At 40.1% G+C, this 144179-nt stretch overlaps 2 protein-coding genes across 2 annotated transcripts; one reads left to right on the top strand and one right to left on the bottom strand.

Moving 5' to 3' along the window:
- Positions 1–28953: 28953 nt before the first annotated feature.
- On the top strand, positions 28954–88349 carry SYTL5 (synaptotagmin like 5). The gene is made up of 16 exons (XM_029964825.1): positions 28954–29451; positions 39754–39969; positions 50770–50882; positions 52246–52378; positions 58567–58714; positions 60263–60392; positions 62209–62315; positions 66841–66933; positions 70834–70899; positions 71827–72005; positions 72836–72938; positions 75063–75224; positions 78745–78853; positions 80304–80439; positions 81652–81860; positions 82470–88349. Exons 1-16 carry the CDS (start codon positions 29333–29335, stop codon positions 82610–82612), a joined length of 2166 nt encoding a protein of 721 aa, XP_029820685.1. The 5' UTR covers positions 28954–29332; the 3' UTR covers positions 82613–88349.
- A 5705-nt stretch (positions 88350–94054) lies between these two features.
- On the bottom strand, positions 94055–118129 carry SRPX (sushi repeat containing protein X-linked). The gene is made up of 10 exons (XM_018084004.2): positions 118029–118129; positions 112926–112985; positions 106798–106989; positions 106010–106186; positions 101165–101291; positions 99628–99749; positions 98763–98942; positions 98182–98315; positions 96746–96867; positions 94055–94480 (listed from the first exon to the last, which is right to left on the bottom strand). Exons 1-10 carry the CDS (start codon positions 118096–118098, stop codon positions 94300–94302), a joined length of 1365 nt encoding a protein of 454 aa, XP_017939493.1. The 5' UTR covers positions 118099–118129; the 3' UTR covers positions 94055–94299.
- Positions 118130–144179: the final 26050 nt, after the last annotated feature.

The following is a 144179-nucleotide window of genomic DNA, read 5'->3' as shown; positions in this document are numbered from 1 at the left end:
TGAATCGCGCCTTGAACTGACAGCTCCACGCTACTAAAACAACACTGAAAACGAGGAGATAATATTAACGGGATGCGCACCCTTCCCAGCCCCGTCGGAAGGAAGGGGAAGCCTGCACGGGCGACTGGGTCCCCTCCGGCTCCCCGGCATGGGGCGGCAGTGGTACCCGGGGCGGGAGCCCCGCACCCTGGGAGAGAACGGGGAGCAGGAGAAGGAGGAGAGGGGAAAAGGAGAGGAGGGGAAAAGGGGAAGCGGGGCCGCTGCGGAGGCTCTCCCGCCCGGCCCCGCTCCGCCGGCTGCTCCGCCCCGCTCTCCGGAGGTCGGGACGGCGGCATTCCCAGCTCCCGCCCCGTATCCCAGCACGATTCCCGCCGGCGAGAGGCGCTGCGGGGCGGCGGGTGGGGCACTGCCGGAGCTCGGCAGGGCTCACCCAGCAGCAGGAGAGGTCAGGGGGACGGCGGGTCCCTCCCGACGGGGGACGGCCGTGGTGGGAGCCGCACCCGGGGCGGGAGCCACAGCCGGGCGGGCTCCAGCCCTTCCCGGGCGGCAGCGGGAGACGCTGGCTGCGGGAGGAGGCGAGGTTGGCTGTCACAGGGCTGCACCTGCGGGCGTCACTGCGAGCCTGCCCGTGCCCCGGGCGAGTGCCAGTGTGGGGCTGTGCGGGCTCGGTGCGGTGTGTGCCCTCCCTGCCCGAGCCAGGAGCCGAGCCCGCGGCGCCTGGATGGCGGACTTCAACGCTCCCAGCTTCCACTGGGCTGCGGAAAGTTGGCATCGGCAGCCCTTGGCCGGCGGCGGGGATGCTGCTGCTTGTACGTGCTCTTCGTCTCCTGCCGAGGTTCCTGGTGAGTCCATCCTTCTTAACAGCAACTGGTTTGTGGGTTTGTTCTGGTTGTGTTCTTTTTTATTCCTTCTTTTCCTTTCGCCGAGAGAAGGACCCGTCCTGGTGGAGAGCCTCCCGCGGGCGCCCTGCCGAGAGCGGGAAGAGAGGGCTGCGCTGGCCCCAACTTCCCACACGGAGACCGGGTGCTTCTGGCGTTAATAACCTGACGGGGGGGTGCTTGTATATTGGGTTGGGGGTTATTTTTTAATGCTTTCTACCGTGCGTTACTATGAAAATCGAAGGTGGTGGATCTTGCCCGCCAGTGATGCCGTCTGTGGTGGTTGTGCCGTGGGAGGGATGCGAAGCCGCTCAGTCGTCCCTGTCATCACTGAGCAGGTGAGCGGCTCTGTAGCGCTCAGGTGAAGATTAGCTCTTGTCATGTGCTGCCTAAATTTTTCTTCCACCTTTTTGCTTTTAAAAATATAGTCTACTTATTCTTAAATACAATAACGTATAACTTCAATTTAATTGTGTGACTCTACAAAGACATGAGTAAATGATAGAGGATGAGAACCACTTACATAAAGTAGTTTTGGATACTTGGATACTTTGGATACTGAGTGTAGCTAACCAACACTCTTTTCAGCATACCAAATGTGGAGTCATAGCATAAGCTGGTGGTTCTGCACACCCAGAGTTAGTGATTTTTGGAAAGCCTTGTGGGAGGAGGGGAGGGGAGTATCAGCCAGGGAAATAGCCCTTTAAGCGAATGTGAGAAGATAGAGGAGTAAGTGGGACAATTACCTTTGAAGTGCACAAGTATTACTGTTTTGCTCTATACACTTCAGCTGAGAGATTTGTGCTCCAGATGCAGCCCATTAAACATTTAAAAGCTTCTTGCTGTAAAGGCACCTTTTCTTGAGTGGATCTAAAAGAAAGAAGTGCTTGGATCATTGCCTAAAGATGCTGAGGTGAGGAATGGCCTCTTTACTGAAGAATGAAAAGGGTTAACAACAGCCAGTGTTGGAAATTTGAAGTTAAACATCCTGAGACTAGTCAGAGTGTGCAGTTTTTTAAAATAAAAGAACTCATTAGGCTAATAAGTTCTTAAAGGTTTTTCATCATTAAAAAAACTTTAAACCAGGGATGTTTTTTGTAAAGGCAGATTTATTTTTAACAGGACTTAGTATGGGGAAATCTTATGGGCTATATGCAGGGAGGCCAGAACAGGTGATCGTAATGAACCCTTATTGCCTTGATTAGGCATATAATCAGGAAAACTGCATCATCTCTGAGTTCATACTCTCCTGTATTTTCTCTTTCCTTCAGTCCCCTAATTTTCTTGATGTAAAAGGGCTTTATAACATTGAGAGCAGCCCTGAGAAAAAGGACTTGGCGGTATTGGTTGATGAAAAGCTCAACATGACCTGGCAATGTGCCCTGGCAGCCTAGAAAGCCAACTATGTCCTGGGCTGCATCAAAAGCACCGTGGGCAGCAGGTCGAGGGAGATGATTGTGAACCTCTACTCCGCTCTGGTGAGACCACACCTGAAGTGCTGTGTCCAGTTCTGGAGTCCCCAAACATAGGAAGGATATGTACCTGCTGGAATGAATTCAGGGGAACCTCTAGAGTTGATCAGAAGGCTGGACACCTGTTCTATGAAGACAGGCTGAGAGAGCTGAGGTTGTTCAACCTGGAGGATAGAAAGCTCCACGGAGACCTTAGAACCCTTTCCAGTACCTAAACTGGGTTACAAGAAAGCTGGAGAGGGACTTTTGGTAAGGGCATGTACTGGTAGGGTGAGGGGCAATGGCTTTAAGCTGAAAGAGGGTCTATTTAGATTCGATATTAGGAAGAAATCCTTCACTGTAAGGTTGGTGAGGCACTGTAACAGGTTGACAGAGAAATTTTGAATGCCCCATTCCTGGAAGTGTCAGAGGCCAGGCTGGATGTGGCTCTGAGCAACCTGGTCTAGTGGAAAGTGCCAATGGCAAGAGGGTTGGAACAAGATGAAATTTAAGGTCCCTTTCAACCCAAACCTTTCTATGTTTCTGTGATATCAATGGTTAGCTTTTTGCTATCTGTTTTCCTGTGTATCTTTAATAGAAGTCATTACCCAAATGCAATTAGATCCAGGTTGCTCCATGTTTCTGTTTTGCATCTAAACAATTATAGTGAAGTTCTGGAAGGTGAGAGTTGCAATGAGAGTTGATATTCATAGATCTGAATAAGGTCTGAGGAATGTGGTTTGTACGGTTGGAGGTGTGGGTATGATTTCCAGACAATATCAGCATGCTTAAACATTTGAACTGATTTCTAAGCTGACTTCAGGACTCAAGAAATACTTATTAGCATGTTTGACTTTTATAGATTTCATGGTAGGTGAAATTTCCAAATCTTCATTTGCGAAGCCTAGCCATGAGATGAGAGAGGTAGGTGAAATCTTAAGTTCTTTAGGGAGGGAGAAATGCTCATTTAACCAAAATTCTATGTGAATTATGTCTTGTAGCTGTATGAGTTAGAGTGGAAAGACAGTAGGTATAAAGGATCTTATTGAACAGTTTTCGTTGTGATGGTGCAGCTATCTAGTCGTTTGCCAGTCTGCAAAACATGATCTTGTTATGTAATGCTCTCTCTAAATCTCCATATCCAGAGGGATGAATTTCATATCTGATGATTAACTACTGTCTACTAGTAAGATGTCTGGTCTTGTGGGGTGGGAATCTGTTTGATAGAATGATGGCTGAACACATCTGCAGTGCAGGATTGTGCTATGACTGAGCACTTTGTTTCCCAGTTCTTTATTGCTATTGTCTTACCTACATTTACTCTGCCCTCATGAAACTTCCCTCATACCAGGGATGAGCACACTTGAGTGTTTGTTGTCCCAGAGCCTGGAAAGCAGAACAGGTGAGCACAGTTGGAAGAGTAGACCTTGAAGATCAGTGTGGGTTTGGGTCCAAGGGTGGAAGGTAGGAGGTACAGGAAGCTGTTATGTGTGTATTTCTTTGGACTTTTGGAGTCATTTTCTCAACTCTTTATATAGGAGGAATGTATAAACATATACATGCAATATATACCAATGAACATAACATACATACAATACATGCCAATGAAGCCTTCTGCCTTTCTCCTGTTCCAAACAGCCTGGCTTTGCTGTATCTTAGTCTGCCCCTGCTGTGATCGTGTGGCCCCATTCTGTGGGATTTTCCATTACTTTGGAACTGAATTTGTCTGGTTTTTTTTTCTTTTCTTTTTTTTTAATTATTTCTCTGCCTGCACTGAAATTTCTACATAACTCAATTACGTTAATCTGGACTTTTTATTTTCATTTTAACTTTTCCCTGGGTATGCTTTTTGTATTGCTTAGAAACAGAAATGGATATCAGAAATGAAACAAAATTCCACTGTGGTTTGAAATATATTCCACAAGTGAGTATTAACATGAAGCTCCTTAAATGAGCATTTTATTTATTTTGAATAGAGTTGCTAGGCATCTTCACTTCAGTGCGTCTCTGGAATATTTAAGTTATATTTAAAAGTCCTCTTTTCAGTTGCTTTGCCTTGGTTCCAGGTGAATTTATCACAGCTTTTTTTTGTGAGAGACTATCATCTCAGCCATTTCCTGTGAGGAACACGGTGCTTCTTAGCAGTGGTTGCATTATGTGTTGGGATGACTCGTGATGTGAATGCAGCTGAACATGTTCTTGTCTCTCCGCTGGGACTCCAGTAACTTTTGAATTAGACAACTACCTTTCACCTGTACAGCCTGGGAAACTGTGTAAGTAGCAGTGTATCAGCAGATGAGAGGAAAATATGTTCACAGGGTGAAGGACTCCAAGTATTTACATCATATACTACAGGGATGGGGACAATGTAGGACTTGTATACAGCACTGATGTGTTTTCAGGGCTTCAATAGGACAGTGGAGCTTGAAGGAGATGTTTGGGTTGGTTTCTTTTTATATGTATGACAGCAAAATTGCAGATATTATCTGAATACTGTGGAAACAAACATCTTTGACCAAGGGAATGTTGTTTCCGAGGATTCTGCTATTAGATTTCTGGGAAGAAGTAGTGTTTGAAAGCAAGCCATTCATCACTTGGAGATGACATTTTTCATTTGCAGTTACTGCATGACACAGTTAATGGCTTTTTGAGCAATTGTATGTGCTTTGACTCTGAACTTGCCTCCTCGCTTTTGAGGGCATTGCAGAGGTGTAGAGAAGATCAGTCTCAGCAAGAGATGTACTTGATATCACTTCTGAAACCTCATTATTTTCCTGAATGTTTGCACCAATCCCTGGTGCCTGATGAGTCAGAGAAGAGAAAAATGGAGGAAACAAAGAACCAAATTCTCATTCTTGCAATACGAGGCCTTAAGAAAATAAATAGGTTAATGACACCAAGGATGCCAGGGGCTTAAACACACATGTGGCTTCAGAAGGTTAAGAGAAACATGACATACATTTGATTAAATACAGGCATGGTCTAGGAATTAGCATCCATTTGCTGTAGACATTAATGCAGTAATAGCAGTAACTGTGTTATGAAGTGTGTTAACACTGACAGGCAAGAACATGAGATTTGTATTGGGAGTGGGGAATCTTCATCTTGTGTAAAGTAACCCAGAAGACTGGAATATGACAAAAGTGAGTATTCTTGAAACCTGTAGGTTTGAAACAGGTTTGGGTTTTACATTGAAGATTACCAGTAAGAAAACGCAATACAGCTGCCTGCAGGGAAATGTTGCATTGCAGAAGTCACTTTTTCTAACAGCTTTTTCTACACTAGCTGTTGTTTCTGTAACATTTTTTCACAGTTGCCAACTATAAACCAGTTTCCTTGACTTTTGTTGTTCTCTGGAGTAAAAATACAAGTATGTTTTCTCCAGGAGCATTTCTATCCCTTTGTTCTACAGGCATATTTTAAATAGACTTAGATGATACATTAGTAATGTCTATTAACTGTTGGCATCTTTATCCAGATTAGAGCTCTCTTCAATGTTATTACCTATGTTAAGTTTTAGAGGGGAAAAATAGTGAAGCTATAGCTAAGTTTTTAATGGGACTGTAGTTCTTAACCCTGTCTAGCTTTGAAAGAAAAATATGGCTGAGTAGGATGCAATTAGGAGAAGAATAAGAATTAATGCATTGGAGAACAATGATTTATTAGGTAAGGCCGAAACCAAACAAGGGAGAAAGCTATACCTCCTTGGTATTTTGTTCTGCTGGGAAATTATGGCAGCAAAGAAAGGTGGAGAACTATGAGTAACCTGTGCAAACACAAGCCTCATCTGGCTGCTGGGGTAAGTAAGGAGTGCCCTGAAAGATGGGTGTGAGGAATTCTGTGTGCCATGGTGTGTTTGTAAACCCTGTGCTTTCATTAGTGAATGTTTGTCTGGCTTTGGCCTTTCTAGATTCAGAACCTGAATGGAGGCCATTTGGGTAAATTTAATTCTCTCAAGATTTCAACTGCCAGCATTTTGGACTAGAAATAGTATTCCTGTGGAATTTCTTTTTTTTTTTTCTGAATGTTTTCAGGCATGGGTTTGTTTTGGTTCTGATTGTGAGAATCTTTAATGGAATTGTTTAAGTGGTATAATCCATGATAAGGTACAAGTATCTCTTTATCAAACTTTTTCTTAAGATTTTTTTTTTAAGACAATCTCTGATTTGACAGGAATTTGCTGTTGCCCTGAAATCACTTTAAATCATGACCTTGCCGTTTCATTTCACTTGTGGAAGGGAGCAGAAACACGTCAAAATGATTTGTGGGACATGAGTTTTGAAAGTACACATTCTCATTTAAGTATCTAAATAATTAATGTAATATTTTTTATATCTGAATTGAACTTATGAGCTTCCTTCTGATTAACTTAGTGAAAACGTTTTGATGTTAGTTTGCCACATCACGTTTTCAAATAGAAAAAGACTGTGTTTGGAAGTAAGAGCAGCTAAGCATTCAGCTTCAGGCTTGGTGGAAGACTTGAACCACTGATACCTGCAAAAGCATCCTCACTAATGTAGTGAGCATAAAGCTCATGATTGCTACAAGTGTTTCTCACATTGTAACTTTTCCGAGTAAAGTTGGGTTTTGAGGGAAACAAGGGAAAATAAATGTTCTAAAGGATTTGTCTTCAGTGCCCCCATCCTTCAGCTTCCAGTGAATTTGTAGGTGGTTTTAAAACCATTAGATGTCCACTAGTAATGGTCACCTACAGTGACCTGGACAATGTCTGACCATTTCCAAGCTTGTGCCCAGACAAAATTCAGCTTATGATTTCAATGGTTCTGATAGCAGTGTATCCCTTATGTGAGAAGAGGAAACTCTTCTTACAACCTGCTTCCCTACATGAGTCAGGCATGCAAAACATCCAGTAACAAAACTTGTGAATCAGTTTGTGGAAGGTGATTTGTTGAATTCATCACTTTTCAGGACAGAGTTAGGCCTTTTGGGCACGTTTAGAAACACTTTACATATTTTGTGCTTTTGCATGTAAGAGTGGGACCTTTGGCTCGAAGGTAATGGTGTAGAATTGTTTTCTAAAGAGTTTACTGCCTTCTGAAAATTGCTCTTTCTCTCCCAGACTCGAGACTGAAGGACTTGTTCCTGGGTAAAAACAAAACAAAACAAAAAAATCTGTGGGTTTTCATTTATCTTGCTTTAAAAGTCTTTGCATTCATCCTCTCCTGAAATGACGTGGCTGAAAGTCCTCTTTCTAAACAAGTGCAGTCTGTCTTCTTTCCCTTTCCTGTGCCTGCTGCCATCATGAAGGTTCTGGCTTTCAGTCATTGAACCTCTGCACTCATTCACATCTTTGGTTTATGAGATGGATCTGAGTCAGTGCTGTTACTAAAGACAGGGTGATGTCATTACTTTCATTTTAAACATACTGCAGATTGATTCAGAGGCTCACTATATCTGTAGTGGGCTGCCTCAAAGTGCATAGCAATATCACAAACAAAGCTTTTTTTTTTTTTTGTCTAACTTTCCTCCCTTTAATTGGGAAAGTAATATTAAAACAGCAATAACTGTTTCTGAACTTGAAATCTGGGCAATATATTTCATTTGATACCAAAAACATAGCCATTAGGTAACACAACATGGATGATTGCAAGTTTGTTTGGGGTATGTGTTGACATGTATCACATGTATCAGTAGCACACAAACAGCTGATCTCAACTTTAAAAACCCCATGACTTAATGAAAAATGAGAGAACTTTAATAGTACAAGCTGTTTATGGTGGAATGGTTTATTGTATGTGCTTTGTACATGTTTTTTTTTTAATGTCCTGTCCTCAAAAAGCTAGAAATAATCCAAGTCTTGTTTGATACTCTTGTCTTCTGTCTTGATACAATTCTTCCGATTCTACTTGGACGTAGACCACACCTCGTGTATAAACTTGCACTTTTCTGAAACTGCATTTATTTTTGACATTCTCAAAAATGCCCCATTTGACCTTCTGGCCCTTGTTAATGGTGAAGGAATGAGACCAGGTTACAGTTTTTAATTGTGACCTTGGAGGAACAGAGTAATGTCAAGAGGGGCAGAATAATGTATCACCATGTGGCAGCCCGACATATATAGGAATGTGAGGTTTGTGGTTTGTTTTTTCTGTGCAGGGTGTTTTTTCTTCTGTTGTTTTTTGTTTTTTGTTTTGTTTTTAAAAAGGTAATTCTAGTGACAAAATAACTGGTAAAAAGGCAGGAGTCACTAAATGGAGTGGAGCTGCTTGTCTTACTGTAGTCTCTGGTTTTACAGTAGGGATACTTCTTACGTAGGTGCAGGCTGAAGCCAGAGAAAGAATGACAGAGAGGTTTTTTTTTACTCTTCTGACTTCAGAGTGCTCTATCCCTTGTGTCATCTCATTGCATTGGGTTGAGACTGAGTCATGGTCATCAGAGGAGGAGCTGGAATCTATTGCATACCCCAGTTGGCTGAGTCCTTTCACTCGGCTTCAGGAGGAGAGTGTAAGCACAAAATGAGCCATAGAGTGGTTTGGGTTGAAAGAGTCCCTATGGACCACCCAGTTCCAACCCCCTACCATGGGCAGGGAAACCTTTCACTACACCAGGTTACCATCCAACCTGACCTGGAACACTTCCAGGGATGGGGCATCCACAACTTCTCTGGGTAATTTGTTCCAGTGCCTCAAGACAATAAAAGATGCTCAGAAGTTCAACATTGCAGTTCAACTATAGCCTGTATAGTATGAAAGCTGTAGGTTTATTAAAAAAAAATAATATATTTGTTTGAATACACAAAAAATCTCAAGTTGATTCACAAAGAGGATTTATTTTTTGTTAGATTAATATGTAAATGTTTTCAGAGAGTTCTTCTTGAGGACTGAAATGAAATAATGTTCAATTATCAGTGCATAAACTGAGAGAAGGCTGAAAACATTCTTTCCATTACTGCAAATATTCTTGAGCTTTGCTGACAGTGTAAGGCCCCTGCTAGTATCTTTCCATTTTATTTTTTTTCTTTTTTGTCTTGAGGAGCAAAATAAAAAGACCTCTAAATCCTAAAGGAAAAAATGCATAGCAATATATTCTCCTTTCAGTGTTGTAAGCATTTTGGAATGGAACAGACTAAAATTACATATATGAGGTCTTAAAAGTGTTATATTTGTGTTCCTGTGGATAAATAATTCTGGCATCCTTCTACGGGATCATAGTTTTATGGATGTTTTCCTTTACTGCAATACTAACATGCACACCTAGATAGCAGTTTTTAGGTGAAAGAGGAGCAGCAGCAGGATTATGCAATATCAGGTCTCAAGGGGCAGGAGGCAATAAGCAGGAGGCCAGTGACAATTAGCAATCTGGGCTTTGTGGTTTAGAAAGAGTTTCTTTTTTCCTCCCAGCAGGTTTCTGTTTAGTTTTGAAAGACCTAGAATACCTGAGCAGATTGTGGCTCATTTTAAAAGTGTAGGGAGAAACTTACTCTTTTGAAATATTGTCTTTAATTAGCAGTGGGAAATACCTCTAATGTTGAAGTGTACTCCCTGTGGTATGATGTTCTTTGTTTACCAGTGAATATGGATAGTGTGAAAGAAAATGGACCATCTGCGCAGCACCCTAAAAATGAGAATCTTTCAATTGGTCAAGCATTCAAGCAAATGTTTCTGAATTAGCCAGATGTCATTTACTTTCATATTATAAAGTATCTGCATCCTTAAATTAAGGAACTGTGACTGTATTCTTTGAATTGACTATTAATACATTACAACTTCTCTGTTGTTTTTTAAGGAATCCCACAGTGCTGACCCACCCAACTTATTATTGCTGCATCTCCAATTAATACCTGATGGAGTTTGAGTACTTTGATTGAAAAATACACAGCATAATGCAGCATAATTTTGGCCTTCTGCTTGTGTGATTATTTTTTTTTGTTTCCACTTCAGTAGTATAATACTCAGTAGTAGAGGCTGACTCCTCTCGCTATGTTATGAAACCCCTGATGTATAATGAAATGTAAATTGAAGGTCAGAATGAGGCAATATGTAGAAACAAGTGAACAGTAATGATCATGATGGCGTGGTAATGAAATGCTGTGTGGTACTTGAAATGTTTTGGATTCTCTAGAAATAAATGGAAATTCTACAAATTACGCCTTTTGGATGAAAATGTGTTCAGTGATTCTAACAGAGCATGCTTTAATGTGCTCAGTGACTGTGCTGGTTTATTGCAATTCCCTGGCTACCTGAGACCTTTTGGTTTTTCTCTAACAGTTGCAACAAAACATTGTATTGAAGGAAAGTAAGAATGGAACTGAACCCAAATGAAAACTATGACAATTCATTTTTCTTCAGCAGAGTTATAACAGTTTATATTGCCAGAGGAGCTGGATCCCTGTATTTAAAGTAGTTTAAACTAGGGTCTTTGTTCTCATGGAGAATTCTATCTGGCACAATGGATAGGGGGAGTCCCTTTAGTGTTCTTCCAGACACAAACTTAAATGGCTAATTCCCTCACACAGGGGCACTCACATTGGAAAATATGCTAGAGGCTTGTAGCAGAACTGGAGACTGGTAGTTCTCAATCTGTAATGAAAACTCAGATCCTGTGAAATTGAGGTCTATGCATGTTCATGGGGGCAGATTTTAAAGGCAAGCTTGAAAATCAAAGCTGGCTTTCCAAGGTTTGTGTCAGTTCTGGACTGGAACAGCACCTAAATGGAATTGGTTTGAGTAGGTTTTATTCTAGATTGAACTTTGAACAGAATGATTGTTGCAGTCACGATGGCTTAAACATAAAGAAAATAATTGCTTCGAGCTCTAGCAAAACTAGGTAGTTTTACACAGGTCTAATTATTTTACTCTTGGAGTCCCTTTTCCAACCCCCTGTAAAAGCACTAAGGGCAGAGTGACTACTTTTCCAAAATACTGTTACACCTTCCCCATATTAAAAGTCTGCAAGTGTTTATGTATCTGGAGACCTCGCTGGGAGTGGGAGTGTGAGAACTGTGACAAAATAAAAAAAAAAAAACAGGAAAGCAGTTAGCCAAATAGAAAACAGCTAAATAGGATTTAAGGCCTACAACCTTTAGCTGTGATACTTTGCAGTGAGGTTTCATGACCTCGGTACAGTTTTTCATGTTCTCTGAGGCTAAGGCATAAAAGCACTCACGTTATGCTAGAAACAAAGGTCGGGGAAGGCTGGTGTTTCAGACTGTGAAAGAACAAAAGGAATGGGACAAATACAAAAGAATATCCTAATTTTTCTTCCCGTAATTCTCTACAACTCTAAAATTAAATGGAACCAGTGCCCCTGTGCTTCCTAAGTTAAATTTGTGTCTGGACTACTGCAACTAATAGACCTGATAGTTTAAAAATCAAAGCAGACTTTCTCAATTCTGTGAAACCTCCTAAACTGAGTTGTTTCTATGCTAATACCCCAGCTATTAGTCCTAGATTTCAGTGCCTTGCTCTCTCAGTCTACCAATTTAATTAACTTTTACACCATTTATAGTATTGCTGTACACAAGAAAGTCATCAAATGGGCTATTTGGTTTGGTGTGTAGTGTTCCTTCTTTTTACTAAGCAAATAGTTTCAGCTGTTCAGAGAATTCAGAAACCTGAATTTCTTTGCTTAAGGGATGACACAGATGTTTATGGAAGTCCCGAAAGATCCTCCCTTCTGGTAAGAGTGAGACCAGAAGAACAAATAGAATCAGTTGATTTGGATGTACTATAAGTGACACAGCCAGTAATTCTTATAGATCAGGTTGCCCAGTATGTCTTGCACATAGTATGTTTTTAATTTTGTATTTATTTTATTGAGTAGATATGTTTGATCTTTGTTTATTTGTTGGTTGTTTTTGGCTTTTTTGTCTACACATTCCTCCCAAATCAGCCTGATTTGACCATTGGGAAATTTGTGTTTTCATGTATTCAGTAGCTTTTTCAAGTCTTCATCAAACTTGTATGAGCTATGCTTTCCCCCAGAAGCTTAAAATGTGGTTTTAACCAGATAAGCTGTAACAGCATCTGCAAAAAGATATTCCCTGACACAAAACACTTCCTATCCTGTTTTTTAAGTTTGAAGTCCCTGTCCTACAACTTGTATATGAATTTGTGAAAATGGAAACTGTGTATACCTATGACAAAGTAAGAGGAATGTGGTGGGTGTATTTCTTGGTTCTTTTCAGAATCTTCATCTAAAATATGTCCCAAAACATGAGCGTGAGTACCATGAAAACTTCATCTCTGATGGGTAACTTGGCAAAGTTGTTAGAAACTTGACCTTTTATAATGGAAAAAAACATCAGTTTTTAATAGAGTCTTCTCTACCCACCTAATGTTATATGCTGAGCAATAAAGAAGGGACCCTATTTGCCACAAAAAAATAAAAGGGTGATTTTAGTAATTTGACATATTGTGTGTGTTTTAGCGAAATATCTGCCATACCCATAATATCAGTGAGCCTTGTGGTCCTTGATGTATTTTTCATTGAGATAGAAAGAAGAAAGAGAAGGGGTTCTCCCTGTGTCAGCTGAGAGCTGAAGTACAGAGAAATTGAGATTTGATATGGTTTGCATGTGGTGGGTGGCAATTGTTTCTTCTTCATGTCAACCTGCTGCTCCTCTTGGAGAATTATTGTTTTTCATATTTTTACATGGTTTTAGGGATTCTCACGAGTAGTGGTGAACTGATAATTAACATGAGAATATATCACATAACAAAAGCGTTTAAGAAACTTCCCAAGAATCCAGTTATTTAATAATAGTTACATGAAAATCACTTTTATAGATAGAACTTTTATTTTAGAAATTCCTATAATAAATTACTGAGGAGGCACAATCCAACTGAGGAGTTAAAGAAAGCTAAATAATATTAAATATGTTTTTAAAAGCCTTTAAATGAATTGTAGTAAGCTTTGCCTGCTACTACAGGAAAACTGAATATTTGAAAAGCTGATGAAAATTTCAGAGATCAGTCCAAGTAAGATACCAGGGAAGGTAAATTGGTGGATGGAATTTGAGAATAGTTTAATGTGATATATTTATATATCACATATATTTATATATTTAAGCACATGTGAGTATTACACATTCCCCAGCATTCTGCTGAATTTGACAGTCTAAATCCTACTTACCCAATTGTGGGGCAGCTTGGAAAATGAGCAACTGAGTAATCTGTGTCTAACAATTAAATGGTCACTTTATCTTCCTTCTCCAGGCTGGAGGGTATGTTCCAGTATCTAACAGTATTCATATACTTCTGTTCCCTTTGCCTTCACAAGTCATGAGTAATCTTCTTATCAACTGGCAGCAATAAGGCCTGCACTTAATACATCCAGGATCAGTGGATTCATTTAGTAAACCAATTTTAGTCCACACCTATAGACTTGGAAATCTAGCTGTGCCTCTCCTTTTGCCTTTATAGGTAGGACTTCCCTGTTTCCAAACATATGACTGCATAAAATAAGCTTTTTTAAAATGTTATTTTTTTATTATTTTTATTTAAACACAATATTTTTGAGTATCCTGGCTTACTCCCTTCACAAACAACAAGGAGAACATCCCACATGTGAGATCATCTCCCATGCAGCTCCACAGTGATTAGCCAGAGATGGCCTCTCCTTGATCTGCCCATGGTCCCAGGATAACGCTGGTCTAGCCTGGTGAAAAAAATCAGATTTTGCTAATGTGTTTTGGCAAGGCATCCTTGGCCCGTGACATCTCCAAACCTCTTGTTTCTTTCCCTCTGATGTGCAGACTTGTATCCTTTGCTGTGTCACAGGAACACACAACTCTGCCTTGAGCTGTGGGATGGATGATTCCTGCACAGTTCAGATTGTTTGGAAGGGTTGGATCCCTGCTAGGATACTATATCTGGAGATTGGGCTTTCTGGTGGGTTATGAGCAGGAGAGATGCCAAGGTGTGGTGCAGCACAGTAGATTTTATCCTCCCCTGTTATCTCATCTTCCAGGTGCGTGGTGAGCTGACCACATTTGTTCACTCAAGTTCACAACTGGGGAAAAGCACTGGGGTTGCTGTGAAGGAGACTGAACAATAAAGGGAGCCTAAGGTGGGACTTGAGTGAATCTGGTACATGAGATTTGACAGATTTACCATCTCTGATGGTAAAATTCTCCTTGAGAGAGGAGAAATGACATGTTGAGAAACAAAGTAATTGCTATGAAAAAGTAGCTTAATTCCTTTTTTATTTTTTTGTGGGAATTCATATTGTGTCTGCATTCAAGGTGCATGCAGAAAATTAGTTTTTCAGGTGATGCTGCAAGAATTGTGAGTAATCCTTGCAAAGGAGGCTTAACTGTGGTTTAGATTTTCGTGAACATGATGGAACACATCTGGAAGCAACTTTTTGGGCCAATGCATGTGAAACTCAGAAATTAATTCCCTGAGGTTTTTTCTAGTGCTCATAGACCATTGCAGTGGTGGGACATTGGAATCCTATGGTAGCACAAAAAATGTAAAAATATCACCATCGCTCTGTATGCACACTAGTCCTGCAATGTTTTTTATTTATTTTTGAAGCTGGTTGAACTTCAGTTTCTTCATGCACTCAGTCTGTTGACACTGTGCTAGCAACATTGAGCTATAGAGTAGAGAGACCATTCACTGATTTTCCACAGTTTAGTGATCATAATTGTTGAATAATTAAACTGCAAATGTATCTGTTTATCAAATCTTCTGGGTAACAGCCAGAATATATCAAAATTAGTTTATCATGCCTTGGTTGGAACATTCAGTGATCTAAAGGTTGATCCTTTGATAGAAAAGCACATTTCAATCTGCAACCATTTTCTCTTCCTCCTGCTATGCACCAAAAAAAAAAAAAAAAAAAATAAATAAAAGAAGGGCTCAAACTCTAATTTAATTCAATGAAAGCTTAAATTTTATTGTTGTTTTTAATGGAGTGTTGTTCCCTGCTTGAACACCACGTGGTTGGAAGCCTTACTGAGGGTGTTACGTGCACACAGCTCAGCATCCCGTGGTCTCTCTGTGAATATTTGAGTTCATACCGTGTTTGACCTATGGGCTGGCACAACTGCACTGCAGAGCTGTGCCATCGAACAGGCTGCTAAACAATGCTGAATTCAACTAGAAAGTTCTTCCATCTGCCATTCTCTGTTGTTTTGTGATGTACTGTGCTTCCATTTTTAAGAGACTGTTCAGTAATGCTGAAGGTGTAGCATTTGTACTTCATTTGTACATTGAAAAGGTGAAGGATTGGAGGGAGGAAGGCTGTGAATCTAAATTTGCTAAAAAGTAACTTAAGAGTTTCTAGGACTCATCATTTCAGAGAGGAAGGAAGTGCTGTTCTGAGGGTGTTTTAATCCACTATTTCAGTAAAGTCTTGATGTTTTCCTAATAATGGATTAAAGTACTAAAGTCAATGTTGTCTCCAGGTACTATTTTTAGCAAGAATTTAACTACCCCTACAGAGGGGGTACAGGTTGCCAAAAGGGATCAGGTTTGCCTCTGTTGTTGTTGGGGCTGGTCTGTAGGCTTTTGGGTTAAATCTGGAGCAGCTGAGAAGTTAAAGCTTCAATGCTCTGTTTCCAAGTACAGTCCCCTCAGATTGAAGGAGAATATTTTATCCTTTTATATGCTTTTAATAGCCTAAGGTGTGTTCTCTATGAGGCTGTGCTTTTTGTTCAGTAGATCCTATGTGGCAAAGACAGAGCTATGTTATTTATTTGTGTTGTTACCTTCTGATCATATTTTCAGCTTTCAAACAGCAGTTTGAAACTGCAATATAGGTTTTATCTGCTGCTGCTTCTTCTGCATTATACAGCCCTAATAACATTCTCTATAACTTTGACATTTTTGGGGGTTTTTTTTGCTTATTTTTAAAAGCTTATATAAGAAAAACTTATAGAAATATGAATCCCTTAATATCTTCCAAGATGGTGTCTCACAGCTGGAAAGGACATTTAGCTTCTGTGACTGACTTTCTTAGTGTCTCTTGCTATCCTATTGTTGGCAATTATTAGCTTTAGAATAGTGCTGATGATTTTAAACAAATGCTGCAGTTTCCGATTTCCAGTTGATTTTAGCTGCTGTGTTGAATATGAATATAGAAATGTGATAATGTTGTTTGTAATGGTTTTCCAGTTTGCCAATTTTCCTCTGTCACTGTCACTTTTTACTAAACACAGTCATTGCTCTCCTGTTCTGCACTGGTGTGTATGTGTGCCTGTAAAAAAAATGTATGTAGTGGATAAATGTGGGGGTTTTCCCATTAAAAATGGGTCTTGTGGCTTTTTGGAGGGTGTAGAGAAGCCCTTGAAAGGAAAGAAGATGAGTGAAGGGTTCTTGTTCCCTGTAACAAGGTGAAGTATTTTATACTTTAGGGCCTGACACTCAAAGCTGCGAGGTGTCCATAAGTTTCTTGAAAATCATATGGCATTACAGATGCTTAATATACTTGAGAAATCAGCCTGTCTGTAGCTAGAGTGTCCAGCCATTAAGAAACGTTAAATTACCTAAGTGTGTCCCTTCTTGTCCTGTCATGAACCTATAGGATTTTGCTTTTCTAAATAAAAATTAATATATCAAAAATACTATATATAGATCAGTGTTTGTAAGGTACTTGAATACATGTGTACAAGTATGATAAAAAAAGTAAAGTCTTCTATTAATTCTGTATTCAGGAGTGAGAAAATGTGCAACAAATGAGGCATGGACTGTATGGTGAATGGGGAAACTTGGAAGAAATTTGGGGTAGCTGCTTTTCCATGATCTTTCCTGTGTCTTGAATAGAACAGAAGTCCTGTGGAAAATAAAATTTGTGGTTGTGTAATATTTAAAACTTTTTCATATTGCTAAGCAATATGAAAAAAAATTGGCACATTTTTAAGATGTTGAGCAGCTGCAAGTCTGAAGTAGTACGAAAGGCTGTACCCAAGGCACTGTGACTTAGGGGTTTTTGTTTTGTTTCCTGAAAAAATCCGGGAAAATCGTTCACAATACAGCAACAATTGCTTTGGGGTTTCATTGACACACACACAAGCTTAATTCCTGAGGATTGGAATAGTGCTGATTCAAAAGTAGGAGTTATTACAGCATATTAATTTGGGATGATCAGAAAGTGATTTTGTTTGCATTTATTTACTCTGATTTCTGGAAATATTACTATGGGGGCTTTAAGTTAAAGTGAAAAATTGTGTTTGAACTTGCTGATTTGCAGTAATGGTAAAGGAGAGAGTAAAGACATAGATGGAATAAAAAACATGCACATTTTAAAATTGGGGAAGCTTATTCTTCTGTCATAAAATAAGTCTTCCAGTTTTTATAGGTTCTTGTGTGGTCTCGGAAGGGACCCAAATGGTTATCAGTACCTAATAATCTACATGTAGACATGTGGGCAGTGTTTGCTGGTGGGTGGTGTTTCAATACCAGTGGACAGGGAAGGTGACTTGATCTAATACTGGAATAAGTCACAAAAAAATTTCTCTCCTTTTCTCTTTCTCAGCCATATGGGTTTATCCTGTAGGGAGGTGATTTTTTTTCCAGATTATCTTGGAAGATAAAATAGTCTGCTCCAGATAAGGTGCATGTATGAGTCCTTTTGGGCTGGTCTTCTAGGCTGAGAACATGAGCTGTGTGCAACAGCAAGCTGATATGTTAGCATGGGGAAAATAAAACCAACCCTGAATCTCTGTGCTCTGAGTGAGTCAGTGATTGAATAGATAAATCTTATTAACCTTTCAACAGTCCCAAACTTAAATTGTCCTTATCACTCCCATGTACTCCCTGAAGGCATCTATTAAACTATAGTTGCTGCATATGACATGTAAGGAGAAATGCTCAGCAGTGGAACACAGGTATCTAACATTTGATGGCTGGAAAAAGTGTAACTGTATCCACACCTATAAATTATTAACCATGGTCCCATATATGTATCCTTAGCTTCTAAAACCTGAGTTGGTAAATGAGGAACTTGGCTTCACAGGTCAGGCTGTGATGGGTTGACTGCTGCAGGGCAGCAAGAGGCAGCAGCAGTAGCAAGAGACACTACTATTGGCATCTCCTGACTGTGTCTTTGCTGTTTTGGAGGTGCTCTCTCTAGATGAGGACGTGAGGCCACCAACCCTTCCTTGCTTGGCAGACTTTGGTTGCCTACTCTGTGTACACTGGACCATCTCTGAGATAACTTGTCCTGTTCTGCAAGATCTTTCATAGATTTCCTACTGAAAGTGTGCATCCACTGTGCTTTCTATCTCAAACCCTGACCAGTGAGTAGTCTGACCCTCACATAATGATAAATTTTGGTATCATTTCAAGTGGCATAAGCTGTCTGTATTGCAAATGCAATCAAAGGCTGAAACATTTCCTATGCAGATAGCTGGAGTAAATTTTGGACAAAAGGAGGCAGAAAGCTGCTGCAAAAAGGTCAAGTTGTGATTAATATCCCGTGAGTGCAGCTCTGCACAGTCTTTCTCCTGAATAATTTCTCTTTTGTCATTTCACCTAAAAGCTAGTGTTCCAGTAATATGTTGCCTGTGCCCACCATCTGTTCTTCCCAAAACCTGGAAGTCACCCTAGGGTAGGCAGACAATCTGGAAGTTCACTTCCAGGTTCTTGAACTCTTTTGCCTGTAGTGCCACTGGAATTACATATCTAGCTGAAAAGTAGGAGAGAGTTATTGAATATGGAAACAAAGGGAATCAGTAGTAAAGAGACGTGATTAAGGACTTTTCTGTGTTAAAGCAGAAGCTGCTTCTTGAGAGCTTCTGCATCTTCCTGCTGTTTCTACAGCACCCAATAGTATGATATTATGGAATTGCTTTGACAGGTCATGGGCAGAAGGATAGCTGAGAAAGCTCCCGATCCTTTTCTTATAGTTAGCACAAAATACCATAGTATAGTGTATGATTTATGTCTGAAAAATTCAGAACACTGCCAAAGACTGGACAAGGCCTCAGATCTCATATGGTATTTCTGCAGTGGAAATTTATATTTTCTGTTATGTTCTATAAAGTAATCTTCAGCAGTTGCACGTGCTTCCTTCTAGTTTGAAGCACTTCCCACACAGTGATCCATCGTGCAGCTTTGAACTTCACTCCTCCAGCCCTGTCCTGGCTGCTTCTCACTGGCCACTGCTGAAGATCGTGCTGCCAGGCAGCTGTGGTACTTTTTGTGCAAACTAGACAGAAACCAGACAGTCTGTTCAGCACTGGTAACTTCAGCTGCATGCCCTTTGCTCAGGGGAGATCCATCTGAGGCACTGGATGGGCTGCACTGAGAGGGCAAAGGGTATTAAAAAGACAGTGAAAGCCATCCCAGATGTTCCTCTGGTTTGATCAATAGTATTTTTGGAGGAATCTGTCACTTCACTTTGTTGTGCAGTGTATGAAAAACGATGCTGATCCTGTGCATTCTGCTGTCAGACAGTCTGTACAGGCTTTAACTGAAGTTGCTCATTGGATTCATTGGTGTCCCAGAAGATCGGATAGCAGCTTCCAGTTCTTTTCTCACTGATCTCACTTCTGGTCCTCAGTCTTATATGATGTATGGCTGCTCCCCACAGATCATCTCCTATTACTTTAAGCTGTCTTGGATAGGTATTTATATTACAAATCTCACCTGGGGAAGCAGAGGGAAGACTCCAGATATTCCACTACCTCCTCTGCCCCACTGAAAGGGATCCTCAGGACTCTGATAGCTGATGCATAATCCAGACTTCAGTCAGACAGCAGTGTAACCTTTGAGATTACATTTTCTAACTAGATTTTTGTGGGGTTTTTTTTCCTGCTTGCCAAAAGAATTTTGGAAACTGATATGCTTACATTTGCAGACTTTCCAAAACATGCCCATTTTGAGGCAGACACTCTGGGACAACCCAGATGCATTTCATGGCAAGATTTAAGAGACCTGCTAGCTTTATTTGCTGTTTGTAGAGAAAAACATTGTAGCGTGGTATTTAATGGAAAACAAAACAAGGCAACACTCCAAGCTCATCCCAATTTCTGATTAAGCTGTTTGTATCCTCTGGTAGGTTTCTGGATAAGTGTTCTTGTGAACAGCTCATTTTATACTGCAAATGAGAAACAGAATGCGTTTGGTCATGTGTTTTGCACGCCTGCATTTGAGGTAGTCATGTTTCATCCCCTTCAGAGTCACTGGAGAGAAATGGATGCTACCAGACAAAGTTTCCTCTGACCTTTTAAAAATCTCCCTATGAAGATGAGGTGAGTCATGCCCTAGAAACGCTTGTATCTCTCTGTAGCTTATAGAGAGGGACTGGAATGATTATGTCAGAATAAATAAGAGAGATCACAGAAGAGAAACATAGGGTGGTTTGGATTAGTAGGGACCTTTAAAGGTCACCTAGTCCTACATCCACACACCCCACCCTCATGTTGTGCAGATGAAATTCCTAAAGGTTTTTCACACCTCTATAGAGAAAAATCATATAATGTATGATTAGATACCTTTGGTGTGCCTGAAAATCAAACTTAGTTCTTCTCATTTCCAGTTGCTTTGTGAAATCAAATAGAAAGTTACTATCACTCATAGAGGAAAATGAGGGTTATTACACCATCCTGTTGTTGCAGAAAGGCAAAAGAGCACCGAACAGGCTGAAATACTGGAGGACTGGATTTCTCACCTCCTCCACACATGTACACACATGTGCCACATGCACATTTCCTCATTCAAAGCACTCACACTCAGGGTCTGTACTCCCTTCTCCCCAAATCCAGAGCAGGTAGTGGCTTGGTGGGTGCTTTCCCAAACGGCTGCTTTTCTAGGTGCTGGTTCCCTCTTCTCTGACTCTGCAGCCTGGCAGCAGTTCCTCAGCAGTCTTCCTGCAGCCCTCTTGCAGAGCTCAGAGATAATTTTATTTTCATTTGTTCATGGAGAAAGCAAAGTCAATGACAGAATTTTTTCAAGACTCAGATGAGTCACAAGTCTTTCTGTAAAATGAAACGTTTGATGAAGTTAGGGCACGTCCTTTGGAATACTTTTAGCTCAGCAAATCAGTGGAAACATTTGAATTTGAAGTTACAAACAAATTTCTGTTGTAATCTTTGAAAAATCTTCATCCATTCCCATGTAACACACCTGGTGGTGTTCTCTGGTGAGAATATTCTGCTGGGGAAAAAGAAATCAAACAAATCTACAGATATTTCAGCCAATAACTTGCTGCAATTAAAAGAAACTGCTACTTTTATTTTATTTCAATGTAGGGAAAGGTTGCTAAAAATTTTTAAAAGTAAAGAATTGATAACCTTTCTTCAACTTGTCTTAGTTAAATTTCATAATGGTGAGTCGTAATTTATTCAGGTATTAAACAAAACATATGCACTGTGCATATTAGAACTTGTTTTACAACTGTGTTTAAATCTGTTCTACTGTTCCTTGCTTTTCTTTCTGTTTAATCACAGAAAGTATACAGACACAGGGATTAACTTCAATGTATTAAGGTAAAGTTCAGTACTGAATGAATACTGCCTTCATACATGCTGTGACTAAGCAATAAGACTGAGATGACTCAAGCCCTAAGTCATATTTTCATGGCTGATTTAATGTTGCACAGATGTTATTTGCTAAACAATAGCAAAAATATTTTTCCTTCATTCATTCTTTGATGCAGATCTGTTCAGTTCCTTTAATTTTGCATGCCGATTCATTGACTTTCTCTCCATTCTGGTTAAATGCTCAGCCAGGAAAGTGAGCCACGTTTACTCCATGATGGGCAAAACAAACGAAAAAGGTTGCCACCCTGTTGTGTCATTCTTCCCACTCCTTTCCTCCTCTTTGTAAGTATAGCCGCTAAAGCAGTGTAATATAGAGAGTACTAGATATTGGCTTATCCAAAGCATCACCTAAGGGGTTAAATTCTCTCTTTTAATTGTTTTGTAGGATCTCTGGGGTGCATGGGCCTGTGTTCACAAGTGAACTGCCTGGTGTACTCTCTAACTCTGTTCTGCACTTGCTCCCCTGCCTGCATACACACTGCCTTTTTCCCAGTGCACTTGAAAAATAAGCCAGGGTTGTTGGGGTAGCAGCCAGCAGTGTGCTCCATGGGGAGTTTTGCAGGGTAGTGGTGTTCCCTGTTGATGCAGTTTGTAACCCAACTGGGTAGCTGCATGACCCTAAATTTCTACAGCAAGGAAACAGAAAATGTTATTTATTTTTTTAAAAATGCTTTTTTTTTCCTGTCACTTGAAGGTTTTTATAAGGGCTGAAAAACAAGCATTAGGAGACCTGTAGAAGGAGCAAGGTTTAATGTATGCTCAGGCTGTCAGTGCTGAGCTTAGTCTTAACTCTCGTATTTGTATAATCAGGCAGGTTAATTTACTCCTTTCTTACACAGCAAGATCTACTTTGTAGACTTAGTGAGATTTAACATTATTGCTTTAGTCTTTAAACGCTTGTAATTTAGGTTTTGAAATGTTATTACAGTAATTCTAGAAATTGGATACAGCTCACAGGCATTGACTGTGGTTGGAGAGAGATCTGCAGTCCTGGAGGTAGGAGTATGACAGCTTTGCCAAGACATGACCAGACAGCTGGAATCATGCCTGACCTAAAAATGAAGTGCTTCTGAACCCACTGTGTTTGTTTGATTAATGAATTTGAGGTTTTTCTAATTACTATGAAATCAAACAACACACTTCACTACATGACCTAGAGATAGGTAGACTTAAGAAATCAGTTTTTCAGCTTTTCTCTCAACTCGTTTTCACTCCAGTGCACTGATACCAATTTGTAGGTGCTTTTAATGGCTCTTCAAACAACGTTGCTGTCAGTCATAGACGATCCTTTCTTTAATGCAATGTATGACTTGCCAGTTCATAAATCTTCTAGCTCTTACATCAAAAGATCTTTGAAGTTTACTCTTAACCAAAGAATCCGCTTCCTATTTGCATTGTAACACTTAGTAGACCTCTCAGTTTAATCCATGTGGAATTAACTGGGATCACATTCAACAAGTATCGTTTGTTTTTCCGTTCTTGCCACTTGATTTTGGTGTCTTGACTTGGTCTTTGTCACCTTGCACATTTGCTGATTTTGTGCAACAATCATTTCCTGGTGCTTCAGTCCCTGCTGGCACTTCATTTGCTTACCTGGGCGTGTGCACTCTGCAAACACATTGCTGAGAAGTGAAGCTGGTTTTTCTTGCTCCTGTTTATGACATTCTGCAAGCAGTATGCTTACGTGAAAACAGGAGGAGAGACCAAGTTGGCCATTACAGTCTCCAGCATGGTAAGCTTTACAATTTTGCATTTTTGTCTTTGCTATTTTAGTAGACTTAATGTGGGCAGCCCTTTCCTTCCTTCCTCCATCATTGGCTTTCATACAGCAGTGGGCCTCAGAAAAAAGAAAAATAGCTGTGGATATGGACCACATTCTGGTGATTGCCTACTGGTGCCATCTTAGTTTCAAATTTTAGTTCAGACTCCAATATGAACTAACTCAGGATACACAGGATTTGTGTGTTTTAAGCAGCACTCATATGAAACATGCCTCTATTCATTTGAGTGTCGAAGCTGGTTGTGTTGGATTTAGATTCAGCATGCTGTGATATATAGTGCTGGCACTGAGCTGGGAGGTGAGAACTGTGGCTACCTGCAGCATGTGGAAGAAACAGCAATGCCATCAATCCTGCTCCTGTGGAGTTTCCAGCTAGGCTGTTGTGCCTCATGCAGTTTTGGTCTGAGCAGTGGTTGGTGCTTCTTCAAGAGACAATGTATCTTGGCTTCTTATGTGGCAAAAAGTCGATTATAGTCACCCCACCATGCTACTGCTGATAGGAATTTCTTTATCAGTATGGAAATACTGTTTATGCCTGTCCCAAATACACCAAAGCTGGTAAATATGTGTGCTGCAAACAACATTGTTGGCAAAGAATTTCCCACCGGTAGCAATAGGTGAAGTCTCTGTCACTCAAGCATCAGGAAGCTTTGGGAAACCAAACAGGTGTTCAGGCTAGAGGGCCTGAAACAGCAGCTCAGCCAGAGGCCTCAGAGATAACGCTAGAGGAAACAATGCTGTGGTTCCTGTATCACTGCAGTCAGTGCTTGTGGAAAATGTTGCCTCTGTTGCTGAGTCACTAAATTGTTCCATGTGCTGGCTTCTGGCTAAGTAAACACAATGGTTCAGCAGTGGGAGTAATGTCTTGCGTCAGGCAATTTGATAATAACACCATTGAAGAAAAGAGGATAGTTCCTTTCCCTTCATCTTGCTTCCTTTCACCTTTGTCTCTTGAGAGCAGGATGTCTCTCCTCCTTCCCAAGAAGATGCGGGGGGAGAGGGAGAGACGAAGGGAAAGCGTTTTGGAATGCAGATGCCTGTTGACTTGCTGGGCTTAAGAGGATGCAGCATTAACATCAGAGGTCACTGTACCTGCAGTAACTACAAAAGTGGCCAATTGCAGTGGCTTGACAGCGCTTCCTGTAGCTCTTAACTCATGAAGATTCAGTTTCAGGGTGTTGTATTTCTAATTGTCACAAGCAGCTGTGACATGGCATGTTCTTCCCTTACTGTAATGCTTTTTCCCCTTTTTCTTTTTTCTTTTTTTGTTTGGTTGTTTCATTTGTTGTTTATTAAACAAGCCTTAAGTAACACTTTTGTCTTGGGAGGGTGAGGAAATGCTCTCTGGATAGACATGGTACCCACGTGTAGTGGATGCAGGGATATTGCAGGATAAACTGCACCTTATTATTCATTTGCATCCAAATTTACTCTCATATGCTAATAAGTGTCTGTTATTTCTAATGTATTTTCCACAACAGTAGCTTCAGAGGGAAAAAGTCAATTCTAAAAATACCTTTCCACAGGGTTAAGAGAAGTGGGAAAAGCATGGGAAATAGTCCCAGTGAGCAATTCTTCTACCCTTTCCATGAGGCAAGGGAAAACAACCCCATCCTGTAGAACTTCTCTTATATACATCCTTGGGATTGTGTCACAATGGAGGAGAAATGAATGAAGTGACTCCTTCCTCTGAAAGTCTGATATCAGATCATTGCTTTACTCTGACTTAAGAAATCAGTGATCTATCTATATACTGAACATAGATTAGAACAAAGCCCGTTCTTTTAGGGGCTATTTTTCCATGTATCCTAATTTGCTTTTCAGTGCTTCTCAAATGCTCTGTTGTGTGAACTCGAAAACAACCACATATCCTAAGGAGCCCCAAGGGCTGCTTAATAAAACATCACAAGTCTGTTAAAAGGGGCATTGTCACTTTCTAAAAACTGGTTGGATTTTTTTTTAAACCCTATGCTGATTCTTGATTCAACTCTTGTCAGCTAATTTATTCTGGACCATTTAGAAAGAGCAAAAGCAGTTAATGAAAGGAGAAGAGCAAATTTTCCTATTAGGTCTTAATGTGAGGTACAGTCTTGATCTCTAATTATGTGTTGTCTGAAGCAGCGAAGTCTTAAGTGGTAGCTTGTCAAAAACAGTATCTCACTACTTATTAGTCTCCTTTCCCATAGAGCAAGAGTTCCTGCTGGTTGTGCTATCATTGTTCTCTTTGTTTAACCACTACGTGTGTAGCAGAAATGCTCGCCACTTATCACAAAAGGTAGGGGAGCCAAACCAGATGGTCTCCTGCTGAGAGGGGGGGGATGTTTTTGGTACGTCTTGTACCAGCACGTGCCACAATAACAGCGGTGTCCTTAGGGTTTCATCACAGAATTTGTCTAATTAGGCAGGAGTGCTGTAGGATGCTAGATCTGTTTCATGTAGGGTGAAGATATCTGCACTATCTTCAGTCCTTGAGGTTAACCTTGCAAGAGTAACATTACCTGAGAATATGGAAAAGCCTGGTTTATGTAAAGTTAACTGCTGCCAGTACTTCAACTGGCTTGGGGTAGAGAACATCAGCTAGGTCAGGAGTGTAACATGTTTAGAAGGAAGACACAGCAAATAGCAGCTTCTCTTGAGCTACTTGCTAAAGCTTCAACAGCTAGGTAGTGTCTGGTTAGGAAATCTTATTTTTGAGTAGCAATTTCATAGTGCAGAAGAAAATCTGGAAAATGAAGTGGGTCTGAACCTTAATGTCAATTAGCTGGTAGGTACAGGTTTGTTGGACAGCTGGCAGACAGAAAAACTGAGTTGTTCCAGTATCAGGTCTGTTACTGCAGCCCTGAACACAAAAGCTGTGTTGCTGATGTGCTTGAGGTGCTGGAGACTTTCCACCAAAGCAATAAGGGAAATTGGAGGATGCTGCTTTTTAAGGTTGTCATTGGTGGGTTTTATGTCTTGCTAATACTGAGATCATTAAACAGGCTGCCATCCTGTCTCTTTAGGAGAATATTTCTGCTAATTGACAATATATTTTTACCTACATAGAACATGTAGGCAGGTAAAATTATATTTTTTGACAGTTGTCAAATTGCTCTGCTAGGTGATAAAGACAGTTAAAAACCACAAGATTTTTGTCATAGATGGAACTGAAGGATCTATTCCCAGGAATGTTCAGTAAAAAATAGAAAGAAAGCCACAAAACCTGCTGTGAATGGAATAAAACTTCAGTTGATTTTAGTTGTCCTATAAGAATAGAATCTGCTACAAACACCTTTCTGTTAGTGTTTTTAACATGAATGTAATTTGGGACTCTCTGTCCATTTGGTAAATTTTATAATGCTCTGCATTATTCTCTATATTGTAAACTCTTACATAGTTTCTGTTGTCATTACAAGACTGTAGTGATTTCTATTCAAGATTCACATAGTTCACCATCCAGTTGACAGCATGAGATACCAGAATTTTGTTGAATAGAGCACTGCCAGTGATTCTGCTCTACTGTTTTTAAGCCAATCTCAGCTGGCATTTAGAGCAGTGTTAACCTGGAGATCAGTTGTAATGTCAGGTTGTGCTTGTGGGCAGTAAGAATAATTCTTCCCTTCTCTCCTCTGTTAAATTCTTCTTGTGTTCTTCCACGCAACATGCCTTCAGACCTCTTACCACCACCTTTAGTGCTGCCTCCTAAATCTATCCTCTTCCCTACCTATTCCAGGGGTAGCTGTGCCTGTTGATCTGTGGCTCTGAAGAATCTCCATTCATGTGGAATTTAGGTCCTATCTCCTTTCTACCTGCAAGTGCTGCCTCTGCTGGCAATGGTGTGTGTCCTGTGATTTAGGATTTCTTCACAGTAAGAAACTCAATGGAGTGATCTTTCAGCTGCTTTACATCTGGCACAGGAATGTGTAGCACTCACTGAAATTTTAAGTCCCTCTTATCAGTTTATGATCTCATCAACCTAAGCATTACCAGTGCTTAATTCTGCTCTGGGGTCTGTATATTCGACCCTGTGCTCCATGTGCAAATGAAATAACTGGATTCCCAATTATGGCATGGTGTGTTAGTAATTTTAGGTTTCATATGTGCCCCTCTTGTATTGAGAGAAAAATCTTCCGGGACTTCTAAGGATCAACGATGTTAAGGGAATATTTGTGGATTTTTATATTCTGGTAGGAGCACTAACCTCTTTAGAGTTAAAGGAAAAAAGCTCAGAAAATATGTCCACATGTCAAGTTAACTTTATGAAGTGGTTTTTCTCTTCCCTACATTCCCAGTGCCAGAATATATCTCACGAGGTTGAGTGTTCTTGGTAGCCTGCTTGTTGTACCACTGCACTGTTCTTCTGCAAGAACATTAGTTGCCTGCAGCATATCATCAAGGCAATGATGGTGGGGTCAGAGACCATTTTTAACACTTTCGTTGTCCTAAAGTTCTAATTGTTTTGCTCAGTCTTTCCCCTTTACCTCTTAGCTTTCCATTTTCAATAAAAAATGGAACTTTTTTCCCAGTTAAAAATAATAAATGCCTTTCAGAATAATGGTGTGTGTCACCTGCCCTTGCAAGGAAAATTGATGAACAGATATTCAGAGCACCTTGACCAGCCAAGCAAATAGCTTATTCTCTGACTGCAGAACTTGGCTCTATGAGTTTTATGCCAATGCCCTGTCTTCCCTAGTTTGCTGGTGTTGGGATCTAAATGGGTTGAGAGTGCTGTTTTTACAAGGCATTTTTCTAGGCAATTCAAGAAAGAACTTGACCTTCTTGAGAGTGAGAGAGTGCAATTCACATGTTGGATTTTTTCTTTTTCTTAAAAGTAACTTGACCTTATGGTATGAATAAAACCACCTTTTTCAGGAATTTGAGAACAAACATAATGGTCCAGTGTTGTGGAGTTTTTTTTCTTATTAAAATAAACCCAGAGAATAAAAGTAAATTTTTCCTTGTGTGTTTTAGTTACTTAGCTTTTGTATGTTTAACATAGCAATCTAACCAGGAGTAGCTGTCTGTGGTTTGTTTGTTTCCCAGTTTTCAGTAATAGTAAACTCATAATTGGCAATTCTGACTTGTATTTCTGCCTTGCATTGTCTTGTTGTGCAATAACTTATGTATTGATCTTCTGTCCCATTTTCTTACCTGATTAGAATGACACTGATAATTGGATCTGTGTTGCAGAAAGAGTGAGATTTTTTTGCTATTTTCTTGGGGGGGTGAGAGGGGAAAGAAAATGCTTTTATGTGAGTTGAGTATAAGCAGTTACTGAATAACCTGATAGTCCGAAAGCCATTCTTTGGTGACTTCCAAACCATTTCTAGATTAAGCCTTTCTCAAATCCGATTCTGACGGTAATTTCAAAATCACCCAGACATATTTGTTTTGACTTTCAGGTAGTTTGAAATAACTATACCAAGCTGTTTCATGGTTCCAAACTACAATTATTCAGGAAGTTGATTCTGCAGCTGCTCATGAATGCAGTCTGAAGGCCTGCAGTGTGCCGGTGAGCATCGGTCAGGACCCGAGGGCATCCAGCAACCAGGAAAATGACTGGCTTCCTCAAGGAACAAACAAAAGAGAAACCTTTATTTCTTGTGTAGCTGGAAGGCAAAGCAATACAATCTTGCCACCCAGTTAATTTAAAGAAGCATTTTTCAAAATACCTCTTGACTGTGTGGATCTTGCAACTCTGACACAAACGTGCCTTTGGACTTGTGGAAATAAATCATTGGAAGAACGGATTGGGCAAAGTGGTTGTTGAAGGAGTGACTGTTGGAGAACCATGACGAAGCACCTGGAGATCATCAATTTGTCATTTTTGTTGGAACATGAAAGGGAAACAATACTGGGAGTACTGAAGAGAGATGAATATTTGAAAAAAGTTGAAGATAAAAGAATAAGGTAACTCTTTTTGTCATTGCTTTTAAAAATATGGTCAGTAGATACTTTTGTTGTACCCAGTGAAGGTTTTCTTGATGCCTCAGGAGAAGGATGAGTGTTGGGAGGAGACACAGTTAATTAGAAGTCCAAGTAAAGTGTGCTAAAAAGAATATTTCTTGCTAGTGTGGCTCTCTGTAAACCAAAATGATGTCCAACACTTCAAAGCAAAAGTGTAAGAAAGATAACCAGTGCAAAATACGCAGTAGTGGTTTATAAATTTCAGATTCTGTAGATTTAGTTTGCTGAATTTCCCCTGTGACTGGAAGGCTTTAGTAAGCTCTTGAACTTTCCTCCTCTGAGAGGTGCTGTACATGTGTGCCTTCTGAGATGAGGAAGTTTGGAAGGTGTTAGAGGGAGAGAAAGTTGGCATCTGTCTCTTCAGGACTGCATAAAGCCTGGGGAAAATGTGAGATGATGACCTTTTTTTATTGTTGTAGTACATAGAGAATAGGGAGGAGGAGGGGCGTTTGATTTTTCAAATGGCTTAGATTTACTAATAAATAAATAAAACTGGTAATCTCGGGTGGGGATCTCAAAAGTAGAGCTCAAAAGCTGGGAGAAGTAGAATCTCGGGGTATTAACAGAGTCCGTGAGTTCTTTTCTGAGGAGAAAAAATAAAAATCATAGTTCAGAGAACTGTGTGTGGAGACAGGTTGAGATTCAGCTATTTTAACTGATTCAAATTGAGTTAATTCAGCTAAGTATCAGTTCTGTGAAAGTTCCTCTGCTTTTCCAGGATATTCTTGCTGCTTCCTCTCACTTTTCCACACTGCCCTTTTAAACTTTTATGCAGTGCTTGTTCTTAGAATTAGGCTTAGTGTGGATGGATGCTGTTGGCAAGGCTGCTGAGTGTAATGGATGACAAAGGGAAGATTTCCAGCCTTTGCTGGTTTCTTGCCATGTATTCCAATCCAGACCTCATTGTTTTTCCCTTTGATTTTCTAAAAAGCATTTTAGACACAATGCATTGCACAGATGTACGTTCAGCACCTGCTGAGGCTTCTGTTGTGTAAAACTATTACTTGGAAATCTATGCAGAGTTAACCACTGTGTTTGGAAGTTTTTCTCTGTCAAGAGAACCAAGTCTAAGTGCAATGCCCCTGTTGGTGTGCAGCCCATTTGCCTGGGGTAACATAGTGGCTTCTCTGGGTGGGCTAAAACTGGTTTCTTCTGCTGCCGTCAGATTGGAAGGAAAAGTGTTTCTTTGTGGTGGTGTGGGCAAATTAATCATTTTATCTACTTAATGATTTGTCAGATGAAGAAGAAAACAGATGGAGCACTGTTTGTTCTAGGCATTGTTCTCTATTTAGTAATAAGATAAAAATTTCAAATTAAGTATTTCAGTTTTCTAAGGTGGTGACCTCGGACATGTGTGATGAGCCACTGGTCATCTGTCAAAGGCATCAGTATGAAGTGCATCAGATCACTGGCTTCCTAAAGCCTCAGAAAGCTTTCTTTTCTACTACTGTCATTTTCCAGTCTCAAGTGAAAAGTTGAAACTCCTGAGGTTTTGTGGGTTTTTTTTTGTTTTGTTTTTTGGGTTTTTTTGGGGTTTTTTTGTGTTTTGTTTTATTTGCTTAGTTTGGGGATTTTTATTGCTGTTGTTTTGTTTTGCTTTAATATGATGTCTTAAACCCTCAAACTTTATGGGGTTTTTTTGATACTGCTGGAAGTCACTCTGCCAAACATACTGAGTCTGAAAACCCAAGGCATCTTTGGAAGATACAGTTCAGTAAAGCCACAGGTGGTATTGGCTTATCAGTGTTTTGGTACAAATGGAAAGAACACCCCAAGAAAATGCTGAAAACTGAGTTAATCTGAAATGTGCTAATTAGGATAACTAATGATGCAATGTGATGCTTATGTATATTTCTAGCACCTGTAAATGAACCAATTGGCTTCAGATTCATTGTCACTAGACAGTATTGTGCCTGATAACAGTGGAACGTAGTCTATAAAGGACTTCCAAAATGTAAAAACTATAAAGAATTGGATGGCTATCTGCTTCCTAGGAGACTTATTAATTTTTCTTTCTCAATACAGCTTGGCAAGGATATCTAATTGTGCCTTTTAACTATACTTCAGAGGAACATTTGTTGTCTTTGGAATTCCATTTGGCACAATCTGTTATATATTTTATTGAAGTACTTTGCAAAAGAGCAAAGTGTTTATTTTTTCAAGGCATTTTTCACTCTTGAAAGATGTTTACTTGCATATTGTACTGAAGAATTTTTATTTGTCTGCTCCATTCTTTCTGAATCCATCTTGATAATTATTTCTTTCCATTCCTGTTAGTCTTCAAAAGCCACTGTAACTTGAGAGAACCTTGCTATTCAACATGAAAGCAATGATAAATGTAGGAGGATGTCCTAATAATTAAATTGCTAAGGGTTATTTTCACTATCACTGCTCATACTTGTGTTCTGGAGTGCAGGTGGCTGTTCTTGTATTTTTATTTGATGTGCAAGTATTTTACCCACATGTGAGAAAAACACAGAAGGCAGCAATTTCCTTTTCTGGGGTCTAGTTTTGATAATACAAATAATCTATCTCTAATGAAGATTAATTTTCTTAACTCTGTTTGCATCTTGCATGACTAGAAGTTTTCTTTGAATATTGATTTAAAACTTTTAGTAGATTATTGTGCAAATCACCTACAGTGTTCTAAACATTATGATGCTTTTGATATTAGTTAAATTATCATCATGATTTTTTTCAAATGCTAAGATTATTTGACTAAAATCATTAAACACAGCTACAACAGCTAAAAATAGAGAACTTGACCACACTGTAAAAAAGTTTCTTTTAACATGTGAGTCAAGACATGCTGAACTGAATGTGTTAAACTGAAACTTGTATCTTTGTCCTTATCTCCCCATCCTTTTACTGTGTTGAAACGGTTTTGTTCTTTTAAGACCTTTTTTATGAAAACAAATATCCCATTTAATGTGTAGTGTGACAGGTGGTGAAGTCAATATGAAATGGAAAGGATGTATCTGTGGAAAGGGGGGTGCACCATGGAATAGGTGTGTTTCATTGAACTGCTGGTGCTTTGTTTCTGTTCCAACAGCAGCCCCACTGCCTCCTCCCCAGCTGTGGTGGTACACAGGGAACTGGGTCTGATGGTCATGGCATTTTGTATTTGGAGCTATTTGACGTCTTCATGTCAATATTATTCTGCTGCCACAGAGTGCCACACGTGGCACACTGCTAGAGTGCATTGCTTTCTTACCTGAACTGTTTTAAAATACAAAGTTTCTTTTCATTCTTTATGGAGCAAAGCTATGAATGCCATGCTTTTGGGGGTGGGGGGGTGTAAAAGTGTAATAATTGCTGCACTGAGAAAACAAAGAAGGAACATGCCAATTTCTTCCAAGGAAAAGCCTTTAATGGGTTATTATTGAATCATTTTGGTTGCCAGAAGAATTGCACCAGCTACAGATCTATATTGACAAGCAAAGTTAGCAGCCTTGTCTTTTTCATTTAACCAAAATGGCACCTCCTTATCAGTCCAAAGAGATCCATGGAAGCAATTTAGAATATTAACTTCAGTGTAATGCAGAAAAAACTGCTAGCGTGGACACCACCATGTGGTAGCTACAGCCAAGTACTTTACAGGGGGGGAAGAAAAAGAAGTTTGAGGAATGGGAATGGGTATTGACATCTGCTGACTGTACGTTTGGATCTGTTTATAAGCACAAAATGGTTGCAAGCTAGCATATATAGCATGGTGCATGGTCTGTGTTTTTGTAAAACTGTCTATAAATATTCGAAGGAGAGAGCCCCTGTGTTAAAGCATATTCTCGTCTGTACCCCTATGGGAAGTAACAAAGTTGCTGCCTGGGGGCTCAGTCATTTGGAAAGTGAATTTAACGGTTTAGCACATTGTTATTCTTTGAAGTAAAAAGTTCTCCATCAAAAGTAGTTACTATTGCCAGTTACTCTAAGGGTTACCTTGCTTGTTTTGGTGTCCTGTGTTCTCTGAGAATGACGATCCTCCGTTGCTGAAAGAATTTCTGATGGTGACTAATTCTCATATTCTGAGTGCAATTTTTTTTTGTCAGACTAGTAAGAAATCAACAAGCAATTTGTTTTTGTTTTTGTTTTTTTTTTTTTAATCTTAGTAACCATTTTTATTTGAGAATATGAGAGAAATTTGCAGAAAATTGTTCATCTGTGAAAGTTTATCGTTATGGTATCCAGTATCATTTCAGTTCCTATGCCTCACTTTCCTTTTGTTCACTGGGCTCTGCATTCACTATGTCAGATCTCTCTTTCTTTGTAAATTCACTTTTACCTTTTTCCTGTTTCCTTGCCTTGTCATCCATATGGCTCCACACTTCAGTACTCTTAACACAGTTAATAATTTTTATCAACCTTTTATCATGCAGACATGCTACATAAGCAAAATGGGAAATTCTGTGCTTATTAAATAATAATCTAAAAAATACTTCAGGTACTCAAGCAGATTTTACAATGCAAGGAGATCTCAATGGAAATTGATAATAGCCCAGTTCCTTTTGTGAATTGTCAGTGGTATTTACTGTTACTTTGAAAATACTGTGCCAGACAGTGGAGGGAGTCTGGTTGAATTTGTAGAAGGTACTGAGGATCAGTCTGGGGAGGAAACTTCCTTTCTTCCTCATGCTCCAGATGTATGTTGGTGCCACTTCCTTCACAGAAAAATTCTCTAGTATCTCAGTTAACAACTGCACAGCTTCAGAAGAAGGATGTGTCTATTCATCTGTGAAGAAGTAGTTTAATATATTTAATTTCTTTAATTGTAGTTGGTTGAGGATGGGGAGGGTTGCCTTTTTTTTTTTTTTTTTTGGTAGTTTAATTTTTTACGACTCTTTGGACTCTGGAAATTTAGAATGGCAAAATAAAATTAGGTATACTTGGATTTTGCTCTTCTACATTTTAAGAGGGAAAAGGTTTTTGAAATGGGAAGAAGGAACATCCAGGAGAAATTTCAAAATCAAACTGAGGAATTATGTATGCCATTAAATTTTACAGTAGTTTTGGGGTTTTTTTAAAGGGAGAGGAGATAAGGTAGAAAAAGAAATCAAAATAAAAAGTTTTCTGAAATCCTACTAGAATGAAAAAAACCCAGACAAACCAGTCAGTTTGGTATAAAAAAAATTACCTGACTCAAAGCAAGTGGATCGTGCTTACAGAGTTAATTTGGCACTGCTTGGACAATGAGTGTCTTGCCTCTTGCAGCAGTATAGTTATTCTGCTTTTCTGTATTTGGGGAATAAATATGCTTTAGGGTAAAGCATACTATTAAGAAAAAATGGATCTGTTAAGGTTTCTCAATGGGAATATTTCATCTCTGGAGGCTACCTTTGTGAGGGATCAAGTGCCTTTGGCTGCCTTGTAATTTTTAGCATCAGTAGGGAAGAATCAGACTCCTTTAGGGACTCTTGTGTGCCTCTGGCAGGTGGAGGGTAACCGTGCTAAGAGTTATGACTGCTGCTCCTCTGGATGGGTTTTGTAGAATTGCAGTCCTTGCAGATTTTTTTTTCCCCTTCATCATTTTGAGACCTCAGATTTCCATATTTATTTGTTATAGGGACTTAACCTAGGATCTGAGTAATTTTTCAAATTCAGTGTTGGCTAAGATTTGGGGATTTGATTGTTTGGTTGGTTGGTTGTTTTTTTTACTTTGATTTGTTTTCTGCTTTAACATTTTAGATGGGCCTCTTAGGCCGCATTTGGAAAGGTTCAGAATTAAGTTGTTCAGTATTGCCTGAAATACTGGTTACGACAGAACTCCAATTCACTTAATATATTTTCTCTGACAGTAGAGTTTAGAGTACAGTTATTAGACAGTTTAGAGGAATGGCTACTTATTCCGTTATGCTTGGCAGAAACAAATTTCTTTTTAATAGCCATCTTTTATCAAACAGCTGTTGTGATAGATGGTTTAGAAACTTCAGTGTAGGATAGGATTCTTTTTTTTTTCCAGCATCTTATTAAATTGGCTTCTACTGAGTTTTATTTTCCCCTTTATATTACTAGAAGACTGATAAAGATTAATTCTTGTTTAATACTGAAGATTAAAAATATCTAACTGCATGTTTAAATATATGCCTTTGATATTACAGAGAGCTCAAATGTTAGAATGGCAAAAGGACATTGGGTGTTTGTAATACAGTTGGTTCTTGCCTTGGGAGATAAACATAGCTGTTAAGTCAGTGAAGCTACAGGCTGCACTTGTTATCCCTTTTCAATACTGTGTAACTAGTGCAGCTCAGCTCTGGTGGTTTAGAGGTTGTTATGATAATGGATTTTTTCAGATGACTCACCCACTTTCTCCTACTCTTCCAGGCCCTGGAGACAGTTCATTCTTTATTTTCTTAAGATTTGAGCATATTTGTTACAGTCAATCAGTAGTTCAGTTCAACAAGTAATATAGGGAATCTCAAATGAAAGTTCATATCCAGTGTATCTGTCCATACACTATTTATTTGCTTTTTGATTTTTTTAATTTTATTTGATTAAGGGAGTGGAGAAGCTGTGGGTTGATTTATTGTCTCTCGATTTCCTGGAACTCATCAAAGGCAGTTTTTATTCAAAAATAAGAAAACAAACACTTCTCAGAATTCATGCTGTTGACAGATCAGCTGTCACCTGACAAGAATTTTAGATTGTCTGTTGCATATAAGAAGTGGGAAATCTGTTGCAGTCACCTCTACTGGATAGTAGGAATGATGCCTTTTTAATGTCAAAAGAATACTGGTAAGTTTTTTAACATGTTGATCTCTAAGCAACCATTTAAAAAAAAATGTTCTGTTTATTGGTTTGGGCTGATAGAGATTTCGTAATTTTAAACTGGAATTATTTAAACCACAGATTTTGTGACCAATAATACTTCTAGCAAAGCACAAAAATTTGCAGGGAGGAGGGAGAAGACTGTAATGGAAGGAGGTCAGTGAAGGTTTAGTTTCACCATTAGGCACCTGGATGAAGTCCATAGGACACAGTGATAATTGCAAAAAAAAGATGGCATCACACTGCCTGTGAAGTTCCTGAAATGCAAGAGGTCACTATTGATCTAAAGCTTTTAAGTAAAAATAAGCCACTGGAAATAAATCTGTTATGAAAAAAAAAAAGAGCCTTTGCTACTGCTTAATATTTTAACCCTTTTGAGATTTGAGGATAAACAATATTCATCTTTTGAGTTGCCCTGACACTTGGGCAAATATCAGTTTCTCATTCTGCATGCAGATGTTCAGGTCTCAAAGGAAACTGGAACTGAATTGGATGTGCCCCTTTGGTTCTGTGGCATGTGATTCACCAAATCTTAACAAACATAAATAAAAGGTGAAAATTCAGTTGTCTCTGTTGAACACTGGTTGGCATCTGTACTGTCTAAAAAGTCACAATTTAGACAGGAGACCATGAAAAAGATGAGGTAGAGAATGACCAATGATCAAGCAAAGAATTGGTGGTCCAGGTTTGCAATCAAATTAATTGGGGTGAGGTGAACAGGAGGAAAAGGTAAGCAAGAAAATGGAGGCCAGAGGAAGGTTAGGAATGGAACAGAGGGCCTAGAGACAAAACATGTGGAAAAGGCCAAGGTGCACAATACCTTCTTTACCTTTATCTCTCAGTCCAGAAGAAGCAGATGAATTGACTTTTGCTGTTGGAAGGTAAACTTGTTTAGAAGTCAGATCTAGGGGGAGGGTGGCAAAGGCAGTGAACATCTCCCTTTCCTGTGCACGATGGCAACATGCAGCACAGTGGGCAGTGTCTGTAGTGTAAGGCACCTTTTAATCAGCATTTAGAGCTGGCTGATTGACAGAAGGAAATGGACGTGTGCCTACAATCAAATCTATCTCTACAGGAAGTAGGGAGATGTAAGATGCAATCGATAAACTGCGAGAACAGTTAACAAAGTACCAAGAAAGCTCATGAAACCTGGATTTTGAAGGCTATGGCATAAGAGAAAGGCTGTTTGGATTGGATGTGAGACAAAGGCCTAAAGCAGAATGAAGCAATCACTTTTGGATAGAGGTCAGCAGAGGAAATCACTTGACAGGATTTGCAGTTTGCTGCCTGGAGGGATTGGACATGCCCTTTTTCAAAAGCTGCCAGAGGCTGAACATCCACAGGTCAGGTGGCTTCAGAGCAGCTGTTGTTCAGGGGATCCCAGTGGGAAGGAAAATGCAAGCCAACTGTTAGCAAGGCTATGTATCCACAAATAACCTAATTCTGAGCTGATTCTCTGGTAGCCCAAGCAATGTTCCTGGCCTCCTCTACTGGGCTGCAACCTGTAATCTTTTGTTGGTTTTATCTTCCATGTGTTTTTCTTCTGTCATCCTTTCTGTTGACCTTTAGGTGAAGCTGGTAGCAGGGGTTTTTTTAAACCCCCCTTAAAGCATCCACATGTATGCAGAGATTGTGATTTCAGTGAGCTGGAGTGCTGTGTGACTGAGGGACTTTGGAAGCTCCTGGCTGATGGTGGGTATGAAAGAAAGTGGAGTGATGGGGATGCAGCAATACCCAGACACCTAAAACTGACAGAATGTATCAGCTGCTGAGCTGGGACTCTGGAGAGGAGGATGGAACAGCTTAATATAGAAGGGATTAGGGGGTGGGGAGTTGCAGGAAGAAGTCAGGAAAGAGCCTGGAGAGAGCAGGGAACCTGCTTGTTTACTGAACAGGTTGAGATGGATGGGAGGACAAGGAGCCTGGTGCTTGAGTGGATGGAGCTTCAGCTGAGAAGTGTTGAGAGAACACAACAGTTTTGGCCACACACTGGCCTCAACTACATTAGCAGTTGAGGTTAGAGATTGTCCCCTCTAGTCAGCAATTGTGAGACCCCATCTGGAATACAATTTACAGTTTGGGGCTCCCCAGAACAAGAGGGGCATTGACATACTGGAGCATGTCCAACAGAGGGCCATCAAGATGATTTGGGGCTGGGGCATGGTGAGGAGAGGTAAAAGGAACTGGATTTGCTTGGCCTTCAGAAGAGTAGGCAAAGGAGAGATGTGATTGCTGTCATAAAGTCCTTAATGCGATGGTATAGAAAAAATGGAGCCAGACTCTTTTCAGAGGTACACAGGGAAAGGGGAAGAGGCAACGGGAACAAGATGAAATGTTGGAGACTCTGGTTAGATATTAGGGAGGATTTCTTTTATTATTATTTAAGACAAAACAAAACAGAATTAGATTATGGAACAGGTGCCCAGAGGCACTGCAGACTCTACTCAGAGTTGCTCTGTTACTCAAGATTTAGTTGGACAAAACATTGATCAATCCAGTCTGGTTGTCTCTGCTTTGGCTTGTGAGTTTAGACTACCTGACTTCCGATATTCCCTTCCAACCTAGATGTTTCTGTGCTCAGAGTGGGAGGGGAAAGAGCTAGAAGCTGTGGCATGGGAGGGAAAACTCTGGAGCTGAGGTCAGAAATTAAGGTTCAAATAGCTATCATTGAGAGATTTATGTTATGGTGGGGTCCTGTTTAAGTCCCTGTTTTGGGAAGATAACCATCCAAAACTGCCTCTCTAATTATCTTTCCCTCCTCTTTCTCTTTAAATTCCTTTTTTTGCTGTTGGGAATGTAGTAGTTATATCTCACAGCTATTTTCTTTTTGAAGACACAACTCATACACAATTGAAATTGCACCCTTCAAAATTAGGTCTTAAATGCAAATGTTTTTATTCTGTGGTCAGTGGCAGAACTAGTAAGATCTGCAAGTTACATTATTTAAACAAACAGTCTCTTTTTTTTTATTTCAATTGTTGCATTACAACATAACATTACTACCTATTTAGATATTTTGGTTTGTGTTTTTTTAAGGCTTTGAATACCTGGTGCAGAATTGCATATGCATTCCTAACTAACTTTACACTGGCACTAGCACTACTTTACACTGCACACTACTTACGGGAAAGATTTTCTTCTTCTGTGGATGCACTGGATGGTCCCAATTCTGAGCTGCTGTCAAGTTGGGCTGAGTATGACTTGAGTTATTGAGGAGGGCAAGCAAAGATGGTTTACCAGTTGTCCAGAACTACTCAGTTCTCTGCAATTACTTATACTGATCTACCACAAGATTTTCCTCTTGACTACATGTCTGAGAGCTGGAGGACAGATTTATTCTCCTTTGTCATATGTGTGTCAGAAATACAGAAAATATCCTTACTCATGTCTTGTATTTTTAGCATAAATTGTTTGTCCGTTAAAAGGTTCTTACAGATAATTGAGTTGAATCTCCAAATTTAAAAGGTTTTACTTTCTTACTTCTAGGAAATTGAAAAATGAGCTTCTGGAAGTGAGAAGGAAAGGCGGAAACTGTCACTGTCAGCAGGACAACAGCAGGGTCTGTGTTCGCTGTCAGAAAGGCCTGGGCTTAATCTTTGACAGAGGAGACCTGTGCCAAACCTGCAAGCTTCGAGTCTGCAGCAATTGCCGTGTCGTGGGAGCTGACGGGCAGTGGAAGTGCTCGGTGTGTGCCAAGATTGCGTAAGTTGTGCAGCTTTCATAAACACCTTTGGAGATTAAAGCCCTGTAAGTAATTTTGTGCTGCTGTTACTGTTGTACATCCCCTTAGCACAAAAGCATATGTGCAGTGAATACACGAGGGAAGAGGTTTATCTGGTGGTTGTATTTGCTGCACTGCCTAGTACTCTCTTTTTTCCCAGTTACATGATGGTTTCACCTGGCTTGTTTTCCAAAGAAAGCTGCCAGTATCCCAGATTCTAGGCTCTTAGTGAGAGTACTCTGAAAATAACAGAAAATCAGTTATAATCCATTGCCAGCCTATTCACATTATGAAGATGTAAGTGTAAGCATCAAGTAATTCAAAATTAACAGAACAGAGTTAAGAACAAGTGAGGTCTGTGTGTTCTGACTGATGGGGTAGGCTGCACTGTAAGGAAAGAGATGTAAAAATTGTGAGTCCAAGCATTTCAGTCCGTGTTTCTGTCCTTGGGTTTTTTTTCTGTCTTTATAGTAACTGAACATCTAAGTGTGGAAAAAGAGGGTTATATTTATATTGTCTCTATTAGTGGACATGCTAAACTAAATTGTTCTATGATAGGAGGGAAAACAAAAGGGATCCCTCATTTCTCACAGTTGGAATACTGAACATGGGGAATGAAGAAGGAAGGTAGTCAGCATTGTAGATGGACATCAGTGACAAATGGTGTCCCTATGGGGTCTGTACTGGGACCAGTGTTATTTAATATCTTCATTAATGACATAGATGAAGGGATCAATTGCAGTCTCAGCAAATTTGCAGATGACACCAAGCTGAGTGGTGCAGTTGACACACCCGAAACTCAAGATTCCATCCAGAGGGACCTGGACAAGCTTGAGAAATGGGCCCATGGGAATCTCGTGTGGTTTAAAAAGACCAAATGCAAGCTGCTGCAGCTGGGTTGGGGCTATCCTTGGTGTCAACACAGGCTGGGGGATGAACAAATGTAGAGCAGCCCTGCTGAGAAGAATTTAGAGGTGCTGTTGGATGAAAGGCTGGATTTGAGCCAGCAATGTGTGCTGGCAGCCCAGAAAGTCAATCATATCCTGCGTTGCATCAAAAGCAGCGTGGGCAGCAGCTCGAGGGAGATGCTGCTGCTCCCTCTGCTCTGCTCTGGTGAGACCCCACCTGCAGAACTGCATCCAACTCTGGGGTCTCCAGCACAGGAAGGACACTGACCTGTTGGAGTGAGTCTAGAGAGGTGGAGCACCTCTCCTGTGAGGAAAGGCTGGGAGAATTGAGATTGTTCAACCTGGAAAAGAGAAGGCTTTGGGGTGACCTGATTGTGGCCTTCCAGTACCTGAAAGGAAATGACAGGAAAGACAGAGAGAAACTTTTTACAAAAGCATGTAGTGACAGGACAAGGGAGAATGGATTCAAACTAAAAAAGAGTAGGTTTGCACTAGATATTGGGAGGAAGTGCTTTCCTGTGAGGTTGGTGAAACAATGGAATGGATTGCCCAGAGACGTTATGGAAGTCCCATCTCTGTGAATGTTCAATGCCAGATTGGATGGGGCTTTGAGCAGCCTGGTCTAGTGAAAGGGGTTCTGCCCATAGGCAAGGGGGGTTGGAACTGAATGATCTTTAAGGTCCCTTCCAACCTCAACCATTCTATGATTCTATGAAGGTAGCAGATCACAGTGTTGAAAAGCAGAAAATCAGTATTCTAACACAGGATATCAAGTACATATACAAAAAGAAATGTTATATGTTCAAAGATATTTACTTGGTGTATTCTTGGAAGAATAATTCACTTGATTAGTGTGGTAATATGGGATTTTGTGGCTTTACTCGGTAAGATAACCGTGAAGGAAAGGAGAGAGATGTTGGGCAACAAAATTCAGTTATGTATCGTGTTGTAAGAACTCGTTGGTATAAGAAAGAGATGTCATAAAATAATAATGTTAAAAGGGGAAAGAATTAGAGGGATAAATTTGTTGGGTTTTTTATAGACCATCAAACTAATGAGATCAGAAAGGTAAGGGTTTTTTGTAAATTGTTTCAGGGACTGAAGGCAAATTGCTAGTTATGTCAGACTTTGGGTACCTAAACAGCTAGTGAAAATTTAATACAGTGGGGCATGGAGTTTAGGGTTTGTGCATTCTAACTTTAGCTTTAACAGGTTGCATCTATTTTTAACTAGATGCCTTAACTTTCTCTGCATCCAGTGGGGCACATCCAAAGGACAGTATCTCACCTCTTAAGATGAAATATGTTCAAGTATTTGATTTGTGAAATGATTTTAAACTGGCAGGAGCCTGGCTGAGCTCCTTGTAATTTGCTTCAATCAGTTTCTGAGATGATATTAACGTTGTGCCTTTCAGAAATGATGGGGTGCAGGTGAGATGACAGAGGAGAACAGTAAACATAATACTAATCTTTAAAAATGAAGAAAAGAAGAACAAGGGATGTTGACCCTGTCATACTACCTTTAATTTCTCTGAATAAACTGAAACCAATGATTGCTGTGTTGTTCAAAAGCTGAGAGATGACAGGAAGATGAGTAAGAGTTGGCTCAAGAACAAAGAATGTCAAAACCAATTTAATTTCCACCTTTGATAGGGTGACAGAGGAGGATCTGTTGACATCTTATAATTTGACTTGAGTTAACCTTTTGACAGTTTTTCTTGTGTCATTCTAATAAGATGACAAATCAGGGGAGCCATGCCCTGGAATAAATTCTGCCAGTGTGATTGCAGACCCCTCTGGAAAATTATAAACCTCTGTTCTCAGAGTAGTTATGGACATTTGACTGTCAAAAAGCCCCAAGAAGACAGAGGGGAAAAAAAAGACTCCTAAACAAATAAATTAAAACAAAAAAGCCACACGTACAAAAAAAACCACCTTCAAAAAAACCCCCAGTGGGATAGAGCAGAGTATTTCCTGGCTTTTTACAGTTAAGTATTTCAGTTAAAGACCTTGATGCAGCAGATGAGTTTGCCAGTTGCACCTGCAGGTGACATAAAACTGAGAGGTGCTCCAGGCATGCTGAAGGACAGGACTAGGATTTGAAGTGATGTTTAGAATTTAGAGAAGTGGTTTGCAGGAAAAGAAAGTGTTGGCTCCCTGTAGGCATGTGGAAGTACTACATTTGGGAAAAAATGCAGCTGCAGAGACATAGAATGAGGATAAAAACAGCTTATGCAGCTGTTCCTCAGGAAAGGATCTGGGTACTGTGCTGAATAAAAGCTGAACATGAATCAACAGTATTTTCCATTGCAGAAAAGTTGAGCATCACACAATGATGTACAAGCTAAATTATGGCCTGCCAAATACATGATGCAATCCTATTTTATGTAGAGTACCTGCCCAGTTTTATGTAGCGCAGTTCATGTTGGCCAGCTGGAGAAAGTTCAGCAGAAAATAATGATCCCAAGCCCAGCACACAGTAGGTCCAGAGTAATGGAAGGAGTCAGATGTGTTTGGCCAAGGCAAGAGAAAACTGAAAATAACTGAGTTTTAAGTCTACAGAAGGCAGGCATGTTGAAGAGGCATACAGGCTGTTCTGTGACCTCACTTTGGATAAGAAAAGTCATGTGATACTTAAATTGCAGTGAAAGGATTTAGGTTCATGGTATGAACATTGACATAACTTGGAAAGGCTGTAGAATGTTGTTCTAAAAACAGGTTGGATAAACCTCTCTTTGGAACCATGACATACGACATCAGTAAAGATGATTCAGTTTTGGGGCTGAAAGATGGATGAGGCAACTTCTCAAAACATGCACTACCACTGCTTCTCCTGCAGTGATTGTGCTGAAATTCTGCATGCCAAGCAGTGGTTTTAGCAATCACCTTGACAATTAACTGTGGTTGAAGCCTGCCTTTAAGTTATTACAAGCCACGGTGTAATTTGCATGTAAAGTGCTAAAGCCTTTGTTGGGTATCTTTATGAAATTGAAATCTGTGTCCTTTCTTTTTGTTCATATGCAGTGTTTTTACAAGACTATATGACAGTTAATGATCTGTAAAATCTCTTTTACACTGCTGGGAGTACACAGAGATATTATCTTCTGTGTGGGCTGTGCAGAGATAGAAGTTTGCAACAGGCATTTCAACTACATCACTGTGCATAGTTCTAGTTTAAATTATTTCAATTCTACTTTTCTCTCAGGTGAGAAAATCCAGGAGAAACCAGGATTTTTAGGCTTTTTGAGTTACAGTTGATGGAGGAGCTAATTAAGTTAATGCAAATAGAACCTTTGACAAGATGAAAAGGCAGAAGGCAAGGAAAAGAAAACAATCCAGAGTTAAGAGATATTTATTCAAACAAAAGCAGGAGGAGGGGAAAAATCTTTTCGCTCTGTAACACTGATCTGCATACTGTGTTTCTGTCTGTGAAACTGGAATGTTTTACCATACTACTGGCTTTGCAAAGAGTGTTGGAAAACTTTTATTTTTGTCCCTCTTCTTCGTCCCCCTCTTAGCAGCCTTGGTGAATAAGACTAGATTAATATTACCTGTATAGACTCCAGCACCTGCTGTACTACTCCATTAGCAGAGCCAGGCTATATTGTTTTTATGATGTAAATGTATGTTGTCATGCATACCATAAGACCTTTAAAAGTCAGGGAGAAGGGCTTATGCCCTTTATAAACTCTTTACAGCTTTGGTGCTGTACTAGTTCATGGCTGTTCTCCCAAAATTGTTCTCAAGAGTGTCTGTCAAATGCCACTTAAGGCAATGGTGACAGTAGTAACCTGTACCAGTCCTCTCACATAACCATGCATTATCCCTGCAGGACTATGTCCAAAAGCAAGTTTTTCAGAACTGTTGGGAAACCTACTGTATTGCATCTGGTGTCAGTGAAGAAGGTCTGATATTGGGGGTGGCGAGGGAGTGTGTTCATTCAAAGACACAAATAGTGCAGAAACTACTGCATATATCCCTTGAATTACACAAACAATCCAAAACGGGTGCTGAAACAAACAATTTGCTGTATCAATAAAAGAAAATGTGGATAATATCATCCAGCTTCTGCCTGTTGCTTCATTTTAATACATTTTGGACTTTCTTTCCTTCTGAACTTCTTGTATCCTGCCTATGCACTCGTAGCACAGGAGTTTGGGATACCTGGAGTACAGTGAAAGGACATTCTTGTCACATGGCCTGGGGTCAAATGTTGTTATTGCTGTAACATTTATGTGCAGCTACCAAAAAAGGTGTAAAAAAAAAAAGGTTTACATGTGAATTGTCTTACAGTTACTTTACTTTTACAGTTACTTTAAAAGGATATCCCCCTTGAATGGCCATTAAGAGAAAATTACTGAGATTCCCCCTTTGTAGGTGTTATTACCAGCTAGAATCTGAGGTCACCTATAAAATATTTATAGGTCAAGAAGGGTTAGGGTAAAATCTCCAGCCAACTGCAGAAGTTCTGCAGTTACTGAGGGCAGAGAACAATACAGTCTTTATTTATGGGATTGTGTGTTTGATGGTCACATTGTTATACTATTTAATGAGTTAAATTGAGCTCGTATGTAGTGATGCACTTGAAAGATGAAGCTTTTCTGTTTTACTCCCTGCATACAAGGAACTGAGGTCATCAGGAGCTTTCAAACTAAGATCAATTTTTCCTCCTTCATCTTCTGATAAGGTCAGTTTATGCTTTAAATTTGGCCAACAAAATAATTAATAGATTGAGGGACAACAAGTTCTTCAAGAAGGCTGCTGACAGGCGTATTTCACATCTTGATGCTGTCTGTATTTCTCATTGTGAGCATGTCTAGGTATCTGTGAACAATGCCTTTATTTTGATGGAGTTCTTCAGCAAGATCAAATACCTAAGTGGTCCAAGTTATTACAGAAGAACAAAGCAGTAATGGGAAATTTATCTTCATCTCTGAAATAATTGTGCTGTCTTAACAGGTCATGAAAATTAATCAGTATCTTAGTAACAATTATTCCCATTAGGAACCTAAAAATAGGGTGTTTTCAATGTTTTAATATGCAAATGCTTTTCAAATTTCTTATAATTTCTTTTTACTTTAGTAACTTCTAAGCAAATTTGCTTTTTTTCACAGGGTCAAAATTTTCAATTTAATAGCCTCACAGCAAATTAAAAGCTACAGTGGAATTAATTTATATTATAGAAAATACTCTGTGGAATTGAATACATACAAAAATGAGGGTGTATGTTTGGAATATTCAAGCATAGGCTACATTTTATCCAGCCTTTGGTCTTGCCATTTTTTCCTAAGTTTTACTCCTGAGAAGGAAGTAAAATAACTTGAGGAACAGAGGAGGGAAAGGAAGCTGGGTTAAATCTCTTGCCTCTTCTGGGTTAGACTGGATGATCAAATGGAGAGTGAAACTGTTTTACTAATGTGGGGCTTTGCTCAAAAGAAATAATTGAAAATAACATTTGGGACTTTCCATCTTAAATTTTTTTTTTTTTAATGACTGGGCATTTGACTATAAAGTGTCTTGCAAAAGTGAGAATGGAAAATAATGAGCTGAGTGACAGGGATAGGCTGTAGGTTATGTTCCATTTTTAAACTGAACAGTGTGTTATTAAAGTGAATCCATTTAGTAGGAGACCATTGAGGGGGAAGAAGCGTGGAACAGTAACATACTCCCTCTCACATGATTATGGGAGTAGGTAGATCAGTAATTAATGTGTAAAGATTTTAGCAGGTACCTAAAGTATCTGGTACTAAACTTAGCTACCTGGATGCGAATTTTCCTAGCTCTTTTGAGCATAGGAAAGAGCTATCATGCAAAAATTGCTGCTATTGCTATTTATAACACCGTTTTTCTTCTTTCTAAAGCTACTGACTTCAGCACCTGTTACACATCTTGGAAAACCAATCTGAACACTGTTTTGGTAGAAATTACAGGGTTTTTTGTACATTGTAAGCTACATGCTAACTGAGAAAGTAAAGAAAATGCATACACATACCATGATCTACAGTCAGTATGGACCTTGGGCCCATTTTACAAATAACAAAAACCAAAGCTGCAAGCCCTGGTTTGACGTACTGCTGAGTAAAGTCTTTGTTTCTTTTCCCACTGAAACAATTATTTATACAGAAAGGATATGTTTAAGTCTTCTATCAGAAATAGAACAGAGATGCACCATTTTCAGTAGGAAAGAGACTGCCTTTGTCATAATTATAAATACATGAAAATAACATTATTGTAAGACTGTTTAGGTCTTGCTTTTCAATTTTTGATTCAGAATGTCAAATGCAATTATGAAATTTAAACTTCAAGTCAGAGACTTAAGCAGTCATTTGATCTGAAATCATTTCTATTTATGTGTAGAACAAAAATTCTTTTAATAAGTACTCCTGACACCTGTGAGTGATTAAGATAACATGAACACTAGTCTTTGTGTGAATTGTTCAGTGTACATGAAAAATAAAACCGATAGTAGTGCAGTAGAAATTCAAAGCTTTAGGTGTTTCCCCCTTATTTCATTAGAAAATTATATTTTTGTAGAGGTGATCTCTTGGCTAAGGACATTTTTGCAAAAAAGGACTGCCACAGCAGAAGTCAGGATCTCAAAACACAAAATAACACTGATGAGAATAAGGATGAAGGTCTGAAATGAGTGTTGAGGCCTTTAGACTTGTTCCACGAGGCACTCACAATGGGTGGCTGTCAATGGCTGTTGTTTTTATCCTTTCACTGTGGATAAACAGGATTGGCCACAGAAGTGAAGCACTTGACTAAAACAAGGCAGTGCTCCTTTTATTTGCCATGTTTTGTGCCTCAGTTGAGATGTCTGTGTTTTACCTTAGACCTGGTTCTCTTGGTGAAGTCAGAGCAGAATGTGTAAGGGCCTCTTCAAAGTAGCCCTGCCAAAAATCTGGCACCTCAATTGGAAATGTGGATCTCATTGCTGCTTAATAACATCGGTCTGATGAATAAGAGGGGCAATTCAGTTTGCCATCATTAGCTGAACAAGCACACGGTTCAGCTCTGTCAGTGCAGTGACTGTCACACTCCCTGTCCCACTCAGACCAGCAAAAGGGATTTGCACACTCTTCTTTCCTTGAGGGCCCAGTTTGTGTTTGCCAGAGCATGCAGCGAAGACCCTGAACTTCTTTGGCTAAGTAAGAGAGCACCAGCTATGTAATTTGGGGCTGTTTAATGGTGGCAGGTTACAGATGGCAGAGAGAGATTAGTAAGAGAAGTGGATTGCTTATTTATCCATTGCCAGAAGGAAAAAGAATCAGCTAGTGTTGCTCAAATAGACTAAACTGTCTCTTCCCTGCACGTCTTTGAGACCATGAGCAAGAAGAATATTAGGTCCTAGTTACTACTACGAGGGGATGGTAAGAGGAAGTCCTTCTCCACACTACTCATTCCTTACTCTGAGCCTGGTGCGAGCCTTTCCCATCTTTCAGTCTGCTTTGGTCCCAGAGGGAGGAGTAGAAGAGGTTGGGATGGAGTGGAGTCAGAGAGGGAGACTGATGGTGAGCTCTAAGGTTACAGGGAACCCATACCCCAGTGGAGTGAAGAAGGAGAGGAAGACTCTTTACTAGGGAGGATGCTAGGGGAGGACCTCCCTCTACCAACAGCACTTCTGCTGATCCTTCCTTGTACAGCCCAGCAGCCCTCCATTCTCTTCCTTCTCAGTCTCCTTCCATACCTGCACCAACCATCCTTCCCTTGGCTGCAGCTCCTTTGATCTCTCCAGCCCCCACGACTCTCCTTGAGCCCTTGGTCCTGCTACTACAGGATTGAATCTCCACATCAGATTGCAGTAATATGTAGTAAAACAAGTAGACATGCTGGTCTCAACCAACATTCTACCCAGGCTGAGATCTCCTGGGTCCTTGTGATGCAGGAGGCACCAGAGAGGTTTTCTTTCCCTCATCACTTCACATCCAGGGACCCTGTGGCAGAGAGCTGCCTCTCCATGAACCCCAGCAGCCCGGGTGGGTGTCACAATCAGGGCTGTGTGTGGAAATAATTACAATGTTTGGTTGTAAAAGCCTGTAGGGTTGTGGGAGCAGCCTCCCACTCTGCTGAAAGCCTTGGCGTACGTCACACCTTATCCTTGATTGTCTGAGCTTGGAGAAGGGTGAAGGTGCTTCTGTGGATAAGTCTGTGGGCAGTGAACTGTGTGACCTTGATCAAGTTAAGTATTTGTAGTAAGATATTAAGGATGAATTAAATCTTTGATCAAGGGGAAAGCAGCGCTTGTGGAGTTTTATGGTCAAACTTGGTAGTAACTGAGGAAAAAAAATGAGTGTGTGATACGCCTTTTATATGGCAATGGAATTTGATGGGGTAGTGAAAGGTCTGAAAGGTTTATGATTTGATATAAAACATTAAACTTACCATAAATCTTGCTATAGAATACTGTACAAGGAAGTGTATGCTGTAAAGGAATTGAAAAAATGCACGTTTCAGAGAAAAAGCAGTTTACACATTAGCCAGACTGTGCATAGTTTCTAAGGAAGTGAAACCTTTCCAGTGTCTGTGAACAACTGAAGTAATTTAAAAATTCTCAGTGGAAGCATAGGGCTTTTATTTACTGCCTTTCATAATGACTGAGTGATTGCGATGATGAATTATAGAAGGTTTTGTCACTAGGAGTCTGCAAAAACAAGATAAGGCAATAATTTGTTTCTATGCTTGTGGACACATGTTTTGAATTTCAATTTTTCAATTTTATTTTTTTTTTAGTGAGTCATGCAGAGATGTGTGATTCATTAATGGGTAAGGAAGAACTGATAATATTAGGGTCTTTTCACCAATGGTAGGATGCTATTCAGTAATTTTTAGTATTTTCTCAGGTAAGACTCTCCTTTCAGGCACGACTCAAAAATAATTTAATAGCAAAGATAATGATCAATGCTCTAAATCCATCTGTAGTATTTTTCATGCCCAAGAGACTAGATGGTTTCTTTTCCAGTGTAGGTTTGGAAATAAGTTTTCTTATTGAACAGGAAGCAGGAACATGTATGGAGTTAAATCAGTTTTTAATGTCTGGGGTTTATTAGTTTGTTTATTGTTTGTTTATTATTAGAGTATTCAAGATTAGTAGCTTTTTGCCATCAACTGTATTTAGTGGGGCAGTAGAAATGGTCATGCTATGCCATAATGAAACTAATTCAGGAAAAAGCTAACAATCAGCATAAAAATATACCCATGAGAAAACATAAGTGCCAGTACAGATTTTCTTAATTGCTAGTATAGATAGAAGAATTTGAAATCAGAAAAGCAACATTATCCAGAACAATAGCAAATTTTCATTGCTCTGAACTTCTGGCACATAGCTAATTCACAGCAGCACTGTCACGTGAAGAAACTGCATGTAGTGTCAGCATATCAAACTAGAGATGAAAAATATAAATAGACTTGCAGTGTCCTGTCTATAACCAGGTTGGGTCCATGAACTGCTGACTCACCTGGCAGTAGCTTTGGTGGGAGTTTTTCTCCCTCTACCCACTGTTGCTGTTTCTATGTCTCTTGTAATTTCGGAGCTATTGGAAACTGTGAAGTTGAATAGTTCACAAAGGACTAGGATTACAGCATGTTTCATGTTTTTTACAGAAATCCAGTAGAAGTGGTTGAAATGTTTTCTTTGCAAAGAAAATTTCCATATACTGAAAATTGCTTTCCATTCACAAAGTAAAATGATGTTTTTCAGCTATGTGTCCTGTTACCCCAAGATTTACAATTGATCTCTTTACTCTTTAAACTGTGTAAATGTTGTCCAGAATTTGTGAGCATGACAGTAAAATGATGAATAGCAGTAGCTATTTGGTTGGCCAAGTTTGTTAATGTGTGTATGTGTGTGGCTTTTTTAATTTTCCCCATGCAGACAGCTACGGATAGTGACGGGAGAATGGTTTTTTGAGGAGAGAGCAAAGCGATTCAAACAGCCAGACCTTGGAACCGATGTTGTCAGACAGTCTATCCTACGCAAATTCCCAGGTAGGGGTCTCGAGAGAGAGAATTGCTTGTGCTTAATATGTTCAAACCTTGTTTCCTGAGTGTTTGACTTGTTTTGACTGTAGAAGTTTTAAGTATAATCTGTATTTTAATTTTATTTTTGTATTCGTGTCTTACTGTGTAGTGATTTTTTCACGATTAATGTACGGGAAAGGTAAGGCCTATGTGAAAGGAGTATCTCTGTGGAGATTGCTGAAAGACTCACTGTCAAAACAGGTGGGCAGTGATATTCAGCAGCAAAGCCCAGCAGCAGAGGCTCTGAAAGTTTATTCTCAGCTCCTACCAGGAAGTTTAGCTTCATGGAGAGATCTAAACCTGGACATTTTTTGACTTTAACTCTCTTATTTGTGATGGCAGTGTGTAAAAAGCACTCAATTTTTCTCTTCCAACTCTGAATAAGAAAGGCAAATATTAACTCCTGTGCTGTTTGCCGGAGCATGGGCTATAACCACACTACTTGGTATTCAGACTTTCTTTTTGCCCAGGTGTCTCCAACAGATTGCACCTGCACTTTTAGGTACAGCAAAGAGTCTGGCTGTCTTCACCAAGCACAGTGGTGTGTCTGTGTGTGTACTGTGCCTGTGAGCTGCTGTGGTACCGTGGGTGGTACCACAGGACCACTGGTTTAAGAAACAGGAGATTTTCCTCATGCTGTCGCTTTGTATTCACTTAACACCTTCCCTCTGCCACAAAGCTGTTCATTGGGCAGTCTGTTCCAGATATGGCACCACTTGCAGTAGGAAGGTGATGGGTGCAGGCAGTTTGTAAGGAGAGGGACTGGTTTGCTGCCATTGGAAAAAATGCCTGGTGCAAACATGCTGCTTGGCAAAATGTGGATCTTGCCAGTATCATTGTGCTTCAGAAGCTGTAAAACTGGAAGTATCCAACATTCTTGATACTATGTCACCAATCAGATTGGGTAGCTCATGATTTCTTAGTTTATTATTTGATAAATATATTGGAAAATATATTTAAGCCATTTTCACACTACTTTGCTCCTAGTTGAACAAACACTCATTAGGAGAACACTCATTCCACACAGAAAATACTGTCCATTTCAAAATTAAATTTCAGGTCCATTGGTTATTAAATGTTGTCAGTGATTAAGATAAAAAAGAAGCACAGCTCAAGACAAGCTGATAATGAGAAACATCTTAAGCTACTTACAGTTTTATTTTCTTTTATTAAAAGCAAAAGCCAAACAACCCCCAAGATTTTGTCATTATATTTTATCACAAAGATTTATTTTTTTTTGTTAAAAATGGAAAATCTATTTTTGTAGGTTGTTTGACATGGACTGTGTTTTCATGCAAACATTCACTTTTTCTTTCCCCCTCCACTGCAGATACAGCTTCAAATACAGATGAAGAAAGAACATTCAAAGATCAACCCCAAGAGAATGAAGAACAAAAGCCAGATGTATCAGTCTCCTCCACAAGTGGGCATAAGTCAGTCTTCAGCAGACCTAGAAAGATAGGGTAAAGCCTTTTTTTTGTTTTCTCCCCAGAAACTGATAAATATGAAAACAGTTTCATGTGTTGTAAAGATTTTTTTATGAGTTTACCCAGTGTTCTACATTAGCTCAAACTTTCCAGGGCTAGAAACAGCCTTCGTTTAAAGTCATACTTATTATAATTAGATTCCTGGGAAATGCAGCAATAATTACTCTTCAACTATGAAGGTAACAGAAAATTAGTCAGTTTTACTCCTGGATTTTTCTTGTTTATACTCAGAAGTAAAAGAGTGTCCTTAAAGACAGGTTTGCTGAAGAAATAAATGCAAAAACCTGGTTTAGGAGGGCCAGTTTTTTATGTATACTGGTCAGTTTTGCTCACGGGTCAAGTTTTCCTTTAGTTTCTATCTGTGTAAATGCAACCTGACAGTGAATGAACAGATTTGCTGTTGGTCATCTTGCAGTGTTTAACCCCAGTCTGGCTATGCCCTTAGAGAGGAGCACTTGCTTACTCTCAGGGGACGTGAACAGATGCATTGAATATATAATTGCACGAGTGGTGTTTGGACCTAACTTGAGGTTATTGGGTGAATGGGAAGAAAAATTGGGTGGATGTTCATGTCATGACTGGAGTTCCATCGGCTGATAGTTGGAAAACTTTGTTTGTGTTGAAAGGAAGAACACATTTCTATTATGGATCCTAAATATAGGGTAGGTAGATGCTTTCTGCAGCTTTTTTACTTCTGAGGAAAGCTGAATATGGCATTGTTCCAGTGATTTCAGAAATTAACATAAGTGATTTATCTCTCTTTAATATAGGGGAAAAGAGCATCAGAATACCCCTGGCTTCTCAAATTATGGTAAAGAAAGAAACAGCATAGGGATTCTACTGTAATAGGACCTAGATGTTGCTCTAAGTCATGCTAATTGATAGATATAATAATAGGACCTAGATGTTGCTCTAAGTCATGCTAATTGATAGATATAATAAGAGTGCATTAAAGTTTTCTTTTCTAATCCTTCTTCCATTTAAATCCTTTGTGCAAATCTATTAGTCATATTCCCCTATAGGAAACAATTATTTTTATAATTGTCTGTTGTTTATTTTAGTGGTGCTCAATCTCTTTCTGTTTGTGGCCTGAAATGGTTTTTTGTTTGTGATGTTCCCCATAACAGAAATTTAATCCTACAATGATCTGGCTTGCTTTTCCTGGTATATTTTGTGACCTCTTTTAGGAGTAGTTCATTACTCCTCCTCTTCCTTGCTTACTTCTTCTTCCTCCCTCAGGTTCCATATTCCTGTATCTCATGAGTGGATTTGTTTTAACGAGGGCCTTTTGGGGCCATCTGCTACTGACAGTGTTATGAAATAACTTGACAGACTACTGTTGTTTGTAAGGTTATGAAAAATATTAATATTTTTCAAAACTTTAATTAATTTCACTAATTTCTTTCTCACTAGACCATGTTTTGCAAGGTGAGGGGGTGATATTATGTTTTTAGGAAAATGGCACGTTTGGGGCAATAATGTTTATAATTGTAGAAATACTTCAATGAGAAAATATATATAGCATAATCTGCTAGGGGAAAATACACATATTTAAGTAAAAACTACTTTGCTATCTATAAACTGTAAAAAAAAAGTGAGAAATTTTCACAAAAGGCACTTTAGTTCAAAGCTAGAAGTGCCCGTGTTGAGTAGGAGAGATGCTTTAATGTTTGGTGTCTTAAAAAGCAGCTTGTATTAAATATGATGCTTTTTTTCCTAATAGGAATCAGTTTGATAACCACATTTGGTGCTGTGTTGACCCTTATATCCAGAGTTGTCCGCAGGTCAGACAGATGAAATCAGTAGAACGTGCACATCACAACTTTTAAAAATCTTTTGTTCCCTGTTTTCATCAGGAAGGTAATCAGGGCAGTTACCAAAGGAGAAATTACATATGGAAAAGATGGAGGTGAGAGGAACCCAGGCTCAGAAGCTGAAACCCAAAGTCTGCGTAGCGGCAAGTCAGCAACGTGCTCTGAGAGGTGAGCAGTGACCTGGTACAGCTCATGCTGGGATTGACCTGGGGTGTCTGCCAGGCCCCTGTGTTGCTTTGTGTCTTTCAATACTCAGCATTAATACTGTCTGAGAAGCAAAGCTTATGTTTACAAAGCAAACAAACACCCAAAAAAACCCAAAACCCCAACAAACCTAAACATTTCCTCCATTCCTCTCATTTTACTCTCCTTGTATTTGGCTGGTGATTGATGTCAGTATGTTGGTTTTTGTTTTCTGGCTTTTAATAGATGAGCTGTGTTCTGGTTGCAGAACTGAGGCTCTTTGTTTTTCTTCAGTAATGACATGTTAACTGATTATAATTTATATTTTCTTCTTCAAAGGCTCTGTTTACTCTTCTCTTTTCAGGATTATTGTCCCAGTTATATCTAGTAGGATTCCACTTAATCATTCTTCTGGGCTTAAGAGATGTCTGTTACTGCCTCTGATAGTATTATAAAATGCCAGATACAACAACATTCCTCTTATGTCCTACCTTCAAAATTAAGCAAAAAAATAATTCCCTTTTTTCTTGTTCATTTTGATAGTCTGCACTGTGTATAGACCAACATTCTTTGCTCAGGTGCACACACCCAGAAATGTTACAATTTGGATCAAAAATTAAAAAAAAAAAAAAAGGTACTAATTCTGCTGTAAGTTCCAGTGGAAATTTCTATCTCTAAAACAGTGTTTCTGGGAGATTCTAAATAGGTATACAGGAACACAGGATAATAACTAAAAGGATCATCATGAAGTTTAATTCATATAGATAAGCCTTCTTGTTTAAGCAAGAACTTTCTTCTCTTTATTACCTACAATTCAAACCCCCCAATTTCTAGATGTTCTGCAATGTGTCTAAAATTGATGGTGACAATCTTGTTGGAAGTTTATAACTGGATTATTTTTTTCCACTGGATTTTGCAGCACACTAGGCAATTCAGAGCTAGTTTTCCTTCTGTAATCCATACACAGTTCACTATTTTTTTTTCACTCAGCTGATTACGCCTTCTGTATCTAACCAGATTCATACCTGACTTCTATGAGACCAACAGTAGCATTTTTGCTGTTTTACAGGATTTGTTTTGCTTTTTATTGATTAGAATAGAGATGAGTGAAGGATCTGAGAGACAAAACCTCAGAAATCTGGTGTCTGTGATGCTTAACCCTGAGGTTGTGCAATATTAATTAAGTAGTTTTCTCTGAGAGTTTACCAGGACAAAGGGATCCTTGTGAGAGATCTGTGCAGCTCTTTTGATGTGCCAAACTGCAAGTAAGTTATCATGCAGTTAACCATAAATGAAACAAAATAGTTTTATTTGGATAGTGGAATTCAGCACCTGGTCAGCTCTGTGTACAGATTTAGAAAAATAGAGTGAAGCAGTCTGTAAAGATAGCTTTTGTGTTTGATTACCTTGCTTGACTTACACATAAGTCATCAATTTCTAGCTTTTGCCCAGAGTCAGGGTGTAGGACTTTTTAAATTACGGGTATTGAGTTATTACATCAACTTCCTTCTGCACTTATCATCTCATTCTCACCTGGAGAGATCAGTGTCCTGTGCCACAGTAACCCAACTGTGTTACCAGGAGATTCTGTTCATAGGAGGATGAATTGTTTTACTCTCTGTGGAAGATATGGCACTTTTTAAATAGCAGTTTGTGGAAGGATTGAGGAACAGCTTGTACTTAGTAGAGGGATGAAAATTCCTGTCTACCACATGCATGGTTAAATACTTAATTAGGTATCTGAGGATGCTTGCTTAGTTTATGTGTCACTAATTTATACAACTGAGTGGTAAGTATTAAAAATAACAGCAGAGCTTCCCAGATTACCTTTCCTAACTATTTTGAGTTTCACATTATAAATATATAACATCTTGGGCCATTGTAGCTGTCCTACTGAGCTGGGAACAGAGAGACCCAGGCCACAGGTCTACTTCTTCAACTTTATTTCTACTTCAGCAAAAAAGTTTGCTGATTTTGCTGCTGAATGAACTGTGAGGCTGCATCAGGTCAGGATACCTCTAGGAGAAATAGTATAGGAATTTCAGGGTCATCTACACAGGCACTCTGCCCCATCATATTGAAGTCTTGTCTACCATGTAGTCACAACAATATTTTTCTTTTGTTGTCTACTTAAAATGTATAAAAAGTGTTGAATCTTTCTCTAACAGCAGACTGAAATAAGGACAAAGGACAGGAGAGGTCTGTTAGCAGGTCTGATGTGCAAGTGGTCAGTCTGACTGAAGACTCCCACAGAACCCTTTGCAACATGTTCTCAAATCTGTTATCCCAGCTCACTTCTGAACACTTCTCTTGATTTATATCAGTTTACACAGTTTTTGTAACAGAAAGTCACAACAATCCAGCAGAAGTGGTGTGATGTGCAATAAAACTCAGGTTTTGAACACTTTGGTTGCTTTACATGCATTGGCAGGTTTGGAAATTAAAGTGTGTGCATCTAAGTCCAACAGCTTTGATAAAATACAGATGACAGCCAGAAACTGGTTTTTCTGACTTTGCAGCACCAAAGATGCATCTTTATATAAAAAGATAAATGCAACCACAGCATATTTAGTAGAATTTGTTGATCAATGGCTGATCAAATTAAAAAGTAGCAGTGTGTGTATGTGAAGTTCACACAAATAAGAGCATGTTTATTTATGCACTATCTACAGTTGTCAGTATGTGAAATTGGATAGTAATTGTTAATAAGGTTACCATATGCTCATTAAAAGACAAAAACATGGTTGCACAACACTTCTAGATAATCCTTATCTTTGAGGTTGTTCTTTGTATTCCTTTTTTTTTCTACCAGTGTGGATTCAGAGCCCGTTCTCATTGCTTAATGTAGCAGTGAGACTGGAGCTGTGGTGTGGCAGAGTATTTTTTCTCAGTTTAGCAGTAGTTTTAATAAAAATTTAGGTTGTGGTAGAGAAGATTTATACTGTAGTTACTCTAAACATGATATGACAGTCTACACCTAGTGAAGGAGAATTGTTGCCCAGTACGATGATGATGCCAGCAAATCTGAAATATTTATTAAGCAAGCCTCTTTTGACTGAAGATATGCTGTAAGTTCCAAAAACTTTCTCCAGCAAATTTATGCTGCTATTGTCCTCTGACACCATATTTTCCACATGGAAAGGGTACAATTCCTTCAGTTCCTACTTACTAATAATTTTTTAAATATTAATATAGTAAGTAGGACTGTATGCATATCTCTTACTGTGCTGCAAGACTTTTTGAGATTTCTATGAATTGTGAATTAAAAATAAAAGGTTTGAACTGATGTTTGTGGAGAAAGAAGAGTTGATCTGCCAGGAATGTGTTACGTTTACTGCAAATCAGATTTCAAATAAAATAAAACTTTAATTAGGAATGTGTTGAAATACATTTTAAAATAATTCTCATTGTTTCAAAAGATTAAAAAAGTGCAAGAGCTTAGCATTTCTATCCCTCAATTTTCACGTGGACTTATCAGTATCTTCTAATATAAACTGTCCCATGGAAAAATTTCTGCCTGATGTGATGTTAGACAGCAATGGCTTCTGCTACGAGGATCACAGATGATTTTTTTGTCACTTTTACTAATGTGAAATCTGGCAAGAAGACCTGTACAAGCTGCTTGAAAGAATCAACCTCTCTGGGTCAAGAGTCATTATTACAACATAAATAGGACAGTGAATGAGTCAGTGTTTTTCTGGAGACCTTGGAGAGCAGACAGCCAAGGATTTTAGACTTTCTGGAGATGGTGCTGGCATTACATTGGCTGCAGAAGGGGCCAGAAGTTTCCCTTTACACCAAGCAGCAGCCTAGTAGGAAGGGTTGCACGAATTGTCACACCTACTGCTGGGATGTGAATGTGGTGTGAAATGAACTCAGACAAATTGTTTCTTCTGCAGCCTGGACAGGAGCTGCCCATTTGAGCTATTTACAGTTCTGGTAGAAGTACTGACAATACTTTTATTTATAAAATAATTGTAATTCACCTTTGCCTATGTTTTTTTCTTTTCCAATGACCATTTCCTTGCAGGGGATCACACAGTCCATCCAGGGCAATGTTATTCTCGAAACCTGCAAGCACAGTTGTTTTCTTGCAGTGGTCTGCTAAATGGGTTGCCTTGGTTTGCTCAAAGCAATAACCCTTTAATACTCCTCTCTCCACCCCAGAGGGAGCACTCTTTCACTGAACAGCAGTGTTGTGGAGGCTGCTGCAGGTCGTCTGAGAGGGGCTGTGAGGGGGGGCAGTGCTCCCATACCCTCCCTCCCGAGGTCTCCGGCGCTCAGCACACGCAGCATGACTGCAGATTATAGCAGGGTAAGTACAGTGATGTGGAGCTCACACCAAGCACAGCTGACACCAAACAAGATGACTTGGCTGGTATCTGCCCTGTTAGATCGATTTGTAGCCCAGTAAAGACAAGCCTGACAGAGAATATCTTATTTCTTCCTTGGTTTGACTGGGACCAGTGAAGATTGCTGCTGGAATAGAACTTGTCATGCTCTATCCGTGACGTGGTTTTTGGTTTGGCAGACTGTTCTCTTTTGTCTAAAAATTGCTGTTGATATCCAGCATTATATAATGAGTTAAAAATTCTGAACTTGGAGGCACGAGGGTTTGGGAATAAGCATTTTTGGCACTTTAGGGCCTTAACCAAGTGTTATGAACTAAGGACAGGACTTTCAGGCATGCAGGGTCCAGTGTGCTCCCACTGACTTGTAAGGGGAACTGAAAATCCAGCACTTGCAAAAAATCGGGCCAAACTGATTTTAGTTTTTTCTGGATTTGGACACTGGGCTCTGCATAAATTATGCCATAACACAAAATGTGTGCTAGACACATTGTCAAGATGATTCCTCTCACCTCCTGTTTGGCCTCTTGGGATATAGGTGGCCACACCTGAGCTAGGCTGGCCACCTTGGCTTTTTGTAATCAGCAGAAGGATGTGGCTCATCTATCCAGAAGCAGACACTCTCTTTATTCCCAGAGAATCTGCCTGTTTGCCACCCATCTCCTCCTGGCTGTGCACGGAGATGCCATTCCCCAGTTCATTTCAGTCACCTCTCTTGAAAAATCAAGATTGTACTAGCAAGTTGTCCTAAGTTGCCATGATTTAAGTGCACAGGGGAAGTAAAATTTATAGTCAGAGCCTTTTTCCATCAATATTTGAAAAAAAAGTAGATGAGTGTTTAGATCAGATACTTGGTCTAATATTTGTCTTTCCTAACAAAAAAAAGTTAGTATATATGAAGGGCAGTTTTGGGACCTGTAAATAAATTAATAGTTGTTTCATTTGTATTCTTTTTGGCATATAGACTGACTTGTTTTCAAGTGCATTCAATTCCTTTGAAAAATTCATTTAATTTTTATGGAGTTATGTTATTAGGCATTCTTTTATGGGAAGGCAAAAAATCATAATGATATCAAATATATTGGCTTTATTTAAGGGGTCATGCTGGCGTAATTTAATTAGTTTAAGTCCATTTGGCTCTACCTTGGTTGAAATTATAACGCTGGTATAAAACCCATAGGTTTTTTGTTTGGTTGTTTTTTAATTTCTGAGCTACATGAACTTCCAATAGATTTGAGTATTTCAGTTCCCTGCTCTCACTCCTGATGAGCTACTCTGATTCTTCAGCTGGAAACTCAGCATGTAAGCATGAATCACATTTTTGTGCAAATTTTATGCATGATCAGTGCTAAGTGAAGCAGATTAGATTGGAATCTAAATATGATTAGTAATAGACTGGTTGCTAAAGGAGTTTTGGAGTTCTGGGATCTAATAGAAATGATGTTTTTACAGACTGATAGTGAATAAGCTCAGTTTTTGTGTTTATAGGGTGTGCATTTTTTTTTATTGGGCAGGACACTGGCTTAGAAAATGGCATGATTATTCCAGCAAGTGAAAGTGTACCTGAAGATTTAGTAAAGAAGCACTGTAGGAAAGCATCTGGAACACCTTCCATTGCAGTTTCTAGGGTATCTTTGTCATCAGGCAAGTATTAAGTCTTTTCCTCCTTTCTACCAGCCTTTACTATCAGAGGATTATTCCTATTCTTATGACTCTGCTCCTTTTGTTTTTAAAGTACAATGAAAGACCAGGTGTAAGTTTTATAAATTTGTTCAAATTCATTCTGAAAATGTTTCCCTTTTACTAACCAATTTCATACCACTTCACAAGTTTTACATGAAAAAAAATGGTAATCCTAACCCCTGTAATATTGGCACAATGTGAATATTAGGTAAATCACATGCTCAGGATTTAAAAGATTTCAGTCACAATTGCACATTGTTAAATCATTCTCTGTGTGCTCACCTGAATAAAATGTTACCTGGCTGCAATCTGTATATAACACTACTCTGCTTCTGCCATTACATTTCACACCCACTTTGCCCAGAAGCAGATTTGGGAAACAAAGAGTGGTCAGAGAGCAAGCCCCTTACAGACTTCACTTCATTTCATTTTTATATGTGATGCACTGAACCAGTCAATCAGTCTGTAATTTACCTCATTTCATAGAAGGCTGCTGGGTGAAAAAGGCTTGCACAGGAAGGTGCTGTCACAGCCACTTTGCAGCAGCAGGTGGAGATCCTCTTTTTCCCGTCTGAAACAGGAGACAGGGACACCCTGCACTCTTCTACTTCTCCCAGACACTCAGTTGGCTTCCTACAGGGATAACAGAGTGGGTTTGGGTTTACAGGTTTCTCTCTGAAACACAGCAGGACTCACTTTATTGCAGCTGAATTTAGCCCAAAGCTGAAACCTAGTGGTGTATCCCACAGAGTTAATCAAAGGAGGTAATGTCTTTTACCTTAGATACTTCAGCTTGAAAGCATCTGAGTTTCTTTTGATAATATTGTACAGTGCAACTCCAGGCAGAGGTGTTACAGATGGCTACTCCTTTATGAAGTGAAAATTCCTGCTCCTTTATAAAATAAGGGTTTTCCTAATAGATAAGAACTAACCTCATGTTACCAAAGCAGATTGATGCTGAGCAAAGTTGTAGGTAACTTGGGAATTGGTCTCAAACTCTTCACTGTCTCCTTGTTGGCAGATGTCAAAGGACATTAAGGTCAGGAGAGTGACCTTTCCTATCACATCAACTGTAGACCAGGCAGAAGATGAACAGTTAAAAAGATTCAGATTCCTATCTGCAGGACCTAAAAGTATTCTCTTCCCTCTCTTTCTTTCCAAATATATTGAAACAGTCACACAAAATATTTATATGGGGAGGACTAAGAAAATCTTTCTCCAAGACCTCTGTGTTTTATGCCTATAGAGTGGATGAGAGACCCATGGGACTGAAAGGAATTGCTGGAGGTCTTGAGACTTGTTTGTTTTCCACTAATTTCTGCACAAGGAACAGCATTAATGTCAGAAGTACTTTCTGCATCCATTTGTATCCCCAGTTGCTTGATTCTGAAGCAGATACTGAAGCAAATTTGGTGGTGGTGGGACGTAATCACTGTGAGCACATGGACAGCAAGTTTTGCAATATTCTAGGCTGACGGGCCCAGAGAAAGTCAAAACTTTGATCTATAGTATCATCCACAGGAGACAATCCCAGCAGATAAACAGTGCAGGGGAAAAAATATTGCCCAGAAGGCTGAACATCATCGGAGGACGTATTTTTCCATTTATTATATTGATGTTCAATTGTCATAGTTTTCAACAAGTAACTAAAGTATTGTTTTGATGAATTTTTATTTTCTTAAAAAACGGTTGGGTTTGGGACAATACTTGTATGGGATATGAAATTAATATCTCGGTACAAATTATAGCAAACATTTTAATTGATTTTATTTTCCAGACCGTAGCCGATCTGAGATAGATTTGAGTGAATCCTTCTCTGAAGGAAATGAGGATACTCTCAGCATCAGAAGCAAATCTGTGCCTAGTGCCTTAGATCAGGAACTGGTGAGTTATAAAGATGAAATATTTATCTGGTGGAAATTCTGTTTTTTTAGACTTATGAAATCAGCACTGCATGTATATCGATGTAAAATATGGGTAATTCAGGACATTATTTCAGGGATATTTAATGAAGTTTTAAACAGTGTCATCTTCTGAGTCATGGTTTCAGTTTGTTATTAATTGGCTGGATTTTTGAGTGTACAGGTGAAAGAAATCTAGCCTGAAAATAAATTCCAGGCAATAAATTACACACGCTCTGAAGTTCTGTTAATTCATACTTTCATAGATTTTAATTTTGATGCTGAGAAATTCTATACTTTAAAGACTTTAATCTTTATTTGATTTGGTTTTCCCCTTATTTATATTTTTAGCAAATGAAGACCCGACTTTCTGTTCTGCCCCTGTTGTTTAGCTCTTTTTCCTGTTGACTCTTCCATACATCTCAGTGTCTTTTTCTGTGTATTTTATGAACTGCTTTTACTGAAGTTATTCACAATTTCCTTCTCTTCTTATGCACATATCCAAGCTAGGCAATTTGCAGATGTGCATCAATGCTATAAAAAAACATCCAAGCTTGTTAAATATGCATGAGGGAGGAAAAAGTTATTTAAATAGTTCTTCATGTACTCATAGTTTATTCTAAAGTTTCCAATTGTGTGTTTGTAGCTTATGCATTTTGTCTGTTGTCATACTCCTTCCTTACCATCTGCTCTTTTCAGAAGAGCATTGGCCATGGGAGATGTCTCCCCTCCTTGTAGAGTTTGATACTTGGGTCTTGGTGGAAAATCACATTGTTGGGATTTTCATCTGTTTCTTGGACTGTTAACAGTCAGAGAATTTGCCTGCAGCATTTCTTTGAGTTATTCTTTAAGGAGTCTGTCAGATGGTGGAAAAAAAACTTCAAAAATAAGTGGCTTATTTTTAAAATGTAATCAAGAAAAAGGATGTATTCTTTATTAAGAAGCTGGAAAATATTGCAGAAGAAAAGCATAAAATAAGAAAATACAGACTTTAAATGTCTTTATATCAGTTCTCTGCTCTAACTGTACAGGGTCTGATAGTTACTACTTTCGTATTTCTCTGAGGCAGGTGTCAGAGATGACAAGTCCAGAGAGGTTTTCTGTTCTTTGATTTTTGTCTTCCTCTTATTCAGAGGCGGCTTTCTTTTTTCCTATTTTTTTTCCTCCTTCTTTCTTGCTGTCTCTGGATGAAATTTTAAATTGTACTCAGCAAATCTCCAGCTCCTTTGCTAGCATAGGAGACCTCTCTTGTGGCATAACCTTGATTTAGTTGCTCCAGGGTCTGTAAGAGCGCTCAATCCCTTTTAAAATTCATTCATAACAGGATTCACAGATTTCTGATTCTACCCATATCCTCCCTTTTCTCTGCCTTATGAAATGAATTGATTGCATTCATCATCTTTAGCGTTATCATATTTTTCAGGTAGTTTGACTCACAGGAGTCCTTCATAGTCTTGTCCTATAATCATTATGGATGCAGTGTTTCGAGATAAAAGCTGTATTCCTGCTGGAATTTAGTTTGATGCTCGGTATAACTTGATGCTTGATATAAGAGACAAAGAGAAAGAGATCTGATGAAGGTAACAACAGTTCCTGCAGCCTGAGAAAAGTTAGGAAGTTATACCTCCTTTCCTCTCAGCTGGCTGATGGAGCCAGCTGAGGTCCTTCAGTCCTGGGAGATGGGAGCTGACAGCAGTGGTGTGGGAGATGCCACATGTCAATAGGATATGCAGATTGCTGGAATTTGTAAGCTGGAAGGATGGGAAAAGGCTTTCAGCTACTTTGCTCCAACCTTTATCAGGAAAACCCAGTACACATACAGAGAAATTAGCTGGACAATTGAATGGATATTTTGCTTCCCTAACTTACTATTGCTCCTGATAGTCAAAAGGGACAACCCCCAAAACCCCACATAGTGTGGTAGGTATTCAGCAAGGAACACAGGGAACCAGTTAAATCTAGTGTTCAAGTGTGAGCACCTTGTCTAAAGAGGTGTGTGTTGAATTCCTGACCAAGTAGTGTTCATTACATGCTCAGCTGCTTTTTCAGAAGTAATTGGATGATGTGCATTTTACAACCCCCACTGGAGACCACGAGATTAATATCCTACTAGCTCTAACTTTAATAACCTAATAACGCTAACCAATTATGTAGTCGCAGTTCTGTGACACCTCCTGAGAAACATAATCATCTTGGTGTAAAATGAATGAAGAGCATAGGTTAAACATTAACCTTTTTGTTTTTCAACTTTTAGATATCTGCTTGCAGACAAAAAATTGGTAGTCAATTAGCAGTCCTTAGGACTCTGTGAACACTGCCAGTATTTGAGTGTCTAGGTCTGAAACATCCCAACACCCCAGTCTGAAGGTGTTGCCTTACCTCTTTTTTTTTTCTCTCTTGTGTTTTATTATTCAGTAATAAAAATGTAGCACTGTTTATTTTAAAGTTCACTGGTATGCATACAGCATTGTAAAAGAAATAGTTGTATATGTATTACCAGAACTGCTCCTTCCTGTTATATGGGCAAGAAAGAAAATTGTGTTTTCTTGTTTCAAATTTAAAACTAGAGTACATCATCTGAATTCTGAACTTAGTGAGTGAAGTAGAAATGAAAGGTAGACTAGGTCTTTTTTGTTTTTATTTCAGGTTTTTGGTGGGGGGTTATTTTGGAGGATTCAACTCTCTCTCTACCTGAAATAGTTTGCTCTGTTATGCCTGGATCTCCATGGATTTTTCCTTTTATATATTTATATATATTTTCTTTATATATTTATAAATATCTATGACTTCTTTTTTTTTTTTTCTGTGGGATGGTAACACTGCCTTGAATAGGTTAGAAAGGTATGAGACCAGCAGAGCAAACTCATGGCAAGAACATGAAGCCAAGAGGAGTCTTTATTTCAGTATGTAAATCTCGGTCCCAAATAGCAATAGCTTGTCCTGATTTCCCTCTGCTCAATATTAAATATGTAGTTACAACTGCAAAATGGTAATACAAAATTTTGCATCACTTTCAACTGGTTTTAAATCAGTTCAGTAGCTGGAGCAAACGATAAGAGATGTAACAGCTAGTTTTATGCACACTAACAACAAATGTACTGCAGATCTTTTATGTAAACTGTGACAGTTCAACTCTCCAGCAACATTTCTTCTCTGTTTTTCCTGATTAGCAGAGCAGTCTTTGAGACCCCTGAATTCAAATACAATACTCCTCTGTTTAGTTTCAGAGTGAGAGCAACTAAGCAATAGAGATTGAGGTAGGTCAAAGCACAAGATTTTTATAGCTACAAAGCAGATATAAGGAAGTTGAACATTTGACTTCCATCAAAACTAAAAGCAGAGTCTTCCAAAATACCTGCCATAAGGTTTAAGGAAACACTTGAAATTTCCAAACTATATTTAATAGGATGATAATTGTCTGTTGGCACTTTTTCCTGTTACTTCAAGCAAAAGTTAAGAGTCCTATTAGAACTATCATCCAGATCTTGTTTCTTTTTAGATTTTGCTTTATTGCTGTCCTTAAACAATGAAAATTATTTTTTTCTCTATATAAGTTAAAGATGTTGCAGTTCAGTCTTGCTTGTTAAAACTCGAGCACAAATATAAAGCTGTGCAACTATTGAATTCCTCCCTTTCTTTTGTTAAAACAGTACAGGAATTTTAAAAATGCCCATCAACTTGGTTTTTAGCTTACCTCTCAAATATATTCAGTGTGTATGATGGCAAGGTTCTTCCCACGTGGTTTGACAATAACCCAGGGCTTTCAGCACTGCCAGTTAAAAGGGGTCTGTTCTAATGACTGTGTCCACGAAATCATCTCTAAGCACTGCAGCACGAAGGGTGCAAATGTGATGCAAATTGTGTACTTGTCTGTTTGTGTGACTGTGACTGATACAAATGTGGGTAATAATTGGAAAACTGGATTTCTGGATTCTAAAAATTTTGTCTGTTACGGACATGTGACCTGGGCTGTAACCAATCAATCATCTAATGGCTTTTGGCTACACACGTCTTCAGGTAAACCAGTATCAGCGGTCCCCCTGGCCACTGGAATGGGACTTTAATTCACTCATTTCTTTTTTTAAGGTTTAACAAATTCTCGCCATGTTCCTCCAAGATTTTCAAGCCTGAATTCATGAATGCAAATAGTAGCAAGCAGAATAAGTTAATTCACATGGGATTGTTTGTAGGCATGGAAGCGGGGTTTTGTTTATGTGTAGTTGTTGGCCACACGAAGATATGCTCCTCCAGAATAAGAGATGAAGTGTATGTGGGAACTTTTCCAGTTCTTAAGCAATTGAACCCTGAAACTGTAACAGTGCCTCTTCCCCTTATCCTCTGTGCCTGTACAAAGATGTGGAAAATGTAAATCAAAATTCCTCTAGAGAATAGAATTTGCATTGCTGTTGTTTTCCTAAAGCAGAAAACGTGTGAAACAAAACTAAGTGACAGAGGCTGACCAAATACACAGCAGAATAAGAAAACTAAAATGCCTGTTTGTCATTTAGGATTATCTGGATGAAAGAGAAGAAGATATTGATGCCTTAGTGGCCTCTCGTTATTCAAGAAAACACGAACATATGGCAAGTGGATTATCAACAGTAAGATCTTGAGTAGAAAACATATGCTTTTTCCTTCCACAAAACACCATCTTTCCTCTAAAAAGGAATTTATCTTCATATCACTTAGCAGCAGATCATCTTTCATCCTGCATATAAGAAACATCTTTTAATTTTAGATAGATTTTCTATTATATTTTTGATACCTTTCAAAGCTAAAGTGCTGTTCTCTGCAGTGCATGAAAAAACTATTTTTCATACTCATCAGAAGATTTCCTCACATGCTCAGGCTACTACCAAGCTTACATTTGGGGAAGGCAAACCATAGGTGTCTGTGGTAAGTGACTGCTCAGCTTTGCAGAGGAGCACTTAATCTTAATTTAATTGAAATTAAGAGAACAATGCTATAGTGGGATCTTCCATCTCAAATCACTTTCTGATTGTTCAGGTTCTTGGGACACAAATACTTGTCTGTGTGTTTGCATACATACCACCCATCATGGTCCACCTGCCAAGCCAACTTTATGACATGATTGCTATGCCACCCACATCTGAAAAGTATTTCCCTTTACGGTGAGGAGGGAAATACTTGGGGACTTGGGTTGGTGACAACAAAAGGATATCTTCATTTTCAGGTTGTAACAGGCATTTTTGAGATGCAACAAAATTGGAATGAGAAGCCTTGTGCAGTTTGTTATGCTGTCTGTTATTCACTGGGAAAGAAAATGGATGATAAAAGTAGCCTTTAACATGTCTAGTTTATTACCTGCTGTATACCTCATTTTTTGGGATCTGTGGGCAACTGATAGTATCTTCAGAGAAGTCATGGAGCTCTCTGTTGCTGCTCTTCTTCATGACTTGTGTCTAAGAATAACTCTGGACAGCATAGACAGTATCAGAAAATTGCAACAAACTAGGTAGGATGAGAGTGTTGAAGTTTTGAAGAGAGGTGATGAGTCTGTATATTAAAAGAGAAGAGAAAATTTGCTCTATGACGATAACCACTGAAATGTCTTTTCTAGATCACATCCCCTTTAGTCCCCATGCAAGCAGGGCCCGGGGAATCCCTGCTTACGTTCTTGATCCCAAAGAGATGGAGATGGCTGAACCCAAGCTTGGCTTGCATGGAGATGAGAAAAGGCTGGGAATATTACCATCACAAAGCATTTTGATGTCTTAGATCTGATCATGTCCAGACCATTTTTCCTTCTAATTTGTGTAGTTCACAGAAACAGACATGACAGAGACGAGCAACTCTTCGTACCAAATCAGACTTGAGCACATCTAGCCTGTTGATACTGGTCTAATTAGACCCACTTAGCCAAAGCTGACTATGACTCATATTATCCACTGCTTGCTGGTCCCGTGGATTTTATAGAAAAAAATAATTTTTGTTTCCTGTGAATATTGATGGGAGGGTTGCAGGTGCTCAAGTGCTTTCTCTGATTTGGGCACTAATTGAGGAACTGCATTTGGAGATCCCTCCGTCTGTGCTGTAGGCAGTGTTCTGTCTCTATGCTGGGTTTGTCCTTTGCTGTAGGTTTCCCTCTGACCTTTTTCTCAAGCAGAGTGCAGCTTCTTCAGTGCTGTAGGTTTGAGATAATCTCACATCTCAATGCTTTCGCTTCTCCTTATTCTCCATGACATGATATTTAATGTCACTGCATGCTATGTTAATGGCAAAGTTGCGAATGGCAAACTGCTTCTCCCTGTAACAGCAGGTCAATTTTACAGATTCTTTTTTTTCTTCATTCCCCTTAAGTGTGTTACTAGTTACCAACATTTCCCCATCTCTCTTGTTTTTACCGTCTAAGCCCTTGAGCTTCTTCACTGTATGTTTTTTTTTTCATGTGCTGTCTTTCAAGTGACTGTGTGCTATTGAGTCACATTGAAATAACATTATTAATGCACAGTAATTTCTAACTGCACAGTTTTTCTCCCCTTTTTTTTCCTGTTTTTTCTTTCTTTTTTTTCAAATCCGAGAATTTAACGTTAAGTACGTCTAGTCTGAAAATGGGCATTTTAGCAAAAGGAAGATATATTACAAGGGGTAAAAGATACTTTAGATCTACCTGCAACATGAGTGAACAAAAATAAAAGTGGAAACTGCATCACTGAAGAGAAATTGCATGTCATAATTTTATGTTTCTTTGTGTTTTCCCAGTGCTAATACATGAACTATGTATTTAGTTTTTCCTGTATCCTTCACTGATTTCTTTCCCAAGCATATTTATGTGGTGTTGTCAAGACCCATCACATCAGGAAGACTAAATGGTTCCAGTGCTTTACTGCAGCGATAAGATATGATGCAAAACAAACATAATTCTTAGTGAGGTACTAAAATGAGGCTCTGCATCCTTCGTGTTTGATTGTTGTTTACTACTTATGGAACTGGAATATGAGTATATTTCTTAAGGATTTTACATTGTAATGGCCTGTGTAAATGCTACAGAACAGTCTTGTGGAGGGATAGGGGCAGAAAGTGAAGTATATAAAGTCCTATTAAATTTGTGTAATTTTCTTTGTGGTTTGTAAACAGTTCAAAAATGTGTATGCATACATTCTAGGATCAGAGGTCAACTATTTGTTTAGGACTTTGTGCTGTGGTTTTTTTCTCAATTATTTATCCCTTGCTGCCTGCTTACCTAAGGATTGAGGAAAAATGTATTTGGATTCAGTAAAGAACAACTCATCCACCTCCTTGTGTTGGTATAACCTTGTTATTTTCTGAAATGGGCATACAAGTTGTTACAGGGATAATTTAGGCATTTTGCAGCATGTGCTGGAACTATTAAGTTCACTGACAGTTTCAAAGGCAGCAGTGTCCAAGGATACTCACTTTCGTGTATGCCAGAGGTGGAAATGCATAAATGCTAAAGGCTGAAATTTAGCTCAAGGTATGTTAGGAATAGAAGGAAATATGACACATTTTTTGGTGTGTGTTGATAATTTTCCAGTAATTTTATGCAATTCTCTTTGTGGAATTTCAGCCAATTATAGAAAGGATTAAAAGGACAAACCTTTTACTTTTTTCTTTTTTTTTTTTTTAATTAAGGATAAAGAAGGCCAGCAGAAATACAATAAAAGCCCATTTTTTGCTGTTTATTATTCCTTCATGGTGTATAAAATTAACTTCATGGGTAATTATTGCTTATATAAATAATTTTTTTCATGTCTGTTGTTGTTTACCACATTGACATAGAACAGTTTATCCCTCCAGCCTTCTGTGCTGCAGGGCCCTTTGGCAAAGTGTTTGGAGATTTGGGTTTTGCCACAGACAAATTCTTTCTGTGTGGCTCCTTCCCTTGACTGTGCTCTTCCCTGCAGCTGGTAAGGAAGGAGGTAGATCAAGATACAGTTTCCCTTGAGGTCCTTAGTGAGATTTCCAGATCCTGCTCTAGCAAGTAGAGGAGGGAAAATATTTCCCCCAATAACTAAATACTGTATTTTTTTTTCCCAGAGAGTGGCATGTTTCAACATTTTTGTACATTTGTCTTTTATTCTTCTGAACTCCACAGAGAAACTGTAATTCTGTACAGAGGCACTGATGCTGCAATTACAGGAATGCTTAGCTTTTGAGTAGCTCCAGGGAGGATTGACTTCATGCACATGTAAATGAGAACAAATCCAAATATAATCTAATATGAATCCAAATCTGCTGAGTTGGTGGTCTAAAATAGAACTCATTTAGTTTGATACAGAGATTACACCTCATTTCTATTTAATTACCTTGAACAACACATCCTTCAATACTTGAAATATATGGAAAACACAGCATTTCTCTGATTTGGTGATACCCTTTTTCTTCCTTTCTCACTATGGCTTTGCAATATAAACTTCCTTTTCCTGTCTGTATAGGTAAAGATTTCTCACTTCACTTATTCTTATTGCAGCAATCTAATGCTCTTTTCTCTTGATCTTCTTGCACTGCCTTCTTTAAAGAACTCCCCAGAAGGCTCTGACAGAAAGTGGACATATTTAAATGTGCCTGAAAAAGACGGTGACACTGTGAGTTCTCCTGAATCCTCTGCTTAGCTTACTTTAAAGGTTTATCTCTCTTTTCTCCCTTTTTCTTGAAGACTGTTACCTGTGTGCCTTGCAAGGGTCCTATGTTGTAGAATTTTGATGGTTATATATGTTTTTGAGAAATCTTGCTCGATGACCCAAAAGAAAATGTGCACCAGCTTTCTTGAATGTTCTGGCAGTGTGCATATTGCTCTGATTTTCTTTAAGAAATATTCAGTTCTTTCCTAACTGTAAACTTTTGGAAGAGGAAATCCTCATGGCAATACTCTACATCTTATTACTGTGAAGAAAAAGGGATCGGGGGGTGATATATTATGCTGTAGTGGAAAATTTGTGGGATTATTGCCAACATTTTTGGCTTTACAAAAATTGCAGAAATGGTGGGGTTTGAATTTTACTCATTGTTACAAAATTGCTAATGAGAGGTGGGTTGCACTTTAAACAAATAGGGTTTTATACCATCTCTAATACGGGAAGCATCGTCATACATTTTTCTAAGGATTCTGTCAGTAGTTGTCTTATGGTAATCAGTAAAATTTAGGTGACCAGATGAGCCAGGAGGTGATTTTTTTTTTTTTTTCTGCTTGGAACCTATGTGAGCTTGCAATTTATGTAGCCTGTCTACTCTTCAGTTCATCCATTAATTAAAAGGTGGTAACTAAGATTATAAACAGATTTTTGAATCCTGCATGTAAAAACATAATCTGTCTAGACATTTAAACTACTATTAACTCTAATTCTCATTCCCTTTTACACCAAATTGTGGTATTTCTATTCTATGATATGTGTTTTCATAGCAAGTCCTAACAAGTGTGATAATATTGCATGGCTGTAGCTGCATGAAGAAAGCAGGTTCTGGAAAAGAATAATGTGTTTCAGCCTCCAAGACCTTTTTCTCTCCCCCTCCAGACAAGCATTAACAGCATGCTGAGTGTATACAGTGAAACTGGTGACTATGGCAACGTGAAGGTCAGCGGTGAAATCCTTCTCAATATCAACTACATCTACAAAACAGGTGCCCTCAACATCCTGGTGAAGAGCTGCAGAAACCTGGCCATTGGAGATGAGAAGAAGCAAAGGACAGATCCGTAAGCACTGAGAAGAATTTCCTTAAACTCTGCTAGGGATGTCCTTCTCCACATCACACGCTGTAATCTGGGGCTGTGATATGAGCCTGTGAATTACCAGCCTGCATTTCAGTGATGGCTGGGTTTGGGTTCCCCATGGGAAGTGCATTTTCCATGTGCTTCTTAGGGCAACATGTGCCTGCTCTGGGGAAACAATATGATTACTTAAATTATAAACCTGTTTAATAGTAACAGGACAAAAATATGAAGTAATAGAGAGGTAACATCAATTTTTTTACTTCTAGAATCAAAACTAATGTACATGAGAGGAGTCATGAGAGGGAGGGATAGAGATAACCTTGTTTTCATGCATCCATAGACTCACTTTGCAAGTACTATGCTTTCTGAGTTTCTCATTATAGTTTTCAGTATAATGTAAATTCTCTCATCAGACAGTAATAATTAGTGCCTCTAATCATAAGTAATTATGTTGTATTTAAGTTATGAAGTTTTTAATTTTCTTTTCACTTTAGTGTGTTCTTTGTCCTATGTAACCAACCATTAATCGTATACTGTGAAAGGGATAGTGTTAGGAGAGCTTGCTGCATTTCTGAGGATAAGTAAATTAATTTAGCTCTGCCTCTTGTTATTCTGATCCTGTCTGACTAACATTTCTATGTTTGCAGGTAAAGACTATATCTTTCCATGTTTCTCATCTCTGTTGCACATTTACACTGTTTATACTGAAAAAATTAATTTCCTCATGTGTGTTGCTGATGCAGCAATGTCAGGTCCTTGCTCAAATTGGCCATTTTTTATTCCTTGTTAATAATTTACTGCTTGATCTGCAGATATGTCAAGGCGTACCTTCTGCCTGATAAGTCCCGCCAAAGTAAGCGCAAGACCAAAATTAAAAGTAACAGCACCAATCCAGAATTTAATGAGTTGCTGAAGGTGAGAACAGTCTCTCTCTCAGGCTGTGATGAATGTTTCACTTGTTCTCAAAGGTATTTTCTATATGTGTTCCAGTATGGGGATTAGAATCTGGAAGAGATGCCTCAAAAGGGAGGGTGTTTAAGCAAAAGCATTTAGTAAACATATAAGCTGTGATTTCTGGCTTCCAGCATTAAAGAGCTGTTTTTGGTTGGTTCTCCCCTTTACAGGTAAAACAGCTATTAGTTTCTATAGATCTCTTTCAAAACTGTTGATGTTCCCATCTAACCTGAGCTTAGAGTTGTTAAAAGCACCTTAAAGATTTTGTGTGCCTGATGCTGGAGTAAAGCTACCTTCAAATTTCCCATCTAACTGATTTTGAAGAGAAAAATAACATCCTGCAGTAAGATCTGAAATCTTCTGGAGGCTTTAATTTATTATGAAAGCAGAACTGACTTTGATAAGAAAAGATCAACAACTGTTTCTCTACTAGCCTCCCTAAAAAGCTGTGGCAAAGTTCATTCTCTATTGCAAAAGATAAAGATGAATTACTTCCTTCAGGACTGATGGAGCACAATGTCCTTTGTTTCCTTGCCTTTAACCCATGTCCATTACACAGGGTGAACTATTCTGAGCTCCTCACAAGCCTCTTATTCACCTCCCTGGCTCTGTGGTGCAGTGGGAATAGCAGAGTTCACTGCCTGTCTGGGACCTGGAACTCAAGGCTCCTGATTTATTCCCTTTGCTGTCAATTGAAGAGAGTTATCCAACTGGCTGTCATGAGGCCAGAAACCACTTTTAGTTTCTCCTGAAATATTTCTTTTGTAGTTTCAGTTATGTTTTAAATAAGTTTCTTATAATAGAGACAAATAGATGTTCCCTGGCCAGTATACTCGGCTTAACCTGGCTACAAAACCATTTTGCAGACACACACACTTGGTCTGGCAGGACTGCTTGCCAAGGGAGAGTCTCTTTTATAGCATTATTTTTAAATGGTATATAGTAAAGTTAAGACTTGCCTGAACTGGAAAAAAGAAGGTATTAGACTTAATTTAGCAAGTAACATACCACTAAAGATGTTTGCTGGTAGGGAACTGGGTGAGGATATGACCTAGAAACTCCTGAAAAATACAAGTTGTCACAAAAAGGGGTTGCTTGAATTGTGGGTAGGTAAGCAAGGGCTACATCTCTTCATCCCAACTGAAAGTCCTGTTTAAAAAAAAAAAGAAAAGTAACTCAGTCTGTCTGTATATTCCCTCTTTGACTTTTACTCCATTTGACATTTCTCACAGTGGAACTGTGTTGGCATCTGGGATTAAGCTTTGTAGAAACATCTATACATTAACAGCCAACTGACTCGACTGTTTCAGCTTTTGGAGAGTGTGTGTCTCTGTTCAGACACTCTTCTTGATGCAAAAATAAGGCATCTGGGTTTCTTCAGCCAACACTACGAGAAGAGTGAATTTCAGGGAGTTAATGAGCTTTTTGCTAAAAGCAGAGTGTGCAGAGCTAGATTCCAGATGTTTATAATCTTCTGTGTATTTGCTAGACTATAATGCTTTTTCAGATGAGTTTTTTAATAGTGTTCAAAACCAACAATGGTTACTAAGACTGATATGCTCAGTGCATGCCTTGCAGATGCAGTTGTATGTGCTTCCAGAACAATTTTTCATAAGTTACAGAGATAAAACTGGAAAGGAGAGGATGCCTTCTATAAAGTAGTGTTCAGCAGACACTGTTTAGGGATGAAAGAACCAATAGGCTTTCTTCTTATGAACCAAACTTTGATGTTGATCTGCTTCTTTTGCATAAACTTGTAAAGAATTAACAGAATCATAGTTTTAAGCATCATAATTTACTTTATAGCCATAAATACCCAGTAAACAATAGGGGAAAAAAGCCATAATTGTGATAGTAACATAAATTACTACAGGATGCATACAGCAAAGAAAATAGATTTTACATTAACATTATGAGCTTTCTGGCTAGCTCAATCTTGTTTGCATGGAAAACAAATCTTTTTTCATGCTCCATTTGTTAGCTGCTGTGGGCTCTGTGAAATTGAGCTATAGCTGCTAAAGGCTCAGTGGAAACTATTATTTCTGCTTATTCTGAAAGGGGTTTTTTCTCTTTTTCTGTTGGTAGTATGTCATCAGTCACACACAGCTGGAAACCAGGACCCTACAGCTTTCTGTCTGGCATTATGACAGATTTGGACGCAACAGCTTCCTTGGGGAAGTGGAAATTCCATTCGATTCCTGGAACTTCGAAAATCAGGGCGATGAGTGGTTTGTGCTCCAGCCCAAGGTAAGGCTTTCCAGGGCTGGTGAAAGTGCTGTGAAGCAAATTTAGCAACATTTAGTTATTTTTTCCTTTGGAACTTGTTTTTAAAGCAGGACTTTATGAGTGTCTAATATGACAATTAAAAAAAAAATCTTTGTTCTTTATTCAGTGAAGGATTACTGGTTTTAAAGTCTTCATGAAAACTTCACATGTGATTGGCTACTTAAAAACAACAACAAAAAAATAAATAAACCATAAGTTCATCTTGTAATAAACTGCAATAGAAAAATGACCTAGTAAATAGATTATTTTTTTAAAATAGCACATAAAACAAAGAGCTTTCCTACCACTCTCCCTACCCAACCTCTAAGAGTTTATTGAAGAAACAGACTTTTTTTTTTCCAATTTGAAGTGCTTTACGCCTTTCAACTGTCACAAAATGACTTCTTAATCTCTCATTCACCTTAACTAGAAAGGTACCTGATAAGCCTTCTCAGCCAGCAAATCAACTGGTCTGTGAAACGTTGTACTTAATGAAGGACAGGATGACTCCTGTCTCTAGTGCACCACCTGCTTTGGGAAAGGTATTTATTTTTGGAAAAGATTCGAAGACCTACTGTAAACTAGAGGATTAAAGGCTTCTGCCTTGCTTGCTCCTGCAGCAGCCTTAATCCCCAGGAATTCTACCATTTCAGAAAATGTATCTTTCTTGTTGTGGAAAAATATGAGGCATACAACAAACGTTGTCAAATTGACTCATGACTTGTTTGTTCTGTGTAAAGAAATGGTATTATATTTGGAGTTTCAGGAGAATGTGTTTGGTTTGTGTCTTTCTCTCGGGTGGGAGAGGGATCCAATTGTTGTATAATTTATTTCTAGGTGTAGCCCTTTGCAAGGCTTACACTTAAATTGTCACAAATTTATATTTTTGGTAAATAATTTGCCAGAAGATATATATGGAAATTGATCTTTCTTTTGAACACTTATACACCTCATGCTTTATAAGAGGCAGGGTTCTAGTTCAGTTTACTTTATGGGGATGACCACTAGCTCTTCCTTCATGGACAAGACCAGGTGAGACCAGGAACAGGAATTGGCTGGTGATGGCAAACATGTTTCAGCCAGCACTGTGTTCAGGCCATGATTATACCGTCCTCTTCTTACAAGCTTGCTTCATTTAAATCACTTTTCTTGGATCTGCTCTTGAAGTAGAAGAAATGTCTACTCCATCTCCGTCACAGCTCTGACTGATGTCAGGTGTTGCTCTTATTTAGTACCCACCTGTCTACAACAGTAACACACACATCTAGTAGTTGTTTTGCTTGCAGTTTGTATGGTCTGAAATTGAGCTTATCGTGCAGTAGTCTCTCTGTCACCTCATTTCAGTCTTTGAGGATTTGTGTGGGTATGGGTGGTTTCTTTTAATCTTAACAGGGAAAAAAAAAAAAAAGAAAAAGACTGAAAAAGAGTCATGAAGCTTTCCTGCTCAGGAAAAAAAGTAGTAAAGTAGCTAAGCATTTCAGCAATTTCAGCTGGAAGGTGCTGTCTTGTTATTTTCAAACTCATTAAAGATTTTTAAATTACCTCATTTTTACCAAAGAAAGCAAACACAGAATCGGTCTTGTCTGCCTCCTAAGTTGCTATATATAATGTTTCTGAACTTAAAACGCTGCTAGGGTCTTTGATTAGCAAGTATAATACTTCTTTAAAAAGTACTGGTTAAAATACATGCAAATGACATACTGTTCTCCTATATGAACTGCCTGATAGAGACAGCAATGGAATAATGCCAGTGAAACATTTCCCAGGTTTTATTACAGTGCTTTATTTGTTCTGTCATGAATCATTTAGTTCCTTTAGTGGAAAGGTTGGAGACTTTAAGACATGTTCCTTCTATGAGCATTGAAAGGCCTGTTTTCAAGAGGAATGTGGTTAAATCAGAAAAAGGAGAGAAAGTAATTCTGTGGTTAAAGAGGGGACAGAGTCTAGAGTCATGTTGTATGTGGGTTTGGGGGAGAGGTTGATAAATTTTTTCTGATATTAGAACTTACATAATTTCTTGTCCACTGGCAGAACAGAAAACAAATTAATCCTTGCTGCCTTTATGGGAAAGTTGATCCCAAACTTGCTTAATTTAGACCATAAGTGAGCTGCCCGACTGGTAAAATGTAGATGTTGTGCAAATTATTCCACAGCCATCTGCTACAGGTTTTCTTTTGTCCTTTGTAGTAGCAGCTGACAATGGACACTGGTGTGAGAAGACTGTGTTCCTTAGTCAGTGCAGCAATGTCTGTGTTGCTGCAAAACTGCTTCAAAGTCACAAAAGGGCCATGTTGTTATCACTAAAACTGCTTTGTTCTCTGTCCCGTCCCTGGGTGCAGACTTAGCCCCACTGAGCATGGTTAGTGCCTCAACCTGGAATCTATGATATAAAGGCAATGCTGACTCTGTGTGTATCACTGTATGTATTTCTGATGAGATTTTTTTGGTTGTTTCTCTTGCTAATAGAATTTTGACCTTTCTGGGGGGTCAGCAAACAAGCTGAATGCATCTCAGAGAAATACAGTCACAGATCAGACATTCATCTACAAACAGTTCTTTAAGGCTCAGGTGGTGCCTTGGTGTGTGTTTTTCAGTTCTGGAGGGATCCTTTCCCTTTACACATGTGCTTTGTCCCTGTGAGGAGATCAGGAAGATTTACTGCTACCCAAACCTAAGCACTGAAGCATGGACAGAAATCAATTTGTAGAATGACTTGGGTTGGAAGGGACCAAGTCATCTAGTTCCAAACACCCTGCCACGGGCAGCTCCCTCTGTGTTACACCTGTTGTTCTAAAATGAAGTTTCTAATTTCTTACAATGTGAATGGAAGTTCAGCACGCTGCCAGTGAAGGCCTAACATTATTTTAACAAGGATGGTCTGAGGAGCACTGAATGCATTCTTCCTGGGCAAGATTCAAGTGTTTATAAAGCAAAAAGGTGCAGAAATGTAGAAATTGTAGCTGTGTAGAAAAGGAAAAGGACATTGAGAACAACAGTTTTCAAGAAGTTTTTCTGTTTCAGAGCTGTAGTCTGCTCCCCCTCACCTCTTTAACCCACATATCTATTCCAAGAGTAACTCAGGAGTGACTTCTCTAAAATACATGAAACTAAATGCAGTTTAAAATCTTGACTGGAGGAAATAAGGGATGACTGTCAGCTTAAATCAGCTACAGCTTATATACCCAGAAATAAGTTTTAAGGGTTTTTTTGCTGTTGGTTTGCTTCACTTATTCATGCTAGATAACTTTCTCCTCTGTATGTTCACTGAACAGTGTCTAATGCCACATGGGTTTATTTTTCTGAGAGCTTGCATTCCCTGGCTCGGAAAGTTTTCCAAAGCATGAGTGCTTTCAACCTGGAATGTCTAATTACCTGAAAGTGGCCTGGTGTGTCTTGATATGTTTAAGAACTGTTTCAAACACTATGTTAGTATAACAAAATTGAAATCAAAAGGAGAGATATGAATGATTAACCTTGGCTGGTTTGTTTGTTTTCTCTTCAGGTGGAGGTTGCAACAGATTTTGGACTTCAATATAAAGGAGAGCTGACAGTTGTTTTACGTTACATTCCCCCAGACAGAAACCTAATGCTTCCTCTAGGGCAGTTTCAAGGTAAAACAAACATTAATGGTAGCATTATAATATAGCATCCCTCTGAGTATTAAAAATCCTCACCTGGGGAGAAGTAATGGTACTAGTGAAGATTAAAATCATTCTTAAATATGCTAATTGTGTTCATCCGTGGAAATTTTGAACCATGAATATGTTTCTCCTGCTCCATTCTCTTCACTTGCACTGAACTTCAGGGGAGATAAGGGGAGTGTGCAGTCAAGGGCTGTTGTGTGTCTGTGACCTAACTAAAAAAAATCCAGACATTAGATAACATAGTCAAGGGCAGTCACAGAGAAATAAATTGTCCGCATCACAGTCTGTGAGTACTTTGTTCAGCTAGTTATATACAGTGTTTAGCTGATCAAAGTAATAGACTTCACTTAGTCCTTGATGCTTAATTCTCGTTAAGCTGTCTCCTCAATTTCACTCTTTTTTTCACACCATTTTTCCTCTGCTCAGTCTTACTGTATTACTGCTGTAATTTAGTCCTGCGAAATTTAATTTAAGTTCTTTAGGGTGAATCATTATTTTTGTCAGCAATGAACAGGGGAAAATAGCTACTAGCTCTTTGCCTTGTAGTAGCATGAGGAACCGCAGTCCTTTGAAGTGAAAGCAATCACTGTCTTAGCAACAGTATTGCTTGTTAGCATTTGGATTTGATAGATACATCAGATATCTTTCTTTGCCTTTTTTTGGACAGATGACATTCCCTCTGCTAGCAGTAAGGTTTTCTCTCTTAAAAGCTGACTGTTGTCTGCTGAGTCCAGATATGCTGTCTGCATTTTTTTAAATTAATATCTTTTAGCATCTCTCCTGATCTGTATTTCTGATGTTTTCATACTGAATCAGGGTGTATGATCCCTGCTGACAAGCTTCTTAGAATTTGCAGCAGCAGCAAGGACACATGTCCTTGTGCTGCTCTTTGAAAGCAGTAGCGTGTCAGTGAGTACTCTGTCCTTCATATGGTCTCTGAGGAGCTGTGCATCCTTACACATAGGATACATTTGGTTTCTTTCTGGATTTAAGCTTTGGGACAAAGGTTTTATAGCTTGCTTTATGGTCCAGGGCTGCCTTAACATCAGCAGTGGAAGCGGATTCTGTAAAGCGAGTAGGATTTACAGCACACGAGTCCTTTGTGTTCAGCAGAGTAATCCACAAATACTTATGTTCTCACAGGACTTCAGATGGGACACGCTGTTGTGTCCTGCAAAGAATAGCTAGTTACATGGTCAAGTTCTTTATCAAATATGGAGTGACCTTTCTGCTCCTGTCTTACTATTTTCTCTACCCATAGAGAATCAGAATCTTCTCATAAGGAATGTTTTGATCCCATTGCAGTAAATTATTTTAAAAAATCTAGCCAAGACAATTCATATTTCCAAATCAGTCTTACAGTATATATATAATTTCTGATGCTGATGATGATGTTGCAGCTTTGTTCTATGTATAGGAAAGAAGAGCTTTAAAAAAGGAAAAAAAGGAGATTCTCACCTGCCATCTGGAGGTATATTAGAAGTCCTCATCAAAGAAGCAAAGAATTTAACAGCAGTGAAATCAGGAGGCACATCTGACACTTTTGTGAAAGGGTTTGTGGCTTTTTTTTTCTCCACCTTTTTTTAATGGCTGCACCGAATCATATTTCGTCTGACCCAATTTTTTTCAATATATCTGTATATGTGTGTGAGTGGAGTGTCAGCCCTGAAAAGCAACTGGCACCTTGAAATTGTATGCTGAAGAGAAGGATGCTGTGGAATAGGGGCAGAGAGGTATGAGTTGTCCCAGGGGTTAAATGCAAACATATTTGTATACCTCTGAGTCAAGAAACAGAACCATTCAAACATAAGCATCCAGTTGCTGATGTACCTGATGTTATAAAACACTTTTGGCAAAAGAAAACACTTCCACTAACATGTTGACATGGATTACTCAGTAGAGTGGAACGGGGCTCTGTTTTCCTTGGACTATTGGTCTGTCATGTGTCGTGGCCAAAAGCATAATGGAGTTGCCATAAACCATTTGAGGTTCTGCAGTGTTCTAATTACAGCTTGAGGTAATTTGACAACATAAAGGAGCCCACAGTTAACCCACTGCAGTAAATTAGCTCATGTTTATTGTCAAGTAAAAGCCTACACAGAAAACCTGATCGAGGTCTAGCGATATAATTTGTTTGTGTGTTTGACCCTTTAGTACTTATGTGCAATCACATAGTTATTCCATCAACTTTCCTGAAGAAGGTCAAGGTAAAGACTATAAAAACTTGATTTTTCAATTAAAATATTAAATTCTTTCAGTTTCACTAAAGGAATTCTCCACTACAAGTAAAATGTGAAGAAGTTGTCAGCATTTGTGTTTCTGCACTCAGTGGGGCTTTAGGCAACTCAAATTTATGATGCTAACTTGCTCAAGTTCCTTATCAGTCATTTCCATTTCCTTCTAGAGGGTCTCTTGTCCTTCTTTGAGAGGGACATTGGACAAGGTGACTCCAGAGGCCCCTTCTAGCCAATGATTTATGATTCTGTCTATATTTAGCCTCACTGAAATAAAAAATATGTGGATGCGACCCAAGTCTTGGGGCAAAGAGACCTAATTCCAATTTCTGCTGGTGATAACTGACACTGTAACTATAGGAACAAATTAAGCACAAATGCAAAATATGTACTTCAGGTATATACTCAACTTAATACTAGTGGGGAGATGGGGTTCTGATCCCATTTGAGCCTTTACATTGTTGTAACTCTTTGTGAATATTATGCAACAACCCATTTACATATTCAGTTTTCCTTTTCTGTACCTCACAGGTACCTGCTCCCAGATGACAGCAAAGCTACAAAACACAAAACTCCCATAGTAAAAAAGAGCGTGAACCCCCAGTGGAATCACACCTTCACCTTCAGTGGCTTGAATTCAAGGGATATACACAACGTCTGCCTGGAACTGACTGTGTGGGACAAGGAGTCACTTTCCAGCAATATTTTTTTGGGAGGTGTCCGTTTGAGCACTGGGAATGGTAAGGTCCCATCTGACTCATGATCGCTCTTCTTGTTTTGCTCTACTCCTTCCTCACCCCACATGACTTGTGTGGAAAGGACAGAAATGTTACAGTGTTTGGAAAGTATATGGGAACTTGGGGAAATTGATAAGGGAGAGGAGGCAATGTGTAATAGATAATTTAGATAAGCATAGATAATTTAGTTCTTTCCTTTACTTAGTGAGACACAAAAATTGTGTGCCCAGTTGTGTTTCTGCACAGTCTAGAAGAACTGTGAATACCTTGAAGTGTTCCTTAGCATCCCAATGAGAAGGAGGAGACTTCTTTTATCCAGCAGCAGCCTTTCCACCGATGATGACCTGGAAGAGGTGTGAATCCATTCCTCCTCTGTCAGGAAAAAGTTGCTTGTAGTGCAGAGTGGGAAGGTTTATATGCCCCTGGTCTTGTGCCACAAAGGAATTTTATGACAAACTGGTGCTTTCCAGGAGCTACCTGTTTTCACTATAGCTCCCTGTAAGATGGTAGTGTAAAGTGCTCAGCATTTTTTTGTACAGTGTTTTAGCAAATGAGCAGTGATATTAAGTAACTGCTTCCTAATATGCCAAAATGTGTTTTTGTAATTCTCAGGTGTAAGTAATGGCAAGGAGGTTGACTGGATGGACTCTCAGGGGGAAGAGCAGCACCTCTGGCAGAGGATGATTGACAGTCCAGGAGTTCCAGTGGAGGGAATATTAATGCTGAGATCCAGCATGGGAAAACGCAGACTCTGAAAGACTTTAACTGCTAAGGAGTACAACATATACTCCTGACTTCAGTAGTGTTCTGGGTCTTGCCACTTTGCCCATTTGAACAAGGGGAAGGGTTGTACTCTCGGATGTTAAGGCTCTGAGTGAGATTCCAATGCATTCTGCACTTTCACACACACATTTTCTACCCAGGTTTCCTGTGTGAATTATATTTCCCCTGAAGCCAGTGAGAATTGGACCTTGTACAGAGATGGGATTGGCTTTCTCTGTCCCTTCTGATGACTGGTGTGCAGGTGATGAGCAATTCTGCTTGTGGGATGCTCAGAATGAGCAAATTCTCTAGCTGGTAATTTAAAAAGTAACACCAGGTTTACATATCTCCTTCTGGGTCAAAGATGGCCTAGAAGGCAGCACTGGTACAGTGCAAGCAGATTCAGAGTGAGTCTGTGCTGTGGTATTTGAAAGTTAAGGAGCCATAATGGTATGAAGGGTAACAAACAGCATTTCTTTACCATGTTTACTTGCTGGGCTGTGCAGAGGTGCACTTGGGACCAAGCAGCCAGCCAAGGAAGGCCAGTGGAGTGTGTTGCACACTAGAAATGGGCAGCAGGTGAGCAGTGCTGGTGAACAGGCATTCTCGGGGGTGTTTTAATGCACTGTATAAAAGGTAGACTTGGTTCAATGTAAGCAAAGAAGCTCTAATGAAAACAAAACGTAGCAAATCCTCAAACAGTTTTCAGAACTATATGATATTATTGTGACAGCTCTAACAGGATCTTCTGATGTCACTGAACAGATGGAGTCTGTCTACTCCACATGCCTGTCCCTATGTATGTTGCTGAGATAAGACATATACCAGGTTTGGACATAATTAGATAAGAACTTGATTCAACAGATCATGTAGTAAAATAATGAGATTGAAGCACATGCCAAAATGATTTGCAAAACTGTAGAATTTTCTCTGGAAGGTCTGGGATCCCACTCAGATGTGCCCATGCACAATAATTATTAACTAGAACAGGAATTTTTTCTCCTGAACATCCCTCTGTGAGTTAACAGTGGATTAAATGATATGTGGGTCTTGGCCAGTTCAATCATTAATCTGATTGACCATGACAATTGTTCAACAGTAATTTTGCCATTTGGATTCCAAAAGTGACTTTTCCACCTATTCAGATCCCTCATCCTTTGGGATACACAGGTTATTTGTGAAGAGCATGCTGCTTTGAATAGCTTTTGTGGGCTAATTCTACCATAATGAAACAGGATTATAATGTTTTCTCAAGGACACATGTTGTCCTATTGGATAATAACATAATTGTATGGTATGTGATTTCTCAGGGTATAAGACAAAGGAAGATCAGGAAACTGAAAGAAAAACCTTTCTTCTGGATTTTCCAGAGTTAGAACACAGCTTTCTATTTGTACTGGTAAATTAATCTATAACTTTTCTTCTCTTTTTTATTTTTTAATTCCAATGTTTTCTTTTTGGAAATATAGTATTAGTACTAAGGAAACAATTTGAAATACATGGAAATTTATGTAGATTACTGGAAAAAACCCACAAACTATCAAAGAGTGTGTTGTTGCCTGTAGATCAAAACACCAATATTCAAATATTTCTGTGAAGAAAAAGACCATAATATCTAACTTGAGAGATCTAAATATTCTGCATAATCCAGAAATTGCAAGAAATCTAGACTGAACAATAGAATATGAACTGATAGCTAAGTAACTACAGAAGGAAATTTTGACATCTGTAATTGTACAATTACATACAAGTGTTTAGAGCTGAATTCAAAACCTTAAAATTTAATGTCCTTTTTTTGAGGTATTTTATACTGTTTTTTGTTTCACTGGCTGGAAACTACAGGGAAGTTCACAACCAGTCTTTTAAAATCCTAATATTATTGGAAAATATTTATTTATGTTAAAAATAGGAGTTTTAATAAAATTATTTATTTCACTATGAATATTTTCTATCAAAATTGTGATATGACTTTTTGAAGTCATTGGAGGTATTTCTTGTCCAGTTGGAGACTCACAGTTTTCACAAACTATTGAGTAATCTTTGAAAATAAAATTCTCTTAGAGAAGCTCAGATTGGTAGCCAAAATTCAGTAGCTACTCAAGAAAACTGACTTCATTTTCCTTCTTTATTCTTCATTTTCTTCAGAAGTTTGGCTCCAAATGGGCAGTGAAGCAAGTCTAGTGTAGTATACCTGGCTTTTCCTTTTTCTAATCTAAATAATTCTATGATTCTACAATTCTGTGCTGCAGATGCTGCAAGCTGATAAATTAGAGCACAAATATGAAGCACATAACATTTTATGACCTTTTTCTGATCATAATAGTCTGTCTTTAAGTATTAGATAATTTTTTTCTATCAGTATTTTCGAAAGCAAAACCAACCCTAACTTTTAGCACCTAAACTACCTCTGGCTTTAACACAATTGTTATAGGTTGTCTTGGTTGTTTGTACTAAAACTGAATTTATTTTGGAAATAATGATATCACATGGACATGTAGGCACAAACTTGATATTTTTTTTTTGCTAGATTGTTGATTCAAACAGATAAAGCTGCTGAATCTAAAGAAAATTATCATTTGAGGTAAAATTCTAGCCAGAGTTGTAGAGGAACACTGGGCTTTGGATGGTTTGCTTTTGTTTCATTTTGATGGTGAAAATGAGAAAAATAGTAAGAACACAAAACTACTCCAAGCTGAACCTCAAACTGGGCACTTTTTCATTTGCCAAATTGAAAACCTTAAAATAATTTTAAACTGAATTTACTCTTGCATGGAGTACAAGAGTTTGTCTAATTTTTTTGAACGGTACTTCCTAACCTTCTAAGCATAAACATCTTAGCTAAATCAGGTCTTGCTTAGAAAGAAAAGAGTTTATACTTTACTGCTTCAACTTCTGCCCATTTTGGTGCTATGGTAGAGTTTGTGATGAATGGTCTCTTCTGGGAGGTGTCACCCAGTGCATACACGGACTTCAAGTTCTGCCTTTTCCTTCCAGAGGGCCAAACATCACCTGAGCCCACGCCTGAAATTACAAGCTGGGCTATGAATAGGCTGCAGGGATCAACTGCAGTTGAGCATATGAAAGGAACAATTTCACCTGGGAAGCAATTTTGGTCAAGGCGCTGGTTTTTGCCATGATGAGATTTGGAGTAGCAGAGAGAAATTACCTCCTGGTTTAGCAGTGACAGTTCTGCAGTGTGGTAGAACATAATAGGCATCACAGCCATCATAGCCTGGGAGAGATGATGAGCATCATATAAACACTGGAGCAATTTGGAACGTTTTGCTGCTCTGTGATGTTATCGGCACATTTGTAGGAAGCGTCTGATTTACGGGAAATGTCGCATTTAATTATATCTCTCATATCTTTGTTCTCTCCTTCTATAAAAACAGTTTATGGTTTGGAAAAAGCACAAGATGATTAACTGCAGATGTGATTTCTTGTTTCCCGGATATTTGAATTAATTGCCTATAATTGTGCGTCATCATGTTCTGTGTGTCACCAGGCTGAACAAAAAGACAGAAAGACAGGAATTACACTAAAGCCTTCCTTTTCCATCTATCTGTGTTTATGGTATTGAAGGTTCGTGAATGGTTTATTCAAGGATAATTTTTAGGAGGAAATAACCACAATTTTACCATTGATTCATAAACTCCTGCCCTGAGTAAATAGATGCAACAGAGCTTATGTTTCTGAAGTCTTTTTCCACACAGACCTGAATAACTGAAGCTGCATCAGTGGAGAAGAAATCTGCTCTATGCTTTTAAAAAATATGTTACAAACCACATTTTACTCTGATACATAATTTTTTAGCAAGGTAAGTACAGGGTGTTCATCATTATCTTTTCCCCCTTGTGATGAGAGTTTGAGGGTTCAACCCATTAAAGAAGAGGTTTCTCTACTCAATTTGTCAACTATCTGGGAACTTTAGGCTTCTAAATATTGGTGCTCTTGCATGTTTAGATACCAAAAGCAGGGTAAAATAGGTATGAAATGACCTCCCCATCTCCTCTACCTCCATCATGTTACGTTTGAGTGAGAGTGGGAGGAAAGCTGCAAAGACTCTGAGAGACACTGTTGCCATCTTCCTTTGCTAATCCAAGCGCCATTGCCTTCTGTGGATGCCTTTTAGATGCCACTTTCTCATCTTTCTTTCCTAGCTGGATGCTTTGGCAGATGATTTAAGAGAGAAGACATTGGGATGGTGAGCATGTTTTGATCATGGTGCATTAGATTGGAAAGTTATTCTTCTGTGTCTCTTCTAATGCAGATTATGCTAAGGTAGCATGAAGGAAGCATTTTTATATATTAATTTTTGATTTTTCTCATCCTTACCGGTTAGGCCCTGCTAAGTGCAATTATTCTAAATTGTATTCTGCAAAATATCAACTCAATTGTAACAGCAGAGCAGCCTTGGAGCATTCACTGGTATAAATTGATAACAGGTAACAGGGGGGTTGAGCTTAATCCTGGCATAATTTTAGCTTCTTGAGGAGTATGCACAGTGCCCAGCTTCAGGCATGTAAAGTTTGCATTTTGCTCTACAGAGTCAATGAAGAGAAAGGCTGCTTGGATCTCTTACACCTTTGGAAAAGAGATGAGAGTCCTATTTCCACAGCTGTCTAGTTTGTGGATTCACACAAGACAGTAAAGGTTGTATCTGAATCTTTGCAAGGGTCTCTCTTCCCTTCATCCCTTCATTTGGTTCAATAGCCCTGACCAGAAGGTTCTACCTGAACACTAATCTTCAGTTTCTGGAAAGAGGCACCATGCAGAAGTGAAGTGACAGCCCCACTTACAGACAAGGTTAAGAGTGAAATTTTACTTCCTTAACACAGTATTGATTTACAGCACTTTGCCACAATGACAGAAATAAGCATCTCCTGAAAACTGTCCATGCACTTTATAAAATATTTTTTTAAGTAAGAAAAAAAATTATATTTTTATTTATTTATTTATTACACATAGGAATGTTAATATTGGAGAACCCTAGAGAAATGTTGGTAGAACATGTGGTAAATTCCAAAATAGGATGCAGACTTTGATTTGCAGTGATGCCCTTCACCACAGCTCAACAGGAGGTGCTGAGAAGCATTCTACCAGAACCTTACCACTGTGTCCCATAAATTTCCTGCCTGGTGATTTCATGTTTGCAAATGCTGTTTAATAAGTGGTAATAATACAGTGTCAATTATACTGTGTATATTGACACTGACACTGGAAACTGAATCTCAACTTGCTTTTTAGGTGTTTTTGTGTTGCTTTTGAACCTTACTCTTGCTGCATCTTGGCCTTTTATTTAGACTAGTTATTTCAACAATTCCACTTTGTGGCAATAACATATATATGGCTGTGTGCTACTGCTCCTGGCTGCTCAGTGTATATTTTTGAGGATAGTCCTAATTCTTGAGATTTGTCTAAAGCCAAGCATAGTCATTTGTTGCAGCAATTATGAAATGTCACATATCCCTCGTTCTGCCTTTGTTCTGCTTAAAATCTGTTGCTAGCAATTTGTTTAATTATGCTGCTGGACATGAACAGTAGTAGTACTAAATGGCATTGTAGTATGTTAAGTTCTGCCCAAATTTAGACAAAGCAATGTTTCCTGCTGAGAACATTTTTGTACTGTGAGTTGTACATTCAGTTTTGTGGACAAAGATGAATGGTAATACATTTGAAACTGTTGTCAAGATTTCTGTTCTGTCTTTTAAATTAAAATACTGAAACATTGCTGAGTCTTTGTCTCTTCTAAAATGCATTACAGCAAACTATGAGGAGGTCTTCCAGGAATATCTCACATTATCTCGTTCAGGTAAAGGCATCACTTACATGTGACGACTAATGCAAGAGACCTTGCATGTCTTCAGAGGTGGGACTCCATGGATTATGCCTCTGTATCTGCTTTTTTTTTTGTTTGTCCTAAAAACTCTTAAAGTGTAGAAATTAAACTATTTTTGATTTCATAAGCAGGTCTTCCCCTCTATTTCTGAAACTCCAGCCCTAGTTCAAGGTCCTGCCCACCTGAAAATCCACATATGTTCAAAATGTATATTTTCTGTAATTGTTGGTCCTGATCTCTTTATTATTATTATTAAGAAAAAACAAGTATTTTATCACTCAATTTATACCTACAGCTGAGTCATGTTCAGGTCAACTTACCTCACAACTGAGGGCTCTCTTACATCTTCTCTTGGTTCTCCAGTTCCCTGGGATTTTTTGTCTTGCTGTGTCTTCCCTGCTGTCTGAGAATGGTCCTGGGCTCTGGGCTTGTGCTGCCTCTGCTCACTTTGGAGTAGTCCAAAAGTCTGGCTCAGCTCCTGGGTTCCTTTGCCCAGGTTAAGGGAGACCAGCTCAGGGGGGCTCACTGGTCTCAGTGTGATTTGGACACAGGCAGATGACTCTTTTGCCCTAACACCACTCCTGTTCAGCTCATCTCCATCCTGGTTCTGGCCTTTTTGGGGAGGTTGAACACCTGTAAACTGAAAAGCAGGTGCAGGTGGGGAAGAGCCCTCCTGCCATTTCTCTGCTCTTCGTACTTTTGTTTGGGACTGTCCTTAAGGATTTTCTTGGACATCTGGATGGCACTTCTGTAACTTTGGTACAATTGAACTGCAGTCTCTCCTCCCCTTCTGTTTGAGGTGATAGATGCCAAATTCCCCTTGTAAATTTGAAGTATGGACCATCTTAATTTGAAGTACGGGCCATCAGTATGGGCCTGAAATGCAGGTCTTGGTTACTTTCTGGCTGTGTGGGTGACAATAGGAGATATGCTCTAGTACATTCAGTGTGGGTGTTGGCTTTCCCAACTGTTTCCCTTGTGCTTCACAGAGCATTCAGCAGCTGGATCACTGCTTAAAAGGGACCAGAGAAATGCATGTGCTCTCCTCAGCTGCCCATGTCCTCACTGGCTCCTCTAGTCCAGGCAGCCTTGCTGCTCTCTGCCTTCCAGCATCTGCAAATGGTTTCCTACTCTTCCCTTCACCAAACTGCCATAAAAATATCCTCCATCCACAAATGGGGAGAGAGAAATGGGCAGCAGGTACACAGGTGAGAGGAGCTGTTCCACCTCCTGATGGTGTGAAGCACTCGCTGCCTTTTCCCTTTCTGTGGATGTACAACAGGAACAGAGACTGTGCTGAGTGCCTGGAAGTGATCAAGTGCTGAGATTGCACAGCTTAAGCTCCATTATTTCACCACCTCAATTTAAAAAGTGGGTTGTGATTGTAAGAGTATTTAAATATACTTCAGGTTACTTTTTAGCCTCTGCATTTTCATTAATTATGTGATGCACTCTGACTCACGCTCTTATGTAAGTACTGAGCTGTAATGAAGCTGCATGTTATAGTCATTTAGCGCAGAGCTGTTAAGGGTCATTGGTGTTTTCATTAAAACACAAAACTTTCTGTCCCAGAGGGAAGGGGTTTGAACTTCAAGAAAAGGGATGTGCAATTCCAAATTTTATCTCTCCTCTGCGGCTGTATAGGAGATGTGTGACAGCAGGGGTTGTTCTCATCTAATTAGGTGGATTATTGGGTAGAATCTGGGGAAAATCAGCCCATTTATAAGACTACTTTGTGTCAAGAAATTGCTGCCTCCCACAGTTTATCTCACTGGTTTTGTTTGTTAAAGATTCTGCATATCAGAAACAAGGAATTCTTTTCTGATCTAAAGTAGTTGAAGTCTTTTTGTTCATATTCAAAACTGAAAAGTACCTCCAGATTGATGTAGAAACCTCCAGCCTGTGACTGTATCCACACACTGTGATGTGTCACATATCCTGCAATGAACAGCCTGGAGGTGGGAGTGGAAAGGACAAGACTTATGGCAGGTCTAATAGTCATGTTTTAAACCAGATTTGCATTTTGACAACAATGGTAGGATTAGAGCTATGCAAGGAGAGCCATGTTCATAGTACAAGAGAGACTCCAGACAGTAAAACTTTGAGGGAGAAGAATTTTCTGTTAAACCTTTAATTAAAAAAGTGTACTGGTATAAATACTGAGTTTTATTTTTTCTGGGACGAACAGGCTAGAGGATGAATTACTGGAATATATTTGAATATATAATTGCTGGGCTAAAGACAGAAATACTAAGTCTCTTGTTCAAACTCTAGTTTCCAAAAAGGCCTTTCTACTACATCCATGTGTACATCCAGGCTGATTTGACTCCGAAACAGAGATGGCAAATGGTGTTTTTCACTGTTCCCCATAAAAAATGTACAACAGAAAATGCCAGAAACCTTGTATTACTAATCAAGAACAGCTTTTCCTAATCACAGGATTTTAATAGATGTTCTGTGCAGAACTATAACCGGTAATCCAATCACTCATGCACTCTCCTCCACTTAACTCAATTTCCCGTAACAGCCTAGTGATTGCAATCGCTTTCCTGATTGTAGCAATTTTAAAGCCCTGCTCCTGTTCACCCAGTCGTGAAAGATGACTGAATGCACTGACTTTGTACCTAAATCAAAACGGAGCAGCAGCAGATTGAAATTGCAGCAATACAGGAGAAAAACAGACCCTTCCGAGAATTTTTTTTTTAATAAATTTTAAATCAGTGAAAATCACTTGCTCTGCTTTTTCAATGAGAAAAGTGAGGGGAAAAAACCCCTCCAAACCTGTCCACCTGTGATTCATGCTATAATTACAGGCAGGCTGAAGAACCTGAGCCAGAGAACTGGGGCCACAGCAGTCTGTGTATAGATGTGTCCTTGGGCTCTGTTCTACATTCCTGGAATCATAGAATTACAGAATGGTTTGGGTTGCAAGGGATCTTAGTCTAGTTCCAACCTACCTACTGTGGGCAGAGAAGCTTCCCCTAAATGAGGCTGCTCAGAGCCCCATTCAGCCTGGGCTTGAACACCTCCAGGTTCCAGTGCCTCGCCACCCTCACAATAAAGAATTTCTTCCCAACATCTAGTCTAAACCTGCCCTCCATCAGCTTAAGGCCATTTCCCCTTGTTCTATCACTACATGCTCTTGCAAAATTTCCCTCTCCAGCTCTCTTGTAGGCCCCCTTTAGTCTGCAATGAGGTGTCCTTGGAACCTTCTTCAGGTTGAACAGCGGCAAATCGCTCAGCCTGTCTTCCTTGGAGAGATGTTCCAGCCCTTGGATCAACTTAGTGTCTCTTCTCTGGGCTTGTTTCAGTAGGTCCATGTCCTTGGTGTGACTGGCCCCGTCTAATTTTCTTAACCATTGCTGTTAGACAGCAGAGAAAAGGCAATTGGGGTGCAGCCATGTCCACCACCATGCTGGCTCTTATACTCCTTGCTCCTTTATAGTGGGTTCAGGACTTACTTTATTTTGGGCTTGGTCAGGTCTGGAAGATAAATGTTATTTCTCTGATTTTTTCATCACCCCTCTTGTCCTTGCAGCTTATTCCTAACAGCAACACTTCTAAAGCTCAGCCAGGGCTGCCTTGACCCCCAGTTGCTCATCCTTGCAAACCCGGCACCACCACCTGCAAAGTTCAGGGAGTATCCTGAACTTCCCGGCCTTTGACATCAGCATCACCAGCAGCCCTCCACAGGTCATACTCTTCAGTGTTTAGCAACAATTTCCTAACACTGGAAAGCAGACCATCCTGTTCAGGAGACATGGCATGCCACCACTCTCCTTGGTGCCTCAGTCCACAAGTTAGCTTTTGCTAGCTAGTGCCGTGGCTGACTTCCCTCTCCTCACAGTCTGCTCCTGATAGTGAATTAATGAGGGATCATCTCTCTTAAAAAGTTTGTGTGGTTTGTTTTTGGTTTGTTGGGGTTTTTTTGTGTTTTTGTTTGGTTGGTTTGTTTTGTGTTTTTTTTTTTTTTTTTTTGGGGTTTTTGGTTTTTGGGGGCAGTTTTTTTGTTTGTTTGTTTTTTTGTTTGTTTTTTTTTTTGTAATTTCAGAGAGCTTGAGAGCCTGAATTCTGGTAAGGATTGCTTTAAAGATGATGGTAAAACTGTTCTTCTGCTGATACCAGAGTGTAAAATTTAAAAATCTACCTTATGGTCAAAGTCAAACAAGCATTTGGCTGATAAAACCAGGACCGTGCCCTTGATGGGCAAGAACAAACAGCACAGACACTGGAGTGTTGCTTTTCAGAAATATCAAATTATGCACCATATCCTGTAAACAGGCATCCAAAGCTGAAATTCCCAATCTTCACTCCTTTGTTTGTATTTTCATGCACTATATATATTCTTTGCAGTGGATTGGCAAGACTGTGGGCTATAATGAAACAACAGAAAAATTTTTCCTTTTTTGATTGCCTCCTAATACTTCTTATTCAACATAGAACTATTTTTTGTTACTTTATAAGTGACTATTTGCAAACAAGTATTTTCACAGCTCTGGAAGTGACAAATCCTCAATGAAGTTTCCCTGGGGGTAATGTTTCCTTGCCATCAAATAGACAGTCTGGTCTGTCTCCAAGGTGAAGAGAGGAAAGAAATCTGCTACTCCAAGATGGTTGGACATTAAAAGCCAGAAGCAGAAACATACCAGGTAGGACCATATGTTTCTATAAAGCATTGCAGTACGTGGCCTTCAGTAATTAATGCCCATCCTCTACACTGCTCATTGTTCCTTTATCATATTCCCTGTGGCAGTGATTTCCACATTGCTGCTATTATCTACTTTCTCCTTGCTGCTGCTGAAAACAGATGCTCGTGTTGCCTTTGGCTCATGCTTTGTGTCTGTGATTGGCCATGTTTTTAGTGGAGCTGAAAGACACCACTGGGTTGCTTGTACACTTTCAGTGTGAGGTTAATGGCTGTTTTAATGGTCTGCAGAGAGGTATTTTGATCCAACTTCTGAATCAATCAACCAGCTTTAATCTCCAAGAGGAATTTTAGACAACTATCTGTTTGCAAAACAATATTTTATTAATAAAAAGAATTATAAACAGTAAGAAAGAAACCCCAATTTTACACTGAATGAAAAATCCCAAATAAACTCCCAGAAATGTGCCTCACTTCTTCGCGCTCTGTACAAGAAATTCCACTAGATAGCAAACCTATTCATCCAGCTCTGGAGTCCCCAGCACAAGAAGGTGTGGTTGGAGCAAGTCCAGAGGGGACTACCAAGATGATTAGAGGGATGGAGCAGCTCTCCTATGAGGAAAGGTTGAGAGGATTAGGATTGTTCAGCCTGGAAAACAGAAGGTTTCAGGGTGACCTAACTGTGGCCTTCCAGTACCTGAGGGAAGGACTTTTTACAGGAGTATGTAGTGACAGGACAAGGGGGAATGCCCTCAGACGGAAAGAGAATGGGTTCAAATTAGACATTAGGGAAAAATTCTTTGCTGTGAGGGTGGTCAGACACTGGAACATGCTGTCCAGAGAAGTTGTGGATGCCTCACCCCTGAAGGTGTTCAAGGCCGGGTTGGATGGAGTTCTGAGCAACCTGGTCTAGTGGAAGGTGTCCCTGCCCATGGCAGGGGGGTTGGAACTAGATGATATTTAAGGTCCCTTCCAACCCAGGCCATTCTGTGATTCTATGATTTAAAGATGACTGAAAGTACAAAAAAGCATCGTGCATACTTCTATGCAGAGCAGCTACACGGCTGGACAGACTTACCGATACACACAAAAAATCACATCAGTGATTAAAAAAGCCATGCTTTGTGTAGCACCAAGGAGAGAAATACGTGAATTAAAAAAAATTCACTGACAACTGCAAGCCCTGAAATCCTGAATTAGGGACATGATTGACCAATTTCTGCTTGCAGTTTCATCTCATCTTTTCTCAAGGGAAATTTGTCAATAAGGGCAAAGAGTTCAGCTGGTGTTGCTGGGAAAGGATAACGCTCCTTGTCCATTCCGTGCTTGTCCATCACCACGATGTTGAAATTGTAATGGGGGATCCTCAGCAGCAGCCTGAAAAGTAAGGAACTTCTGTTAAAGCCTGTCACCTACTGCCTGGGCACTTCCAACTAACAAAGGGCAGAACCAGCCTCTTGGTTCTGAGCAGAGGAAGGTGGGGATGGTCAGAGGGGGCTGCCCAGAGGCTGCTCTGTTTCAGCATCAAGAACAAGGAGTCAGATAAAGAGAAGGTGCCTGCATGTGCTGCAGGCTGTACCTGCATTAGGGATGGGTCAAGGTACTGCACCCAGCTCTGTTTTTTTCTCAGACCTCTGACTAAGTATAGCACATGCCATTACCTATTGCTATCACAAGAGTGAAAAAAGGTAAGGCAAAAGATAGTATATACATTGTCTAAGGAAAACCATTGTGATGAAGCTAGAGCTATAGTAGATTATTCCCTTTCTTGGCTTCCACATGGTATAAAATCACAATTAAAAAACACAGGACAAAATTTTTGGAGTCTGCTTTCATTTTTACCAAGTCAAACATCTACTTGGTGGTGACTCCAGTTTAGGAGAACAAAAGCCACTTCCTAATCAGGGAGGAGTCCTTTTCTTCCACAGGTCATTTAAGCTCCTCTGAAGGTGCAGGAGTAACAAAATCTTATCTGTGCTGCTCTTTTCATCTTTGATTTGAAGGGATAATGAACTGGATGATCCTCAGACACACTGTCAGTCATCATCATTAGTGTGGGGCAAATAAATTCAGGCAGCCATGAGAGAAAATGGTATGAGGACAGAAAAGCTGCCATGAAGAAGAGAGTTTGGGAGGAGAGGTGTTGGAAAGGTGTGAAGTCTCAAAATTGATCTTCCTCAGCCTTCTAACAAGTTTGAGCTCTCTAGGCATAGTCTTGTTGCAATTAGGGAGCTTGGCCATTAAATTCAAGCTAAAATAAAGATTAAAGCTAAGCAATGGTGATAGAAAACTGCATTCATCTTGTGCCTCATATCACCTAAGGAAAATGCTTACCTTCTAAAAATCCAAATGCTAAACTTCTGAACTTTCCAAAGTTTTAACTAGGGTACCTGTGCTCATTAGCTTACTGAAATGCCAGTTCTAGTCAATGCTATTATTCACGATGTTTAAGAGTGCATTTCATATTGATTTAAGTACCTTCTAGAACTGGAAAGCTGTAATTCACACACTAAGGAACAACTGAGAAAAAAAAATCAATGGAAAACTAACTTTCACTGAGTGCAGGGCAGGTCATACTATACCCATTTCTGAAATGTAGCTCCATTAAAGGTTGCAGGGGAGCAGGGATGAGGTGTTAAGAGAGCTTATTATTTTCTACAGAGCCACAAGAAAACCATCTCAACTCCACTAACAGTACTTTTGTTCAAAAAAGTAAAAAGAGATTCTTTGTGTTCTCTTTTTTCTTTTTATAGAGAATATTTTTTTTTAAATAGAAAACAAACCCTTCTCTGATGTGTCAGCAATTTGCACTGTCTCCAACTAAAACTAACTCTCTTTCATCAGGCATATCACAGAATATGTTGCCTAAAATGCTCCTGGACTCTTTTTTCTAAATAACTACTACTTTCCCTGCCACAGTTTCACTTTTGGCTTTTATTGTCTTCCTGTCTCATGGAAATGCTGGCACTTGAAGTCTCCCTTTCACTTGAAAACCAATCCTCTGCCAGTCTAAACCCAAGTCAAACCAGTTCAGGCACCTCGGTAAAACTGCTGATGCTGCAGCTGGGGTGAGGAGGCTGAGATAATCTCCTCTTTGAAATACTGCCCATATCATTCCTACATGTGAGACTTCAAAGAGCCACCACTGCTTCCCCTTCAGGCCTGGCCACAACCACCAGTGTCCGTAGGATTACTGCTGGTGCAGAGAGGATGGGCTGTTGCTGCCACTTGGGGCTGCCCTGGCAGCTGCTCCATGGCAAAGGGTCTGTGGCCTGTCCTGTTTGCATCAGACCAACTCCAGCACAAATACACTCCAGATATGCCTGGAGTGTTTTTGGTGGCAGTACCCAAAAATATAGACCTATCACGACTATGGGGATATTAAAATTATAATAAATTAAATTAAATAAATATTAAATTTGTTATTATATTTTTATTTGCCTGTGAATTTGCAGTAGCCATCACACAGAGAGCAGAGAGCAAACTAATCCTAAAGGACTCTCATCAACATCTACCTTATAGTGTCTAGTTAGGTACATTAGAATAGAATATGTATATTTAGAGAGTAAGATGCAGCGAATCAAAAGCAATGCATTTTGTATGATAAGGTGCAAACACAACAGTAGTGAGAGATTCCTTTACCTGAGTTGCAGGGCAAGAGATGGAGGCAGCAGCTTTACACCTATTCTTCCTATCTGAGCTGGGAACACACCAACCAGTTCAACCACGGTAACGTGTCGGAGGTCTAACCCACACTGTGCTGGCTGGAAGGGTTAAAAGAAGAAACAGGTGTGTTAGTTACCAGGGAGAGAACAGGAGGATGTCTGGAGTGTGCAGCAAGTGTTCATAGAGTCCCATCTTCTTATGTTAGTGAGATGTTTTAAACTGAATCGAGAGCATAATTTGAAAACTCTCTAATTTTCATGGCAAAGAACTAGAGCCTCAAGACTGCAGGCAATGTAAATGACAGATTCTTAGCTGCTCTAAAAAAAACAACACACAGGGACCACTTAGAGATATATAAACTTCTCTCTGTAGTGAAAAGATGCCAGGGTATTAAGCCCTGTAATCTAATTTGTCAGTCGAAGCAAGGTATGTGAAATAGAAGTTGACTGCAGAAAGTATTCTTTCATGCCAACTTATTAGCCCACTGTCAAGCATGGAAAAATGTACTATAGCCATTAAATTTAGTATCTTAAACTATTTCAGTTTCATAAATATACTGAATTTTCTTGCAAGTTTATCTAATGGGGAAAAAAACTTTTTTTTTCTTAAATACAACTGTAACTTAAGCCAGCAGTTAAAAACATAATCCTGTCATATCCCAATGACTATTTATACTGAATTTTGCTACAGTTGTGAGAAATAAAAAACAAGATAAAAGCACTTGTTTCTGTGAAAGAATACAGGACTGGTTCCTTTCCTTTCTTTCCCTGAGAACACAGATACATTTTGGAGATACATCTCTAAGTTTAGCAAGAAGCTAGCAAGAGCATCACAACTACAACACCTAAGAAAGACAATTACAATAAGTTTTAATTGTTTTTAACAAAATACTCCAGTGTTATCTCCAGCACTGGACGATTTCTGTGCTGAGTCTCTAGTCCTTTGTTTGCTGGTGCACTTGTTATTTCTGAAGCTACTCACATTTCCTCACATGGTAGTTACAAATTCTGTAAGCCTGATTTACATGAACTGCATCCACTGAAGCGCTGGAGGGTTGGGGTTTTTTTCAACTTTTTTAGCAGTTGAGTGAGGGAATTATTATTGAGTGCAAATTAATATTAAATTAATTTGTGGATGATTGGAGGGGCAGAATTGCCTGGGATTCAGTGACTGGTCAGTCAGAAGCAGCACAATCCAGACTGAAGCTGAGTTAGAGACTGGGGAGATATTTCAACTCAAACTCCTGTGAAAAGGATTAATCCCAAACCACAACTGTTTCAGCCAGATCCTCCACTGGCTGGAATATAACAGTTGAAGTTTGTGGATTTATATCCAACAGTGGAGCTTGTCCTCTTGTGTCTTTCCTTAAAGAAAAAAAAATAGTTGCCCACCCCCCCTTAAATGTGTTTTACCTGCAGCATTCCCAGCTGCATCCTGTAGAAGAAGTTGGCTGCAGTAGGAGTTGAAATAATTAGCAGTCTCCGCTTCTCATAAAATTGATCCAGAAGCGCAGCTGCAGTCCTCACATTCACATTAATATTCATGGCTAGAATTAAAATGAAAACAAAAGTTATAGAGCATACTGGAAAGAGATCTATTTCTACAAGCATGGTTAGACAGCAGAAACACAAGAACAAGGAACAATAATAGAGAAGATACAGGTGAAATGCTGGCCTCATCAAAGCCAATGATTTTATTGTAAATTGTTCTGGCTGATGGATTGGCTTCAGAATGTGACATTTTGTAGAGAGCTTTGAGCTAAATCAAACTATCAGTTGTTAGGTACCATTATCACCATAGGAAAGAGCAGCCAAAAGTGGCAAAGCCTTCAGCTCTAAGTGCAAATTGGCAGAGGAGACAAAGATATATTAAGTTTCCTACCTCTGGGATGCTGCAGCTGTATTCCACCCCACACCCACTTCCCAAATTCTCAGTGCCCTGAGAACCATTGCTCTGTCAGTCCTTCTGGTAAAGTGGTGAAATACTCACTTACGTGCACAGGTTGGCTCCACTCCTGACCACCCCAAATTGTACTGGCACACTCTAGCTGGGCTTCCTTGCAGCTCGTAGCCACCAATGCAGGAGAACTCGCATGTAGCACCATAGTTATTTCCATCACCTGAACACTTGATGTAGCCATTATCTGGGGCATTTAATTTCACACAGCGCCTGACTTCAAGCAAGAGAAAACAAACAAACCAACAAAAAGACAAGGCATGAATCACCATTTGCTACGAGGGCACCACAGGCCAGTGAAATACCAGTACTGAGGACATTTTTCTGTTTGCTTTCTGTATTATGTATGTACTTAGAAACCCCAGCCAACCAAAACAAATCCCACCCTGATCTTTTATGTAAACTGAAGTGAAACAGATGTACAGCTGTATGCATGTGATTGTGGTATCACAGTGACAAAAGGTCAGGGAGCATCAAGAGCTGAAGCCAAAACCTACAGGGTTCAATTTCTGTAGATTCAAATCCGGATTTGAAGATCTGGACTTGTGAAAGGGCAGCCCTACTTGACAGATGTGACTCACAGTTGAAAAAACTCCTTTACATCTTTCTTTCAGCAGCTCACAAGCTGGGTATCAGCAAGAAGCTTGCAGGAAGGAAGGGGTATGGAGCAGGACTCAGGAGTGATTAATGAAGCTCTTCCTTCGTGTGCAGGATTGCTGCACCCTGCTGCAGACTGGCCCCCAGGGTCTTGAGCAAGACTGTGTTCTCCTTTTCAGCATCAACACAGAGTTTATATATGCATACATATGCAGATAAATACGGAAATAAGGACATTTTCAAATTGCCTGCTAAACCAGATGCAAATCAGTGACTGTATTTAAAGGGTAAAACAACATTCTTACCTCTGACTTTAACAAGAAATTTGCAAGTGCCTTTGTTTTCAGCTCTGTCATACACAGTATACTGGATTTTGTGGTCGCCTTCTGGAAAATGTGACCCTGGTGGCAGGCCTTTCAAAATAACACTAAAGCAGGAGATAATGCAGGACAGACATTCGTAAGTTCAGCAGTATCTTCCTACAGACAATACTCTTAGGCACATGGTGTGATTACTGGGGCTAGTCAGAAGGCTGTGGTGATCCACAGCAGCATTTTTGCCTGGAATTTGCCCCTATCCTGCAAATGAGACAGGAGAATTCAGATACATTAAACACATCCTCAGTATTGGGGCACTGAGGTAAAGTAGTGTTCCATGTAATTGAAAAGCTTATGTACTCATGGAGCTGCAGGACCTTGGGCATTTAAGGAAAGCACTGCATACTCTAAAAAACATCACAGTTTAGCAAGACTTTATAAAAATAGAGATGTGGTTTATGGAAAAGCTTCCACAGAATCAAGAGTTTACCTCTTTTGAGCTGACAACAGTTACTTGTATGACAAATCTACATGGGACATTTCTCATTGTTTTTTCCTATCAGGCAAAAAGACTTTGGAATTTCTTTATTCTGTCATTTCCAAAATTTTTGTTTTATCAGGTGTAATTTTTTAATGCTGTTAATTGTCATAGAATTATTACATCAGACCTTTACAGCAATATTGGTTTTAACTGTACAATGAATTTTTCTTTCTAATATTATTAATTTATAGCAATAAAAGGGCAATACCATTGTGTCTTTCAACACCTTTTTCTATTCTTACAAAGTGTGAATATCTTTACGCTTACAACTTTGAGCTTTTAAGCTTAATCAGCCCACTATTACACTGCTGAAAGATGTAACATGCTTATCGAAAAAAGCAGATTTTCTATACTCCTACCATTACAATAATCTCAACAGATTGACACAAATCCTGCATGATAAAAATGGGAAAATCAGAGGCAGTAGTACCATAACAGGCACACCTTGCTCTTCTGGGAAATGTGACTGCGAAACCATGAAAATTGATAAAGAAATTTTGAAGTCTTAAGTCTAAAGTTACTAAAGTTTCAAACAAGGAATGTTATTTTAAAGGTAACTGCAGAACCCTGGGACATCAGTAGCCAGCACTAGTTCAGGAAGAAGGCTAAAGATGATTTTTTTGTACCACAATTTACCTTGGTTTTTTTTAAGGCAGTCAAACTTGCCTCTGCTGCTACCTCCAGTGCACTACTCTCTCTTCATTGTGTACAAAAGGTAACTTGCTGTAAGAAAACTTGTTGACTATGAGATCTGCAAAGGAGCTCCAGAAAATTTCACAGGTCAAAATGCTGTTGTATATTACATCAGCTCTAAAATAACCACAACAATCTGCTATTTACTTCCTGAACAATTCACCTCCAAGTTGTCAAAATAAGCATCTTAGATGACTTACAGGGAAAGAGTACCCAGCCACCATCATCAGCTGAATTTCTAATCAAGGAATAAGAAGGAGAAAACACAAACATCTACAGATTTTCACCTACTCTGTCAGAATCCCATCAGCAGTGTCCCGTCCCTCTGGGGTGTCCCAGAACACTCTGGCTGTCAACTTGTTGGGCTCCGCGGTTTTCTCCTTCACGCTTGGGCACTGGATTCTCGGAGGTTCGGTGTCTGTTGAAATAAATGTCACAGAAATGGGCACTGGTGCACCTCTTGGAGCTATGCATTTTCTTCACAGCTCTTTCCCAGTGTAACCCAGGACCTGGCCTAGACTTCACCAGGCCTCCTCAACACTGGGGATGTCCCAGCCAAGGCATGTGAAGCCAGTACTTCTCACCTTTTTGTGGGAAGAGTAAGAGCTGACAATGATCAGTCCTTTACAATGCAAAAAACATTACAACAAGTTATTGCAAATTTCTTTACATAGCCATAGTATGTAGTATGTATAGTACCGTCTAATACATAGTTTCTTTACATCAGTTAAAAGATAATGTCAACAAATAGACACCTTTGAACTTCAAGGAGGGATGTCAAAGATTGTATCCAAGAAGTTTCTGTTCTCTTTATCTGCATTCTTCTCTTTGTTTGTCTGTGAGGTAGACATTGTGATTAAGAGCATTTTTAAAGCACACTTAACGTCCATTTCTCTCTGCATGATAACTTTTCATGTTACTCTCAACATAATGGTTATTTTTACTGCAGTAATGGCAAAACAAGAAACAACAGAAGACTGGTACAACTGTAATTTTGCAGAAAATTAATGCTGTGTTTGATTTTTTCCTAATAACTCTTATAATAATGCCTTACAGGTAATACAAAAAAAATGTAGGTACATTTTGAAAGACTGTTTATCTGTTTAACACTGTGACTACTATTCAGAAGCAAAGGAACAGTGGTAATGACAGAAGACCCTGATGGAGGATAAAGGTGATGCACAGCTGCTTGTCTTCAGCTACATTCACTGCCAGTCCTGATGCTTTTGTCTCCATTCCTCATATTTCTTATTCACTCCCTTACTTTTAAAGCACCCTCCAATTATGTGTGAAAACTTGTTGACACTGCAGCCTGTGAGAGCTCTGCCCTCCTCTAGGAAGCTACATTGCTGAATTAGGGTAAGAAATAACCCAGCCTCACCAAGGCTGCTTCTGGTTCTGATTAGTTCACTGCGGTGACCACTCACCACTGTGGACAGTATAAATCAAATAAATGTGATGCTGGAATAAAAGCTAGAGCAGCATTTAAGGACCCAGTGCTTTAAACTCTTAATTAATCAGAAAGCTCGTTAAGCTATTTAGTGCAGAGAAGACTGGTTGGTATGAACTAGCTTGGACTTCCATACCATAAAGGCAAACAATGCAGTTACTGGGGGAACCAACTCACCAAGAACCCAGGGGCCAGGCAGCCTTTTTAGCTGGACTTAAACATTTCTGGGGAGGATATTTGTTTTGGTCATTTCAGCTGCCTGTTAGCATTCAACAGGCACTAAATAAACCCAGACAGAATAACTCTGCTTGGAAATAGGTCAAGAGAAAGCAGCTGTCCACCAAAGAGGCTTTCTAACTGCAGTCTCTACTGGGATGTGTTAAACACCAAACAGTGCTCACTGCTCTTTTTTCTCATTCCCTTGTACAAAGTTATGGCAAATTTACAGCAAGTTAAGCACTTTGGGCACAGCCTGGCTGAAGGAAGACAGGTCTAAAAAAACCCCAGCCCGTTTGAACGCAGAGAAGGTGACCAGAGACCATCCAGGCAATGCACAAATGACAAAACTGAAACACAACTATGCCAAGAAAATCTTCAGTAAAATGTCTGATGTGAACAAGGTGCCCACCTGCAGGTCAGAAAACTAAACTGGTTCCAAAACAAACCCCAACAGAGGAACCCTCAAGGTTGCTGACTGCTGGAGAGGTTTTATCAGAGGGAAAAATTGTCCTGTAAGCGCTGGAGTGTCAGACCCTCATTTAATAAGTATTCCTAGGCAGACTTGGAACCAGGACACACTGCAAAGGTCTCTGACTTGGTAGAGCAAGTCTTAGCTTTTACTGCAATGTCAGTGCTGAAAAAGCAATGAAAAGCCAAGCAGATTTATTTAAGCTGTTTAGCAGGGCTATGTATTAAATGTCAGACTCTCGCCTGCAAGGTTTAAATCATGAACATGGAGATTGAGTTTTCATTAAAAATGTGGCACTGTTCAGCCACATTCTGTCATTTTTCTTGACTATCTGGCAGCAGCAACTGGTACTCTGGCTCCATGTGGGGAAGTGGCATTGCAGACATGGCATCAAGAGTTCAGCAGTGGAACACTCCATTTTAAATCAGCCTTTTGAACTTTGTGGAGAAAAATGCAAAGTTTTCAAACAGGTTTTAGGTTTTGGTTGTGGGTTTTTTTTCTTTGGTTGGTTTGGGGGTTTTTTTGTTTGGTTTGGTTTGGATGTCGTTTTTTTTTTTTAAACATACTCCAGGAATTGGCCATATTAACAATTTCAACAAAATTTAAAGAGCTTGTTAACATTCTTTCTCACAGTTTGCTAAAGGTTTACATTTATTTGCTTGTGAATCTGGGATGACAAGAGGAAAGAAACAGAGGGATGGTTCTGAATGCCCACTGCTTGCTTACTCAATGGCCTGTATGGGATGGGTAAACTGTCTACTGTTCCATGAATATGCTGTTATTGCTGATGACATAAAAAAATGGCTGGAAGTTAGTTCAAAGCATTAGTCTATATCAAAAGCATAAAGAGATGAAATCATAAAAATGAGAATGAAAAACATTGTCCTGCTCTCCCCACCCGCCCGCACAAGGGATTGATTTGTATTTCAAAACATCCATTATAAAGGCCTGTGTGATCACTGACTCAGAGTGTAAATCTTGTTTCAGATGGAAGCTGTTAGTAACTACCTATCAATACAGCCTTAGGATATGAGAAGAGGATGACTTAGCATGGTGACAAACATTTACCACAACCTCTGTTATAGAATAAGCAGGAAAAGGAAACTCTTCCAGAAGAAAAGACATTGACATTTTTAAATTTTCTAGAAGAAAATATGTATTTCAATATATGTTACAGTGCACTAGGGTTATAGTGGAAGTATTATTCAAGTTGGCATTTTCAGCTAACTGATAAGCAAAAGCAGCTGTACATTGATCTTTTTTAATCAAAGTTATTTCAGCAACATGAAGGAAGGACAGTACAGAGTCACTCTGCTTTGTTAGGCCTGAATACTCACTATCTGTAAGGACTTCTGTGACTGCTAAAACTTACCTAATTTTTGTGCAAAAATGCTAAGCAGAACAGTAAAAAAGTTAGAGGAAAGTCCCTTATTTCCCAGAGCATTTCAAGTGCAGGTCTGAAGTAATTTTTTACATATCCAATGCCAAAAACTGTGGAATTATGTTTAGTCACATGAAATTTTGTATACTACCTATCAGGAGGTCAAAAGATAACCTTATTAAACAATCTGCTAACTGTATACCTCACTATGTGCATATAGGAACTGAGTGCACACAAGGTTTGAAGGGGCTTTCTCCACCCTATGTGGCACTACCAGAAATTAAATCATAATATTACTTTTACTGGGTTACTTGGGACTTGCAATCACACCCTTTGCAATAGGTACCCTGCATTTTTGGAATAAAAAAGAAGTGTTAGTGTTGACATAGCCTCTTTTTCTTTTGTTTAAAACGTACTTGCTTACTTTACTTTGCAAGACATCATCCTTTTGTGACAAACACCCCATTGCCGCAAACAGATGATGTTCTGAAATTACCAGGAAATACAGAAGACAATATTTTATAATTTCCAAACTTAAAAGGGTTTGTTTTGCTTCCTCTGCCCACACTACTGAGAAGGACAAAGCTTGTTTTTGTAAATGAAAACAAGAGATGCCACAAACAGTCTAGACCTAAGCATCTCATTTCTACATTTGTACAACACCAAATAACAGGAAACCTGAACAAAATTTTATGAACATCAGGCTACAGTGGAGAGACTCCAAAACCATTTGCTAACCTAAACTGAGCCACAGGCATTCTGAGGAAAACCAAGTTATCTTACAGAGAAAACACTGAGCACAAACAGTCTACCACCCACAAGCTGAAATTACTGGTAGCCAATTCAGACGGACAAAAAATACTTCCCTTTGTGGGTGGCTGCTGAAGCTTTTATCAGAGGCTTCCCAGAAAAAGGGTAGCCAGCAGCTGAGACTCCATTATCTGCTGAAATTTCATTAGTAGTCAGGAAAGTTAAATTTCAATATTTGTTTATCTCTCTTTTGGTTTATGTATATAGAAACACTTATTCCTGCTGAGGTTCCCAGGAGACCACTGACTACATAATGAAAATTGCTGGCATAAGTAATGTGAACTAGGCTGAAATTTAAATTAGCTGCAACCATGCTGGTAACTACAATCGATTTATAGTCCTTGGATATACTTGGAGACCATGATCCCAAGGAAGAAAAACAACAGGTCAGACAATGGATTTAGTTTCAAACCTGTTTTATCATTAAGCTGCAGAAAGCGTGACAGAACTCCAGCACAGAGAACATTCCAGAAAAGCAGCACAGTAATTACAGGCTACCAAGGAGTCACCCAGGAGATGAGCAAAGCATTGAAAAGTGCTGACCATTTACATCAGCCTCATCTTTATTAAAATGGTAATACTTGGAGCTTGTGTGTAAGAAGGATACTCACTTTGGACAAAGTACTGAGTGACAGAACTTTGCATCTGTTGGAAAACTGTTCTCTGCTTCCTTAAGAGGGACAGTTGCTTTTTTTCTCCCCATCAGCTGGATAAAAAGGCATTTTGGAGTTTACTTGCAAGAGCTGGGCACTAGCAGGTACCTGAAGATGTGGACTTCCCAGGATGAAGCCCCTGTATCCTACTTACCAACGCAGGATGCTGGCCGGCCACTCCACGCTTTGTTGTCCATGCACGTCACTATCCGGTCTCCTTTCAGCTGGTATCCTGGAGAGCAGTAATACTCACACCTCGAGCCAAAGTAGGCACCATCCAAACACTTGAAACCCCCATTGGTCGGCATGGACAGGGTGGGGCAGCGCTTTTCTGGAAAAGGAAACAACGACTTCGGAAACCTGTTATTCCCCCCCTTTAGAGTAACGGGAATGCAGGGTATTACACAGAAATAAAGATGCAGCTGGCAAATGACAAGTGGGAGAAATTCTTGTCCACTGGAGGTTTTTCCAAACTGTTCTTATTAGAAGCATTTGAAATTTAGCTCTGCATAAGCATTAGCAGTCTAATACAACATTTATATGAGAAAAGGGATGACAAGTACCTATTCCTCTCTTCTCAGAAAATGTTTTAATGCAAGACCCCATTTAGACACTGATACAACTTGTGTCAACTTAGAAAGTCCAAGATGGGCAGTATTTTAAAGCAGCTTTATGATTCTGCCATGAAACTACTTCCACAAATCAAAATCCCACACTCATAAAACATTCCCTATCTGCCATGGGCATTTGTACCACTCAGATACTCATCATGCCATGCACCTCTGTAAGATCCTCAGCCACAAACTAATATACACATCCAATTATATTATCAACCTTTAAAAATCAGTAACAATCCAAAGATCAGTTTCAAAGACAAATGAAAATGTACTGTCTGCTGAACCTGCAGCACAAGTCACACACACAGATTTCGTAGCCACTTACGTTTGCACAGCACTTTCCCAGACCAGCGTTTGCTTGACTGACAAATTAGCTGGTGAGGGCCATGCAGTTCGTAGCCTTTTTGACAGCGAATATCACATCTTGTGCCCAACACATTCTTGTAATATTCCCCTTGAGGTGTCCTGCAGTTTGCGTAACCGTGTTTCACTTTAATGGGTGAGCACCACGGGGTTTCTGGCACAGAGAAGTAAAAAATCCACACATAACAATTAGAAAAATGTAAAAATTCAGAAACAAACATAAAATCGCTTTGTTTATTCATGGTCACAGAGAAGAAATGGGAAAAAATATCTTAATTTAAAAGCCATGAATCCTCAAAGTGGAGAATGTTGCAGGGAGGTGCAATAAGTTTTACGCATCCAAATGTCAGCCCTCCAAAGACTGGCAGCTCTTTTTTTATGAAAAACATTAAAGATTGTAGTCATTAGATTGGAAGGGGTTGAGAGGATAAGTGGGGTTTTACCATGCTTTTTGTCCATGGAATAAGTGTGCCACCATGTGGGCAGTTTGATGACAGCTGGAGTGTTTTTCCTTCCTGTTTTGAAGTAGACACGTCTAACTGCTCTTTGATAAGGAAAGTTTGCATTAGGAACACCTTTGGTCTAGCTGTAGTTGTCAGCTTTCTACACCTAGCTCTCTTAGTGCTCATCCAAAAAAAGATCTTCCACTGCCATAACAATTTGTGCAGCAAGGACAGTGCCTTGGCAGAACCCTGTGATGGTTCAAGCTCTACCACGGTTAGAACGGATGTCACTTACATAAATCATATTGCCAATGACAAGCTCATGTGTACACATCCTCCATGTGCCAGAACAACTGTTCAGTGCTTAAGAACAGCTCCAATTTTGCAAAGCTAGCACTCAGGACTAAGCCTGAACTAAAACGTGTGAAGTGTGCAAGAGCAGCTGCTCCCCTGCTGTTCTCAACAGCTCTGTGGTGCCACAAAGAAACATTCAAATACTCTTCACAAATTAAATAGCCTTCTAAATCTGAAGGCAAGTATCCAATCCAACAGACAAGTGAAGAGCTTTCCAGAAAAATCTGACTTTATCCCTCTCTTTTTAGTAGTAATTTATAGCTTCCAAGGGCAACATGCATTTGGCTACACGTATGCACAAAAGCATATATATATATGAAGCATGTATTTGACAGCACAAACCCCTGCAGTATGTCAAATCCTTTAGAGGATGTCAATGTTCATTCATAAGCATACTCTCTATTTAGCACATATTCAGAAATGGGAACACAAGCTGCATAAAATTAAATTAAGTTCTAAATGTTCTCAAAAGTCTGAACATCACGTGTCCTGCTCTTGACCTCCAAAGATGGGTGGTGACTTTTGCCTAATATCATGGAAATGTAGTCTGAAGCATGAGTACCACTTTCTAGTTGCTCCTGGATGCAAGACAGTGATATGGATGGGGTTGTCAAGTCAGAGGAAAGCTGGAATTTGGCTGTGACTTCACAGCTAATGTTCCTACCAAACTAATGAGGAAAAGGGAAACACATGTACATAAAACTGCATCTTTATTAACTGGTCAGGGCTACACTTTAAAATATTCAGGATATGGGTACCATCTTCTTGTGAGGATTTAACATCATACTCTGATGCTGATTGGTGAAGTATCAAGCAGAGATTTTCCCTTCCCAGCCAAAGTTTCACATCCTTTGTTTAGCTTTGACAACAGGGTGCACCAAGAAAATGGGCAGCTTCTCAGTAGGAATTTCCTACACAAGGAGTGACTAAGCCTGTCCCTTTCTCAGTTCCATGATTTGAAAAGGACATACTGGGAGAGAAGGAGGGAGGGATGGAGGGTGGGATTGCAAGGCAAAAAGAGAAAGACGACAGGTCCTGAAATCCTGTGTGACAATGTGTGACATGCAGGAGGGACACAAAAAAAAATCTGAATTTTGCAAGAAAGATGGAAAAAAGCCCCCAAACAAACAAAACACAAAGACTTTTAGCCTTCATACTCACAAAGTCACAAGAGACATTTAAAAATAATTTCTAGATCATCTTTGGCAGATATTCACTTCTAGCTCTTGATTCCTGTAGTTGTTATGTACATTTTCCTACACTATTTGGATCAGGTCCACACATTAAATAAACAAAAATCAATACAGCCTGTTTTATTTCTGATACATGGGATATTTATATTCAGAGCACAATGTCTCTAGGACATATTTACACTTCCACAATGGAAACTACATTTTACATCTGTACTTTGCTGTGTTGGTCCTGAGTAAACACAAACAGCATCTACAGATACTAATTATCAAGTTTTGTGCTACACCAAGGGCACATTCCTCTAGACTAGTCTGTTTCTGAAGCAGTTGTATTTTACTGTGACATGCTTACTTTTGTCTTTCGCCGATACACCTGAAAACCCTTCACAAAGATGTATAAGTGACATTATTCCCAGTGTCACCAAATACACAGTAGCTGAGGCACAGGACACAAGCAGGCCAGTCTAGCAGCACCCAGCAGTGTAAGGGTAGAGTGCAGTTCAGCTTTCTGGCTCAGCCACATAATTCACCTCCTGGAGAAATCCTCCTACTCCTGAGCTAACAACAGCGTTACTATAATCTCCCCTTCAGTGGTCTCATGCCCACAATTTCTAGGTTTTCTGTCTCACTTGTTCTTCTAATGCTCAGACACCCTAAACTTCCATTTATTTACAAGCCTGATCATGTAGGATCTCCTTCACTAAGGAGGAGACCTCAGTTTTTCTGCAGAAGGGTTTAAATCTGAAGGTACTGAGACAACAATGACTGAAGGGGCAGAACTGGGGGAACTCATTTGGGCCGAGCTTTTGCCCCAACCAGTTAGGTAATCCTTCAGCAAATCAGTTCAAGATATTTATGCCTCAGGTTTTCCACATGTATAAACTCCAAATGCACATCCAAGTGCTGATTTCCTTTGTAAAGGGTGTTAAGACAAATATGCTATGCAACATGATCAACAGGCTAATAATAATTAAAAAAAGGCAAAGCAGCTCTTTCAGGTATTGCAAATTGCCTGAGTTTTTCTCTAAATTTTTGTGGGTTTACAAACACACTTGCCCTGAGTAAACAGCTGCACATAAATTTTGAAAAGAAAAAATGGCCAACAGCTAACAAATGCAGTTTAATGCACAAACACAATACTGAAAAAGAAAATGCCTTTCCTGTAGTGCCACTGCAGCTACAGTGGTCTACAGAGAGAAACAAAGCAAGGCTCTTAGGGAGGGGTAAAATACATCTTAAACTGGACTAAATGATACTGTCAGAAAGAAAAACAATAGCAGACATGCTTTTGGATGCAAATAACTTGCAGAACTTAGGAGGAACATTTGTTTAATCTAAAACATAATACTCTAGAACTGATTGTGATTAGAAGGAATTGGGTGAGGCAGGGTTTACAAGGGCCAAATATCTGGGTTTAGACCAACTGATACTGCTGGGAAAAAACGCTAGCTAACTTAAAAAGCACATCAAACGATACAACAAAGTTTGAGATCAAAGTTTGTTGATTTTTAGTGAAGGCACATATTGGTTTTTCAAAGGCTAAGCAGCTACACAGAGTACTTGTAGAATATTAGGTCTGTGTGGAGCCCTGAAAGGTCACAAAGCTCTTCTCTGCCTCAAGGCAAGCTCAGCCATGTTCCTGAAGGCTTTGGGAATTAGAAAAGTTACAGGTTTCCCAGGCATCTCTTCTGAAACTTCACCATCTATACCAGGCTCTGTTCACTTAACTGAAATTTGAATTTTTAGGACCTATGTACTGTTTCTTTGTTTAATAAAAAGTTTGTGCCTTAGCACAAACTAGAAAGAACTAGAAATTTCCTCAGTGACACAATAGCCTGAATTATCACTTGGTAGTAAAACATTTCAGTAGGTTGATGTTGTGTTTGAAAACACTGAAAAACAGGCAGCATGCAGAAAAGGTTGAAGTCTCAGTACTGCCTCTACAGCTGGGGCTACTGTTTGATCAGTATAGTATTTGAGAAAACCCATTAAGAATGAGGATCACCAGAGCAGTGGCACTTCAGCTGTGATGAACACAGGAAATGCTGTACACAGGAAGCCCTTTCCCATGAAATGTGATCACAGCCAGCCATGCCAAGTGGCAGGAAGGAAAGCATTTTTGGGGCATCGTTTCCCCCAACTCCTTGGTCCTGTCTAAACACCAGCCTCAGCTGAGCACTTCCTTCACAAGCAGCGTGCAAAGTGACCAGCTGTGCTGTTGCTTGCTGGTACACCAGCCAACAGAGCTGAAGGTTGACCAGGGAGGAAGGGGAAAACTCTTTAAAAATGCTGTGGGCACAGAAAATCTTGGCAACGTTTCTCTGGAAAGCTGAGAAAGTGGACAAACATCCAGATGAAGACAAAAGGGTTTAGTAGGAGGTCGATTTTCACCCCTCCCAGTAAACTGCAATGTTTTGTTTGCAGATGTCAAAGAGGATGAATTTGTGTGCTTGCTTGCAATGTTTAGTGAGTACATGTGCAAAGAAGAAAACCAATGCTGCTTATGTATGTTAACATCAGTTAAGAAAATCCATTTAGTTATTTGTTACTGGGAAGCTTTATTTGCTGAGCAATGGGTCACACCCAAAATACTGGACTGGACATCTGAGGAGAAGCTCTGAACATTGCCACACAGCCCATTTTTCTTGCTTTGTCTTTCTCCACCCCTTTCCCTCAAAGCCAACATAAAGAAGTATGCTAATGAAGACTGAGCCTTTTCTACTCCAATGCTTTACACTCTTAGATTCACATTGTCTGTTCCTCAACATTTGGCAGTAGTGCTTCCAAACTTGGGGCAGTTTTTAATATCTGTGTGAATGAGTCATTATGTTTCACTTACCCTGGTGACATTTTGGTTGACATGAGTATAATTCATTTTGGATCACCATATAAAAGGAAATTATAAAGAAACCACATTTTAACTACTTGCCTGCCCTGGCATGAACTGGCATTGATTTATCTTCATGGTCTCTGGAATTCTTTTTCTATGTGTCTGAAGAGGACCTCATGTTAAAAGGCAAAGAAAAATGAGTTTGCCTAAATAAAGCTTTAGAGAACTATTTGTGCATGTGTTAGAAAGCAAAATGTTATACCGAAGTATTTTACTGGAAGGAACATGAGACATTTATGAAAACAGCAATGTAGACATAACAGCAGTGCTTTCCCCTTTGTTGTTCATAAATGTCTGAATTACTTTATCACTTACCTCAATGGTCCATTGATTCTTTGCAGAGAATCAGTAACGTACAACAAGACACTAATGGCCACTATTTTCAAGTAATCAAAATTATTACAACTTGTTAACATGTCCACAGATCAACTTAACAAAAAAAAAATCGGAGTTACCATTTGTAACCATGACACCATTTAAAGTGACAAATTAAATGCCAAATTTCTTTACTGTCTGGGCTCCTGAGGGATTTTGGCAGAGGAGAAAGGTATTGAGACAGAAGGAGACTTTTTAAGAAAATGGACATAGCAAGTGGAAGATTTACTGGCAGTGGCAAAAAAAAGGTCTTAGTTTTGCTGAATAGCAAAGTCTTCCAGAACAGGGAAGAAAACCTGAATTTGCTTTCTAAAATGCCAGTCCCTTCATTCATCCAGCTACTAATTTATTTTTTTGAATGTACACATTCATTTTTTAAACACACTTCACTTGGCATTTCAGGTAGCAGGTTAACCTGAAAGGCAAACAATTTTATGGAAAAAAAAAAAAAAGTACTGAAAATCAAGTTCTCTTGCACATACTTCTATACATCACCATCAGTAAGCTCAGGTTTTGAGTCAGCTTATCATTGATGGTTTTGTTGGGATGTATGAAGAAGAAAGAGAAGCTCTTCCTGATTTTCATGATTTAACAACCCAATCTTCCCAGAGCAAAGGCAGGGCAGAATTTACTTACTCAGGTGCATAAGAGAGTTGTGATCAGTACTTGGTCTAATTTCCATTGTTAAAAACAGTAGAAATTAAATCCGGATATACAAATCCATGAGAAAAACCATGGAGCTAGATCACCAAGATTTTCTGATCCAGGAAAAGAAAAAGAACGAAGCTTTCTCTCAGCAACCAGTTGATCCTCTTTAGCACATAAGCAAAACATTCACCTTTATATCTATTGCGTGCATACACATCCTCGTCATCTTCAAGGGGTGAGTATCCCGATCCTACAATACAAAACAAGAGAAAAAAAACTGCAGCAAGAAAGGAAATATAAATTAAGAATAAAAGAAAGATTTGAGAAAAGACATGCAAGATTAGAATGCAATAATCTATGCAATGTCATCAGCGTGGGCTTCTCTGAAGCTCAGAATCATAGCAGACCCAGTTTATAGTGAATCTGGAAGGGGCAAATTGATTTGATGATCAGGTGAAATAGTACATTTCTCTCAGTGCTCTTAGAGCAATGCTGTGCAATGTTAAGTTGCACATGTCAAGTCACAGCTCTTTTATTATGGAAAGCCCAGTTGCCATGTAGTTGATCTACAGAGCAGAGAGAACAGAGGTACAGGTGAGGGGGCACATCAAAGGTTTCACTATAAAGTGGTTCTTTAGTGTCAGTGGCTGTTAGCAGCCATCAGGCCAAATAGCAGAAGTAAAATGTGCATAACTCAAGTACAACTCTCTTTAACAACCTGTATGATCCTCACACCAAGAACAAAAGCCAGAGGTATATTACCTGCAAACACAGGTTACATTCAGATCAAAAACACAGTTTGGTTTCAAAAATTTTTATGGAGTTGTTCAAATAAAGAGACAGTAAAATTTTATACTTTTAAAAACCTGTGCAATGGCTAAAAACTTAAAATAGAGGTAGAAACTCCTTTCTAAAAACCAGAAACCATTTGGAGCACACTACTATTCAATTAATTCACCAATAAACTGCTAGCAGTAGCAAACAACCAATAAACTGGGTAGCAGTTGGCAAGAAAGCCTTCAAAATATCCCTAAGCAGCATTTATTTAAAATCAGTGGCTTCAGAGCATGAAGTCTAGTCTAAATACTATGAAAGTCCTTTCTACAAAGAAGGGTTCATGCAAATTCCCCCTTTGAAAAATCTTTCTAAAAACCTTGCATGCAACAGGCAGGTACTCAGGGTCTCAGCACTACACTACAGGACCTTCTCATACATAGTATCTCAAATTACAGCTATGGGGGTATTTCACTGCCATTTGCTGACATATGAGACCATGGTCTGTACAAGCTGCTACCTAAAGTTAGACAAAATTAAATAATTTAGGTGCCTCAATAAGCTACCAATTTCATGCACAAATGACACATCTGCTGCTAGACTCTATTTCTTATTAAAAAAAAAAAAAAAAAGAAATAAAATAAACTGCACAGAAAACAGTGAAACTTTATTTCTTTCTCTACTGGACTCAAGCAAACCCAGTTCATGTATCTGTGGCTACTTCACAGGAGCAGCTTTAGTGCAAAGGGTTGGTCTAAAGAAGGGCAGTGCCCTCCACAGCACCAGCTGCAGCACTGCTCACAAGGGTTCTGACCACCTGAAGATGAGACTCTGCATCTATCAGGACCCTTCTCATCATGTTACTTGCGTGTTGGGTGCTGGCACCCAGGACACACCAGCCTGCAGCACTGGGCAGCTCCTTCAGGGAACTGCAGGGAGGCGGCAGAACCGTGTGCTCCACATCAGACCAGATTCTTGCACCAAAACTACAGTTATGTGAACATGAAAAATCTGGAAAATTGTGGTCACATGTACTGTAAAAGTAACAAACCCTCACAATTCACCTTGAGCCTGATTCAAAGCTTGCTGTTATCATTGGGAATCCTTACATCAGTTTTCAGAAAGCTTTGAGCTGGGACCTGATCAAGTGAACTTCTCAACAGCTTCTCCTCTGAAATCAAGTGGTTTACATATAACAAAGGTTTCCTATCACTTGGAAGCCATTTCTCTGGACTTTTTATATTTATTGTTGTGGTTGAATTTCTGGTGCCTAAACACTGACATCTGAGAAACTTCTGAACATAAAACCAAAATTTATTTCACTCGAAGCCTGACTGTATTGCATAAAGAACAAGCTGTGATCCCCGAGGGCTTCATGAAGACCTTGATGTGTAAATGAACACCTCTCTTAAATATCGTTCTCTCTGTCAAAAACTGGGATACTCTTAGCTAATTACTCACTTTGAGGGTTATAAAACTGTTACCTCAGTGTTATCACTCTTAATTGTCCAAAATTTAGTGTGCAATGACTTTAGCATTTAAAATTAGTAAATCTTAGAATTATATGAGCTCTTGCATATTTACCTTTCCTTAGACAAGAAATAATGATCCTTAGACAAGAAGTAATAACGCCTCTTGAACATCTTCTAACAAAAGCTGGCCTTAAAGAGTTATTCATTGAATAATTTCTACCCTGAAATGAGGTTTTGTTGATGGAGCTTGACATCTCCGATTTCCAGCTCATTTTCTAGCTCAGAATGAGAAGCAAGTTGTGTCTCTTTCTTAACAAGCAATGTTTTATTAAAAACCACAACAGACTTGGCTTGGGGACACAAGAAAGGTCGTCATTGCCCTGCTCTGGGGCAGCCTCGCTCCCACAGGGAGCCCACCAGCCGACACAGAGCAGAACCTGAACAAACTGGGAGCACTAAGGACAGTTTGGGCATCACCCACCAGCCTTGGACCATGCCATGAAGAACCAGTCTAACCCCAAGGGCTGTCCCTGAAGAGCTGGGATGGTTCTGGTAGGACGTATCTACACCACAACCACATCACTGCCCTGGGCACAGCAGCACCACCTCGCCCAGAGGTGCCAGATTCTCTTCTGTCTCCACACGACCTTCTTCACTCTGGCACTGGACACACACCGGACCTGGCACTCTGTCCCCTACCTCTCTCCAAATTCACCCACCCACACCAGGCTGTACACCTGAGTTACACAGCAGCCCTCCAACAAAGCCATCCTGTGTCAGCAGACAGCTGCTCTCCTGGCAGCCACCAGGCCTGACCTGCCACCTCATTCCCCACTAGTGCCACCCCACCAGTGACCCTGAGCAAATCACCATTTCATCTCCATTTTCTCAGCCATAAATCAAAGTGTTTCTGCTTCACATGCGCTCAAAATTGGCTACTGAGCCATGTAAGGACAAAGCATTGTTCTGCATTGGAAGTGCTAAAATTACCACAGGTCAGAAACTGGGTATTTGAGGAAGAATGACAAGAACGAGCTGCTTTGCAGATGTCCCACATCATGGCCCAGGGTATAGCAGCTTCCTGTAAAAAACAGCTGTAGACTTTGTTCTGGAAGATGGCAAGAAAAATGCATGAAGTAACACTTCATTTAATCTACAACTTAGATTGTCCTGTTTATGTTAGGGGAAAAAAGAATTCTTCATTCACAAAATATCACCACATTTTTATAACTGTATAAATGGGACGCACAGCAAATATTTTTATAACTGTATAAATGGGATGTGTAGGAAATATTTCTCTTTACGTACACTGTATTAGGGTGCAGATTCTTAAAGAAACTGTAAGAATTTTAGTGGAAAACACATAGCAGACATCTGTCACTGTGAGCTCAGTAGTCTGTGCTGAATAAACCCATCATAGAACTGACAGAGAAAGCAGGAGGAGCTATGACAGTAAGCCAGTAAGCCTGACAAAATAAAAGTCCTTGTACAAGAGAAATTCATTATTAAGATGACACATTTACTTTTATTGTTCAAACTGGCAACTAAAGGGGACACTCAAATACACAAAAGTCACTCATTTGTGCAAAACCAAAATCAGACCATTTCCGAATCAGTTTTGCCTGTGTTTGTGGTTGTCAAATCCATCCCAAATGTCTTGACACTAGACTTCAAGCCCATTCTCATTCAGCAAAACACTTAAGTATCTCCTGAAGTGATCTTAGTAGCCTCAAAGAGACCACTTGTTCAATGCTAAACCCACCCAAAATTGACTACAGATGTTTACATGCAACATCAAACATCTGATGAAGTACTCCTCTGCTTTAGCACCACAGCCTACACCCAGTGGAGGCTGCTGTTCTCAGTTTCTCCCCACAGCTCCAACTCCACACTTACAGCCCAGCACTTGCTCTCCTGGCCAGGGGCCTTGGTCAGCTGAAAAGAAAGGGGAGGAAGCAGAGCTGCATTCTTAAATGAGCATAGGTTACAATGACATGTCCACATTTGCACACAACACGTGTGTTGAGCAAAACAGGTGTTGAGCAAGATACTTTCTGTATTTCTAGGATACGATCCTCCCCTTTGCCTGATTGTTACTAAGTCTGCAAAAGCTTTGATAGGAGAGTACTTCCATTGCTACATAAAAGTCACAAACAATTTGTCCGTGTTTGCCAAGCCAGAGAAGACAAAAGATAGATGAAGTTTTAACAAGACTTCTGCTGTCCCTCAGTTCTGCTCAAAACCTGACTTCCTTAACTATGTTACTACTTTGTGCACTGTGGATAAAAAGCTGGGGGTTTTTAACCTGGAGAGATGGAGGCTGAGGGGAGACCTCATTGCTCTCCACTACCTGAAAGGAGGTTGTAGTGAGGGGTGGGTCAGTCTCTTCTTCCAGGTAAAAACCAATAGGATGAGAGAAAACGGCCTCAGGTCATGGCAGGGAAGGTTTAAAATAGACATTAGGGGAAAGGGTTGTCAAAAGCATTGGAACAGGCTGCCCAAGAAAGAGGTTGAGTCACCATCCCTGGAGGTACTGAAAAGATGCACGTGGCACATAGAGACATTGCTTAGTGAAGCATTACAAGAGATATTTTAGAAAATCGTTTTACAACAACCTTTCTTTTGTGTATAAGGCCATATCTTCAGCTTCTGTAAACTGTCCTTAACCCAAAGAGCACTTTAGAGTGTGAAATAAAGCATGTCAGGAAACAGGACTGGTAACTCATTGCTTTGTCTACCTTAGTGTATTTTTTTTTTATGTTACTAACATAACGGGTCATTTGGCTTTTAATATTCCTAATAAGAACCATGAAGGGAGATTCTGAGAAAGTATGAGCTTATGCCGCTGCAAAATTCTGGCACGGGAAAAGGAGGTGAGCATTGACTCCGGGGGAAAGCGGTGCCTCTGGGATGATATTTCTGTATCAGAACTTCATACCGCGCCCCCCCCGGCCCAGCGGGAAGAGACGGCTCCGCTCCCCGCGCCCCCGGGGGGCTCCTGGCCCCGCTGCCCCGTCCCCTCCCCTTCCCTTCCTGCCCTTCCCTACCCTGGTACTCCAGGCTGGGCGGGGTGCCCAGGGCGAGCAGCGCGGCGAGGCGCAGCCAGCAGCTCCCCATGCTCCGAACGGCGGCTCTTCCCGGCCCAGGGCTGCGCGGCAAAGGGGCAGGAGGAGGTGAGGGACGGAGACATTCTCCGAGAGCCTCCCGGGTGCCGCCGGAGACTCCTCCTCCTCCTTCATCCCCCCGCCCCGGTTCTCCGAGACCGGCAGCGAGCAGGATCCCGCGGGGCTCCGGCATCTCCTGTGCCACGCCTTGCCCCCCGAGGGGCTCCTCCGGCTCACTCCCCTCCGATGTGGCCTCCAGGAGTCCCCCAGTGGTGTCCTGGCCCGGGGGCAGGTGTGGGGTCTCCTGCCGGTGCCCTGAGCCCGGACCTGCTGTGCCGGCCCGACCTCAACGAGGGCACCGAGCTGACCGGGACAGCGAGTCTGTCACAGAGATCTTTCCACGCAATCACAGCATCAGTTTAGGTTGGAAAAGATTTCTGAGGTCGAGTCTAACCTGAACTGAACACTACACCTTGTCAACCAGACCATGGCACGGAGTGACACGTACAGTCTTTTCTTAAACACCTCCAGGGACGGTGACACCACCACTTCCCTGAGCAGCCCGTTCCAACGTCTAATCACCCTTTACGTGAACAAATTCTTCCTAATGTCCAACCTAACCTAAAGCAAACTCTTCTACCAGCTCCCTCATCACCCTAGGATAGATCCCCATCCAGTCCCACAGACTTGTGAGCACCTAAGTGGCTCAGCAGGTTACTAATTACCTCCTCCTGGATTTCAGGGAGTCTGTTCTGGTCTTTGTCCCTGCCTACCAGCACAGGAGGCCAGCTGTCCTGAGGATAACTCATCTCACTGTTGGAGACTGGGGCAGGGAAGGTGCTAAGTACCTCGTCTTTGTTGACTATTCCCTGCTGTGTCCAATAAAGAATGGAAGTTTCTCTTGGCCCTCCTTTCGTGTTTAATTTATTTTTAAAGCACTTTTTATTATCTTTTAAGAAGTGACCAGATTAAGTTCTAACTCAGGTTCACCTCTCTGATTTTCTTTCTCCAACTTTTTGAACATTTCTAGGAAATAGAAAACACTAAAAAAATCCCTAAAAATACAGTGATAATTTCCAATTTCATCTACATGGCAAATTTCATGGAATAACAAAGAAGAAAAAAAAGTGAAAAACAAACAAACAACCTGAAAACACCCCAAAGTTTTAATGACACTGTGTGTTGTGCACACAGAAATGACATGAATTAAATGAACCTAGATGGCATCTTCTGTGGTCTGCAGGCACTGGCTACTCTTAATACGGGTAGGAAAGAAAAAGCTCATTCAACATTTGACCTATCCTTTAAAACAGAGGAGAGTGTTTGGGAATTCCACCCATATTCAAGCAGCTGATCAGTTTGAGCATGTGTAAGAAGAGGATGACCAGTTTCCACCAGTCTGTAACATCTGGATTTAGTTCCTCCAATGTTTTGTCTCAGAGTTTTACATTCCGCAGTACCTGAAGCCATATCAAATATGTGAATTTAAAACCTTAGGTCTGCTGCAGCAGACTGCAGAGCTTCTTACAGCATGGCAGGGCTAGGGTCATTCAGGGGTCTGCAAGATGTACATGAGGAGGTAAAAAAGGCACAAAATGGTCACGATCTTCACCTTATAGGTCTTTACTTTGTGTGTAAAAACACTTGCACTCATTTTATGATGGTACTGAAAATGGAAAGCTGGGTTTTTCACCTCATTCTTTACTGGCTGAGCATTACACCCCAGAGTTCTGTAAAGCTCATGTTTAAAAACCACATGCTTTGGTGAGATACCAGTATTTGTTTAAAAACTGCCTGCACAGTCAGATTTTTTGTTGCATCTGGTCTGCAAGGCTTAAAAGCAATTAAATATATATATATATATTGTTACCGAAATCACAGAATCGAAGTACGGTGTGGGTTGGAAGAAACCTTAAAGCACAGAAATGCAATCATTTTTTATTCAGGGAGGGTTGTGCTGAACCAAGAGGAGGAAGATATCAAGTCCATCTTGATATGCTCCTGAATGCAAATGCTGCTCATTCATCCCAACCAAGTTAATAATCCTATGTGCAGTGTAGTAGATGATTCACTTCCAGAGGTGCTTAGGAATTTCCCTGTCTGTATTTACGGAAATACGCAGGTGTATAGCACAGATTTGAGCTTCCATCCATACCCACAAACTCCACACCACTGTTGTGCTTCTATTCCTTGCAGGTGTAAGGTCTTAAAGGAACAGAAAGTAATCTCCCAAGGAGACCCCCTCAGGGCTATGCACAGATTAATTCACTGTGTCTCAGTATTGATTAACATGCAAATGCCATGTTTTAAAGCACAGGTTTTAACTTGCTTCAAGAGAGAGGCCTTATACAAGATTCCATCAAAGAACAGTTCTTTCAAAGTCTTAATCAAAGCACAACTGAAATGCAGAACAGAAAGCTTCAGAGTTATCAAGTTCAAAAGAGGACAGAGATACCTGAAGTTTGCATGCCAGCAGTAGCTTATGCTTTGTGAAATAAAACCATCCAATTACACAGAAATCATGAATCCTATTAGGAAAATACAGGCACAGGTTATTTTCCCAAAAGATAATCTCCTCCCTTGCAACCTGTGATCCAATGTCACCATGAAGAAACACTGCAGCTGACACCAAGCCATGACGGTGTTTCCAAATAGATTAATTACCTGTTGAGAAAACTATTTCTTTACATAGAAGGCAGCTAACAAGATAAAACTCGTTTCACATGCTGGCAAATACTGTGCAACAGGAAAAAAAAAAAAAAAGGCACTACTCCTGGCATAAGACATCTCCTTCATTTCAATGAAGTCACACATCCAGAAGCAGGTAGCCAAGTCCATACAGTTTACTCTTACAAAAATCAGTGGTGGGATGGGAACTGCATTGAAACAGAAGTTAGTGTTAGTCCAGAAAAGCTCTGTAAAGTACAATTGAACCCTGTTTCCTTTTATTTGTAGATATCTTAGATACAGCAAATCCAAAGCAAAATGCTTTCCATCACTGATTTTGGTTTATTTTTCCCACTCCACACGGGCAATAAGAAGTGGAAGTGGTTCAAGTGGCTCTGAGTCAATGCAGGCAGAAGTTCTGTAACACAGCTGCAGTCAAGGGAAAGCTGGCAGACATCATGAGAGGCTACAAACCCCTTTGCCAACACACTCGTACAGTCCAGGAACCTTAGTGCAGTCTTAGGCTGCTCCCAGATACCTTGCTCCATTGCAAATGCATTTGCTTTTACTATAATCATGTGTTCAGTGTTAGAATGAGCTGTATGTTCAAATGCTGCTTGCAGTATGTACACACAAAATGAGCAAAGGCCTTGGGCAATTGTTTTTTTAAACACTGTTAATTTGAAGCTGTAAAAAAAAAAAAAATCCTTCATGAAAATTGTGTTCTTATATTCGGTGAAAACAAACGAGGCATTTCCAGAATCCTTGTTCTGGAAATTCCAGAAAAATTCCAGAATACTAACTCTGGAAATTCTGAATTGCTCTTGTGAGGTCACACAATGGGATGCGAGGATTTAATCAAATTTTGCTTAGATTTTAATCTCAAGTTGTAAAATGTATATAGATCTGTATAGTGGGTTTTCACAGAAATGCAAAGAAAATCTAGACAAAAATGGTGAAATATATGGATGGAAGACCTCTGCTGCTGAAATAAAGTGTTGATTACTGTGGGGGAAAAAGCAGGTCAACAGGCCAATAGAGATATAGTTGGGACCTGACATTGGTACAACTTCAAGAGAAATATCAGTCATATCCTGTGTTGTTCCATATTTCTCACAGAAGCCATGTTCCACTGATTGCAAGGTGCCACGATGTCTCATCAGTTAGATGGGCTATGGAAGTCAAGCTGGGAGCTTGGCTCAAAGGGAAAAATCTGAACCTTGTGTACATGAACAGCACCCTCAGGAAATGCTGATTTTCAGCCTGACCAGTGAGGGGTTTTTTTTGGTTTTGTTTTGTCTCATTGGCAAATCAAACTTTTAAATAACTAGATGCAGAGAAAAAGGAAGAGATTAGCTTCCAAGGTTGATTAAGCTGTCCAAAGAAGGCCAAAGAGCATCTTCCCTTCCTTTTAAAGGGCTCCACCTGAATAAGGATCTTGCAATAAATTGAAATCCAGCAAAACAAAATAAAAACTTCAAAAAGACACGTGAATCAAAGAAGTCCCTGATCATTCAGAAAGGCACTTAGTTATGCCAGCAGGAGACCAATAGGGAGGAAACTGGAGAAAAAATGTTTCCTTTGTTCAAGCCATGAAGAACTCTAAGTTTGATTTTTGCTTAAGGAACTCTTCAATAAATAATGCCAAAAAAAATAATGGCAGCATCTCCCTTTATGATTAGAAACTGTCACAGTTTCTTACCAGAGAAAGGACAAAAGGTGTCACGAACACTAAAATGTAAACCAATTCAGACGAACAAAATGTGCATTCTTTAATTGATAGGTTTAAGGAAGGTAAGCACACTGAATTAAATCTACATGAAACACAGTTATATAGCTGCATCCTGCGTAATATATTTGTTATCCTGAGCACATACATGGTCTAAGCCAGAGTTTAAGCACTAGTGGTGCCTCACAGGGATCAGTGTTGGGCCCAGTTCTATTTAATATCTTTACTGACTATCTGGATGAGGGGATTGAGTCCACCATCAGCAAATTTGCAGATGACATCAAGTTGACAGGGAGTGTTGATCTGCTGGAAGGTAGGAGGGCTCTGCAGAGGGACCTGGACAGACTGGAGAGGTGGGCTGATTCCAACGGGATGAGGTTCAACAAGGCCATGTCCCAGGTCCTCCACTTTGCCCACAACAACCCCCTGCAGTGCTACAGGCTGGGGACAGAGTGGCTGGAGAGCAGCCAGACAGAAAGAGACCTGGGAGTTTGGATTGACAGGAAGCTGAACATGAGCCAGCAGTGTGCCCAGGTGGCCAAGAAGGCCAATGGCATCCTGGCCTGGATCAGGAACAGTGTGGCCAGCAGATCCAGGGAAGTGATTCTTCCCCTGTACTCAGCATTGGTGAGGCCACACCTGGAGTGCTGTGTCCAGTTCTGGGCCCCTCAGCTCAGGAAGGACATTGAGGTGCTGGAGCAGGTCCAGAGAAGAGCAACAAGGGTGGTGAAGGGACTCGAGCACAGGTCCTATGAGGAGAGGCTGACAGAGCTGAGGTTGTTCAGCCTGGAGAAGAGGAGGCTCAGGGGAGACCTCATCACTCTCTACAACTCCCTGAAAGGAGATTGTAGCCAGGTGGGGGTTGGTCTCTTTTCCCAGGCAACCAGCAGTAGGACAAGAGGGCTCGGTCTTTAGCTCTGCCAGGGGAAGTTTAAATTGGATATTAGGAAAAAAATTCTATAGAGGGAGTAATCAGACATTGGAATAGGCTGCCCAGGGAGGTGGTGGATTCTCCATCCTCAGAGGTTTTTAAGATGAGACTGGATGTGGCATCAGTGCCATGGTCTGGTAACCACGGTAGTGTTGGATCAAGGGTTGGACTTAATGACCTTGGAGGTCTTTTCCAACCCCATTGATTTTATTTTATGATTCTACAATAGCAGAAAAGCAAAGCCTTCCATATTTACAGCAGCTATGGGGGTGTCCATGGATATATGAGAATGTCTCAATATAGAAGAATTTGCGGTCTGTGCCTGACAAACTATAAGAGGCTCTGCAAAGGCTGTCCACACTTTGTCCACACTGGACATCTGTGTCTCTGGTTTCTTTTCTGCTCACACAGCATCATCCATGAGTAACACTTGTCTACAGCCGAACTCAGACTCTGTCTCACTCTGTCAGACACCAGCTCATCTAAATTATTCACAGCTTTGTTGCTGGTCAAATGTACTACAATAGCTTAATCTACCTAAGCACAATGTTCCAGGCAAGTAAGGAAATCCCAGCTATTTTATAGCAGCACGTCACAGGACTCCTACTGCTAATATACATTTGGTCCTTTTCTCCACAGTGGCTTAGGAGCCTGAGCTGAGAATTGCCCACCTGCATCCTGCTGGCAACCTCTCCTCTTCCATCAGGACTTTGGAGACTGCGTGACCCCCAGGCTGTGTGTGACCAGCATCCAGAAACACTCTTATTTCCAAAGCTGCTTTGCTGATGGGACTTGCTTACACATCCTAAAAATCAAACATGTGAATTTGGAGCCATGAGGAAATGACGGGCTGGTAGGGACCTTAAGAGCTTTCATCTCACTGAAAGAAAGCAAGACAGGTCTATTGACAGCATGGTTCAGCTGTGCACAGATGGTCTCAGTTTCCTAAGAGCTGGGATAGCTGGAGCCCTCCGGGAAATGGGGTAAGCTGTGTGTCAGTGAAGTCAACAGCCACCCTGACTGGTCTGCCTCCAGGTTATCTGAAAGCGAGAAAGGATACCTCAGGCATTGGGATGAAATCCTGCTCAGATAAACGTGCTTTGATGCGTTCCCATCAGGGTTCCCATCCCTGATGGCAGGGCACACCTCCACCAGGACAGCAGACCCTGAGGATGAGTCCCCTTCTGTGGCAGGAACTCCTGTAGCACAAAGGACTCTCACAGACCACAGCTACCTCCTATGCTAAGCACAAGCAATTGAGTTGGGCTGTTTTTTAGGCTTTTCTCATAAAATTTATGAAACTGAGCTTATAGCAAATTGAGCCTGAATTTACAACTGAGCCCGAAATTACCTGAATTACGCATAAACAAGATACATCAGAGCTTCTGGGAAAGGATGAGAGGAGAGGACACATTGTGGGCAGGCACACCACTAGATGCACTAGAAGGTTGCAAGATGGAAAAGCCAACTGGGACCCTGAAGATGCAAAAAAAAAATGCTGCCACTTACAGAGAAGATTGTTATCTTTCAAGACCCAGAGAAATAATTCCTGTGAACATGCTTCTATACACTTTTTTCACTTATATTAAGATATTATAAGGTAAGTATATCTCTAACATAAGCCTTCATTTTAGGAACAGATTGAAAAGACAGAAAAACAGGAACAACTATGGAAGGCCAGTAAGGGACTGAAGAGAGGTTGAATTACTAACAACTAGTTAATTAAGTAAAGAACTTTTAAGCTGAAAGTCTCCTTAATACCAAGTTCCAGTGGCCTTTGGGACAACTTTCAAAAGGAGGAGATTGAAAACTAATCCTGATCTATTCTGAATTGGTGACAGATGGAAGAAATCCTTTTCCTTTTTTAATGCTGACACTGGAAATGGGCACATTTCAGTATCTAACTTTTAATACTACAGCACCAGATGCACTGCTTTTTTATATTTGAGTCATGTGTTATTTCTGAAGCTCTGTGATTTTAAAAAGATTTTTCAGATTTTATGAGCAAGCTAAAAGAAAGACTCCCTAGGAAAAAAATCTCAGCTTTAAAGTCAAACACTACACCAGCACTTGAAAACTAGCATCAGGGGCTGCCTGTAATCCACAGGAAACTCTCCAACAAGTTTCCAGAAAACAGAAGGAGAGAAAAGTGTGATGTTACTGACTGTGATCTCTTGCTCTTTAGTAAATGGAGTCACACAATGTCAGAAGCAACACAGAGCAACTATAAACCCTACATTGGCAGCAAGCACCCTTGGGGTCTTCTCTCCTGAGTCAGTAGGTCAAAGACCTAGCAAAGATTACAGGTGGAACTCAAAAAATAAAAAAGAAAAGTGTAGAGGAACCTGAAATTTAATAACAAAGTAATTAATTGAAGGAAAAAGTAAACAACTGCTGTCAAGACTCAGGAGATAGGAATTTAATTTATTTATAAAGACTAGTATTAAAAACAACCTCAAGACAAACAGTATTTAATATGAAGTTCACAGCCAGATGCACAGAAGTTGTATAAACCAATTAATGAGAAAAGGCTTGTTCATTTTGTCTAAAATAATAAGTGTTAATCATATCCTAAAGTAGAGTCATAAGTTCTTTTGATGGAGCCAGAATAAAATAATGCTGATTAGATTTTAAAGGAACATTTGAGATACTCCCTTGCTCCTTTTTCATTAATATTGATGTCAGTGACAAATCCCCATCACAAGGACATTCTTACTTCCATCAAAAACAAGCAGACAAAGAAGTTTCCTTCTGAGAGAGTGGTTACCAAGGTCATTTGTAAGGATATTGGCTTAGATGCTAGAGTTTCACTAATGATACACACTGTTTTGGGCACCAAAATATCAGAAAGGTTAAAGCTGTTAGAGAGTGACCAAAGGAAGGCTACAAAGACAGTGAAGGGCCTTGAGGGGAAACCAAATGAGGAGCAGCTGAGGTCACTTGATCTGTTCAGCCTGGAGAAGAGGAGACTGAGGGGAGACCCCCCTGCAGTTACAACTTCCTCGTGAGAGGAAGAGAAGGGGCAGGCACTGATCTCTTCTCTGTGGTGACCAGCGACAGGACCCGAGGGAATGGCCTGAAGTTGTGTCAGGGGAAGTTTAGGTTGGATGTAAGGAAAAGGTTCTTCACCCAAAGGGTGGTTGAGCACTGGAAAAGGCTCTCCAGGGCAGTGGTCACAGCACCAAGCCTGACAGAGTTCAAGAAGCATTTGGACAAGTCTCAGGCACATGGTGTTATTCTTTGGGCTGTCCTGTGAAGAGCCAGGAGTTGGACTTTGACGACCCTTGAGGGTCCCTTCCAATTCAGGATATTCTATGATTCTTTATATTAAAAATATATATATATAACCATACTGCCAAAGACAATCCTCAGAGAATTCAAATGTCCCAAACTAGAAAGTAAATAAAAAGAAATCAAAATAATACTTGATTTCCTCAGTCTTTGGAGCTGTAACCACTTGTTAAGGCAAAGGGAGATTTGACAACACCAACATAAACCTGAACAAAATTAACGACCCAAACACACCAAAGCCATGTATCCAGAATTACACCCTGCTCCTTCAGGAGAGGGAAAAAGGCTATGAAAATCCACTACCACTACCAGAAACAGCAGAAGCACCTAAAATGAGACCCTAAGAGAAATCTTTTAGGAGAGATGAGTAACATGTACATGGCCAACCTGTAGGTTTTTCAAAAGACATGAGCTTGAAGACAGAATGGAAACAAGACTCTTTCCTAGTCCTTGCAGTAAATACCATGGGCTTCTCCTCCCTTGGTAACCCAGTCCTTGCTTCAGCAGAGCCTCCTCACCACTCAGCCAGGCAGCAAACAACATGCAGAAGCAGAAACCAGAATTCCATTCCCAGCTAGTGCAGGGCTACAGGCACAGTGACCGTACAAACCTATATCTCTCTCCTCCTTCCACCTGCACCACATCCACACCAGTTATCCAGCAGCATCCCATTCCTTCTCCCCATTCTGTGAGGCCAAGAGCAGATACTGAGAGGCTGTAGCCAGCACCACGGTCCTCAGCAGGAAGGATGATGCTCTGTCTCCTTCAGCTCCCTCAGTCTCCTGACATGAGGACAGAGTGTGCTGGGAAGCAGCTGGGCTGAGCAAGGAAACATGAAGTTGTGCTGTATGTGGTGCATAACCTAAGGATGGCCACATTCTGGGTCCCTTTCATTAAGGGGAGGTTGACACATAGGCATTGATGAACAACATCTGGCAGGAATGACCAGCTGCAGCAAACAAGCTGGCAGATAGCTTCGAATTACCAAAGTCATGGTTCACTTAACATGATTAGGATATAATCTTTTAATAGTCAGTTTTCAGCTGTCCACAAAATCAGTTTAGTACTGAAAAAAATGCTCAAGTTTCATAAACATCATTTTATTTGCCATGAAGATGGCAAATAAAGGCTCTCTGAAAAAAAACCAAGAGAAACCTGTAGCAGAACAGATATTTTTAAATGATAGATTTGTGGATTTGTTGGTATTCTTGTTACACCGAGTTTCTTCTAAGCTTCAAAATATTACACTAATCAAAGACACTGGAGACACACACCAAAGATCAGTTGTTTGTCTTATATATAAGACAGGATTGGGATATCATTGTAGTTCTCATTGTTTCCTCCTCACAGAAGCATCCAAGTTTGAAAAACTGACACATGAGATTTCAGGGCTTGCCATTAAAAGCAGACTGACAACCCACAAGTTTGTCATGCGGACCGGAGATATGGATGTAAAAAGGGAGCACATCAAACACACCAGGGGGAAAAAAATCCACAGAAAAAATACTAAGCTAGTAATAATTCTCACAGAAAAATGAAACCATTGCCTAAATTGTTACTAAGAATTAATACAGTGTAAATAATGTGGAATTTTACCCAAAATCCATCTGGAGATCAAGCATTTGAGATGCATCATTACCCGTAATGCTCACACCAGCTCCAGCCCTGCCAGTCCCTCACCCACCAGGGCCCTGCTGAACCCTGTCCCAGTCTCTAGGCTGCTGGGGGGATCCCTGTCCCACTACCAGCCCTCACAGAACCAGGACAGACCTAACTCTGAAGTCTTCTGGGTTTTTTTTAAATAACTAGAAAATATCAGTTCCACATTTTTCTGTGTATCTCAACCAGGTATGATGTCTCACAGAAAAATAATCTCTGCAGCTGGGGAACCTGCATAGGTTTTGCAAAAAGCCATAATGATTTGCACCACCCAGACACAAACATAAAATCAGATGCTTGAGTCCCTCTATTTAGTTATCTCACATTCCATTTGCAAATCTGATCCTGTGTCATTAGAAATGGTCAAAGATTTGACATGGATTTCCATGGCAGACAGACCAAACCAAAGGATCCACATGCTTGCCTACCTACAAACTTGTTTTGAGTTTTGTAGATTTCTTTTCATGATTTAAAGTTCCCCTTCTTTCTTATGAAATTTTACTCTAATATGCAAAATTTGAAACATACTGTATAATCAGTTCCAGTGTGGTGTGTCTAGTGTGTAAAAAGACAGCTGGAATTACTCCCCCACTGCTTATATAGACCTGTACTGGCCTTGTTACATCAAGGAAAATGGGATGTTATGTTTAGCAGGAATTCCTAGCAGAAGGCAAGGGGTTAGACAAACTGTACATGGCAGCTACCAAGTAGCACTTGCCTCTCTCTCTCTCTGCCCCTCTGCATCAGACAGTCTCTTCTTTTTTGCAAAGGCACCAGTTCAACAGCAGCCTGAGATAAGTCAACATTTACCAGTAGGAAAACAGGCCAAAGGCAATCTCCAGCAACCCCTGAAATAAGCTCTCTGGTTCCAATTCCCTCACCCAGCTCGCTCTGAGAACAGAAATCATTTCCTGGGAAAAAGCAGATATATCACAGCTTGTTTCAACCATCCCTCAACAACCTGCTGCCTTGGCAAGGAGCTGTTAGCAGGACCAGTCCATCAGCCAGCTGCCTGATGTGAAGCTTGCTCCAGCTGTCAGAGCTTGTTGCAGGGCTGAAGCACTCTCATTGCAGGTGGCTGACAACCAAAAGCCCAAAAGAGATGCAATCCTGTACAAACTTGTAAGCTGCTGTACCAAGGGGCGTGCCAAGCCTTCCTCCTCCCCTGCTCACACACATACAGAAAGTACCTCACTGCAGTGGCAGGGATTCCTCGCAGCTCTTTCCACAGTGGAAATTAAAGATGACTAGGAATTGAACAGGATGGTTTTAAAAAGATCTGTTTATAATCCAAAACATAAGTTGCTGCGTCAGCTCTCACACAGACTTGGGAGGAAGGCAAGCAAGAGAGAAGTCTACAGTTTGTTGAACAGAACTGGTGCACAGGGCTTTCCAGTTAAAGTTTATTTAAAATGTGTGATAACTCATCTATGCAGCCATGAAGTCTTATTTTCCCTTTGTGCACTTCTGTTGCCATTTATCAGTCTCACTTACCGTGGTATCTTCATGTAAGAAAGACCAAGAACATTTTGGAAAGCATGGTTTCCTGTGAACTGGAACCCTGAAAACCATCAGGCTCTACACCACAAAATTCATTATTAATACTTTAATTTATTCTCATGTGTCACATAGTACATGTTTATTTTTTTTCAGTTCCCTGCCCCACCTAAGTTTGTAGGTAGGCAAGCATGTGGATCCTTTGGTTTGGTCTGTCTGCCATGGAAATCCATGTCAAATCTTTGACCATTTCTAATGACACAGGATCAGATTTGCAAATGGAATGTGAGATAACTAAATACAGGGACTCAAGCATCTGATTTTATGTTTGTGTCTAGGTGGTCCAAATCATTATGGCTTCAGCAATAAAGAGAGGCTTTGTTAACAGTAGAACAGTAAAGAACAACGAGGACTGTGCTTTAGAGACAACATTCACCTATTGAATAAATCAAACCCCATTCTCCTTTTGAGGGGTTTACAAATAGGGAAATATTTTATAATTCAGATGGAGAACTTACTTTCAGTTCCTTTTTACTGATCTGTTTGGGCAAACCTCTTTACTCTTCGAGTAGGGAAATAGTTATAAATCAGTATTATCTTTCTGGTGAGTCAAAAGTTGTCTTTTATTGCACACATGTGCAGTATACCACATGTTAAAAGATTTTTCTACAGGCTGTAAGGCAAAAATGTTGCAAAAGAATGGTTCTGGATAAAAATAAATCAAAATAACTTAAGGGGCTTCAGTGCATGTCCTGTGCTGTTACTGGTATCTAAGAGGTCTGAAATGCCTTGGAGGCATCTAAAGATACAGTTTAATATTCTTGGTTTTGACATTCAGTTGGAGAGAGGTACAGAATCCCCAATCAGAAACACCTGCCTTAAAAACAGAGCCAAAAAACCAATTTAGGTATTCCTATTTTCCAAAAATGACAAGCTGTCAGACAGTTAACCACTGCAAGCTTCCAGTGCTGGTGAAAAGGACAAAAAGGTATCGGTGATACACCAACAGCACTACTGGTGTTTATACAAAAGCTGCCTTCTGTTATTATGGAACTACACAGGGTTTGATATATTTAACCACAAATTTCCTTAAACTCAAAGTCAAAGCAAGTTTCCAGCTATAGTTATCTCCCATTTTCCCAAACATGTATTTTCTGTCTCATTATGATAAATGTCAAGTGCCAATGAGAAATTCAAAATGTGGTTCCTGTCACCTACACATCCAGGAACTGTAACTGAAGCAGTAAGGAGAGCAATGGAAAGACTAGCCAGAAGAGTACTCAGATATGCCCAGAACCAAAAGACCCAGGTTAGCCCTTTTCAGCTTCAAGGAGACCCAAAAGCAACTTGTAGCATTTCCATAAACAAACACACCCACATGGTTTTACTTGATATGATGCACTGCATGTGCTATGGCAATAATCGTAGTTGTTTTGTAAATGAATGTTTTCAGTCAAAGATCTGAGGACAAATCATATTACAAAGAGGATGCAGACAAAAGCCAACCAGCTGCCTTAAACAAAAGAAATCAGTGATTCAAAGTTGAGGCAAACTACCAGTCAGATGCTTTCACAAGAAACACCTTCAGCAAGCCATCCCTTTTTTCCTTACTACAGTAAAAAGAAAGGTACCCACTTTCAGCACAGGGCACTTACATCCATTCCTTTGCCAAAAAAGCAAAGAAAGATCTTTTCATTATTTGTTGGGTTGGTTTCCTTATTTACACATTTTACCACCACTGTAACTCAGCACCAGGTGTACTGTTCCTGGTATCTGCTTCTGGGCAGCTTAGAACAATGAATGTCTGAGAGCCAATATGTTTTTAATCTTCAAGAATAGCTAGATAGAGGCATGTTAATTTTGGCCTGTTTTACTTACAATTCAGACAGCATAACCAGAAACCCACAACGGATGGACTCAAGACAGGCAGATTCGAATCAAGTAATTATATTCAAATGCTTTGCCCTAAAGTTGACAACTCCAAAGAAAAATGTAACTGGCATAGGCTCATAACTTAACTGAGGCAGGAGCTGGAAGCAGCATCTCCCCCCATCTGGCCAGTCAGAATCAGGAAGCCTGACAAAAGACCTCTGAGGGACACCAGGATGGACCACAGACCCCTAGCAGGTTAAAACTCTCATGGTACAGCCTAAAAGGAGACAGATTTTGCTGAGTGATTCATGTTGCCAGCCCACACTGGTTAAGTGTAGGCTTTGGGTAAACCAGGCAGCCTGACAAGGCATGGCTGGAGAAGCCTGAATACAGGACTACCTTCAAACTGCAATGCTATTCTTAGTGGACGTACATATAACACATCTAAATCCAGCACCATAAATAACAATGGCACTTCTTGAAAAGAACAAGAAGAGGGTGGGAAGTAGGGAAGAAAAGAAATCAGATGTCTTCAGTCACACTGCTCAGACTAGAAGAAAAACTTTCTATTCAGAGTTGTGACAAATTTTATGTTTAACACTACTGGATTTCCTTTTATACCAACACCACAGTAATTTCAGAATCTTCAAAACAAGATTAACCTATAAACCTCCTAAATTGTCCAAATTGCAGATGTGCAGTACTCTCACACATGCATATTTTTTATCCACTGTGAGAACTGGAGCAAATGATAGCAGTAACATAAAATTTAATGTTATGTATTTTACTGCAATTTATGTATTTTACTGCAGAAGTTTCTTCTGTGTCTCCCTGAAGGACACAACTGCACATCACAAATCATACACTATACAAATCAAAGACATATATATATATGGAGATATTTACTTACCAGTTTCAAACAAATGAATGCAATCAAGAATCTTTATAATAGGCATCTGCATGTTTAGGCTGTGGGGATTTTTTTCTCCCCCTTCAAAATAGCTCATAATGACCTGCTAGTGTCCCACAACAACAACCCAGAACATGCCTAATTTTAAGCATTCTCCTTTCTTTTGCATGTCTCTGCATCAGGCAGCAAAACTTGGTCTCTCAGAGCAGATAACCAGAACCCCACTGGTGTCATCTGTCCTCAGCTGAAGACACATTTTCATAGAGCAAGCAAAAAGCATGAAATTATACAGACTCTGTATGTTTAAATGGCAAAGGCTTTGCCAAAAATGACCGTCTGCCCCCAGCTTGAGCTGCATGGTCTGGCAGAAGCTTCGTGCTCTGACATGGTTGGAGGTGTTTCCCTCTCCCAGCCCTGTAATTTGCCTTGCACACTGCTGGGAGGAGATGGCAGCTCTTCCCAACCACTGAGCCAACATTCAACAGCCAAAATCAGGGCAGTAAAGACCCACAGAAGGCCAGCTGAGACAGCACCATCCAGAGCAACAAAATGAGTCCCATTTCACATTAAGTAGAACAAGAAGGCATAGGAAAAAATCCTTGAAAAATTTATGTGAGTCACATCAGGCTTATCTCTCCCCAGAGGCTTTGAGCAATGTGCTGTGAGACCCCACATGAAACAACCACATTACTCACTTCCAGGGAGCCAGGGATGCTCATGCAGGGGAAGGCAAGAAAGCTGGGCAGCCCACCTCAAAGTCAGAAGTTAAAATACACAAGCAGGGGAGTAACAAAGAGTTGAAAATTGCCTCCCAGGTGAGAGAAGAGGGGACATTTCCAGCAACATAAAACAGGAATAAATGTAGGTTGGGAAAAAGCCAAAAAAATTTTGCCTTTGGAAATCTCTCCTGCACTGCAGACATGCCCTGGAGCCCTGGTCAGGGTCTGGACCTGGACCCTGCCATGTAAACACCTGAGCAGGGACTGAGGCGAGGGATCCTGACCAAGATCTTGTACACCAGGAGTTAGGCAGCAGGAAGCCCAGGAGAATCATGGGGAGAATACGGGACCCACCCAGATCGGCAACAGGCCAGAGTTGCCTAAGGTTTCTTGGAGGGAATGCACAACTCCCAAAAGTAACCAAAGTAAGAGATACTGTTTAGAAGGCTATAAAGGAACACAAAGTAGCTGCTTTTGCAAGGTAGTGCCTGCTAAGTGCCGGAGGAGAAAGCGCAAAAATAAAATCAGGAGTTGGTGACGAGGGCCAGCCAGCCAAACCAGGGAACCACAGCACAGCCTGTCCAGTAACTTCTGTTTAGGAAGCAAGCAAATACCCGCGAGCAACACTTTCTCCCCAAATAAGCCTTTCAGCAGAAAAGTTTCGTTTTAACAATAGTCCAGCACCAAGGCATTTTGACAGACTTGTTTTTGCAAGCTCTTAATGTGCTCCCATGCTAAATGCATTCTACCTCCATCTTCAGAGGAATGAAGAGGGGGTTGAGATTTAGACAATTCTCCCAGGGAAAATCCCTGCTGCTGCCAAGAAACACTAGTTAGAGGTAATGGGGGGGAGGGGGGAGGATTTCTTATTCTGATGCTGCATTTGTCAGAGCTTTATTCTCCATGTAGCTACTCCTTCCACATTTCTGTGCATTATGTGCTTGGCAGAGACACCATTTATTTCCTCAAGCACAACAAAATCTCATCAGGATTGTTCAGGCAAATCAAAGGAAAATATTGGCAAAGCTGAACTTTCAATACATGTTAACTTGGGGAAATTAATTTATTTCCATGGGTCTCTCAAGAAGTACAAAAATCCTTTCTCTTTTCATGTGAAGATGTGCCAAATGACAAGTCAAAGTGGTTTCAAACTCTGGCAGAGCTCCTAAGTGGCTATTTCAAGTTACAGGAAAGATCAGAATAGTTAAAGTTAAAACCTATAATTTGGAGCCACTTTCAAGGTAGTGCAGCAAATTTTCAGTTTGAACAACCTTATAAAGTGCCTTTTAAATACAATCAATAGTTAGAAACAGTGGCAGAGAAGTGCTGATGAGCCAGACATGCCCTGTATGGCGAGATGTTCATTTACTGTGTTAAAAAAATTTAAGTCAATGCCTTGTAAAATGGATGATACACAAATACAGTGATTCTCAACATATAACTTGGAACAACAGTTAAAAGGGAAAAAAAAACCCAAAACAACCAAAATACAGCCATTTCAGAAGAAAAAATTAGTCAGATATTTAGAGGAACATGTAATTTGTCACCTCACTTAGAGGAAAAAACATTTGTACTTTCAGAATTTTCACAGAAGGACCATGAAACAAAGATTGACAATATTAAATTGCAGTCTGTATGTATTAAAACACACTATGTATTAGAATTTCATGAAGTATTAGGCTACTGATATGCTTTTTGTACAAAACAATAGCAGTGTGATGGGGGTGCAGGTAGGGAGAGATACGTGTGTTGGTGTTTGCCTGTTCATTGCTTTCCACTCCATCACAGTGCTGAGCTGGGGATCTGTCCCTTGGAAACAATTTCTCCCAACAAAGATACTCTTGGGACCCTTACTCTAACCAATCTCATGTATGACACATGTACAGGGCTCAAGAGACAAGATTATTGCATTAATACCTAAAATTTAAGTACACTTTTACACACAGCGTATTTTCACACATGATTCATCATTTGTGTCTTTACATAACACGTCCATGAACCTGGTGCTCCTCCCACCTTCAGTCACTTATGGTTTATCAACATTGCATCAAGAAATCTGACACTGTGGGCTGAAGTCTATGCCCATCTCCAAATTCTATTCTTCCTGTAAATCAGCAGACAGCAGGATTTAGGTAGCAGACTTTTAAACAGGCATCTCCATTGGGGAAAAGCAAAAAAGAGTAAAAAAAGTCTGATCAACTTGCCTAAGGCTTCATACCAAATACATAAGGAGAGTGAATTTTCAAACCAGTGGCTTATTCAACTGAATGCTGACACAACAGTCTGCCAGATCTTATTCCCTACACCTTCATCAGCCACAAATTTGACCAAGCAGTACCCATTCCATTTGTAACTCTACAGTGAGAGAATAAAAACATATTTCAGTAGTGTTCATTTTCAACTGTCAGAGAGACAAGGACACTAAAGTAAAATGCACAACAACATCAACATTTCCAAATTATGCTTAGAATCAATGTTTTGGATAATTCAAATTATGAGCTCATTCATACTTTTCACAGACCTCAATTGTACTGATGGTAATGTCAACCGCAATCTTTATAAACACGTTTTTACACCGCAGATGTTTGGGAAGCCTGTATCATGCCTGCTAGCATTTTCTACTGCAGTGGACCAAGAATATAAGTGGTACACTAGCTTGCAGGCATGAAGAATAATTACCATTGATTGTTCTATTGTACCTCCTGTACCACCTCCAATGCTTGCCTAGAGTTACCTACCCAAGCCATTATACTTAGTTAGCTTGCCTGTGCTTTCTGTCAAGTTGTATTTCACTCTGAGAGAAAGGACAATTCAACAACTCATCGAAAGCATCTCTCAGAAAATTTTCTAAATTTCACTCCTTGTTTATGTGATCTCACCCTGGAGATTTCTGTTGCACTGAAGCCCCCAGGTGCTGCTGAAGAGGGAGCAGGCTGAGCAGGCCCAGCATGGAGGATGCAGTGACCTGATTACACAGGAACCACTCAGAAAGAAATGTGGTGCTTTGATAGTACTTAAAAAGCCACAAGGAGTTTTCATGAGGGAATTATTACAGCTCATGAAAACAGCCCACTTCGCATGAGAATATACGAAAGCAGCATCAGGAGATGAGTTAACAATAATGACTGATATAAATATGATGTATCTGTTGTGTTTGAGGTCACATGAGAATGTAATTTCTATTAGGCTTCTCTGCTGCTGGAAATCTTATTCATATGCAACTATCCAGCTAACTGGAGTTTGTTTAGACAGAGCTAGCCCATCGAAAGCAGAACTGTGGATAAAGCTGTGCCTTAGAATATACTTATCTGCTTGTATTCAGGGTATCATAGAACCTTAGAATGGCCTGTAGGGAAGGGACCTTAAAGAACACCTGGTTCTACACCCCCCTCTGTGGGCAGGAACATCTTTCACCAGAATATTCATGTGATAGTTTTTGTCCTGTACTTGGACTCCAAATGAAGCAAGGGCAGCCACAGCCTTTCTGTTCTGTTCTGTGCTTGGCCAGCACAAAACACACCCAGGTCTGTGCCCACCACAGGCTTGCAAGCAGTGCCCACAGTTCCAGGGGACCAGCACACACAGAACTAAGCACACAGGTGGATCCTGGACATACTTCTACAAAAATTGTCACCTAGGATTAATAGGATAGGCAGTCACCAAGCTGTATTTAAAAGAAAAACACAACAAAAGAGCTCTCAGCTGACACAACAGGCCCCACCCTTGACAATGCAGAGCACCAGCTGCTCAGGGGCCTGGAAATGGTTTCTTGACCATGTGCAGCTTGGTCTGATGGACAGGACCTATGAGTAGGAATGAAATTATTGTGATGCCAGATTTATTAAAGCCTTTAAGCAGTCTTAAAGACTTTCTTCCTTTAGTTTTGTCCTCCTATCCTTTGTCTATTTAGATCATAAATTCTCTTGGGCAAGGGCTGCCTCTCTCTGAATGGTTGAAGTACTCAGTCTCACCCACAGGTGCCCCCTTGCTCTACAATGCAACTTTGAAAAGAGCTACCCTTTCCACAAAAAGATTTCCATCCACTCGTATTTAATCCATATATATACATATGTCACAAGCATGCTACACATGTATATTGCTTTCATTGAATTAAATCTCATACAGATTTTAAAAATAGTTCTATATTATTACATGGTCTTCAAGGGATTTTAATGGCATCTCTCTCAAAATTCATGGTCCCTTGATGCCAATACCCTGTTCTAATGCACAGTTCCCATTAATTTTGTCCTAGATTAGCTTTTTTTTTCATATGTCTACTAAAAGTGTAAAGACAAAAGTACAACAGTCTTACATTGTACAGTGCCATTTGATTTTGTCTCCACATACCCAAAATACCGAACAAGTGATCTCCACATGTACATTTGTACATAATGCTACTAGATGGTCAGCAGCACTCTGTCCTGCCCAACAGGGGAAGGATTTACACTGGTTCTCACATCTCAGAAATGCATAAAAAAAGAAGAGAAGGGAGAAGCTGGGGGAAGAGAAGAAGAACCTGATGAGAAAATTTGTTGACATGCTCAATGATTTTATCTCCCTCTTCACTCCTTAGGGAAAAAAGGTTTTAACTTTGTTTTAACTGCTCAAAAGATGCATCTCCAAAATGCTCTTGAACAGAAAACAGACTGTTCTCTGAGTAATACCATCAGCGATTTTGTCAGTGCATCATTAACTTTGAGCTTACCAACGTAAGAATATCACAGGCATCCTTTCAAACTCTGAAAATATAGTTGCAGGTAAAAGAGCTGCTGCTTCAAATGCTTTTAAGTATTTTAAGAATTTGAATGCTTTTCAGTTGCCTTCCTTATGCCAAGGAGATACTTCATTCAATTACAGGTAGAATACTGGCTTTATTTTTACTGCCTGCCATTAAATAGCAAAACTCTTAGGGCATGGAAATTATTTCTATTTAATGTGGTGTTCAACACAGTTTTTGGGTTGTGGGGCACAAGTGTTCTACAGCAAAAATTTCAGTGTTACCAAGTTATGAATTCAAGAGCTGATTGAACTATTTCCGATGTTTAGAAAACAATCTACTATTGAATATAAACATTTTGTATGAAAACCAAACATTTTGTTTGGCTTTGTCTGCTAAGTAGTCAATTGTCAACATCTTGGTAACAGTTCAATAAGCTTGTGCATGGGTAATCAAGAGGACCACATACATATACTGCAGAGAGTTTTTGAAGTCTATTTTAGTTTACTTAATGGCATCCTGTATCTAATTTGCACAGTTACATACCAACACAGTGCCATTAAAAAAAATATCTATTTACAGTTTCACTAGATTTCATGTTGAGAATAAAGATCTGAAAGAGTATCACATTTTCTCTATTAAAAACAAACAAAAGAAATGGGACATGAAACATTAACTTTTTATTAGGGTTTACAATTACAGCTGATGATGATTTAAGCTCTTTGGAGTCTTTGACACTGAGCATAAGGGGAAAATTGGACTTTCAAATGAGTGAAAGTCAAAACAAGCAGGCTTTTGTGCAGCCAACTTGGAGATTACATGTAAAAATTAAATGTTCTAGATTGGAGAGGTTACATTTGGGCTTTTAGGGGAAAAAGAGGACAGGATATTAGCATCCTCTGTAAACTAATTGAAGACTAACATTCACATGAACTGCAGAGTAATGCATTCACTCATCTTCCTAAGAAAATAGAGTTTGGCAGTACAATGGTCCTCAGAGAAATGCCAGGACAGAAACTTCTGTTGTCTTTGTTGATTTGGCAACTGATGTGTCCAATACCTTAGTGTTTTGTAAAGAAAGAGGATACATGTGTGTTCCAACATCTTTCAGGTTGGAAAAGAGCCACTTGGAGAATTCCAACAAAAATAAGGAAAGCTAACCTCAACTCACAAATACCACCATTATGCCATTTTACTCCTCTCCATGGGCAAAACTACGTTTCAAGTAGGAATAGCTCCAGGATATGAAACCTGGTATTGCCAACACACAGAGGTTCTCTGCACACACAGCTGTGAGATGCATTAGAAACCTTTCTCACCTGTTCACTTCCTCTCTTCTCATTCAACCCACACTAATACACCTCTATTTGAAGCAATATCCACTTACGTGGAAGGCTCTGTTCTGACCACAAATTCTCATTGACTACACCTGTTAAACCACCACACATGTCAGTTTACACTGGCTTTGCTTGCCGTATCTGCCAAATCAGAAATGTTTAATCTGACAAGATGCAACTGCTTTAAAACAGTCAGCCCTGCAGACCCACTTCCTTTTGCATGGAAACAGACCCAAATTTGAGCTCATTTCAAATTTGGTAAAGGAAGTGTAAACAGAAGTGGAATAGCACTGGCATACTTTTTTTTAATTACTAGATGCCTAAGAAACCAGGTAGATTCGCCTGTTCATTTTTCACACTGAAAACTGAGATCACTGCATGTGCAGTCTCACGCGAGCACCAAAAACTGGTGAAAGGCTTCTAAGTGCCAATGTCCCAGAGGCAGGGCTGGCCCACTGGGCGTATATTCACCCTCCCTTTACAATTAAGGACAATATAGATCCTCTATTCTACTTCAGCAGCGTTGAGCGGGTGTCTTCTCCTCTCTAAGTGTGCCAAGGCGGTGGCACAGAGATGCAGATGTGATGCCCCGTGTGAAAGCGAGCCGGGCTGCCACCAGCCCTCACCCCGCGTGTTTAAACCCTACACGGGTGAGAGTTTCAATAACGCCCAATAACCCGGGGCTCCACGCCGAGGATGCGGGTTCACCCGAGCTGGCGCCGCGGGCGGCGGACGGGAGGCGAGCCGGAGGGCGAGACCAAAGCGCTGCCGGGCGGGGAGTCGACGAGCAGCGAGGGCTCCCCGGCCCCTTCGGGCTGCCGCGCAGCGAGCTGGCCCGCGCCCCCACCCGGCCGCCATGGCTCCGCTCCCGCGCCCCCGGGGGCTCCCCGGACCCGCTCGCCCCTCTTATTTCCCTCTTTCCTTATTCCCTGGTACCTCTATCTTCCCAGTGCTGGGTCCGTGGCGCCCTTAGTTGTGCTCGTAGCAGCACTGGCGAAGGTCGCAGGCCCACGATCCCCATGCTGAGCAACGTCGGCTCTTTTCCCGCCCATGGGCTGCGTCGCAACACCGGGGCAGGAGGAGGAGGAGTGGACGGTCAGACATTTCTCGAGACAGCTTCCCGTGCGCCGCCGAAAACTCCTCCTCCTTCATCCTCCTCCGCTCCTCTCTCCGGGACCGGTGGCGCAGCGAGAGGGAAGGCAGTCGAGCCTCGCGTTGCCCTCCGAGGGGCTCCTCCGGCCCTCTCCCCTCCGACGTGGCCTCCGGGAATCGTCCGGTGGTGCCCTGGACCCGCGAGAGGTCATAGAATCATAGAATGGTTTGCGTTGGAAGGGGACCTTGAAGATCATCTTGTTCCAACCCTCCTGCCGTGGGCAGGGACACCTTCAAATACATCAGGTTGCACAGGACGTCATTCAGCCTGGCCTTGAACACTTCCAGGGATGGAGCATCCACAACTTCTCTGGGCTACCTGTTTCAGCACCTCAGCACACTTATAGTAAAGAATTTTTTCCTAATACCTATTCTAAACTTACTCTCTTTCAGTTTGAACCCATTCCCTCTTGTCTTGTCATTACATCCTCCTGTAAATAGTCCTGCCCTATCTTTCCTGTAAGTTCCTTTCGGGTACTGGAAGGCTGCAGTTAGGTCACCGAAAAGCCTTCTCTTTTCCAGGCTGAACAATCCCAAATCTTGCAGCCTTTCCTCCATCCTCTGATCAGCTTAGTGGCCTCTTCTGGACTAGCTGCAACACAAAATGGCCTTCCTGTGTTGGGGACCCCAGTTTTTGAGGTGGGGTCTCACCAGAGCAGAGGGGCAGAATCACCTGCCTCGACCTGCTGGTTGCACTGTTTTTGATGTAGCCCAGGTTTTGGGTCCCCACCTGGTGCCATAAGCCCAGACTTGCCTTAACCAGGGCACTGATGGGCTGGGACAGTGTGTTTGTCACAGATGTCTTTCCATCCTTCTCTCCAAGGCAGTGAGGTAGGCAGCCCTTGCTGCCTGATGCTGCCCGTGAGTGAGAAGAGTATGGGGAGGATGAGCCCCTCATGCTTGCTCCAGTCCCTTAACTGGCAAGGTGGGACCTCTGGGAACACGGCCTACATCCCATCCCATTCCATTCCATCCCATCCCAGTGGCAGTGTCTGCCTGCACAGGCCTGGAATCTTGCAGGCAGCAGTGCAAGGAAAGAGACTGTGCTTTTCAAGATGAACTGATCTGGTTGCTCAGCATTTTGCGGAGGGCCAGATGGCCTCAAATGTTCAAAAAAATCCTCAGTCATGAGAGTAAGAAAAAAACTTTGGAGTCATCACATTTCCCATTAACTTTTTGAGCTGCCAGAGTGTTGCGCAGTCACATTTTCAGGCTTAGTTCCATAACCACAAAGACCAGACGCTTTTTTTTCTGCCTGTCAAATGAAAGAGAATTCCCCAGTCACTCCAAGCCTATGGAAGTGAAGGCTTCAGGCAGAGCATCACATGTTCCAACCATTTCAATTTAAGTTTGAGATCTGTCAACCCTGCATCTTGCCTACAGGTAGACTTATTTCTTGTTTCTTTTTACACTTCCCACCATGAGTACCTAACGTGTGCTCTAAACTGAAGAGTGTGGGAAAGCCCTGGCCCCAGCCAGTGTCCTGCCTGTAAAGAGTTTGTGTGCTGGGGCAATACAGGGGAGAGAGCCCAGGGATTTCCTAGGGACCCACTGTACACTGCTGTTTGCAGCAGAGCACAGACAAAAAGGGAAATAATCGCTAGTCAGGAAAGTAGTATTTCTTTAAAAATAAGAGGCACTGAATTGCAGAGGGAGGAGAGTCATCTTAAGGGGAAATGTTAGTCTGGAAACAGAAGAAGAGGTGCCTGTTTTGCCACACTTTGAGCCTGGTCATACCAAAGTGGCTTAGGAAAGAAAGGATTTGGTTGGCAATTAAAACAAAAATTATCTGTGCTCTGTTTGGGAGTTTTTTCTCTGAAGTGTTTTCTTCTCATCCGAGTTTTTGTTAGGATCAGGAGTGCCCCTGAATACCTCCCCACTTGAAAAAGCTACATTTGGTGCCTGAGGCTGAAATGTGCACAGGAATGAGTGCACCTCCTCTGTACCCAGGGGGCCAGGCTACAGCTCCTCTTGAGTAAAATACCTGATGAATATGGCTGGGCACTGGGGCCTCAGCACCAACTCTTCTCCAACCTGCCCTGCCCTGCGTAGATGCAGCCTGAGTATGCTGGGCTTCGATATTGTGCTATGAACTCCTTGTTTATTAAAAAAAAAAAAAGTGACAAAATCAAAGTCTGTATCATCAGAGCCATTGCAGTTTAACAGCCTAAGGAATGGTTAGATTTCCATGAGAGAAGATATTAAAAAGACTGTTTAAAATAAACAGTGCTTTTTTGTTGTTTGGCATTGATATCATAGACAAGATAAAGCAAAACGTTAGAAATCTGTAATAAATAGTGATAATCTCGCTAATTCATCCATGCTGCAAGGCTTTGGTAAGAGTTCAACATTTCAATGTGCTGGAACAATGGAGGTACTTGAAGCTTTCTCTTTGTGCACTTTCCTTGTAGCTGCCCATTTCCAAAACACTGGCCTTCATTTAGATAGTTCTGGGAGTATAATGTCTGTACTAGTGTGATAGCGTTGTACAGAAGCCACTGCCAGCAGAAGTGTTAGTGTGGCTGCAGCTTTTCCGTCAGCTGTCCCAGTACCACCCAGCCCACAGGTCACAGGCTCTCTCCTGTAGCCTTTTTGAGCCATTTCAGACTGCATTGCCACAGTACAGAAATTTGGTGGTGGTGACAAATCCCCCTTGTCTGCTTACCTCCTCAGCGTGAGAAGCCAAGCCGTCAGTAGTAGGTGAGATCGGTGCACTGCAGGTGTGGTGTCCAGGTCAGTACAGGCATTAATCCTATTTGATCCACTGGAATCAACGAGATTTTAAACTCCTTTTGTGTTGGTCTCGATGCTTATGTGCAATTCCATCCGTTCAGACAGCTTAACAACAGGTGTTTGCACACTGGGATTTACTATGTCTTGGCTGCTGACTGCGTGGGTTTCTGCAAAGCTTACTGTGTGCACTGTGTGAGAGCTCGCCTGGGATTCTGGTTTTCCTCTAGCATCCAACTCCTGGAGTGTTCTAACTGCCCTGAGAAAAGCAAGAGACTTAAGAGCTTACACAGTCTGCAAGCTACAGCTCAAATTTACATGCAAGTGCGAGCATAACTCTCCGTGTGAATGCATCCTTCATGGACTGCCTGAAATCAGCCTTGAAAAAAGGCCAGTACTGAGGTGGGCATTCATCTAGATTCAAATCAGCTCTGGAGTTTCCCTGTGCAATGTAACCCTTATTCTACATCTTTGTCAGAATGACAGCTATGTAAATTCACCCAAAAGACTGGGGCTTGAAGGACAAATTCAAGCCAACTTTAAAAAAATTTTAATTTGCCATACAAATTAGATTTTTATAAAGTAGTTTCCTTAAGGCACCATTTAATAGCAGAAAGCATGTGGAACTAGGAATGGATTAAACAAATGTTGCGTATATTGAATTTGAAAGCATAGTCCTTTTTCTGTCCTCACCGTTCAGCTTTTAACTTTCATAGAAAAAATTCCAAATATTTAAGCTTGTGGTTTTTTGGAGTTCCTGGCACTCCTGGCATTACACAAGAATTATTCAGTCTGATTTTCACAGAAAATTCATGTTTTAATTGTTCTGAGACAAATGAACACTTCCAAAACTGAAATCAAACAACAGTACAGGATAAAAATG

Source organism: Manacus vitellinus, unplaced genomic scaffold (genome assembly GCF_001715985.3).
Source record: "Manacus vitellinus isolate BGI_N305 unplaced genomic scaffold, ASM171598v3 scaffold_7_pilon, whole genome shotgun sequence".
Taxonomy (NCBI): domain Eukaryota; kingdom Metazoa; phylum Chordata; class Aves; order Passeriformes; family Pipridae; genus Manacus; species Manacus vitellinus.
This window is presented reverse-complemented; position numbering and strand designations above follow the sequence as displayed.

Coding starts and splice junctions, on each gene's coding strand:
- SYTL5 (XM_029964825.1), top strand. CDS start 29,333: ATGACGAAGCACCTGGAGATCATCAATTTGTCATTTTTGTTGGAACAT. Junction 70,900..71,826: donor CTGAAAAAGACGGTGACACT/GTGAGTTCTCCT, acceptor CTCCCCCTCCAG/ACAAGCATTAACAGCATGCT. Junction 80,440..81,651: donor TCTGACACTTTTGTGAAAGG/GTTTGTGGCTTT, acceptor TGTACCTCACAG/GTACCTGCTCCCAGATGACA.
- SRPX (XM_018084004.2), bottom strand. CDS start 118,098: ATGGGGAGCTGCTGGCTGCGCCTCGCCGCGCTGCTCGCCCTGGGCACC. Junction 112,986..118,028: donor GCCCAGCCTGGAGTACCAGG/GTAGGGAAGGGC, acceptor TTTGTATTGTAG/GATCGGGATACTCACCCCTT. Junction 98,943..99,627: donor ATTTCTTGTTAAAGTCAGAG/GTAAGAATGTTG, acceptor TCTTGCTTGAAG/TCAGGCGCTGTGTGAAATTA.